Below are 115,244 nucleotides of genomic sequence, written 5' to 3'. Positions count from 1 at the left end.
TGTAAAAGTTTAATGACTAGTCCTGTCCCCCCCCCGCCCCCCCTTTATTTTTGGTTAATTTTTTGTAGCTCACATTAAACTGGATTCAGAATAATGCATTGCTGCATGTTTCTGTTTTAATTGTAAAGTAAACAATTTTTCATTAGTCACAGTTGGTGTGCTAGCTTTTTATAAAAGCACATCTGTATAATAAAGTGTCATTGTCTTTACCTGTAGATTCCGTTCTGTAATGATAAATGCTATGATTGTAAATTTTACTAATACCGGTTTCATAAATTTTCATTTAGAGCAGGTTGTTAGTTACACTGTCTTACACAGTATCTGCATCAATATTTTACACGCATATCAACAAATAAGATTTGTCTGAACATTTTCCATACGCACTTTCGAAGTTATTAGGTTTTCTGCATGCATCTAGACCATCATCCACACACCAGCAAGAGGCAATGTCAAACCCACACGGGGGTGAGCGCAAATGGCACCCACCCAAGACGCAAGTGCAACCTAGCAAATAGCCTCACAAATAATAAACATTAACAAATAGGCGATTACCTGCAGTGCTAAGCAACACTGTTAGAGTTTAAGCAATAAGGTGGTTTTTAGCTAGTCCAGGCGAGATAACGAAGTTCACCTTATCCAAACTAAACGCACACTCCAGCTAATAACCCTCGCTCACGGTCTGTAATCGGCCAGCTGAGAAGGGGGAACAAACCTACTGACAAAACTACCGAATTAGCGTTGAAATGTACCCTGAATACATTTAAGTATTAAAAATACGAGAATGGAAAACGGCAACGGTTCAACCGGCTTCAACGCTTGCTTTTATCTACGGCTCAAGAAAAGGGTGGCTGAAGTTTTGCAGTGAAATGTCTAACCATATGGTCGGGGGTTTCATACTAGCAGACAAGGATGAGGGCTTTTATATTTAGGATTGACCTGTTTGAATTGTAGCCAGTCGGCGAGAGTACAGGTAATACCCGAACGCTATCTTATAAATCTGTTAAATTTTCACACATCAACTCGATTTTGTGTCTTATTGAGGCTTATCTCATATTTCAATATGCAGTTCTTTAAAATGTATATTAATGTAGTCATATATCCCCGATATAGACGAAGTGAGGATCCCACCTTTAAAATATTGGTTACAAGTGGAAATGTGTATTCAGACCACGTTTAATCAGTGAGGTAGCTTGCTTACTACCGGTATTTTCAATTGTATAACAAATTGTTCGTGACTAAGCTATAAAATATAAACTCTATATATTAAGTTAAATATATAAATTCTATATATACTAAATAATAAAGTATGTATACATGCATACACACATCTGAAACTTAATGTTCAGTAACGAAACGTTACTGAACGGTCTGTGACGTCACTGAAGGAATTTATTTCAGTCCGATTGTTTTAAATTGAACCATGGCCTTGTGACGCCTGAAGTGATGTTGGAAGTGCCTCTATAAGAGCCGTTAACCCGGACCGTGGTTCAGTCATATGGTCAAGACTTGCGACTATAGAGAACTACGAGCGAGAGAGGTTACACAGCTAATTCAGAGTAATTCAGCATTCAGCAACCATGGGCCAGAATGGGGTTGACCCTGAGGTCACCCTAAAACTGGCCCGAGGAAAAGAAGCCAAGGGTGATAAGAAAAACAAAAAGAAAGGTAGGAGATTCTTCTCATGGTTCAGCTGCCTGAAGGGCAACAAAGCGGAGCCATGCGATGAGACTCGCAATGATATTCAGGCATCAAAAGGTAAGAACTACACACTTGCTCAACAGGGAGCAACAACATTCCTCTAAAATTTCTTATTAGACCACAGCATCTTCTTGTAGGTCAACTCACAATTGTGAGCAGGTTAAAAGGTAAAATCCCCGATGTAGATTTGCTATTCCCAGCAAGCCGCAACCTATGATGGCTGTTTTAAATGACGTTCATGCCCGCCACTAACTAGCTTCTAACTAACTTGCAGGTTTGATTATGTTATGTCAAATGTGTTTTTTTTTCCGCTACTTAGCCTCTTAGCTCTCTAACAAAGACAGATTTACTACCATATTACTAGGATACTAACTAAGACGCTAATATCGCGTAAATGTAGTTTAGATTATTCATGTAACTTGGCTTCATTTTGTACTTCGTAAATGTAAGTAACTCTGGAGTTTTGTACGGTGAATTTTATTTTTGTGGCGATACTTAGATGTGTAATTGAGTATGTTATATACTGAACTGCATGCGGTAAAAGTACCCTACCTAAAACTGATACCATGCACTAACCCTGCAGTTGACAGCTGGTTAAAGGTAAGGCATTTGTTTTTATTAGGCTTGAGATTAATTTACAGTCACATTTAGTCATGCAACAGGCTCTTATCCAGAGCGATTTACAAAGTAAAAAGTTTTCTCATATGTGTGTAAAGATTAAATGACATAAACATCTATGACATTGAAGTTCCATCAAAGACATTTCCATGACATCCATAATCCTATCATAGCCCCTAGTCATAAAGTTTCCGTTAGATTGATTGCATTTAATTTCAATGTAGATGCTGCTCCAAAGTCCTCCATTGGTGCTGGGGGCACTGACCGAAAGAAGCCACTGGATATGTCTGGAAAGGGAACTGAGAAACCTGTTCCTACCAAGGATGCATCCACCCAGATGCCTGACCCCATCCTTCTGGTGGGTATTTCTGATTAGAATTGGTTGTGTCAAGGTCTTCATTTAGTGGCCATATGTGTTTTCAATATTACCATACTCATCAAATGCCTTAACTGATTGATTTATTCCATATAATCTCATGTATTACCATTTACTTTCATGAGCGAATATGAATATGGTCTCACTCGCCATGAAATCCATTCCTTGAAATGGAGAATTAAAGAGGATTCTGTATTTCTGTTTGAATCATTCTTTCTCTTTATTCTTCTGTATCTCAACACTTTGTTACTACAGATCGGCAGCCTGCAGAGGGAGATTGCTGCCCAGGTTAAGAAGAGGGACAAACTGCAGGAAGAGGTGCAGAGGATGAAGACAGAGACCGATTCCCTGCAAATGGAGAACCAGGTGAGCTGAAATCACAGGTTGGCTCCATCAAGTCTCATGGAGCAAAGTATGAAGCCTGCTTCTGAAGAACGCAAAGCGAATAGTCTGATAAGATGTTAATCTTGCTTGTCCTCTGCAGATTCTCAACTCACAAAAGCAGAGGATGGAGATGGACCATCGGGAGGCGATGGCCGATATCATGGAGCAGCACTCCAAAGAGCTGACACAGGTGGGTATCAGGGCACATTGGGGTAGACACACAGGGCATGTACAGGCATGGCAAGAACGCAGCCATGCTATGGCACTGACATTAGTGGACCCTTTTGTTGTTTCAGCTTCAAACACGCCCACTAACACAGAATATTTAAAAGTAACTTTATTGCCTGCAAAAGGCTTTGGAACAAGAACAGCTTTTGACTTGAAAAAGGTGAAAGTATCGACAAATGCAATGTGGCCCGACCTTCTTCCAATTTTATCCTCCTTCTCTCCCTGCTGTGTCCTCTCTACACCAGAGTAAAGACACGTCCCGGCATCTGGAGTGCGAGTTGGAGAAGATGAGGAGGCTTTTTGAGGACCTTGACAAAGAAATGTGCAACGTTCGCACTCGGTATGAGGTGGCTCTCACAGAAGAGAGGAGCACCGGAATACATCTGAAGGAAGAGATTGATACTTTGAGGAAAGAGGTACACAGTTGACCTGTACGTGACTGAGCACCACATCATTTGCTCAGAAGGGTTGTCTGGGGTTTTCTGAGCTACTGATGGATAAAGAAAATGACATGTAGATACGGGTTGGTAGCACTTGGACATCCACTGGGCTGCACATGTGCTAACAGCTAATCACATCATTACTTGTAATAGAGGGCCAAAATGCAGGAGGAGGTGCAGAGGATGAAGACAGAGAGAGCTTCCCTGCAAATGGAGAACCAGGTGAGCTGAAATCACAGGTTGGCTCCATCAAGTGTCATGGAGCAAAGTATGAAGCCTGCTTCTGAAGAACGCAAAGCGAATGGTCTGATAAGCTGTTAATCTTGCTTGTCCTCTGCAGATTCTCAACTCACAAAAGCAGAGGATGGAAATGGACCATCGGGAGGCGATGGCCGATATCATGGAGCAGCACTCCAAAGAGCTGACACAGGTGGGTATCAGGGCGCATTGGGGTAGACACACAAGGCAGGTACAGGCATGGCAAGAAGGCAGCCATGCTATGGCACTGACTAAAAATAAGTAGACCCATTTGTTTCAGCTTCAAACACGCCCACTAACACAGAATATTTAAAAGTAACTTTATTGCCTGCAAAAGGCTTTGGAACAAGAACAGCTTTTGACTTGAAAAAGGTGAAAGTATTGACAAATGCAATGTGGCCCGACCTTCTTCCAATTTTATCCTCCTTCTCTCCCTGCTGTGTCCTCTCTACACCAGAGTAAAGACACGTCCCGGCATCTGGAGTGCGAGTTGGAGAAGATGAGGAGGCTTTTTGAGGACCTTGACAAAGAAATGTGCAACGTTCGCACTCAGTATGAGGTGGCTCTCATAGAAGACAGGAGCACCGGATTACAGCTGAAAGAAGAAATGGACGTTTTGAGGAGAGAGGTAAACAGCTTACCTGTACGTGACTGAGCACCACGGCATTTGCTCAGAAGGGTTGTCTGGGGTTTTCTGAGCTACTGATGGATAAAGAAGATAACATGTGGATACGTGTTGGTAGCATTTACGATGGATATCCACTGGGCTACAACCGTGCCAGCAGCTAATCACATCATTACTTGTAAAATAGCATAAGAACAATCAATGCTCATGTTTAAACTGTCCTCTCTGACTACCGCTACTTTGCATTTTAGCTCCTTTCCTTTGTAGGGAGGTCGAGGAAATCAAGAAGCTGGTGCTGTTTTTCTGTTTGAATCATTCATCTCTTTTCATCTGAAAATCTTGTTACTGTAGGTGAGCCGCCAGCAAAAGGCTAATGAGGCCCACGAGAAGGAAGCGCAGAGACTGCAGGAGGAGCTGCAGAAACAGCGCAATGCTATTGATTGCCTGGAGAAGGAGAAGCTCGGTCTGGCACAGATGATCGAGGAAAGGGACCAGACCATTGAGGAGAAGGTGTGTCGGTACTAGACATACTGGGATACAGTGCTTCCTCTATAGATTGAAACCCTGCATGGTAGATTCCTGAATGATCACTGAACGCCTCAAACGCATAACCTCGTATGCTAATATAATGACTTTATGATCAGTGTAGCCTCAAAGACTATGTAATGAAGATATGCGTATCTTACCTTGACGGTAAAACTCCCACTGGGAAGTCAGCCCTTTGATATGTTGTATTTGCATTGCCCTTGGCTCATGCATAATTCAGTTTGGTCAGTTTTACTCATATTGCCATTTCCATTTTCCCTGTCTCTTTACCATCTTCCAACCTAGCAAAAACTCTTGGATGAAATGAATCAGAAGTACGTGAAGTGCGATGAAATATTCATCGACATGGTGGAGGAACTGATTCAAGAGAATGAGTCTCTGCGAACAGAGTGCCAGGTGAGCTGAAATGACATGTTGGCTCTAATGCGCCTTATGTAAGAGACTGCTTTTTCACTGGTGCTGGAGTACCACAAACAATGTGAGTCATCTCTTGCTGTCTGAGTAATCTCGCCGTTGCCTTTCCTGTGCAGGTTATTAAAACCGAGAAAGAGAGGCAGGAGATAGAGCATTGCGAATCGATGGCGAACCTGCTGGAGAAGCACTCCAAGGAGATGCAGGATTTAGGTATACGCTCGAGTAAATTTACTATCACTAGTAAAGATATTCAAAACATAACTGTGACTGAACTTCATTGGATGAACAGTGGCAGCATGGAGTTCTCTAATATCCTTCTCGCCCTCCTCCTTCCCACAGCCGATTCCAACAAACATGGCAAGGTGGCACTGAAGCCTGAAGTTTGCCAGGAGAGGGACCACCTGTTGGAGGAATTGAAGCATGAGTGTGACCAGCAGCTAAAACTTGCAGGGGAGATTAAGGTGCAGGCAGGTGAACAGCTCGCCCAGCACTGTGAGCTGCGGGAGATCCTCGCTGTGCGGACACAGGTGGGCATTGGGGTGCAGGGCGGTGGACCCACAGAGCAGACATGGGCAGGCCAGGAAGTGGGAGCGTTATAGGGCGACCACCTTCTCATGCTGATTACAAATGATTTTCTCTTCATCAGAAGAATAAAATGTTTCATAGTATTTTTTTAAAGTATTTTGCAATCCCACATACTATGGTTTCCTTCAAAGGAAGAATCAAAGTTGACTATAGTAGATCATTTTTTCATTACTCCATTTTATGCTGGCACCTTGTCCCCACAGATCAGCAGCCTGGAGAAGGAGGTTGCTGCCCAGGACGAGGACAAGAAGAATCTGCCGATCCGAGAGGCTGCTGTCAGGTCCCAGGAGAAGGTCACCCTGGAGCTGCAGGACAAGGCCATGGAGAACGAGGTGCGTCTGTGCCGGACACAGTGGGAAGCGGTGCTTCCTCCATAGATACAGAAGAGGACACTGCATGATGAACTGCTCAGTTTTTTACCCATTTAACTGAGTAAATCAACACACATCAGTAAAGTGCTACAAAAAAGATTCATCCAAACTAAATTTTTACAAGAAATTTAGATTGACACATGGGATTGTCAGACGGAACTTGCAGATTGGGGGGGACTCGCTTTTTATCAGGACACTGTAATATAGCTTCAGCATGCTTTTGACAGACGCACATATGATTGTAGATGTATCTTGAAGCAGTTGTTATGGTTTTTGAAAGTATGAGTGGTCTTACATCAAGAGGGTGTAAGCCACAATATGCCTGTACTCCGGTAGCTTTACGGCCAGATTCATTGTGTTTTCAAGCAGTAGGAAATCTGCAACGTCAGTGTTCTTGTTCAACGCAGGGCCAGGATGCTCCAGACAATAATAGGACCGGGCTTGCCTCAGGGCAGCTTACAGAGCCAAGCATCATAGACAGAGAAGTCTATGAGGAGCAGCTGAAGGCTCTCCTGGAGTCCAGCGTCGTCCAAATGCGCCTTCAGGGGATTGAGCAGCTGGTCGCTGATTCAAAGCAGAGACCAGACATGGTCCTGGCCTGCAAATTCCAGGTGAGTGAGCTCAGTAGAACAGTTTAACGGCGAGAATTTTGTACTCAGTGATCAGCGGTGTATGGCTCTGACACGGCAGGCATGACTAATCTTTAACCAGGAACCTTATGCGTTCAAAACTGAATTGATGGTAATGGTCGAATGAAGCTGATCCTAAGACTTGCTTGATATTAAAAAGGGTTTGAGTAAATAGATACAGTTAAACCTAGCCATTTGTGTTGGTGTCAGAGGTCGAACTCTTCTCATTGTATTCCCTCGTTGGCAAGGTTTTCGATGCCTTGGCTGACAGACTTGTTGAGCGCAACAGCAAGGTCAATCTGGCCACGCTGGAGGCCATCCAGAAGATGACTCCCCTCCTGAAGCATGGCACGGGAGAGGTGATAAATGTCCTGCTCTGCAGCATCCTGGACAACCACCTCAACACGAAGAACAAGACCGTCTACAGTGCAGCTGTCAGCACGGTCAACTCCTTCATCCACAACATAGGTGAAGTTTACCGCTTTCCCAAAGTTTGATCAGGTGTCCGTTGGAGCCCTGGGGAGCCTTCCAAAACTGTGCTGATGGCGGTCTTGTGACGTGAACCGTTTGTTTTTTCTGCTTTTGCAGACAACGGCTTGCTTTTGGATGTCCTTTGCAACAGGGCCCAACACCTGGCTGGACGGGCCAAGGCAGTCATCATTGAGAAGCTGGCAGGTACGCCCTTCACAGCTCATACGCATGCAAACGCGCACTTTTTTTGTCCTATGTTATGTGAAATGTATTTTGAGTTATACATTTGACTGAAAGCTGGTCCTGTGTCTGGTCTGTCATTTAAGCAACGGTTGAGGAGCTGTACCCCAGGATGCCCCAGATAGTCGAGAGGAAAATCCTGCCTCTCTTGTGGCTTCTTCTGAACTCCACCTGCCATAAGAAGGCCACTGAGAGTCTGTTGCGGGCGCTGCACACCCACATGGGATCCAGGCTCAGGGACTTCGCCGCTTCTCAGTCCAGCCGCATTAATAAGAGGCTGAATATGATGCTGAGGGTCTTGGCATACCATTAATAAAAGGTAGAAAGATTCAAAGTGGTACATCTAATTCTTTGGAACCTCAGTTATTCAGTGGATATGACTGTCCGTACGATCAATGCGTGAAGGTTGCATTCATGCTTATAGCAGTACCAAAATTAAATTCAATGATTTTTTTTTTGTTTTAAACAAAGTTTAAAGTGTTGGTACTATGCTGAGTGGATTTCTACCCCCTTCATCTCTCAAAGAACAGGAGCTTTCCCTTATAGAATGGTGCAATATCCCACTAGGAACAGTTAAACACAGCATTCCAAAAAGGAGTGAATATTTTCTGAAGGAAAGGGGTGCCCCAACTCGTTATTAGTTCATCAATATTGTCTGATGTTATTTTGTCACTCCCCTGTATTTTGTATAAGAGATAGTCATGATGCTGCTACCTCATGCTAACTTTGGAAAACAACCATCAAAGACCTTGGTGTCACTATTGATCCTGAGCTCTGCTTTGAAACACATAAAAAACACTTCCAGGACTGCTTTCTTTCATTTGAGGAATATAGCCAAAATCAGGAAAATTCTGTCAGTACACGACACTGAAAAGTTAATCCACGTTTTTGTTACTGCCAGATTGGATTATTGCAATGGCCTCTTGTCAGGATGTGCAAATGCCTTCCTAAAGCCCCTTCAGTTGGTTAAAAATGCAGCTGCTCGTATTTTAACTAGAAAAAAAAACATTTTGAGCACATTACCCCAGTACTAGCCTCTCTCCATTGGCTACCTATCAAATAGGGCATTGATTTCAAAATATTTCTCCCTACATTTAAAGCTCTAAATGGGCTTGCCCCTCCTTATCTCAAGGACCTTCTTCACCCATATTTTCCACAACGAACTCTACGTTCCCAAAGTGTAGGACTTGTCATTGCTCCTCCCGTGCCTGTATGTTTTTCATTCCTGCCACTCTTTAACATCCACTAATCACTGTTTTTGTTTTGTTTCCTGTCCCTGCTCCAGGCTCAGCTGTAGCTCAAGCACCACATCCCGACTTCCAGCTCAGCTACCTCACTGTGTGCCAAGAACCGGACATTCCAGGATTACATTTTATTAATATTCTATACAATTGTCTTATGTACATTACACAACTTCAGTATTTTCTGTAGTGGCATCTGCCTAGTGCCGGCCAGAAGCAGATGGGCTCCCCCTCTGAGCCGGGTTCTGCTCAAGGTTTCTTCCTGTTAGGGAGTTTTTCCTTGCCACTGTTGCCTTAGGCTTGCTCTCAGGGGGTCTCAGGCCTCATAACAATGTAAAGCTGACAAATTGTGCTGTAAAAAGCGCTATACAAATAAATAAAATTGAATTGAAATGGAACACATGAGTTTATCAGAACAAGGTTTGCAAGGCTTACAATTTGGTAGGTGAAGTTGTTGATTAATTTGAACATAATGTTGTGTCTGAATTTTTTATGAAGTAGGAATTGCTAAAATTTCAAAATAAAGACAAAAATGTACTGCACTTACATGGCATTAGAAACAAATTAGTTCGAAACAATTCTACTGTATGCCAAATGAATAATTGTAAATGTAAATTAAGTCATTCTCAGATGGAACACAAAACATCTTGGGAACTACTAGGACCAGGGTTGCCCATTTTCACTAGGCATTCAAATATTGACAAGAGTAGACTATAAAAATAATTAAATCGTTTTTTACAGGATTAATCTGTTTGGATCGGCAGTGGAAAGGTGAATATTAAACACACATCTTGGAATCCAGTCACAGTTAATGATCTGATGGAATTAAAAGGTCACTTTCTTGCATGGTTGAATGACTTTAAATTTGAAATTTCATCTAATGTTAAAAGCAGGATTATGTAATACTAATACAAAATTTATATGTCTGCAAAATGAGACCAGATGACATCTAGCAGCTTGCTTATTGTCACATCTAAATTCACTCTGAGACCAGCAGCATTGTACTTGATGCCAGATGTGGTATAAGTCCCCTTGGAGAGGACAAGATGCCTTTTGTTTAATATTTTAATTTTAAGGCTGTCCAGCATTCCGTAAATAGTGTTCCGTAAAAAGTTGTAGCATGAAGAATCCTCCAGGAATCAGGATTGCTAGAGGTAAATCACACTTTTTATCTGAAATTCTAACATTTTTTCCTTTCAGCACAAAGCTCTTCTAAATTTGAATGCTATAATATGGTCATTATATTGTTGGCATGTAATGTTTATACTTGAATACCTTAAAAAAAAACATTTAATGTGCTGAGCCGTGATCAGCTTGGTCAAAATCTTTAGTCACATTTGTGTTCTCACCTGATTTCCTTTGCCCATGTGCTCTCTATAGGTATTTATGTCTTTCTTTTCCATAAATGCTCTGTGTCAGTTAATTTTTCTCATTATCCTGCTTAGTGAATCAAAAGGCACATTAATGCAAGGTGTTGCTGTCTGTAGAAAACTGAGTTCAGGCAATTATCTTACAGTGCCTCATTTTTGTTTGTATAATGATATCACATTTAGTTAGCGCATTATCCACAAGAAGACTTCAAAACAATAAGACATGGAGTACTGTTTCTGTCCACCAGATGGTGACATTTGTGTTAAATTACGTTGCCAAACGCTTCATGATAACTAAATAGGAAAAATGTGTTCATATGAAAGATGATATATAGAATGAAAAGTTAAGGTCTGGAGAAAATAGACTGCAGAAGAGCCTCATTTTCCCCAGTGAGGAAACCCATAAAGATGGACTTTTGGACTGATCACCAGTCTATACAGTATGTCTCAAATATATACAGCTTGCTGGAACAGGTGAGTGGAACAGGAGTCCCTCTGGGGGGGAGGTAGAGAATGAGGAAGGAAAGGGGTAGGGAGGGGATGTTGGATCAAAGTGGGAGGAACTAAAGGGGTATTAGATTGGGGGGGTATGGGGAATACAGGAGGAGGGGTTTAGGGTTCTGTGGCCTCCCTATAAAAAATTTAAACTGGATTATATATATATAATATTATTTCTTTCTGTAAAATTCATCTGTATCTGTCCTCTTTCTCTGTCGCTCTCTTTCCCTACCCTCCCGCACCACAGTTTTTAGTCTGAAAATCCATCCATCATAGTTAAACCTACAATCTGAAAAGCCAATAGAAAATGTGTCTATTACAAGCACTATCTAAACAGGAATCAAACCCATGTGTAACACCAGCATTAACTCTGTGAGCCACACCACAGCTCTGACACCAAGTGCTCATCCATCCTAGTTAAGGCTGCAATCTGATAGGCCAATTGCAAAAGATCCATCTGACAAACCAATGAGCTCACACTGGCAAGGCAAGGATCAAACCCACAAACTACCGAGTGGTAACGCCACTTAGCCACAGAGGCTGTGGCTCCAGTTATTCATATATCATACTTAAACCTACAATCTGAAAAGCGAAGAAAAAAAGGATTTACTTACAATGGGTTTACTAGGACTGAAAATACATGTTTAGAACTGTAGTCTAAAAAGCCTTCAAAAGTGAAAGAGAAGCCAGCAAGGGATAGATGGTGAACTCATCTTTGTTGATTTATTTAATGATATTTGTAGCATCAAGAAAATGAGGAAATACAATATTGTAAACTTGTAGAGAAATATGAATTAGATGGTGCTTACAACTGGAAGACCTATGGATGGAAGGTCACACACACACATAGAGAGAGAGAGAGAGAGAGAGAGAAATAGACACATACATGCAAACACATTCATTTCCAAGAATCTGCGATTGTACCACCCCCATCCTCCTCCATGCTGTCAAATGCTGCCTTCACTCAGGGTTTAGTTCACTTCTGAAGTAACACAGGGCTTGTGTGAACCTCCAGCTCATGCTAGAGCAGTGCTGTAATCACTGGTGATTAGTACTGAGTGCAGCAGGTTGAGGAACACAAAGCAGGACTCATTAAGTACGCCTGGTAAAGCGCCGCTTTGGTCTTAAATCTTTAGTCACATTAAAGTCTGGTGATTTTTTTTTTATTGCACAATTGAAATTACAGGTCGAGTGAGGTCATCGGAAGTGCAGTGTGCATTCTTCTGGGCATTTATATGGAGAAAAACATTTCAGCTGCTTGTGGTAATATCGCAACAACAGCTGGGTTAAGACCTCAAAGGTCAAAGCGAAAGGCATAAAAAGTCAACATAAGACTACTGGCCACGGTAATATTGAATGAAATAGTATTGAATAATATACAACCATTTAAATGATTTTCTGATAATCAGCACATGTCCAAAATGACTGCCTCTGTGGTCTTTTTTTTACCTTTATTAAATCGAATCTCCTGTCTTAATTTCATCTTTCAAATACAAAAACTTGCAGATGTTAAAAGACACCTCGGGCAAGGATATTTGAAAATAATGTCGAGAGTGGGCTTTCAGTTTGTTCTCTGTTGACCTAAATCACCTGTTTCTGGAAACCTATGCTCACCTTGATAATCAGAAGAGATGGAGCACTGCTTTCTGGGCTTTGCATGAGGAACAGATATCCTGTTATCCTAGTTATTAAAAACCAGTGAAGAACTTTTCAGTAGAAATGCCCTCTATGTTGCAGGTAAGGAACAAAAAATAGATTTTATACTTATCATGAAATGTGGCTTTAAAGAAACACAGGCCCACTCTTACATTAACAGAAGATGCTACCAGGTGACTCCAGGGTGATGGTGGTATCAGGCCGATGTCTCATGACATCATGTCTGTAAGTCGCTGCAAGCATTGTAATGGCAGAGCTGTTTACATTGCGTCATTGTTATTTAGCAGGTGCTCTTATCCAGAGCAACTACAGCTGGATAGTCACTGAGGCAATTGTGGGTTAAGTACCTTGCCCAAGAAGCAGTGAACAAAAGCAGTGTGCCAGCAGTGAATCAAACCAGCAACCTTGGTTCTTACTCTATGCTACACTGCTGCCCATTGTTTAGGAAGAGTGACTTTAAGTGCAATACCAGCTCCTTGTGATGTCATGGGGCTGTGCTTTTAGGTGCGTGCTTAGGAATCACAGCAGCTTTAGTGTGTGATGGTTTTAAACACGGGCATGATTCCATAGTTCCCGAAGGGTCCCACATACCTATAGCAGACCAGCTGACAGTTTACCTGCAAGCCTCTCTGACTGGCTCTGTCTGGTTGGCCAGTGTCAAGACCCAACTAATTGAGAGAGACAAATGTGCTCTCTCACTCTAAGGTCTCACAAGGACAGGAATGTAAGAGCAGCAGGTCACATTTACACCGAGGCTGAGCACCTGGATCTAAATGTCCTTTTGATCTCCCTCTCTTTATGAATTGCCTAATTCTGCAAACGGCAGTGATGTCACACACCATTAAATCCACTGCCGTTCCAGTGCACATTTAATGTTTCGCATTCCATTGTTTTCACCCTCGGGTCATGTGGAACCTGAAGGGTTGAAGCTAAGCGTTTTGATGTAAGTGAACATCAAAGCCAGGATTATATATTTTTCTTGGGTAAAGAAATGTCACACATCAGTCATTTGTCACATAAAAATTTTCTCTGGCTCGTAATGTAGAATGGATTTACATGTTACATCAGCAGTGGCCAGTGGAGTGGTTCCCTTTGTACGTTGCAGCTTTGATTTTGGATGAGGCGTGGCATTGTGCCTGGAGTACAGATGATCCATTAGGAAGCGATTCTGATGCTGAACTGCAGCTTTGCTTTTTTCCCCATTCGTTCAGCATGGCGACAGGAGAATGCCACAGAGTAAGGGTGTTGTATAGCAGAGATAGGGGTACAAAACCACGCAGGCTGCCACTGTCTGAATCTTCCCCCAGGGGTGCATGGTGCCCTCTGCACCACTTCCAGATTCCCACCCGCCTCACAGAGACACTAAATTAAATCATTTTCTCCTTCGCTTCACAAGCAGTGCAAACGCTAGAGGCAAGAGGCAAGCTGCAGCATGAGCTGGCAGAAAGACAAAGATCCCCAATGAGCCAGTGCCAGCAGACTGGAGACACAGCCCCACTCTCTCTCTGTCATGTAGGATCCTGACCCCACCTGATGTAGCATGGACACAGTAGAGGCTGGTTCACCAGCTCAACACCCATCACATTACAGTTACAATACAGTTGCCAGGTGGGCACTCTTATCTAGAGTGACTTACACAGCTTACAATTTTAACATGTTGTCGAATGGATATTTACTGAGGCAATTCTGATCACATACCTTGCCCAAAGGCACAACAGTAGCGACACTCTGGGGAACTGATCCAGCAACCTCTGGACTGCAAGCCCTGTGTGTTTCGACCACACCATACTGAGGCAACAGCAATATGGGTGTGCAGACAGCATCAATCTAGGAGATGAATTTACAAATGTGGCTGCATCAGCGACAGCCTTAAGTCTGTGAGGGAGCCACAGTAAAGGGGAGGTGCAAGTCTGGGGGCTGGGGGTGGAGATGCTCTCTAAAGCTCTAAAAGCTGGAAGATCCAAGGTCAGAGCTTTTCCTGTCTTTATGTTGTGTGCTATTTGTATGCTCTATATCTCATGAAACCATAGCAACAATATTCACAGGAGCTCCACATACACTTTAGTTTTTGCCCACAATGTTTGTCTGGGGGGGAATTCTGCCAAACAGATTGAAAATAGATAGGTTGTTCCTAACCAAAAGAACTGTTAAGTTTCAGGTAAAAAAAAAAATCCCACACTTTAGTCCAGAGCAGTGGTGTGCCATTTCAGCTGCCTGAATGACTCTGAGATACTTTGCTTTGTACTGGGCATTGTTGGTGTAGCTACTCAGAAAATCTGCATTCCTATGTGAAAACAAAGGTGGATTGGAGCCTGGTACTGGTACAATGATCCCACTCAACCTTGTGAGAACTCTGCACAGTATTTATTTTCAGTGGCTGTTCCAAGAGTTTTTTTTTTTCTTGTCAGCAGGACTTGTAAAACCTGATGCAGAAAGCTGAAATTGGTGAAAATTCTGGCATACTAAATATTGACTGGCAGCTTGTATGTCAATATCGTTTGTCCGTGAACACCTGATACCGGAGTACATTATGCAATCTGTGGTGTTCCTCTATTGTAGACTTTCCACATGCACTTACCAAATTACTACAAGCATCACAGCAAACGTTTGCCATCTATTCAAAAAGCTGAACTGGGGCTACACCATAATGTGTGCTTTAATCAAGAGGGCTTTGTGTGCTGACTCAACCAAGAAGTGGACAGATGGTGACTCTGAGCCGGACGTGGCAGTTCACCTAAATGGTGTCTAAATGGTGTTCTCTACTCTTTGAATGCCTCCAGAGGGTGACACACTTGAAGTCAAACTGGTGAGTGTTGACCTGCAGTCAGGGTTATTAACAACACCAGGGGCTGCAGCTTTCTCCTTATTACATTATGTTTCATTACATGCATTTAACATATGCTCTTTTCCAGAGTGACTTCCATCGCAATAGAACATAGAACAGTATTAGGAAGCAGGACAGGTGCATTGTGATGTCATGGGACAGGAATCCCTATTGTTTGGATTTGCAGTGGACTGCTACAGTGGTTCCTTGACCCATGATGGTGTTTTGGGGATCAGCGCCGTTGAGATCGTCGCAGATAACAGATTACCTAAATGTGTTTTTTTTTTTTTTCTGGAGGGCTCAGTGTGTAACCTGCGAACCATGGTGTCTACCACTTGAGACTTGCCAAGAGGTCACTAAGCAGACGAAGGTTCACATAGTGTCTAGGATGACAGAAATGAGTATCATTTTTCAAAGCTTCACAAGCTGGAAAAATGGGCTGCAGCACAAACACTATGCTATATTTTAGAGACTGAGAATCAGCACACAAGGCAGGCAGCATTAAGGAGTGTCTAGGACACTTGTCTATGGACTTGAAGGTTGTTGGGTTTAATCCAAGTAGAAACTCAGCTGTACTACATCTGAATTACCCTTACATAAATCTAGCTGTATGAATGGTTGTTTTCACATAATATGAAAGATTTAAAATGCTGAGCATCATAATTCAGGCTGGCTAGTGGTTCATAACAACACAGCACATAGCAGTGAGGCTGGATTTTCCCACATCCATTTGAAAGAATGTTAAGGCCAAAACATTAGGCCTTGAGAACAGGGAGGTGTATACAACACTTGTTACAGTGCCTTTGAGATGAACAGCCACAGCATGGTCAGCATGTGTAGTGTGGGAAGGTATAAGAGTTTGAATAAGACCACTGTTGGTTCCCCTAGTTCCCTTAGGTACTTCATGTTTGTTGGAGTGCCATGCAAATGGTGAGGGTCCCCACTGTGATCTCACAGCGGACCTGCCTTTGTTGGACATGGTAACATTGCTGTCCTACAGAAGAGAGGCCTGACAGTGATCCAAAGGTTAGGGGATCTGAGGTAATGGGCCTTTTGAGGGAGGGTGGATCGTGATGGAACAGCTCAAACCTTAAAGAGTTTCGGTTGAAAGGTCATTACGGCCATCTTTTTTTGCTCCCATTCTCCCTTTCTTCCTGCTTTTCTTTTTATCCTTCTGTTTTCCTCTCTCGTCCCTGTATCATTTCCCCTCTGTGGATGCTGAACAGGAACACAGCTGTTGGAGTGCACATCTGGAACGCGCTGGAGAGCCCTGCTTCAGGGGCTCCGGAGGGGTGTGCTGGAGAGCCCCTCTCTGAAAGGTGCAGGCATAGTTCTCTGCTCCCCCAGTGGCGGTGGGAATCCTGCCCTAGGGAAGGGCCACATGTGTGTATAACACATCATGTAGGACTAAAGCAGAGCCTATCAGATGATACCTATAGCCCTGGTACTAGATGTTCGTTATCCAGTTGATATCGAAATGCCAGGTCAGATAGCTTAAGGATAAGTTGCATTTTGTTGAATGTCACATAAGCAAAGCTAGTGAGCATTTTTCAGAGCAAAGCATTAAACATTTTAGAAAAGGTTTGTTGTATTTTCTGCCAGCTAAAGCACAAACAGCTTTGTCATCAGACCAAACAGAGCTGAGTAACAAACTATCTTTCACACTATGGCCACAGGGTGGCAGTAAGTAGGTGTACATTTCAAAGGTCAATGTCTACACATTGCATGTTTCATCAACCTCTCAATGTATTATTCATTCATTTGAAATGTATATTTTGACCTTTAGACTGTAAGGACATTAATGCCTACTAGGCAGGGCTAGATCTTTCACAATTAATCTCATATTCCTCTGTACATGTTTCTAGGCAACTTAGATGATGTACAGGCTGGTGATAAATGCCTTCACTGACTTGTTTTCAGAATAACAGTGCACAGCTGAAACACTAAACCAAATCAAAGGGGATCTATTTGGCTTTGAATAACCGTAATTAATCTTGTGTATCTCTGATTATTTTCAACAAACTACCCTATAAAAAGATCATTAGCCTCTGCCAGGAAAGGATACACTCAGTGCTTTGTCTCACTGCCCCACTAAGAAAACAACTCTGAATAAATGACATACGGTTTCCTGCGTCTCTATGGGATAAAACCCTGTTCTGCTCCTTTGACCATGTGCTTCCACAGATCTCTGGCAGATTAGCTATGAGAACAGCGGGGAAACTGTCCACACTGAGGATGGTTTTAGTCCCTGCCTACAGAATTCGGAGAGCGAGTGTGAAAAGACAGAGGAGGGACAGAGGACGTGTGGAGTCTCGCTGAGACCCTGGCTCTCAGAGCTGTTTTATTGTGAGCGTGGTTTTGCACGGGGTTTTTATCCTCAGAAATGTTGTGTTTGGAATGCTCAAAGAAGGCGCTGAAAAACGCCCTCACTGAAGAGAGATTCAGTTTCCAGCATAATCACACTTTAGAGAACATTCCCTTCTCAAAGCCCAGGGATCCTTTATATGTCCAAGGGAATGAGTAGTCTTAATTAATACATGTGTTACACAGTGTTAGAAATCTATTCTTTACTGGGCAGCAGTCTGGCACAGTAATGGAGAAACTGGGCTTGTTACCAGGGGACTGCTGGTTCAAATCCAAAGAGGCACTGCTGCCCAACTGTTTGCTTCAGTAAGTATATAGCTACATAAATACACCTTCATATGCTGTATTGCAAGCATATTAATACTATCAATTTTTTATTTTTATTTCTTTGAGAAGGTTTGAAAGAGTCTACATGATCGATCGAGTAAATAATATACCAATAGCATTGCTTTCATATCTTTTCCATTCATGTTTATACTGCTTCATCCACCTAAAGCGGTCTGTTCGCTATTCTGCTTTCCAAAACCTCCTTTGGGTTTCAATGCCGTTTTTCAGAGGCTTGCTAACTTAAAAGAACTTCCTTTTTAAACTCAGTTTTTGTCCTCCAAGACTGAAGCTTTCACTGTCATTTTCCCCTCTCTGCTCCCTCTACCAACTAAAGAAAATATGCAATGAACTGAAACAAAAGCAAATGTTTTGATGTTCTAGACTGGTCAAGGGATGCATTTTTCGGACATAAACAAAGTTTTGGGATGGAATGCTGCATTTAAAAACAACATCAAATCATAAAGATCCCAACAGACAACATGGTTTACTTTCACAAAGCACATTGCACGCTTTGGACATTATAGTTAGAATTCTGTTTTCAGTTCTGGCTAAATATAGAAGCCTTAGAAAAAGTACAGAGAAGGGCAACAAGACTGGCCAGAGTTCTTAAACTTGGTCCAAGGCCTTATGAGAAGAAACCTGCAACATGTAGCTTCTTTAACCCCATTAAAAAGAGGTTCGGGGGAGATTCGATCTCAGTAGTGAAAACCTTCAAAGTAGTTAATCAGGTGGAGAATCAAAGTTATTTCAAGCTAAGTTCCATCACACAGAGCCAGAGTGGGCAGATGGAAATTGGTTAAAAAGTGAAAGATGCACTGACAGTAGAAAGAATTTCTTGACAGAGTGTTCTTAATGCAGGGAGTAGCTTGCCAGGATTAGTAGCTGAGTCAGAGGCCCTTGGATCCTTCAAGACCAAACTTGACATAGTGATATTTCTACTATAGACACACAGTACTGTACTGTTTTCTGAATCTAGTTTTTATTGTTTTAATGGCTGTTTGAGTTGGTTATTTTTATTTGATGCATTTATTGCTTTTGCTGTTTTTAATATTGTAATGCATAAGGAGCACCATTGAAGAACACTTCACAGTATATCATTGTTACAGACATAGGCACAGTGATGGGACAAGAATATGGAAATTGCCCGTTCTCATCAGAATGTGTGTTCTGTCTTTGCGTGCAAGAGGTCTTGGGTCTGAGGGCCTTGCATGTGCGTCTTTGTGAAAACTTCAGATGTTCAGTGATGGAAAGGCTGCCTGGTGCTGTGTGAAATTCTGGAGTGCCTGGCCTGGGAATTGATCTGCTGAATGCTGTCTGGCTCCCATTGGAATCATGTCTCTGTAAGTGGAGAAGTGGAGCTCATTCCCAGCATGCTATTCACTGTATCCTCTGTTGGGAAGCTAGGAGAGGGGAGGCGCTTGTCTTGCACTTGAAAACAAGCCGAATTCCAACAAATGGACCTTGTTTCCCTCTGATGCTCATCTTATTTTGAATAGATTATTTCCTGCTGAAACTGGTCACTGTTCTGTTTTCACAGTAACTGTTGTCAATTTCAAAACGTGCTGAGTGAAGACTATTTGAATTAAGTATCTTTTGAAAGCCAAGACCTAGAATGTTAAAGCAAACATTGCTTTACAAACTGTTGTCTTTCAGTGTGTTAAATGTAGAAGAGTATTTTGCTGTGCACTCTGGTTTTAGCTGACAGCTTTTTCACTGATCTTATTCAAATGCAGTGAGTTGTCACAATAGAGGTCTTTCACTTCACACAAAAACTGCCTTTTTGTCTCTGGACAAGTAGGTGGCCATAGAGTCTTATGATTTCACCCTATAAAGCATAAACTTCATTTGTTTAGGTAATGATATACTGACTCAAGTTGGTGAACTCACTGTAAACTCACTAAGTAACCTCATTCTAATTTCAGTTCTGAGATTCACAGTAAGAGTAATTGACAACTCCCTTAAAAAGATCAATTCATCCAATCTGAAACTGCACCCAGCTCTGCTTAAAAACCATTCATCCCCATTTTAAACATTGCATGTAAATTTGTTTGAGTCTGTCCCGTACGTTCTGAGAATTCCATTTGCTCATCTCGGGCTAAGTAGCTGAATGCGTTGTAGGATGCATTGTAGTGGTACAGCTTGCCGCTGCTTAGGTTTGCAAACATGAGCACATGAGCATGTGTATGCATTGGCGACTACGCTGGTGACACACCACAGTTTGCGCGGCAGGCCAGACGGGTCCCTGAGCTGGCACCCCGTGTCCTCCTCTTATCACATGACAAGCTTCGGGTCAGCCCTCAAATCAAAGAAAGATGGGGCCCGGCAGCCGGCTCGCAGATGGCTGTCCCCATCGCAGGGCAGGTAATGTGAAACGGACCCCGCTGTCTGAGAGCTCTCTCTCTCCACTTTCAAGACCAATAAAACATCAAATACTCTGGGCTACAGTAACGGAGTCTGGTCCTCGCAGTGAAACATGTGCTATTATTAACAGGCTGGGGGGTTTGGGGGCTGGGGATGATGCCATTCTGCCAAATACTGAGAGTAAATGAATGGGTGGTATTAGATTTCAGCCCCGGCTAGGCTGTCCAGGGTCTCCACAATGAAAATCGCCGTCAGTGATTATGTACACAGCATGACAGAAAGCTATCCCTCTCTTTGGCACTCCCGCTGTTACCGTACAGCACTAGCAGGAGGAATATTGGACATGTCAGATGTTTCTAGATCCCTCTAGATTGACTGTATATGAAAAGCCCAGCTGTAGTGATCGGTCAGGTTTTGGCACATTCCCTGATACTTTCATAGTGCTGCAAGGCACCAGCTATTGACCTTTAACCTCTTAATCATTTGGAATACTTTGTGCGATGTAACTCCAGACAATCTCTAAGAGCTTTAAGCCCTTTGAGATCCTCATGTTAAGTTTGTTGTTACTGATTTGTGTGTGCCAGTAAATCCCGGTGAGAGCTTTGCTGCTCCATTGCCACCTTTGAGTGGACGTTTATGTATTAAAAGTATAGATGAATGACAAACATTGAGACACTTACCTGTGTAGGTTTTTTTAGGAAGAGCTGTTTTTCTCTCTGTTGTAAAAATTGGTATAGGACGTGAAGGAACAACTAGCCGCTCTAAGTTTCTTAATATTTTCATTTCATACTGCAATTATTATCTTGAGGGAATCCATTTAGTCAGAACATTTTAGTTAACATAATATGTTAGCACAAGGCTCACTTCAGTTCATAATCACAGTACAACGAACTGCTTTAACTCTTGTAGAGACATAAGACAATGCATCAAAATGAAGAGAAAAATCACATTGTCTCAGGACAAATGTTAGAACTTGCACATTTGTACAGAATTTGTGCAATGCCTATACATCATTTTCCACATAATGTTCCGCTTTTGATGGATTTCAGCATTTTGGAATGGCCTCAAATAATTCTATTACTTTCACAACTTGATGTGATTTTGTGCAATATTTTAAAGACTGATACGGTATGTTTTTGTTTATTTTAAAATCTCCCTTTGGACCCATGCGCATATCTGAGACATATCTGTGAAATAAATGTACTTCTGTCGCCCCCCCTCTGACATGCTATAAGGGGTTGTGTCTGGATTTAAGGTCACGGTGGCAGACCGGTTCAGCGTGGGATGACAGGCCCGTACTTCTGCTCCGGCCGGACTGACGGTGGGAGGGGGGGGGCTGTGGTGGGTGCGAGCATGCATGCGTGCCCGTTTGAATCGCCGGGTGAATGCCAGGAGAAAGGGCAGCGGCGTGCCGCTGCGTAGGACACAGACAGGGCAGGGACAAAGAGCTGAGTCAACTGAACACAAGCCTGGCCCGGGGGTAGAGCGGCTCCATCCGTGCCAGCGCCTCCCACTGGACATACCGACGTTATCTGAGCGGCGTCTCAGCTTTCTGAAGGAGCCCACTGTAGGCCGTCGGCAGGCAGAGAGCTTAGCCGCACAGCACTGCAGTCTCTTCCCCTCCCGACCCTCCCCGATGGCTTGGATGACAATGTACATTTTTATTCCTCATAAACCTACAGTGGTTGTAGTTTAGGAGCACTTTCAAACAAGACCGCAAACTGACTGACTGTGGAGTAGGGTGAATGGCTGTAATGCCACACTCAGCAATTTGCTTCAATATGTTGAATATATTCAATATGTTCAATATGCTGATAGTCTAGTTTAGTAGGCACAGTATTCTTATGGGTTGGTCCACGTATGACACTTTTGGACAAACTGGCCACCTATGTCCTAGCCTGTACTAGAGTTAAGGCTGGGCAAGTTTTCTGCAGAATTCATTTCATTGGTAATACTCTGATGACATGCTCACACAACTTAATTTTTATACATTGCCATCAGCCACACTTTCAATTCAGATATCTGTAACCTCTCAGCTTAGTATTTATTGCTTGAGGCAAATGTGTGTTGTTATTCAGTTATATTGGCAAGTTATATAAGTAATGATTATAATTGACCAAAACCTTGCACCACGTACAGTATGCTACACAATTTATACACACATCTGAGGTAGGCGTTTTTATATAGACCATGGCTGTGTATATCCTGTGCATAAATCCCTTGTTGGATAGGAAATTTGGCATAATTAGAATATGACACAATTAGAGGGGATCTGTTTAGATTGCACAGGCTCTGTGCAATCTAAGAGACTTTTCCTCCACAGCTGCGCTGATCTCTGGGAAAGCGATGGCGATTCAAAGGGCACAGAGCACAATGACCCGGTTGTGTTCTATGCCCCCCAAGCACCTGCAGCGGTTTCACAAAATCCTCACTGCTTAAGGACACATCGAGGTTTACGATTCAGCTTAGAGATCAATGTCATAGCACCCATATTTCATAATTGCTTCCCAAAACACTACATCTAATCGTCATTTCTAAAGTAATTATGAAACGTTTTATGTATTGTAGCAGGCTGTCAGATAAACACTTAAATCATATGGTATGTGCAGAGGTAAATCTCCATACCACAGTCATTAACAATCCATAAGTAACCGCCTATCTAAAGGAATAAACAATTAGGTATACATTCACATAAATGTGCAGTGCATTTTTAAGTAGAGTCGGCTATAATCTGATTTGATTATCTTGTCAAAACTTTTGTTTTAAAGGCACTTACGTAACGACCAGTTACTGTCTATTGGATCTCGCCAGCATGTTGCCTCCAGCAAAAGTTAATCTCGACAGCGCCACTATGCTCTGTGCAAACTGAACAGGACTGGCTATCTACTTTTTTGGCAAGACGAGGCTCGACGCGCAAGCAGTGGTAGTAAGCCAGGAGCTTGGTTATCTTTGCTGTGCACTTTGCAGTCACACGACACCGTCTTTGGGCGACGATTTTTGAAGAGCTAACCGCTGTCGGAATGCATCATTTTGGCCGATGAAGAAGGAGAGACTACGCAAAGCCCGTACAACTGTTTTATTTTCGAAACTTTTCTTTTACGCATCGTTCGAAATCAGCACAGACACTTTTCCAACTTTTTCACAGAGTCAACAGTCCGGGAAATTTTGTAAACTAACGGCACCCGGAGTAGGTTTCCAGAAAGAAGTGGACAGTGTGTGGTGGAAAGGATAATTATGTAGTTCGGGAACGAAACGTGGTTTAGGAGATGGACGGTAACAACACGGACAGCAAGTCGGCTGAGGACAGCAGCCACTCCAGTGCGGGCGGTGAACAAAATAATGACAATCCGGCAGGTGGTCTCGATGAAGTGCAGATGTACCTTACCTGCCTTCCAGAACGGTACATGAGAGCCAAGTTCACTTTGTCGGCGTATATCCTTTGCTGGACGGTTCTTAAGTTATGCCAGGTAAGAGATACAGTACACAATATCCAATTAAATCAGAACTTTGCGCATAATTATGTGTATGCACACACAATTTGATGTCATACATGGTTGTTTTTAGTAGTCAAGTGAAATTTTCCTTTATATGTATTCCTGTATAACGCATTTAGTTGCATTTAGGCGTGCGAGCTACATGCTGACTTAGCTATAGCTACATGTTCCCCTTTTCTGTGTGAAGTTGTGGAATAATTGGACTATTCGCTTTATCAGAGAAGACTAGGAACAGTAGGATTTATTTGCTTTTCACTGGCTAGGAACTCATGTGGATGTTAAGTTTTTTTGATTGGCCATCAACACGTTAACACAGGAGTGAATGTCATTATTCGAATCGATTGATTACACGCACTCAATGGGAACAATCAGCTATAAGGTTTTCAGGCGTTTTATCTGGTGCAGTGTACAAGAGGTTACTGAGTGCGCCGAATTCCAAATCAGCAGTTGAACTCTGGTCTTTGAGAAGGGCTTTCTAGTAAGAGTGTTAAATCTCTCTTCACATAGCTTAGCAATATCATGCCCATGTAGCTAGCCATCGTTCTCGTTCTGAAGTGCTGTGTTCACACGCACACAAAAAGTTGCTATGGAAACACGCTTCGGTTTATTTTGCTGGGCCCGTGCTTTTTAAGTTATTTTTGCAAAGGGGCCAAGGACAAATGCATGCACGCATCGGTCTCTGCACACCTCTTAACTGAATACGCGTGACTGCACATAGTATGTCAATCATGGAGATAAAACACCGAACTGTCTGGTCAATGGTTTCAGCACGTGAAAAATATGATGATGAACTCAGTCTAGTTGTGTGTCTTTGTTCATGGCCACCAGCTCTGCTTCAGATCCCATAAGAGTAGTGTGCATATTCTGTGGTTAATAAACCGACCTGTATTACCACATGCATGGCGTCTCAAAGAGGCCATGCAAGTTTAGAACTGAAGAAAATGGTCCAGCAGTTGTTTTGAATCAGATGAATGAACGTTAAACAAGTTGAGGGTGGGTGCACTGCGCTATGCTGTATCTGTTTATATATTGCGAGTTTGGCGATGATGTCAAATACATTAAAATAAATCTAAAACCTCTGGTATGTGGAGAGGTACTCAGCACTCTTATTTGTTTTGAGATTTGAAAATAACGAGCAAAGCTAGCATGAAACATACTGAACCAGAGTCAGTTTTAATTTACTCTCGTGTGAATTTATAAGGGGCTCAAACACATGTAGCGACTTTGTGGCAAGTCCTCAAGTCAGTTTAAATCTGCGAGAAGCCCCGGTACTTAATGAGAGCCATCTGGTCAATAGCCCCACAAGTGACCCTTTCATTTATGTATTTATTTGGCTATTCACATTGTCACAGTTATTACAGTGGAAGGTTTACCTGTCAGTGAAGTTTAGACTCATACACACAGTTGAGTGTGTACGTGTATGTGGGAAAGAACACATATTAGTGCTGTGTGTCATCCCACTGTATCTCTGTGGCTGTGTTATAGACAGGGCATTTGGGCTTCATAGTGTATACAGTAGACAGATGACAGTAGACTGTAGACAGATGCTGTATCAGTCATTTCAAACCATATTCCTTTGGGATACGCTAATGTTTTGCATTTGCCCAGAGGAGGTCTGAAATATTCATCAGTCTTGGGATTACAGTTGCCCCCACACCTCTTTCTCCACCCTCACCTACCTGCACTCCAAACCCCAAGCATACACATTGGCAGAGCTTTTGAAGTCAGGTAATATTTATTTATTTATTTTTTTTTAGATTCTCCTTACTGGTTTTCCCATATTTTTCGGTTAATGTAAGTGAGGTAAAAACGCTGCCTGGGTTGTTTCATCTCCTCTGGGAGATCCCATTTCCATTCCACTGTTTGCTCTGGGGATGCTGTGACACTTTTTGACACACACTGTGAAGTGGTGTGCGGTACAGTCTGGAACGCCTGCTCAGCCCTGAGTTCAACGTGACATTTATAGACAAGATGTCTGCCGTAATGGCCTCTGGGCTGCAAGAGACAAATGCAGAAAAAGCATAGCCCACGGACACAAACATCAACAAGATGTGGCCGCGGGTCATCCTAAATTAGACAGCACATGCAAGGACTCAGCACTCTTAGTAATAACCTTTCAAATTACCACACTACAGTTGGTCAGAGTGATAAAGATCTATATGAGATGCCAGAAGAAAATACATTGAAATTTCAAACAACTGTTATAATTAAGCCATGTGCAAGCCGAATTGAAGTTGTCTCTGACATCGTCTGACCTCATTACCCTCTGCTCACCATCCAGCAGGCTGTGCGTGTGACATAATCTGGTGCACTCACTAAGGTTTTGCAGTCAGGTAGGCATGTTAGTGCAAATTCAGTGTCATTCATCATGCTTGACAAAAGATCATCAGAAGATCAGATGTGTGGTGTGTCTGTTGTGCATTTCACATGTCTGTGGCTCCCTTCTGGCTTCTTTCAAGATGTCCATGGCTTCTGCGAATATATGCCCCCAGAACTATGTGAGAGGGGAGAGCAAGTGTGGCATCGTGCTACGATGTACTGTATGTCTTTCATCCCAAATTTTGCTGCTTTGATTCCTAGGTTCTTACAAATCACAAAGTAGAATTATAAGGGGTTACAACAGTCAGCAGTTGTGTTGAGATTAGGGATATTTACTCGTAAGACGTCTTTCTGTAAAAGGGAAGAAACATAAACAAGTACATGTAAACTGAATACGTGGACGCAATGAACTGCAATAAATCCGCATTCCTCTTAGACAGCATTCCTGACAGGGCTGTAGTTAAAGGTTTGTTCTACAGAACTGCGTTTGGTTGGGAAGGGGGGTCCAGGTGGTTATAGAACGCATCCATGGTTATGAGGGATTGGGTTTTATGCAGGAGACACTCTGGCGTTGCTTCTGGGGTTAAACAGCCCTGAGGGTCCCTCCACCCTGTCTGCCTGCCCGCGCTGACCCCTCCCCCTGACACATTGTCTCACCTCAGACAACCAGCTGGTAGGGGTCACAGGTCACATGTGTCACAGCCCCACCAAAAGTCTACAGCATTCATTGGGTTTGCCTCTGAGAAACCTGCAGCCCCATGCAAGTTAATTGCTCTGGGAGGAAGAGCAGGGAAAGAAGCACGTAGATCAAACACACGCGCGCCTTTTACGAGCCGGAGAAAATTGCCATTATATGTGAAACTCATTTTGTTGTTTTGCATGTGACCTTCAAAGCCAAATGAGTTTTCAGCCATCTGCAAAATGGGAGTGGAAGGTCTTTGTGAAGCTTTCAACTTCTTTTATGTTCAGCTTGTTTCACTGTAAGACAGTTCATCCAGGTGAAAAGCAGTTGTATAATCAATCTTCCAGATCATTCCAGATCTATATATAGGATCAGAAGTGGTTGTTAGTGTAATATTAGGCATTACTGAATTACAGTGTAATATTAGAGTAGTGTAATTATCTAATGCCCCAGCTGCACCTGGATTGGTATCAGCTAATTTCTGCATTTCCTTTCTCACAGAACTACCACTACCATTTACTTCTCTCAAAACTTGGCATGACTGTCATTAAGATAATTTGAAGAGAGCAAAAGAACACAAGATGTATGGAATGGAATGGAAACTCAGGTAAAACACTCCTGGCAGTGGCTTTGAGCCCTTTTCTGATTGCTGTTTTCTTTTCTTTCTGATTTCACAGAGACTGAGATGCTCCCCTGTTGTGCAACAGGTAGGCAAACCCTTTCTCCTCGGAAGAGTCACCTCCTATGATTGCGGTTACGCTGGTGTTTGCCCATTGCAGATCGCACAAGTTTCATTTAATGAACAATGTATTGTGTTCCATACTGTTTTCCGGACAGTGTATTTCAAGGTTTTTTGTCCTCAAAAGTCAAATCCTTTTGTTTCAAGGAGTGGGCTTGCAATTGCTCTCAAAATGCACCAGTTTATAAATGTGTGGCGTTCAAGGTCGTAAGAGAAATAATGCCTCATTTCATCACCTACCAATCAACTGTATACTCTTTCTTTGGCTTTTTTTGGAAAGGCAGTCACATTAAATCATTTTTAAAGTAATTATCTGAAACTGTCCCCTCAAGGTAAGGCAGTCTATGGAACTGCAGGGGCTGAGGAATACTCCTTCATATGCCTGTAACTAGAGCTGTAGTTTTCATAAAAGGCCAACTTCAGACTGTAAAAAGAGATAGCCTCACTTGTCACTTTTCCAAATCTTTCAAATTATTTTCTTTCCCCCATTTAAGACTGTTGAGGTTCACAGCTCCCCTGCTTTTCATTTATCCTTATTTTACCTTCTGTTTTATGTCAGTTTGAAACTGTCAGTCGACCTTGGAGACTAGATCATTATTTTACCTAGCTTCAATGTGCCAGTTAGTTTATGCAGTGACAGTCAGTAAATGCATAAAAATCACAGTGCTTTTTTTTCATTGGACAGACTGAGGTGTGTAACTGTTGTGGCCTTGTGACAGGCAGGGCTCTGTGCAGATTACCCATCTGTGACAGATCTCTGATAGCCCTGACGAATTGGATGGCTGCAGGTTCAAGCCTGTTACTTACCTCCCCATTCATCAAGCCAAGACTGCCAAAAAGGTGTGCTGTGCTGTGCTGTGCTCATAGAGCTGTTAACCAGCCTTCCCCATAACATTTACACAATTACAGGGGTCCATCTGTGAGATCTGCGTGATTGTGTTCTCTGTGTGATAACAACTCGCTTAACTTTGTTCTCTGGTGTTGTGCCAGACACTGTGTTCCAGATGCCGTGTAGTTTCTTGCTGAATTGCCCAGTAAATGAAACTGACAGACAGGATTCAGCTGAGTTAGGGTATGGAGGTTAGATGGGACCAGATGGATTTGATTGTTCCAGGGAAAGTTATTGCAGAGTGCGGTGACCATGAGGGCCTACAGAGTTGTGCTCCACCATACATCTACTTACAGGTCTCTTGATTTTAAGGTTTTTGCATGGGAATTCCCATTATGTGTTGTTCAGGATGTTGACTGAGAATCACCCTTAGGCAAAGCTGTTCAGGATGAGCTATGCATTTTTTAAGCAAGGCGCAAAGGGATTGCACCAGAAAATCTAATTGAGCATAATGGGAAATATAGATTTTGGAAATGCTTTTACATTGCAGTGTCAGCGTCCTTACTAGAAGAGAACTGTTTTATTACAGTTGACCTAGTTCTATGTCTGACACCATTTTATTCTTGACAAAAGTAACCTATTCCCTGGGGTGCTGCACAGAATATTGGGTAAATTTTTGATACCTGTGAAATCATGCAGTGCCCCTCCCAGTTCAATTCAGAGTATTGGGTTCACCTCATGTTACAGCCTGCCCATTGCTGTTTGCACATTTTAACACATTTGAGGAACTATGATTAAACTGAAGCACTAATGAGATTTTATCTCTTTGCATCTCTGTATGTGTGTTTGCTGAATGGTATGAACCGGTCAGTGTCTCCTGGTTCTTATTTTTGCCTGTGAATCATGGCAGTGAGTCAGTTTCTGGTATAGAGGCTGTGAAATATAGCCAGAGACCCATCTTGTTCATTTTCCTTGTGATTCTGTTTTTCAGTTACATTCCTCTTCAGTTCCATGGATAGGATGTGCCATTAATACAGATTTTGGCTGTTATGAATGTTTTTCTAATTTTTTTTTCCATTATGGAATGGAGGTAGACCTGGGAAAAGTGCTTGCTTGCATTTGTGTGTATATGTATATACTGTATGTGTGCTGCGTGTGTGTGCCCTTGTGTGTATGCATTCTGATTCTGGGGCTGGCAGCTACGGGCACCGAATGTTCTCTGTAGGGGCATGTGATTGAGGCTTTTGGAGGCTGGGCAACGTGCAGCTGGCGCACGCTGGGTTCTGGAAGGTATCACGGTGGGCACAGGCTCTGGCGGAGGTGAGGCACTGTTCTGGCAGGCCAAAGCTCGCTTTCCCTCGAGCATCTGACAGTACAGGGAGGTACTATCTGTTTGATTTGCGGGACTGGCAGTGCCAATTCCAGAAATGTGCAATTTGAGCTTTGTTTTGTTTTGCTGGGGAATTGGACTTGCACAGAGAGAACTGATGTGGACGTTAGTTGAGGTGGACATGACTGGTAAATGATAGAGTTGAAAGGGGTTGAGAAGAAGAAGCTGAGCTCTGCCCTGGCCCATCCCTGCCCCTGTGGCCATGAGGGGGATTTTTGGCCTATTTTAGTTCTTTGTTTTCACAGCTTTGCCACTTTGCAAAAGTATTCACCAGGTTTTTTTAACATTAAGTTTTTTTTTGCTTTCAAGCACTGTTGTGTCAACTAACAGTGAGTGCCAAAGTTACCAAAGCCCCAGCTTTATCCACCTGTCAGAGTGTTAGAAAAAAGGCAACACTGAACACTCTGCTGTCTCCTGCTGTATAGCAACCTGTTAAGAAATGGAGGTGCCATACTGGCTTTGCGCACATGATTAAAATACCAAGCGCCCTCTGATAAGTCACATGATCTCAAGAAGTGCTGCTCAGTTAACGTGTTTATACTGTTATCACAATTATGTAATATGCGGAATTGTTAACCGTATAGCTCCCTGATTCGGTGCTACAGAAAGGGTTTATATTACTGGATTGATCTAATGTGAAGGGTTCAAACCCAGTCTGAAGGCTGAAGTTCGCCTCTCTTGTTTCATAACTTGAAGCATAATTGGTGAAGTCGTTTGAATTGGCTGCCTAAGCTCTTAAAATCCCTGCCCTGTTTTCTTTGTTTCTGAGGGCTCTTTCTGCAGAATGAGGGAGGTGAAATCTGCTCCAGTCTCCCTGACCCTGCGCTGAACTTGAAAGCCCAGCTCCGTCCTCAGATCTGTCATTGGCAAACGTGTGGTTTTTCGGGAGATAGAGATTCCCGGCCAAAATAAACCTCAAGACTGGGCAAATCTCTAAAAAGGTTTCTGGGTAAACAATATATACCCAGTGTAATTTATACTGCCTTGATCCTTGTGACAGTTGGTGGAGCGCATGGGTTAAATTGTGTGGTACTTGCTCAGAATGCCTAGAAACCACATGGCAGCAGAAATGAGAAAAGTCCGAAAGCATCAACGGCCGTGTCTTCATCTCCAATATTGTGTGTGACTTGTTGCCTGGCTGTGGTCAATATCATGGTTCTGTTTTTTTTTTCTTTATTCTTTATTTTTTTTTGGCGAGTGGGACCAAATGCTGACATAAATATTGCGCCAAGGCATTACAATGGCAACTGTTTCAGTGAGAGTAAGTTAAACACAGGCACACACTGACTATTGTTACTCGACATGCTATTAAATCCACCGTCGCCTTGTGACTGGCAAATTTCCTGACGTTAAACTTTCCCGAGTTCTAGACCCCATTCTGATTGTAAATATAAGTCACATGTCTGTGCTTGAACAGCGGCCATTCATGAGACTGCCTTCATTGTTTAAGTGTTTGTCTCAAGATTTGTTGGATGAAATCGGCAGGAGCAAGCCAACGGAGAATAACTTGTCCAAGTGCTTTCCTTTCTATGCCGTAGAATAGGCACTGTTCACATTTGCTAACTTAGCAACCCAGCACTGCAAGCTTTTGACAGGGAAATCTATTTTGCTTCCAGGTTTAAGGCCTCTCTTAGTTTGCCTCTGAGATGCCTTGCCCAGACATTGAGGCAGTGCCAACCTAATTCAGCTGTTTTTCTACTCAGAAGATGTCAGAGTTAAATGTGTTGGTATACGAGGTTCGACCAGCGTGCACAAGACGACCGTATCCATCTATTTGCACTTCATTTTGTTCCTCCACAAGGGAGTAACTAATAAATCAAGCGTTTGTTTGATGGAAATGCTTTTTTCCTTCTTTCACTCTAAATTAGTTAAACATTTGAATGTTCTGGATGAACGTGCCATTTTTCTTGGCAAAATCTATGAAAATGTATCTTCAGCACTCCCATACAAATATTATGATAGCAGATATTCCATGTGTTTCTTCGCAGAAAGCCTTCATGTTTTTTTTTTTTCTTTATTTCTTTTTTGCTGTAGTATTCTCAATGGCTTGTGTTAACCTCAGCTCACGCATTGACCGAAGTGGTGAGCCTGACGTGAACCTTTCTGATGGTGCAGTCGGCAGGGCACAGACACCACCCAGGGGCTGCACAAGCACTCAGTTGCCCGCTCGTTCACATGAACTCTGCGGCTCAGAGTTAATATCTGGACAGCCCTACTCTCCGCTTATCTGTTTTTTTTTTTTTTTTTAAATTCTCTGGAGACAGACCGCCTCTCCGCTCCCACAGCAGTGTGCTCGGATCTGTTTGTGTCAGTTTGGGAAGCGCTGGACCGGGCTGTGTGGATTTAGGAGGTCCAGCATGTGGCAGTGGAGTAGCGTCGCGTGATTAAGAGGCTGTCACGGCCTGGCCATGTCGCAGGTGAGTGAGGACGGGAAGAGAATGCAGAGGTCAGCACGGTGGCTGTTTTGTCTCGGGAAACATCCTGGGAAGCATGCATCCCTTTCGGACTGTAGACAGGCAGGCAGATGTAATAGCTCGCTGGTTACAATAGATCTCTGCTGTGAAGTCTGTGCAATGCTGGGAATGTTGTGTTGCTTACAGCACAGTGCTGCGTCGCTGACAGTCACATTTTCAAAGGCAGGGCACTGAGATGCAGGTTCACACGTGAAGGAAGCTCTGTGCCAAGAAGTGACAGCTTTCTTTGGACATCTTTTATTGGTTAAACCTGTTGCTGTACTTTTTCTTTTGTTTCCCTCACATGATTTGGACATATACTATGGCCTGTGTATGTAGTTAAATAAAATGGACACAAACACAGATTTTCAAGGCTGTGTAAAGGTATCTGTGCTTGCCGCAAATCTCTAATCAGGACCAGCAGGTATGTTCAGGGAGCACTCTGTGTGCTCAGATCAATAAATCAGAGTCCAGAGGGAGAACACACATTCCTGCTATAGAAACAGGAGTAGGGTATGCTGATATTGTCCAAGATTTAGAACATTATTGATACCGGGATTATATGTAGTGATACATTGCGACTTCTGGCATGGGTAGATGGAGCAGAGGTTATGTGATCGCCTCTGTGTGTGTGTGTGTGTGTGTGTGTATATGTATTTGTGTGTGTATGTGTGTGTGTGTGTGTGCGTGTGTGTGTATGTGTATGTGTGTGTGTGTGTGTGTGTGTTTGAGATTGAAATGTCTAGTGGTATATCATAAGCCCTCTGATCTTTGTCTAGAAAGACTGAATGTAGCCAGTAATGTCAGGACAGACCACATGTTTTCACTCAATAGTGTGTGATCTAAGGACTAATAAAGTTGCCCTGATGATTGACCAACAGAGATTTCACCTTTTTCTGATGTGCTGTGGGAACTGGCCAGTGTTGTTAACAGTGTTAACTCTTAAAAGGGTTGCCCCTCCCCTACACACTCTAAGAACAAAGACTAAATTGTTAGGGAAACACCAACGTTCATGAATGAGAAAATGTAATCTTCCCGTCTAAAACTGATCTACCTTACCGCATCGCACTCCCTGTCACACGGAGTGGGGCCATGTAAGGGTGAACAATGAAATAACTAGCATTAGTGCCCATCACAGGGCCAAGCATAACATCACCCCTCTGTGGTCCTCAGAGGAAATCACGGGTCTTACTGAAGCCTTCATGGGGGAGGCCAGGAGTGGGCAAACATACATCCATCTAAGTCTAAGGAGAATCACCATGAAAGGGTGCGTGGCGTGCTTTGGAGTTCTTATGTAAGAGAAAGACTAGACAGTACATTTAAAGCATGCGCACCCTTGGTGGTCTGACGGGTCCCCATGTGTGAGACTGTGTAAGTACCTGCGACATTCTTTACCATGCTGAACTGTGACCTGGTTTAGGGTTAGATGGGGGTTAAGGGTCAGTTGAGTGACATAGTCAAAATGCCTGCATAAGTGTGTTCAAACATTGGTTAACCTTTTGCCATAAAAAAGGTAAGATAGAGGCATGCATAAGAACTGTTTGGAATGTTGTGCGAAGGAAAAGATTGCCTCTTGACTTGCCACTGAAGAAGAGGTTTGGTCTGAGACAAAAGCCTGACAAGCTGTCTGATACCTTCTGCATATTGGGGTTGGAGCTGAGGCAAGGTGTGACCTCACAGCCATGTCACCAGGCACCTCGGGGTAGCCGTACTGTACATTTGGAATCAGGTTCATTCACATGAACAGCAAAAAGGAGCGAGAGGGAGAGAGAGAGGAGACAATGCTGGCTGCAGGCCTACACATTCCCTCACACACACAGGCCACTTTTCCTGGCTTTCAGGGGTGTAAAGGTAGCTAAACTGTGTTGGAAAAATTTTGGCCTGGCTGGGTTCTGCAGAAACATTATACAGCTGCGCTAATCAGTAGCAGTGCAGCTGTTTCAATGCACACCCTCCCCCCTTTAAAAATAGTCAAATAAGTGGATAACGGGAGGGGCGGGGTTCAAAATAACAAACAAGGAGTGCCGTTAGGACAGCGTTCCAGCGGCTCCCATTGGCCGGGAGTGTGGCAGCGTGGCTCTGGCCGTTTCCAGCGAACTCCGGAGCGCTTCCTCTGTCTGCTTCCTGTTGCATGAATTTCCATACCGAACCCTTTTAGCCTGAGCCAGTTCTCCGGGTCCAATTAAAAGTGCCCGCAGGGATGAGAGAGGTCGGGGTAGGCTCTGACCGCACTGCCCTGGAAGGGCCGCGGTTCGCTGTGCTTTTCCCCGCGGACGCATCGTCCAATTTCTTTCCCTTTGTTGTCATTTCGTGTCCCTGCTATTTAAAGTTTGGACTGTTTTCATGCTGTGGATGTAAATGACACACTGGCATCGTGATTCAGTGTGTATTTTCTTCCGTTTGTTGCCAGCACTCGCTCTTTCAGTCTCTTTTTCTCTTCCTTGTAATGTGTCCCTCTGTTAGCACTCTCTCTCTCTCTCTCTCTCTCTCTCTCTCTCTCTCTCTGTCTAAATGTTTAACATATGTTTTTTAACCTCACAGTCCCCAGTCCATGAAAACTTGAAAACTTTCGCTGCCCACGGACAGAAATGTACTTTTGGAATATGGTACGTCTAAATCTTTTGTCCAGGGTTAATGAATAGATTTGTAGTTGAAAACCACTGTCTAGTTGGTGGCATTAGTACAGTTTTGATCATACATCGCATAATTTTCATGACTCTAATCTCTTCAGACATCAGCCATTTCTAATTTAGATCACTTGAATCATTGCTAGCTAGACAGCTAAGCTAGATCAATACTTATTTATTAGGACACCGACTGTGTGGCTATCAAGCTATCGGCGAGCTTATGGGAAAGCAAAAATAGGAACACACTACGGTAACTGAGAGTGCTATCATTGTGCCTAGCAGAGCATGTCCCTCAGTAACTCAACAAGTAAGCAGTGGTCATTATGACTAGCTTGCTTGCTAGCAAGAAAATATATCAATATCAAAGACAGGGAGCAGCATCTATTGCTACTACTAGCTATAACTAACATCTCAACATATTGTGCCCTCTGGTGAGTTAAAACAGCTCATTAAAAAGTGTCTTTATGGGCACTTTTACTCAGGCATATGAGAACCTTTAACCTTCATTCATGGCCCCACTGAGCTCTGAAAAAGACAGTGATGGGCCATTTGCCCAAACCTTGTGAGTTCCGGTTCCAATAGTTAGAGAAGGGGCTCTTGTTAATTTTTATATGGGTTTTTCCAGCTACTGCCACCTATAGCTCAACTCTGACATTGCATTTGGTCAACGTTACTACTATTTCATATAACAGACTCCATATTAGTGAAATACTCAATTATTATTATTATACTCAGTTATTGTTATTGAATATTAGCAAAGCTCAATTGATATTTAAATACAGGAGTGACAGAGACTGGATGCTTCTGTGCCGTCCCATGGGACACCCGTTCCTGACCCCTGCTGCAGAGGGTGTTGCCAGCTGGATGAATTCTTTTTTTAGAATTACATTTTGAGCAGGAAACGCTGACCGCAGCTCCTGAGCTCCGTTAGATCCGTAAAACAGACGCAAACAAGCTTCCAGGATTTAATGTCTCTTTACAGGCCAAAACACACAGCCTTGAATTTATGAATTTACGATTGACTGCCCCCATTCCTTCCGCTATTGTGATGCATTCGGCCTGAAATGGCCATAAGAACCCAAACTAGGAGAATGTGTGGTACCTCGGCTGAGACCAGGGTTGCCCAGGGACTTATGTTTAATATGTATGAAATGGTGTAAGGAAGAAAATGAGAGGCTATGAGAACATTACTTTCTTTCAGAGTGGTTGCAGTTATTTCCCTGTCTCTCTGATGCTAGTTTTCTTTCGTAGCTTCTGTTTCACTGTCTCTCTAACACTCTCTCATTGTCTCTCTCACTCTGTCTCGATGTGTTGTTGTCCCACTAGATGCCTCTCTGCATCTTCGACATTTTCACCCAGCTTCTTGCTCTCTCTGTTTCTCTTAATCTTAATGTCCCTCTAAATATCTCCTACTTTCAAGCACACAGTGATCCCTGCTCTGTCATAGCTCAGCTGCTAATGAGTGGCCTTTGATTCCACAAGCCCTGTTTGCCAAACCCAGCTGGACCAAACCATGCCTTCCCTTTGTATGAAAAGAGCACGCTGTTGCGTTCTTACCCAGAGTTCCACAGTGTGACAACTGGCCACTTGCAGACCTGTTTCCAAAATTTGGGATTATGCGCCTGTCTGTCTCATCAGGGTGTCCTCACGCAATCATATACATGTACAATCATATCCCTGTGGGATAGGAACTTGTCTGAACAGGATTCCTGTGCATTACCTGAATGCTGCCCCTGCTCGGTAGTATGATTTACGAGGCGTCGAAGTCTGCTTGTTGCATTAGTCTCTGAGCGCAGGTGTTGCGGAGTGCATTAGTGAACGCTTCAAACATGTTCTATCTGCACTACATGAAATGTGTCAAAGCGAGGCACCGCTGAGGGAACCAGAGCAAGTAAAGCCTGCAGTGTGTTAAAAGGGCTACGGATGTCACACTTAGATGAAGTCCAGTGGTTCTCAAGTGTTATTTGAAGCTGTTTTATCTTTCGCCTCTTCTAACAGCCTGTGTTATTTGACTTGAGCTGGAGCCTTCTGCTGGAACGTGCAGGGCTCTGACTGCCAGCAGGCTGGAGGAATCGGTGGGGAGGATGCAAGCCAGTCAGGGATGGCTAAGGTGAACATGGTGTCTCCAGCCTCCCCGAATACTCCCAGCTCCTCCGTCCCTTACCTCCTGTCTTCCATTTGGGCTTCCTCCAGGGTGCATCTCAGGAAGGAAGGAAAAAGGTAGAATCTGAAAGAAAATAACAGCCTTTCCCCTGATGTTCCAGAGGCCCGGTGGCCAAGCCAAAGGGTGAGCAAGCCAAAGAAAATTCTTCTGGAAAGTGCTCCTTACTATAGCATGATGAGGGAAAGGCAAGGAAACCGAGTGATGCCGGTAATGACTGACTGGTCTTTTCTTTTCTGGTCCTGTGGCCTCTGAGCCTGGTTATTACATTTCTGTGGTGTCTCAGAGAATGGCCTGAGAGAAATGTTTTTGTGTGAGCACTATATCACCCACCTGATTGCTTGGATGTGTGTGATTCTCTGAACCACATTAATGGCCTGTCATTGGACTATGTGCATGTCAGTGTGTGGGAGGATATTTGGTGGGTGTGTGTGTTTGTGTATGTGGGTGTGTAGGTGTTTGTCTGGTATGTGTGTGTTTGTATGTACGTGTGTGTGTGTGTGTGTGTGCACGCACGCGTGTGAGCGTGAGTGTGTGTACATACTTTAGGTAAACATTCTGTTCTTTCTCTCAATGGTTCACTGTGCTCACAAAGACACACAAAAATCTCTTTCAGAGAAGCAGACCTTCATAAAACACTGTGTGGTTTTGTATTGCATGGAAACACATTGCATTTTGTTTTGCACTGAGCTGTGTGCCAGTGTTTCCTGATGCCACCATTCAGGGCACATTAGAGAATGGGGAGATATTGATGTTGATGAGTAACGTAGCTTGGTTCCTATGACTAAAACATTACAATGTAAAGAATGGCCTGTCTTAGCTCATCCAACCCCCAGAGTAACGCTAACGTCGGAGGACAATATAACTATAACGAAAAACAAGCAAGCTTTGTAATGCACTTGGATGTAACCTGTTGCCTGATTTATGGACATTGTAGATTGAACAAAGTGATTCCATTAAACCAACATCAAAGCCACATCTACGTTGGTAAAAGGGTCTAGAGTTCAATATAACTTCCATCAGGTTTGCATAAAGACTAGATCAAATTCAGTGCCAGGGACAGCTGGATACTATGTATTTCAATCAGTTTAGAGAACCAAAGAGGAACATTAAGCTGTGCGCAGAGCCTCAGTGCTCTGGCTCTGATGGTTTACAAGCACCAGCCTTGGACAGGGCTCAAGACCTCATTTGTTATGTAAATGTGGGAGCGATTCCTTAATTATTCCCCGTTTGATGGTGTTACTGTGGAGACGCGAGGTGCTCTGATCTTTCAGGGTCCCCGACAAAGATTTCTCACACTCGCCAAAACCGCTGTGCCGGCTCCTCTTTCTCCCCAGATCTACCAGAGACCTGATCCCCTATTGATGTGGGGGTGCCCACCATTCGCTCTCCACAGGTATGTGTCACATGGGTCTGCCTTCGCCCAGGGTTCCTTCTGGAGGCCTACTGTTTATTGAGATCAGGTTAAAAGAGAAAGGAGCAATGCCATGTGTATTACCCTCTAAGCCGCGAGTTCTCACCTGGTTCGAGTTTTTTCAGCGTCTGCTTTGGAAAATATCGGTGCAGCTGCTCATGTTTACAAGGCTTGTCTCTTGCAACTGTACTGTGTTTCGCGTTTTACTGGAACATTGGAGAGAATAACAACCAGTAAATCGATGGGCTTTGATTGCAACGTGGAAGGTAGCTGTCACTATCTGTGGAAGTAGTTTGCATTGATGAGTTACGCCTAATGGCTTGTAAAAATCATTAAGGGGGCGTTAGGTCAGGAATGTTTCCACGTTTCGAATCTTTGCGGTTCAGTTTACTGCTGTAATGTAAATACAGTGCAGTGTGACAGTGTCAACACTGTCCCCAGTGTTACTCTGTACAGTGTTTGCTTTGTGTGTGCTGAGACGGGAGTGTGTATAGTTTAAACATGTGACGTATGTGATGTGTGGCCCTGTTATGGTCTCTGTATATGTGACGTACATAATGCGTGGTGTTCACTCGGCTGATGTGTTACTTCGCTTAAAAAGGAAGACACATTGTTTGTGTGTGCTCCCTGCTCATGTTTTTCTTTGACGCCCTCCAGGCTTCTGCGGTGGCATTTCATTGTTGCTCGTGACGTACGGCTGGTCCTTTGCTCTGCTGCGCCGTCAACGTTGTTGCAAAATGCGCTGCAGAGCTGCACGATGTTTTGCACTGACGTGCCAACAGTGGAAGTCCTGTTGCTTGTCCAAACAGCTGTGAATCATGTTGTGACCACGTGAAAGCTTTCGAGGTTGTGGGCCTCCGTCGGTGCGTGCAGCGGGGACGGAGCGGGTTGGAGGGTAAGGGAGGAGTGTTTCTGATGAACGAGATGAGAGCCCTCTGCTCTGAGAGGCAGACCTGCACCGCACCCCCTCTGGACCACGCGCTCTCCTCAAGATGGAGCCGCTGGAGGAGAGAACAATCTGCGGCATTGTTGGGAGGCACAGCTCGATTCCCGGCTTTTCTCACGCCCCTCCAGCTTAGGCTGGGTCCCGTTCTCACGAAAGAGCAGCCCCGCGCCAAGAGGTCCGCTCCGCCGGGCCCGGCGTTCCATGGGCTGGACCCCCCCCTTAATGATACTGTTGCTCTTTAAAATAATGCATTCCACCCTTGAGAGAATGCAGGGACAGTTGAGAATATGTGTGGTTTTCGTCCAAAGAGGAATAATGTGAAAAAATTGAAAAACATTGACAGAAGTCAAGCGTACCACGTAATGAGTGGTGAGTTTTTCTCACGTGGATTAACTGGACACGCATTGTTCTGCAGAGGATGAGGTTACTGTCTCCTGTAGTGGAGAAAGAATCAGGAAACCCCCATGCCCCACTTATAGTAATTGGTGGTAATAGTTTCGCTCTGTAGCCAAGGTGTTCAGGGCATGAAAGAGAGCTGATTATTGCGTGCTCCAGCAGTGAACATCTTTTCAACAGAGGCCCCCGCGCTGAGGTAGTGACGTCGATACATGAGTCAGTCAGGACTTTACTTGTGATCCACACTGATAGCTTTCATAACACGTGACACCACCTTTTCCGTGCAGTCTTTGTCCATTTATTGGCTATCGTGCAATTCAACTATTGCTAAGAAGTTCACTATTCACTGCAGCTTCCAAAAAATTGAATATGATGCAATGTCATCATTTTCACCTCTCTTTCTCCTGCTAAAGGAAGGCAGTAGGCATAGTTTATTGTCCAAACCATATATTATCCCCAAATATGTGGTCTTGTCGCACTGTAGTGCAAAATCACTATCCAGAACTTTCTCTGCCATGGTCCCCCAATGGAGGAATGAACTTCCACACTTCATCTGTTCTGCTGAGTCCCTCTCTATCTTCAAGAAACATCTGAAGACACAGCTCTTCCGCTCTTACCTGAGCACCTGAAACACAACCCCCTAAAGGAACTCCTCATGTCTCAAAACTGTTTCCTACTAAACTATAAAAAAAAGTAACCTAATGGTTTAACGCACTCGTTATCGCTACGAGCTAGCTTGTACCTTGTCTGCCCAACCATTGAAACTTGGTCATGCAGCGCTTCTAATATTATTGACTCCTTATGGTTTTTTGCTTGTTTTGTACTCTACCTCACTTGTAGGTTGCTTTGGATAAAAGCATCTGCCAAATGAGTAAATATAAAAATGTAAATGTAAATAATAATATATATTTCTATGGGAATATGATGTGGGTTAGACCACTCCCAATGGTAAGTTTTGTCTCACTCAAGACAAGTAGCAGCCTTTTCCGTAAAAAAGTAAAGACCACAGGCTACAGAGAGGCATTTGCTCATGCAGACCACGGTGACCCTGCTTTCCAGTAAAACCACAGTGAAGCTTTGCAGTGCTGTTTTACTAGCCAGAATGATGCATGCCAGTTGAAACGTAACATTCCCACAATGCTGGTGTAACATTGCAGACATATCTTCATGCCTCTACAAGGTCATTGCAGGGTGGAGAGAGTGTTACCCAACAGCTGGGACAGTATCAGAGAAAGCCTGGTCATGTGGCAGGGAGTGGGGGGACAGGGAGTGGATTCGGGATGTAATAGTTTGGCTCTAGCTCCTCATTAGGGCTGTCTGCGCTGATAAGACAAGGGTACCCTGGAGTGAGGAGACAGACAGAGATGGATGTGCAGTTTGTTTTTAATTACTGCACCAGTGAGGAAAAAACGCTGAGGATTGTGACACGCTGTGCTTCCCCTCGCACCCTTGGTTTCTCTCCCCCGCCCCTGTTCAGAAATTCGGGGGCATGGACAGCCGTTGAACTCGTCCGAAACATTTTTCCTCTGTGCGCCATTGCCAGGGGTCGATGGTCGAGTCAAACAGACCCGGCGCTGGAGCCTTTCAAAGCTGCGTGTGAGGGATGAGGATGGGGCTGAGGTTGTCATAGCCTTCCGTGTCTCGGCCTAATGGCAGGTCAGCGTCTGCAGTCATGTCTCGGCTAGCCTGGCCTGTTTCATGTTCGCAGCCGAGCTTTCCCCCCGCGGGGCTCCCCCCTGCCCTGTACGCCCTGAGTCTGCTGAAGGCAGCATCTGAGCAGGTCCCGCGGTTCTCCCCACAGAGTCACTTATCATCCCTGCTTTCAAAAGGCGGGGATTATGCTACCTTCCTGTCGCTAATCCTGAACGGCTTCAGATATGACTCCAGACTCTCTGTGATGGCTTAACTGTGGATTGTCATAGAGAAAGGGAGAGGAGTGTCTGTGGTTCTTTGCCGCTGAACGAAGGGATTACTGTGTGTAAACTTGAAGAACGGTACATATGACGGTTTAACTCTGCAAAGACATGAAGAGAGGGGAATTTCTATGTTTACTCTACGTTTTATTTCTGTGTTGACTCTAAGAGGAGCATCTAAGATGTTTAAGCTCTAAGAGCAGTTGTTATGTTTTTGAACTGAGATGAACTGTCTCTCATACATGTTGCAACTTTCAGAGCAGCTTGTGTGGTGGTCTAACTCTGTGTACCTAAGGTGTTTAAACAGAGAGGAGAGTCAAAAGTGTTTAAACTCTGAGAGGATAATCAAAGCTTTGACAGGAATGTCTGTTTTTTGAACTTTTGCAACGTTGGTGAGCCCCCCCCCCCCCCCCCCCTTATGATATCACATCCAAATTCTTAATATTGTCAGTTGTGACAATATTCTCATATATTGCCATTTTCGCCATTTGTCAGCCTTCTCTTGATTGAAGTTTATTTTCATAAGTGTATCCACACTGTTTCTTTCTCAGTGTTTGCTTTGGACAGCCAGTGACATAATTACATTACATTACACTACATTATTGTAATTTAGCAGACACTCTCATCCAGAGCGATTTACATACAGTAGGTTACAATTTTATCCATTTATGCAGCTGGATATTTACTGAGGTAATTGTGGGTTAAGTACTTTGGCCAAGGGTTACAACAGCAGCGCCTCAGGGGGGAATCAAACTAGCAGCCTTTTGATTATGAGCCCTGCTCCTTACCACTACACCACACTGATATCCCATCTACATGACATTTCTGTCCTTTGTCTCCCTAACAGCTGTCCGATCTCACAGTGATAGTGGTCGTTTCATGGCACCTGTCATCAGCAATATGGCCATAATGCCAAAGCACATGATGACTGTGTGCTAGGGGAAGCTTGGTAGCGGCAGTGGAGGGCGAGAGCATTCCATGGTAACCACGACCTACCTGAGGGAGAGGGGAGTTTTTTGACTGAACACCGTGTCCCACCCCCAGACCCAAAGCGCACTCGCAACAGGAGCTGTCACGGGGCCACATGAGAGGAAAATCTTGACTGCACTTAAGACCAATTATACGCCAGAAGAAAAGGCCACGGCCGACCCTCATGAGGGGCTTGGTTTGGTGCCAGGCGGCACTGACAAGCGGCGAATCACCGCTGTGTTCAGATAATAACCCGGGGTCATTATTGTCTCCCTGGGAAAAGGGAGAGAAAAGGAGAGGAAAGGAAATGCAGGGACTGGACCCACATTGTGAGAAAGCTGAATTGTCTGTTGTTCCCGGCGGTGGGAGGGGGTGGGGAGGTTGGATGGGGGGGGGGTTCTTATTTTTTTGTGAAACTCCGTGAATGAAACCAAAGAGCTGCATTCAAAGAACACAGGGCACACAATGCGCTCTCCCTAGGGCCGAAAATAAATAACACTGTGTGTGTGTGGGTGTGTGTGTGTGTGTGTGTGTGTGTGTGTGTAGGAGGGAGGAGGTATTAAAGAGCTCTCCTCCAGAATGAGATGGCTCTGGGGTCTTTTTGTGAAGATGAAACATATTTCACATTAAACTAAAACAAGCAAGAGTGTTTCGATGTGCGATACTCGCTCTGTCCGACAGTCTCTTTCACTGTTGTATTCCGCCGAAGCTTTTCAGACTGTCCTCCATCTGGGTCATGTGTGTGCTCTTGGCTGCAACACGGTGCTTGTTGGCACGGCAGTCACCCACACTCACACATTAATGCTGTGATTATGGGACCTTTGGGAACGTGCTCCTTCGGCCCGTGCATAAATAAGCTTTCCTCGTCCTGATTGGGCATGTTACCGGCCTTCTCTTCCTCTTTCCCACAAGGATCAACCCCCTCCCAAAACCGCAAAAGCGACTCAAAATCAGCTTCTCCTGGCATGGAGTGCACCAGCCTTTTGTCTGAGAGGACCTCGCACAAACCTGTTTATCTTGTGCTTTGGGAACAGACACAATAAAACGCCAATTGTTTGCAGGTCCTTTCACTCAAACAAACAGAATCCGCACCTCTCCCTGAAATAACGTCACACTTCCACCCCTTATAATGGTTGGGGTGTATGTTTGAAATACAACACAAAGGTGAATTTTTATCTGATGGAGTTTCAATCTGTACATATACAGCATCAGTGCAAAGAACATTATGTTATTGTTATTGTATGTGCATTTTAGGAAATTCATTTGACCTACGCAAGAGAAGGCTCATGTTGTAGGTTTTCTCACGTCTCTGTGTAGCACAATGGCCTCAGTTCTCTGGGATGTAAAAACTCGTTTCCATATTCATGGCTTCCGCCTCCTCTCTCTGTCATGAATAAATAATTACACCCATTGACATGGCACCAGCATAATGTGGGACGGATTGTGTCACAGAAGTGCAGTGGTAGAGAGGACTGTAGACCACACAGCACTTCGGATTTCACCGTCCAGTTGAAGGTGAAGATAGATCAAAAACATTAAACTAAATCAAAGCTAAATCGCATTAAACATGTTGTGATCTTGTGTTGTTTTTTCGAGATTATGGCAGTACTTCTGTTCTGCATTAATGCATTCACAGCAGTAATGTGGCAGTAGGCATCTCCTCAGGAGAGGGTACACAGGTGGAAACCCTGCAGACCTGTGGCAGCAGGGCAGGTAGCTCAGCATGTGACTTCATCTGATGCCCCCTGCACATACAGTACAAGCAGCAGCTGAATTAGAAACAATGATATCCAAGAAATGGGGGTGTCAAACTCCATCTCTTCCTACCACCTAGTATGTCTGCAGGAGTTGCATGTCTGATTGTGCATTTGTGGTTGTTGAGATGTTCAAGGATCAGGACTCTGTATTTTAGCAAGAGGTGCAGCCAGGCTCGGCACCAGGAGAAAATACAGAGGGGTGCAATTACAATCCACACGGGGGCACAAAAAGTCATATCTTAAAAAGAACGTAATAAATGCTATGTAGACATTGGAGACAGCTGGGGGTGCACTGGGGTCTGTCTGGGGGTGCAATGCACCCCTAACCGCCCCATAGTGCCGGGCCTGGGTGCAGCCCTCTAAAACCAGCCAGACTGTGTGGAATGTCCTTGAGAGCACGTTCATGTGCTCCGCGCGCTCTCGTCCAATCACGGGCCATGACACCTGCGCTGCTGAAAGATGTTCAACTGCATTCGCTGCGGTTTACGGTGTTTTCCACTAAGGGAAGTCGGAGGTATCCCTGTCGTATTCACGTGAAGAGTTAACCTTGGTTCTGGTGAAAGCCTCAGTGTGTTTTCTTTCCTCTTTTGCTGATTGCGCGATATACTGTTACATACAGACACAGCCACTATCTGTGATCTTACACATGACTTGTGCTGTGACATTGGCGTCTAAGGTTGCCACCAGGTTACAGCAGTGTTGTGAGAAAAAGTTGGTGTGTGTTAGTAAAGTGTGTTAGTGTCTAGCAGAGTACAATGGGAGAAGGAGAGATGGCAGTAAACATTCCTTTTCCTCATTGGATTGGGTAGCTGGATGCCTGGTATGAATGTGGCATCACGCAGCTTGTTTCCATTTCGCATTCAGCGACAGATCGATGGCTCTAGTGGACATGGGTCATTCTGAAAAAAAAGGTGTCGGGTTTCCATTATATCCTTTTGGGTACAGTTAGCTTTGGAAAAAGCTCCCTGCCCATATGGTCACGATCACGGTGACCGCCTCTTTGCCCCATGCAGTGATGTGTCCCAGTGGCTTGTCATGTTTAAGGCTTACTCTGATGCTCTCTCGGTTTGCGGTACCAGGTGCCATTTTTGTTAGTGCTAGCACTACTTACATGCCATCGTGCCCAGCAGCTTCCTTTTTTGTCATAGGATAAGGCATCATAAACAGGCCCTCTTTCTCCAAGCGTAGTGTAACCATGCCCTGGCCGCATTGGGTACTGGGTAGCCAACTCTCCAGCTTTCAGCTAAAACTCACTTGCAGCTGGTTGCAAGCCGAAATGGTCACATTTAAGTGCACCTGGACACAGATGAACGGGAAGAAGCCTGTTCTGTTATGTCCAGTCTGAATCTCTGCCTCTTGCGGCGTGTGCCTGGACATTGAACTTAAGCACAAAGGAATTTTTAGGATCTCCAGAATCTCCTCTATTCTAAATAGGCAGGGAGATAAGAGAACCCCATGCCCCAATCTTGATATCACCCATGCAGAAATATAATCTTGAGTCATCACAGCCCAGACTCAAAGCTTTGATCTCAGCTGTGTCTGATCCATGTTTTGAATAATATTTTTTTTTTTCTCTCAGCTCACTTTGTAAATTAGTCACAGTGAATCAAAATAGCACCAACAATAAAAGATTATCAGCTGCGGGAGAACAGAAGGGGCTTGTGGGAAACTCAAGTGGAGCGCAGCCCATTGAGTGTGCAGGGCTGGCTGGCAGCGCTGAGTGACAGTGGCCATGTAGGTGACCAGACTGACAAGTACGCCACTGAGTGTCTGTCCTCCCAATTAGCGTGGACTGGGCAGCGGCTACCAGAGCCTCTTGGAACCGTTTAGTTTCCACATCATTCCTGAAGCGTCAGTGTATTTCTTTACAAAGGGCCGATTGAAAAACGGCAACAGTTTGAAAAGGCACAGTTTAATCTGTAATGCCTGTGAATATCTGCTCTTTTTGTTTTCTTTTGGTTTGTTTTTTTTTTTTTGTTTTTTCCTGCTGGGAAATCGAGCGGCTGACTCATAAAGTGCTTACGGGAAAATATGTGACATATTTCTAGCTGCTGCTTGGGATGATTCAGAACATTACACAATAAGCAGAAAAAAAATACTTTTATTAGAACCACATGAATAGCCGAGCTCAAAGTGTCTGGAAAAGAGCTGTGGGGTGGAACGTCCCCTCACACCCCAAATAGGGTAGAATTCTCAGAGCCATTCAAGTTCCAGTTGATGTGCTGCCACATTCACACACCAGGGGGCGATATGAAACAGCAATATCAGCAATTCAAGTGAACAACAGAAAAATGAGTCGCAATGAAAATGACACAGCAGTGTGAATGTGATATGTGCGTTTGTGTTTTTATATTTGCTCATTTTATATTTTCTCAGATAACATTCGTGAAAAGAAAAAAAACAAGAGTCGGGCTGGCAATACCAGAATCATCTCTACTGATCTAAGCTTCTTCTACTACCGATACACATGAGAGCAATTTACTGATGCTTAATGTCAGTTTTTTAAATGTCTTATTTTTAATTGGCCTGAAGTTTACTTTGTGCTCATTCTCTGTATTCATTGAACAGCCCTGCACCCCTAAAGCTTCTGAGCTTTCTTAGCTGCCTGCTGGTCCTGTAATAGCCGCGTGGCTGTTTTTTGTTTTTTCAATGATATGTTTATAGTACCTTTATTTGGACTACGCCTGGAATTCTTCACCACTATCCAGTTTTGCCAGTACATCCAGGTGTCTTTCAACTGACATGTCGTAATGCTTTAAATAAAACGTTGTGTAGAACTCAGTAATCGTTTTCTGTTTCGGTGGTGGTCTGCGGAAGCAGTGTTCGTGTATTCAGTGAATTTTGGCATCGTTGGGACAGAGGAATGCTTGCTCTTGGAGAGTAACGTAAGTGTACCTCTTTGGAGAGAAAAAAAAAACAAATGTCTGGGTTATCAACAGTAATAATGTATGCGATAGTACAAATTTAAGTCATGTCAGGAGCTTGGGTCAAGCTTAATTGTGAGGGAAATAAAGCAGGTTCCGAATGTTAACCGGTTTGTGAATGATGTTGGTGTTCTTTCCTCACTTTGTGTTCTGATTAATTGAAACGCCCTGTCTTTTCTCTCTGTGATTTTAAACATGACCTCATCCAAACCCTCCCCCTTCCCTCCTCTGCTGTCTCCTCGTGCTTCACTCCTTAAAACAGGAATCTTTAGCATATTATGTCACTGAAGGGGAGAGCTGGGAAGAGATGAATGCTTTGTGGAGCTGGGTCAGTGGTTCTGTGGGTCTGGACCAAGCTGTCTGCGCTGTGCCGTGCAGATAAGCCCTCATTGTTATGCAACTCCTTAGCATAATCTGCTAGCATGGCTCTCCCCCTCTCTCTCTCTCCCCCTCTCTCTCTCTCCCTCTCTCTCCCTCTCTCTCTCTCTCTCTCTCTCTCTCTCTCTCTCTCAACCTCTCTCTCTCTCTCCCTCTACCTCGTGCACCCTCTCCAGCAGTAAGACTGTCCAGAATAGCAACAAGTGCTGTCAGCATGCGTGAGCTAACAGAGTGGAGGCAGAGCTGGGCCTGGGAGTAGACAAGGAGAGGGGTCTCTCTCCGTACCACTCTCAAAATGCTGAGTGTGATGTACTTCCTCCGTACCCTCTTCACGGTAAGGGCTCTCAGCTTTCTTCTAGAGTTTCAGAAAGGACGGATTGCTTTCTCTCTCCCTCCTCGACCTGGTTTTTATCAAACTTTTTCCACAGCTAATCCCCAAAAGATTGCGGGAGCCACTGCCAGAATTTATCAAGTAATTATTCTGGGGCATCCTTTCAGAAGTGCAGGAAATTCTGTTGTATGATCTGTTGTATCTACAGTACATCTGAATGTTTTGTGAGCCTTGAGCTATTTTGGCTATTTTTGTGTCTCATGAGACTTGGAAACTCTGTGTACTCCGTTGGATATGGTCAAAGGTTTACCGTTCTCCTGCAGTGGAATTGAATTTGTGGTGTGGTTTAATACTTTACTGTTTTGTGGTTTGTGGTTGTATTCTAGAATTCTGCTTTATCGCCATGTGCTGTAGAGTATTAGGTGTCAACTGATGGCACCTGATGTACAGCTTGTAACCAGTGTTTGCCTCTTAAAAGTGCAAAGTCTAACTCGTTCCTCTGGAGTTGTTTTATATACATGCCTGCGATTAATCAGTAACACTGACAAAATGGCTTAAAAAATTTTCCCGCTCATACGATCTCAGTGGTTTTTAGCTGATGCTGGGCTTGTTTCAGATGGGGGCCAGTGTGGGTGTTGAAGACCATGGGACTCTACTCCTTTTTAGAGTAACATTGGCAAGGCCTAAAGAGTTGCCATGGTGTCCAAGGGCCTGCATAAAACCCTTTGAGTGGTTAAATGGGGAGCGGTTTTGGACAAACACGAAGTGGGCATGGAGGAATTTTTAAGTAGATGGACAAGAGTAGTCTTTGGACTGCTGTGATTAAGTCTAAAATTAAGCATGGCAAGCAGGAGATGAGAACTACAGGTGAAGCAGAAATGACATCTTTCGCTGAGAATGCCCAGGAAGTCAGGTTTCTCTAGGTTGTGATTAGAGCACCTGTTCTGCTAAGTACTGTACAAAACTGAGGAGAAGCATTTGATGAGCAGTGAGGACTCATTTTCTATTTGTGATCACATGATATTGACAATTACTGTCAGTATTTGACTGGTGAAAGTGTGTACGGAGAGCTACGCTCACACATCGGCCCCAATGCACCTATAGCCATGGTGATGGGCGGGCGTGATTCGGGGGAATTTTGGCCCTGTCAGCAGACAGGAAGTTGGGGGGTAACACAGCCGATTTGGGTTTTGTCCCGGCGGGACGAGGCGTACACCCTGTAAGTACACCCTGTAAGAAAACACACTTGAACTCCCGCACAGGGTTCAGGAGGCGCACGCCATACCCTCGCAGACTTGTGTAATGTCTGTCGAGGGATTGTTTAATTCTTGCGATTAACAGAACTGTTGGAAACAAACACAGATATACCGTATCCAGGGAAGTAACTGAGAATCCCACCCATGCTGAGCACATGTAAATTTTTTGTGATTGTACAGATTCTCTAGCAGAAATCACAGACACATAGACACATACAGTCCATTTTGTGTCCATTTTTTTTTTCCTGCATAAGTTCTTGTCCATTTCGTGAAATGCCCCAAGACTGCATGAGGCATATACCCCCTATATCCTGGTGAGCTGTCTTATTTATAATTGATCTGAAGTTTCCTTTGTGTTTATTATCTGTTGTCATTGAATATCTCTGTACACCTATAGCTGCTGATTTTCTTTAGCTGCCTGTAGTCCATGTTGGGTGGGTGTGAGAGTGGTGAGGCTGAAGGAACCTATAGGGTCTGTCCTCTAGGGTCTGACAGTGCCACTCTCTGGCCTGGCATGTGAATAGGCAGCTGGCGCTCCACCCTTATTGTGGGGGTTTAAACCCTCCTCATCCCCGCTGAGAAGTGGATCATCTCTGGGAATATGGCAACCCCTCCCCGGTGACAGAGACTGTATCAGCTGGCCCGTAGGCAGCGGTCAACTTGACCAGCCTCATTGTGAAGGAGTCACATGCCATCAGAGAGCAGGCTGGCAATGGAGGGGAAGCACTTGTAAGGCAGGTGGTGATCAGCGTAGAGAAGGGAGTAGGAGGGGGAGTGTGGTGGCATCTGGGTGGCATCTGAGAAGCAGTGTGGTGTAGTGCTAGTGAGAAGGGCTTGTAACCAGAAGGTTGCTGGATCATTTCCCCAGTGCGGCACAGCTGTTGTACCCTAGGCCAAGGTACTTAACCCACAGTTTCTGTAGTAAATATCCAGCTGTATGAATGGACATAACTAACCTGTGTAAGTCACTCTGGACAAGAGCGTCTGCTAAAATGACAATAATGTAACGTAATGTAATTCATGTCTGGTGGAGAGGCTATAAACAAGAGCTGAGAATCTCTTAAGGACTCGTGATTTGTGCATGCTGCAACCTGGGAAGTTTTGGATGGGCTAACTGCTTCTCAGGGCCTCAGTGTTTGGGGAAGTGTGGAATTTGAGCCAGCTCAGTTCCTCCAGTCCGTTGGAGTTCCATCTGGTTTTTCACATTCCCAGAGAAAGCACAGAGGACGTATCATCATTCTCGTTGTCTTGTGATGACATTTTCTGCTAAAAAAGAAGCTTTTGCTCCTGTAATCACACCCATGTTACAAATGTAGACAATGACTCAGCTTTGCCATTCACCCTGAAAGTTGCTTAGAAACACACTGCAGATAGTCATTTAACTTAATGGGAACTGTTGCTGGTGTTTTTAAAAACCTCTCACTATCTGTTGCTTCTGACGCAGAGATGGGGCAGAGATGTTTACTGTATCGTAGTGTAAGCACAGGTCATTGAGGTGACACTTCGGCCTCCAGGGTTGTTGCTGAAGGAGGAATTTGAGCAGTCCTCCTATCCCAGACACTGCATGGAACAAGCGCTGAATCAGCTGACCCTGGCACCAGTGCAGTGCCTGTCATCAGGAATCCTCCAGGACACCGTTTACGCTGTTTACAGCCAGGACCTGGGAGCCATCCCCATTCACCATTTCCCTGCCTTCATCCTGGACTCAGCCTTTAATATTCACCATCCCCCTGCCTTCATCCTGGCTTGAGCCATTGTCTGGAAGCAGGCCACTTGTGTTGATCCAACCCCCATCACCTCCAGCCAAGTCCCATGCTACGTGTAGGACACATGGGGTTTTTACTCTGTACCGTGAAAATCAACAACATACTAGTAATGTAATGACATACACAAAGGAACACACACCTGAATGCACGCTCAAACAAACCTGCAGACTCAGACACTCAGTCGTCCACGTAAGTATACTTGGGAGAGGAAGGCTTCCGTCATACCTAAGTATGTCAGAGTAGATGAGCTGGAAAAGTTTGCAAGCTGTTTCAAGCACGTCAGCGCCTTTGTAATTTCACACGGTGTGCTGGGGAGAAATGGGGTGAGTGTATGACATCCAGCTCATGGAATGCAGGCACTTCCGTCAGGTTTCGTAGGCTATTGAACAGGTGGGTCATGTGACACAGGCCCTGAGGGAATCTCAGGAACCAGAAGGAAAGCAGCAATGCGTTAATCATGTACTCCTTAGCAAAAAAAGACGAGTAAATTGGCGGCAGTGTAGCATAGTGGTTAAGGAGCAGGACTCGTAACCGAAAGGTTGCTGGTTCGATCCCCGCTGGGACTCTGCTGCTGTACCCTTGGGCAAGGTACTTAACCCACAATTGCCTCAGTAAATATCCAGCTGTATAAATGGATAACATTGTAAAGAACTGTAACCTATGTAAGTCGCTTTGGATAAAAGCGTCTGCTGAATGAATAAATGTAAATTAGGCAGAACATTGGCTGCCAACCAGTTTTGTGGTTTGTCTATGCGTGTGTATGTGACTGTTTATATCTGAGTGTGTTAGTGAAGAATTGTTGGTATGGAATTTCTTTTAAACTCTAAGACATGGAACATACACCTGCCTGCCCTGGACATACATACGAATAATATGATTGCATACTTGTGGAACAGTTGGCATTGCAGTCTGAAATCCATGATAGCAAGGTGCCATTTGGTCACCAGATTCAAGATTGGTTTTAAAATAATATGTGAATATGTGGCTGGGATGTCTGGGATGTCTGAGTCTGATGATGTCACTTGCCACTGACCCAGGTTGACTGTGGCTGCAGAGCCTGCTGGGATACTGAAGTAGGGGAGTTTGAGGCTGAGGCAGTGCTGGTAGGGTTTTCGGACCTGTGTGCCTCTGAACTGACCCAGACGCAATTCTCTTGGGAGACGCTCTCCTGGGAGACCCATAGCTTCAGAGATTTAGGATTTTGTTCATTTTGGAACTTGTGCATTTGCCTGGCCCCTCGTTCTCCCCAGTAATAACTCACAGTTTTTAGGAGCCTCTATCTTGTTATTTGTGCGTTTACAGGCCTCTGGATGCTCTTAATGTGGACTTTTATTGTGTGTTTGAGATGAGAGAAATGTTCAGTCGTGTCCAGAATATACAAACACAATTTTTTAAATGTGGTTTTAGCCTTACGCTCCAGACAGGGGCTGTGGCTGATGGCTGTGTTGCAGATGTAGTTGTCTCTCATGGTGGTGACACTCATTGTCAGGCTGAAATGTCCCTAAGCAAAAATGGAAGCCTGATGATCTCAAAACAACACCAAAAAATATAAACTTTATGGCCAGCCATTATGGCACATGCTGTCAACAATAAGAGTTAAGGTGTCAGTGTTACTAGTGACAGTGAAGTTGTCAGAAATAATGAGAGTGAAGGTGTCAGTGTTAATAATGAGAGTGAAGCTGCCTGTTGTCAGTGGGAGTGAAGGAGGTGTCAGTGTTAATTATAAGGCTGAAAGTCTGTGTGCATGAAAAGGGTGAGGGTGTCAGTGTTACTGATGAGAGTGAAATCATCATATTAATGATGTGACTCAAGCTCTCAGTTGATAAAGAGAGCGAAGGGGTTCAGTAAGTGTTTCTGATGAAAGTGAAGGTCTCTGGATCAGTGTGTAGCTCTACTCGTTAGCAACAGGAGTGATTTGTTATGGGACGATAAATCCCTTGGGGGCAGATTTTTGTTTCTGGTGAATGTTCTTGCCATGGTGTGATTGTGACACTTGTTGTGGTGGTTAAGGTTAATGTGAGAGACACGTGGAAACGTCATTTTGGATCAATGTATGCATGACGAAATGTGAAGTGTATTCTCTCTTAGTGTCACAGGCGTTGTGGGTAAGCGCTAGCTCACAAAGACGTAATGCTTAGATTAAATTATGGCGTATAGCTGTTTGGGGGATAACCCACTCTGGCACCAGGTGGTGTTGGGATTACTGGTCAGGTTTGGGATTTTAGTGTGCTGTCAGAGGCGTTTAGCAGCTTGATTAATGTGGTCCTGAGAAGAGAGGGTCGTCTGGCAGGCGACACTCCCCCTGCTGGCTGCTCTTCGCACTCTTGCTCAACACAAAGAATTCTTCTACACTGGATTCTGGTTAACTAAGGCTTTTTTTAATCAGAATTTCCCTCCTTAAATGGGAATTAAACTACATGACACAGAAAATACGCAATGTATGATCCAAAGCACATGGCCACCCCTGGTGGACTTTTTTAGGAGCATTCTCAGACAAAACAACAACAGTGACGGCACTCTCAGTCACAGGCAAGCCTCAGGCCTTTTATCTCCTACAATCCCTCCTGATCCCGTGCTACCAAAGGTCAAGCATCCAACCCCAGTTTGCTCTCTGCAAGAAACCACAAGTAAACAAGCACCACAGCGCTGCAGATAATGGCTTCAGGGTTTATCCGCATTACAGTATACAAGAGAGCTTTTGCCAGTGATGTGGAGCATTGATTACAGCTAGCAAAAAATGCTCTGGTGGAGAATACGGTGCCTCCAGGCATGACTAACAGAATAAATTGTTGTGGCGAATAGAGAATATTTGGGTGTCTGTTATGGCCTGTTTTATGTTTATAAGTTTCTCCACTTTGGTGATGTGTACCAGCAGGTAAACGAAATACCAGTTTCTGGTTCAGGAAAAAGCTTTTCATGTCTGACTGATTTAAAGCCGATTAAACAGGAGAGGTCTGGGTTGGACAGTTTGTTGTTTGGGTAAGGCGGTGGGTGCAAGTGTGGAAATGGGTAAGTCCTGCGTGTGATAGACGTTTCAGGGGGGAACACAATGAAGCAGGCATAGCAGCGGTGTAATGAGCACTGAGGGAAACTCTCCACTGCTTCCTCTTTTCCCAGATAAGACAGAATTTGTGTGGCTGCAGCTTCAGAATCAGAGTGAGGCTCGTGATCCCTCGCGTTCCGGAATGTTGTCGCCTGCGTTTCGACATCCCAGCCAGTTTCTGGGAGTGTTCTGGTTGCGTCCACGTGCGTGCGTTCGCAAGCAGACAGACAAGTTAGCGAGTTAGTAACGCATAAATGGCTTGAATATTTTGGGACTGTGGGTGCGTGTGTGTGTGTGTGTGTGTGTGTGCATAGTGTGCAGCAGACATATTTATCCAGAGCGACTTACATAGGGCATGGTTTTATCCAGTTTTATACAGCTGGACATTTACTGAGTATTTACAGTAGCACCCCAGCAGTGAATCAAACCAGCAACCTTTCTGCTACTAGCCTTGCCCCTCACCGCTACTCCACACTGCTGCCCTATGTACTGTACACTTGCCTCCAATGTAAACTGGGATTTAGTTTGTACAGTTTCCATGTTTTAGATCTGCTTTGAAAAAGATGCTTGTGTCCTGCTAGAAGGCGCTAGGAAGGGGGGGGCAGTCCCACACAGCGGGACGCTCCCACACTCAGATTCACCTCAGAGCTACGCGGGGACACACCACCCGAGCCTCATCCTCTCCGCAGGGGGGCCTGTTGCGTAACCTTCTCAGCAGCTTCTGTTCCGGGAGGCGGTGCGTGTCGGGCAGATGACACGCCGGGGGTCAGCCATCAGGGTGGGGACGGGTGCACGGGGTCCCCAGGGTTTTGGATGTCACTATTGCATGACCTCTGTTGTGTGCTAGTTCCGGGCCCCGATTGATCACAGAGACACAGGAAACCTGAGCCTTGGGAGTCTGCATCTGTAGTATGCACAGTGGGAAAAGATCCATTCTGTGTCTAATCTCGCTGTGTGTGGACAGTAAGCGCTATGTGGTAGGGAAGGGTATAGTGGTCATTTTGTGCTTTATTCAGTCACATATCTGTGTGTGGAAATGTGCCACAGTCACACTGCAGGTGCAGATCCACTGCATCATTCCGTGGGCTCTGGGGTATTGTAGGCCCGGTATCAGAGGCCAGGTGATGGTGTATTTCACATTGTTGATCTATGTCAGCCCTCTCCATGTCATGAGAATTAAATGCATGCAAATATATACAAGGGAGTGTCAGTACTGAAAGACTCATCCGTCCTCATATAGATCCTCTTCCTCGGTGACTGACAGCAGTAGGTGCTTGAGCACCTATCACAGAGACCCTCTGGGAACAGTCCTCGTACAAGGAATGGTGTTGACAGAGTCATGATTTAGTATTATTACAATAGGAATTACTATATTAAAGCAGCCAAAATGTATTATGAATTCAAGTTAATATTTAAATATCTAAATATCTTCATAAAGACATTTATTTCTTGATGATTTATATTCTGTATATTCTTGTATTACATTTCCTATATGTATATCAGTGGTCTGTCTGAGATGTCATTAAAAAATTGCTTGCCTTGTGCCTCTCAATTTGTGCACAGAAAGACAGCAATCAATAAAACCGGTTCATGACGAGCCTTTCGCTGACCATGGTAGTAAATTGTAGTATTCTCAACCGAGACATAAATTTGCTAGTTAGGTTGGTATTAAAGGACAGATAACATATCAAGCAGGGGGGATCTTGCCTCTGTAATTATGTTTATTGATAGCACCAGGGAGTAAAATGAATCCGGTCTGGAAACGTCTGGCTGGCTGCCCGGCCCGGAGAATAAAGGCCCGTCTTTATCTCTGACCCGCTTTGTTTTCGTTGGAATCTCTGGGCAGGATAACAGATGAACTTATCTCAATGGAATGGTAAATGTTGACCTTTTCAGTGAGTCCGCCGGGCATCGCACCGGGCTGTTTGTGTCGACACCCTCGGCCTCACCACCCCCCCGTCCCCCACCCCCCAGCACCCATCCTGCCCGTCCTCCCGCCAGGCTTCCCGCCAGGCCCTCGGAGGCTCGGCCGTTAAGGATGGTTCCGCACTGCTCCACTCTGGTCTGTGTCCGCCGCCCCGGTTACGAGAGCCGTGCACAAAGGCTGGCGTTGTAGGCCCGGCAGCGGCCCCGGTCTGTGTGGGAGGGAGGCTGATTCCGCTGGCATTTAGTGGCATTTTCTCTGTGGTTCACCCGTCGTCACCCCTCGGCCCACGCCAGCAGGCCACGAGGAGGGTCTTGGCAGCCGAAGGATGTGCGCTCCAAAGCGAGAGTGGAGCAAGCAGGCTTCACACAAAGGCCAGTGTGGATGTGCAGCACATTCCCAGGCTTCACTGGTTACATACCCTAGCTACATATTTATTTAAAGCGTATGTGGATGGACTGGGAGGGGAATCACATTATATGTGCCCCCTCCCTCTGTGCCACCCCTTTGCCTTGCCACTCCCCTTGAAAATTACGCATATGGTCTGTCCATACAGTGTTACAGAAGTCTCAAGCATTACTTATCACTCAAGTTTAAAAAAGAAAGGCGCAGCACACCAGTATGAACAGCATGCTGAGAGAGGGGTAATCCCCTTAATCCGAGTGCCCTGGATACACTTTTTTACCTTTGTCAGAGGAAAGATAAATGCACTGAGAGAGGGAGAGAGAGAGGGAAGGAGAGAAAAAGAAAGGGGGAGAGAAGTGTTAGGGAGATGTCACTCTGCTGTCACTGGGTCATTACTCTACCGTGCTCCACTGGATGTGATCACATGGTCGTTCGAGTGTAATCCCCCCTGTGTGGACATGTAGATCCGGCTAATTCCTGCTACTGGGGAGGGTAGTTAAAGGGAAAGTCTGTGGATGGTCTTAAGCGGACTTGCTCCTCTCCAGCTGGCCAACTGTAAACACTTCTCCAAGTGCTGGCTCTCTGTGCTGTGCTGAATATCAGAGTATCTGATAAAGAGAAGCAGGCACAATTAGAAACAACCTGAGGTTTTGTTGAACCGCAAAACCTGAGGTTTTACAGAATAGTAACCTATGTAAGTCGCTCTGCGTAAGAGTGTCTGCTGAATGCCAATAATGTAATATATCAAATGTAATGTAGCTGCCACATCGGTTTTTTTACTTGTTATATCAATGGGATAAAGTAGTGGTGATTTAACATAGAGTCCTATCCAGTGCAGTGTACAGATTAAATATACAAACAAACAAATCAGCTTCTGCTCGAAACGTGCAGCTGGCCTCCGGCAGAGGATAGGCTGATCAGACGTCATAATATGTTGCCTGACATGATCTGGTCCTGATAACCGAGAATAATCTGAATAATCCCATCAAGACCAATTAACCCAGATGCTTATCTCAAAATGCGTGTTTTCTGTCAATGAAGAGCCGGTTTTCGATAGCCTGTTAAAATGCAGTAACAAGCTTATTCATGCAGAATAAGAGCATGGTGTTAAAGCCCTGTGCCAAAACAAAGGCACGACACATCAGACGTGAACACGCTATGGCTACAAGACATTATGTGATTGAGCTCATCACTGAACCATCCAATGCAGAGGCGGCTGTAATGAGAGGCTGCCCCGGCGAGGGGCACACCCATCGGAGAGCTCCTTAAGAATGAAATATTCATGCTCTGAAGACATGTTTTAATCATGGTTTAATTATACTGCTAAAAGACAAAGAAAACAGAGCTTTATGATCTCATTAGCTCTTTATGTTCCAAGTGGGGTCTCTTCTGGCCTGGAGGGGAATATAAGCATTGATTAGGACTGACTGCGGCCTTGTTAGTTATGGGTATAGGGAGTCGGGCGTCGGGCAGGCAGTGTTTTGTACATATGTGATGATTCTGTAGTAATGGCCTAACTGGCTTTTTGCATAAAGGGGCCAAGGCAATTTGTGCAGGTCCAGTCTGAAGGTCTGGAAGGCCTGTGTTTACATCTGTTGCGTCAATGAGTACAAAGGAGATTAGCTCCTTATCCTCCCATCCATCCATGAATATTGCAGTGCAGATATCCAGTAAAGAGGAGACCTGAGAAGAGGGAAGCTCTTACGAATGAGAGCCGCTGCCTTGGCAGGGGTATTAATGTCATCATGTGCTGTACAGGATCCAAATGGTGCAGGCTTGTTGTGTGTAGTCTGAATCCATCATGGGTATTGATTGAAATCTGGACCTACTGTGCACAACAGTGACAGAGGGTATTCTTACTAGTGCCTTGCTTTCTAAAATGTCTTATATGTCCACCATCAAAGTAATGCTCCATCCAACCTACTTATACTGACACCCCCCCACCCCCTCAACCAGTGAGACTGTCTAAAATATGCTTCTATCCTGGGAGCAATATTCCTGTATAGCGGTCTACAGTATGGGGAGTCCCTGGGCTCCCCCCAGCCCCCACCCCCATACAGAGCAGAGATCGAGTTACCCCCTCGAGTCGCCTGCGGGGGTTGAGGGGAGGCGGGGCTGAGGGTGACCTCAGGGCGTGACAGTGGGCGAGTGAGACTCAGAGCATCCTGACTGACTCCTAAAGCACACATGTACCCAAGGACTCCATCTCCATCGCAAGCACAGGTGAGAAACGGTCACCCCCCCCACAGCACCTGGTCCTGGTTGTCTGCTCGTTTTTGCATACGGAGCCGGGAGCTGATGGATGGGAGTGTTTTGTATCTCTCTTAATAATTTATTATTGGCCAGCTGTCACCCCTAGTCCTCATCGGTTGCTCTCTCTGAACGTCCTGAATGTGATTTGCTGATTTGTGATTTCATTCTGCAGTTTCTCTGTGGCTCAGTTTTCTCAGTTTCAAGGCTATATATCTGCCTTATATATATTCGTTTCTCTGGTCAAGTCAGTACAGAGTGTAGATCTGTTGAGATTAGTCCTGTTTAATTAACTGTTTGATGTGTAAAATTATCTGTAAAGTCTGATTGGATACATGACAGAGTAAAGTTATGTTTGTTCTGAAGTAAGTGCCTCTTACTTCATGGGAACTAAACAGCCGGGGGAGAGTAGCGGGCTGAGAGCTGGAGGCCTCCTCAAATGACAGAGGGCGCTTGTTACTCAAGACCCTGTTATCTTGTTAGTTATGTTACATGTTATTTTGTTCTCCACATGGCTGTATTTCTTTACATTGTGAAATTTTGTCTACTTCCCCCCGTGTCTGTATTCCTTTCTCGTCTTGCCATTTTGGCTCTGGACTCCGCATAGCTGTGTTCTTTTCCCATCTGCCATTTTGGCTCTGCTCTCAGCATGGCTATTTCTCTCTTCCCCTGCCATGCTAAAACCTGTGATAGCGGTTGGTGTCAGTGAAACAAGGATAGCTTAGCATAGCCCGTTTGGAAAGATCTCTCAGCTTCAGTCAGAACATCACAGTCTCCCTGCTTTTTTCCCATTGGACTGGACGCACAGCAGCCCACACCTGGGTCAATAACCCGCCGCTGCGGAGCCAGCACCTGGGAAATGTACGTGAGCATATGTGAACATTTAGTGTCAGCTTATACTTTATGATGGGGTGGATGCAGCAATTGTAACACACTGATCCTGTGAGGTGTTGGAAACCCGACGCAGCGAGCGCGCCTCCCTCCTGCGGGGAGTCTGGACGGCAGTCCTCGTCTGAGCGCGCCTGCACGCCGCTGCGTCAGGCGGAACACGGTGGAGCAGCCCGTTAGGGCCGTCTCAGGCTTCTGAATGAGAGTCACCCACAGGCATTCTCTCTCCGCGCGCGCTGGGAGCCCGTAGGTGGAGTCTGTAACGGCCAAGTGACTGGAAATGATTGCAAAGTGAACTGGAGTCACAAGCGTTGCGCGCCTGGTAGGAGGTGGATGGAGAGAGGAGAGTGAAGAGAGGCTGGTTACTATGCAGCAATGCTGACCTACTGGTGCAGGTACAGTGTGTGTGTGTGTGTGTGTGTGTATGTGTGTTTTGTGTGTGTTTGTGTGCTTGTGCCTCTGTCTTTGTATCTGAGGATATGGAGACTAAGGAGAGAATTGTTACCTAGCTGTGGTTCAGGTTTCCAGGTGCAGGTGGTTGCCTATGTATGTATGTGTGTTACCGCAGTATAATGTATAACCCATATCTTTTGCTTATCGACTGTGACTGCATCTTCATGACATGTGGGAATATAATTAATAGCTGTTGAGAACTTGCCAGTGTTATTACAGAACCTCTTGTGCATGTGCAGTAAATGTTCCCCGTGAGTTTCATGGTACAGTTTGTGTCTCAGAGCAGTTTGTATCACATTTGCACCTGTTTGAAACCCCTCCCCCTCTTTCTTAGGCAGGTCATAGCTTGGGTATGAGGCTGTTCTCACTCGGGTGACAGTAGATCCTGTAAGAGATGTCACCCAACTCTAATGCCACCTCTATAGCCTGGCCCCAGTCCTCCTGCACCACAGGTGGGCACTAAAGATGAAATCCGTAGCTACAAATACAGAAGAATACCTGCAACACTCACCTCTGTGCTTCACCAGGCTTTGCTTATAAACATGTGTGTACACTCCCACACTCTATAAATAATAGTCAATAGACAATCTACCCTTAACATGAGTGCAAACTGATAAGCGTTGATAAGAAACGAGAGACTTGCGAGAGAATAACTGTGTGCTGTGTCATTCTGAAACGTGGTTTCAGAGAAAACCTCTCTCTCCCTCTCTAGAAAAACACATTAAAATAGAACATAACTCTGTGGTATGCTTAAATCCCATCGGAGACGAGGTAGGCGTGGGCAAGCAGGAGCGTGCTGAGATCGTATGCACTGTACCGAATCTGTTTCCATGCAAAGCCCGGACGTCCCTGGAACGCACGTCTGGGAGCTAGAATCCCGTGAACCGGCCTGGGCTTCCTGTTTCACCCCTCTGGCAGAGCACACCTCTCTCCGAGCGTTACAGGAATAAAACAGCTCTGTTAGTGCAGAGCTGATAAGATCAGCAAATCATCTGGATTTAAATGCTGACGATCGAGGTGTTTTGACAAGGGGTGGGGGGGGGGGTCTGAAAATTTGATTACAGAGAGTGTGCGCAGAATGATTCCCATGGAATCTCAAGACATTGTGTGTGGTGTTCCATTAAAAATATATGCAGCTGTTAATTCCACCTGTATGTAGTCTGCGTGGTTGTGAAAGGCTGATGGGTTATTGTGTCTAGGTGCAAATCGCTGGAGCAAATCTCTGCCCCAAAAGCAACAAGTAGAGGCAAATAGTGCCAACCATTTCATGTAAATCGGTAAAAAATAGTGTAGGAGAACATGAGAGCAGCGCTTTGTGCTTTGTTTGGACTCATGCCTGCAAGGTGAAGCAGGCACATCTATTTTTACTCCAGCGAAGGAGCATTCCCTGTGTCTGTAAGAACGTGAAAAATCCACAGAAATGCTGTTTAACAGGACTCCAGTGTTTAATGTCCACACAGCCGCCGAGACTCCTCTCTGTCGAGCCGGATAAGTACGGGTCTGAGAGAGAGGCGGGGAACGAAAGAACAGTGTTCAGAGCGTCGATGAATTTCTCACCTTAACGCTGCAGGCCATGACAGTGTTCATTCATGTCAAATGTTTACAGTGTGATAAGTACAGTATCAATAGTGTTTCTGTGTTTTGGTGTCATCAATGTATAGTACTGTATGTATAGTACTGTATAATACAGCTTTTTACTATACTGACCATGCACATATACAGTATATACAGTATATATGCAGTATATACATATATATATATATATATATATATATATATATATATATATATATATGTATATGTATGTACAGTCTCAATGAGAGAGCGAGGGAGAGAGAGAGAGAGAGAGAGAGAGAGAGCGTGACAAGCTCAGCTTCGGCACCTGTCTCGTGACTGTCACAGCGGCTTTGAGCCAGTGCCAGGGTGGCTGTTTCAGGCTGAAGCTTGTGCCTTCTCTTATCATTTCCTCTTGCTGGACTCCAAAGACAGGACCTGGCCCGACACATGTCCAGCACAATGTCAGTGGCAATGTCAAGTCCAATTTCTTCATGTTTGTCTTTGTTTGTTTGTGCTTTGCTCCGTGGTCCCTGGTTTCACCCTAGCAGATGTGTGGCATTACGCTGGCTATTTTCCTAGTGAGGTGATTTACACAGTCTGTAACCCTTTTGTGGAGCACAACGGAAATTTCCACAGGGGCATTTTAGGTAGAGTTCCCTGCTAGAGGGTAAACAGCAGTGTTTCATTCAGCTTTCTAACCCACAAACACCAGCTCCATAGTCTCACAGCATAACCCCACCGCTCTACACCGCCACCCTGTGAGATTCACTTACACTCACCTGTCTGTTCAAGCACAGCGTTTCTAAGGCAACAGCTGAGTGTTTGTGCCTGTGAGTGTGGTAATGTACGCGCAGAGCAAAGCGCCGAAACAGACAGCAGGCCCCCGTTTCTCACCACAGATTCTATCGCTCGCCCCCTTCAGCACCGCGGGAGGTGCCGAGTCGCGCTCGTCCAAAACCAGCTGGAGCGGGACGGGGAGATCAGGTCTCATAGCTCTCCCCGTATTTAGACCTAAACTGCACCTGGCTTTGTTTTGCCGCACCTACACGCTGCTGTAGGCTGGACTGCGGTGCAATTCAAAAGGAAAAGTAGGTTTAGTTTTTTATGGATCTTTGCCGCCAAGCATTATCATGTTTGTCTCCTGTCTCCCGAGTCTCACAGCCTTGGAGGTTTCCAGTTACCTCCTGTTGTATCATGTGCACGTTGCCCTGCCTGCAGAAGTCAGGTATCCGCTTCGACTGCATAAAAGATTTAGGTCAGACGCTTGAGCTGTTGGGAGACTTCTAACCTGACTTCTAACTTGAGTTGAGCCTTCTAACCTGCAGTACTACAAACCAGCTCCTGCTCTGAAGTCCTTATGTCCATACTGACCACGTCACCACCAGTGAGTTGAACTTTCTTTGCATCACTCAGAGGCAGTTTTTACTCTTCCAGTGTGGAAAAGCATCTAGAGTCTTGCTTATGTGGTGTGATTCAAGGTCCATGTACAGTTGTTCTTTTACAGCGAGGCTAATTTATCAGGCACTGACCAGGTTTGTGTCCATTGATTTTACTGGCGTATACAGTGTCAGTTTCACCCTGTCAGTTTTCATTACTGGTTGTTCCACATGGCCAGAAAAGCCGCTCTCCTGGTTTCCTGTTGACGGCGCAGCAATAGGGGTGAGAGAGTTGACCTCTTGGTGTCGGTGAGTTCTCAGATCATGTGACCAGGACCTGGCTCAGGCTGTGTGTCATGCAGAGGTCTTCAGAGCTATATCTGTCACATCATAGATCCCATTATGTGTCAGCATGGCTTCGTAGAAATAAGGATCCATCTGAATCAGACAGCATTTTACTTTAGACATGACATTTACCGAGACATTCACAAGCAGCTACTGTTTGAATTAAGTCTTATTTTGACATTTTTATAAATCTTATTTTGACATTTTTACTTAGTTTGTTGTGTGCAAGCCCGTGCCAGCAGTGTAGCGTAGTGGTAAGGTACAGAGCTTGTAACTGAAATATTGCCGGTTTGATTCCCCACTGGGGCACTGCTGCTGTGCCCTTGGGCAGGGTACTGAACCCAGAATTGCCTCAGTAAATATCCAGCTGTATGAATGGATAACATGTATGAATGGTAACATATGTAAATTGTTCTGTGTAAGAGCATCTGCTAAATGGCAGTAATGTAATGTTTAATCAGTATTTTCATTTGGAAATTTAAAATTAAGCTTGAATCTCTTTATACAGAACATGTAATAAAGGAAATGAACTTGAGATACAGAAAAATACAAACTTTATGAAGTTCCCACAATTCCCACAATTTACCCCGTCAGTTTTGAGCTTTACCTGTGGATGTGTAAAGCTGGTTGTGTCACATGACATCTGTGGTGGTGGTGGTGAAACATCTACTGAGGTGAGATGTATGGACGGCAGTGTAGCGTAGTAGTTAAGGAGCAGGACTTGTAACCAAAAGGTTGCCGGTTCAATCCCCGCTGGGACGCTGCTGTACCCTTGGGCAAGGTACTTAACCCACAGTTGCCTCACTAAATATCCAGCTGTATAAATGGATAACATTGTAAAACGACTGTAACCTATGTAAGTCGCTTTGGATAAAAGCGTCTGCCAAATGAATAAATGTAAATGTGAGAGCTTGCATCCTCGGTTTGGAGAAATGGGTAAGCAGTCGCAAACCAAGCATGTGCAGCGGGAAGCGTGTGTTTTATGGCTGTCTGATTTCATCAGGTGTTCTATCTTTTGTCTTTCTTCGTGGCACGGAGGCGAGGCTTTAAGCACTTAAACCATTTAAGGAACTCGGATCTAATTAATCCCGAGAAATAAGGCCAGCCAGTTTCTGAATGGGCCGGCAGCCAACGGGGGCAGGATTTTTTTGGAGGTGCCCACCTGTCCGATCTAGTCAGGGCACACTGTTGTTCACCACTCCTGTGGACCTCATTGATCTGAAGTCCTTCATTCAGTCAAGTGAAATATGAATGTGAGTCATCCATATGTATGTGCGTGGGTCATCCACTCTAGCATCCTCACTAAACTCAAGGAGGAGAACTTCCTGCCACAAACACAAACACATCATCAAGGTGGGCCGGGGTGTACTGTAGTGGTTGCAGTTCTTGGCTTGCAGTCAGCAGATTGTGGCTTTGATTCTAGGTGGGTCACTGCCAGTGTACCCTTAAGTAAGGCACTTCACCCTCATTGCTCCAAGTAATATTCAGCTCTTTATAGGATATTAAGTTAAAAAATTAAGCTTTGCAATATGCCCTCAATAACAGTGGTGAGTAATAATTCTAATTAGGGTTTAGTGCCCTGAGGTGGCTCTCAGTCTTGGCTTTTGGGCCCATCTCTTGGCCTCTCCTTCATATTCTGTTACAGCCACATGCATATTCCCTCATAACAGATGTAGACACACCAAGTAATCCTCTTGCTGTTGCTGTGTCACCGCAGCAACCTGCCCTGTAATGAGAAAACGAAATAACAGACCTTGGTGTCCTTTTATTTATGCTGTACCTGTAAATGAGTTATCACGGGGAGCAAGGGAGGTCACCTTCGTCGGCTCGGTCGCGATTCCGAAAGTACAGAGTCAGCCTGCATGAGAGACGGGGCCGTTTGCTGTGGGGTGCCTCCCACCCACCGTCAGCTTCTGGCTGGAACAGCAGTGGAACATCAGGCCCCTGGCAGCCTCTCTCTTCCCCTGGAGAGCCTTGTTTATCACACTGTTCCTGCATGCAGCCTCTGGCGCACTGCCCTCTATTATTAAAGTCATTATTCCTCTAAAGAAAAATCCCACCGTTCCCCTCTTTCGGTTTCTGATTGTACGATAATTGACCCGCTGCAGGAAATGCCACCATATCTGTACTTTTCCACCTCACTGTTATCGAGTTCCTGTGCTGGCCCGGCTCTATATATAAAGTGGGGCTTCGCGGTGCCTCCTGTAGTTGATGTGAAGCACTGCAGAGCCTCGTTGGGTCTGGATTAGAAGGGGGAAGGTGCCTGGCGCTGCCTGTGAGCTGCCAGGGCAAGGGCTTCCAGAGACAAGGAGAAGTTGGATGCATACACGAGCTTACTCTGTGGATTTTGCGAGCGAGGTGTCACCCAGGCGCGTTGCTGCAGGTAGCAGGGCCCCAATGGGTGGGGCGTCCCTGTAATTCAACACTCCCCCGCCACTGGGAAGGGGGCCTGTTTGGGAGGATGGGCAGTGGAAGATAAAAGAGGACAAAAGAGGAAGAGCGAGGGAGAAAGAGAGGCGGAAGAAGTGAGAAGAGCTGGGAGATGTAGCCGTGTGATGTTTCTGTGTGAGGGGACATGGGAGCTGTGCTCAGCTGGGTGCTCGTGCGCGCCTGTGCTTTGGTTTGGGATGCAGGTGCGCTCACGGGGCTCTGGAGTGTAAGTGTCACCTGGGGGACATCGGGGGTGGGGGCTCTGTTTGATACACTTCGTATAGCTTGACCTTGTCCGACATGTCTGTACACACTGGTGCGTGGATAGTTATGCTATAACTTACGGCAAATCAGTTACATGCTTTGTTTGTTTTTAGAATATGTAGATGGAGATACGAGATTGATTTTGGAACATTTCCTGGGGTGATGTTTTTGATTTAGTCTGGTTCCTACGGAACAAAGAAATATCACTTCAATAACTATTTCAACAGTATTCCTTATGAAAGTTATTCTTGAACATTTTACAAGAACTCGTAAGATAATTATATAAAAAAAAGTACAATGTGTGTATTTGTGTGCGCATGAGTGTGTGAGAAAGACGGAATGAGCAAGGGAAAGAGAAACAGAAGATGATGAAGATAATAGATCAGAGGTTAACCATGACTGTAAGCATATGCGGTTTGAACAGTGTTGCAATTGTTAGATACATCAGAGCATAATGTAGCCCTCTGTGGCAGATCTATTCCAGGTACCAGGGAAATGGGGCAATTATCATACCACTGCTGTTCACACATAGAAATGTATTTTTATGAATGAATTACAGTCTGAATTACTTCCAGGGCTGTCCTAATGTTTTTTTTTTCTGTGTGAGGTAATGTGTTGTCAGAGGATCCTTTAAAATCAAATGCTGTTTTTGGTGTTGTATCTCACTCTGTTTTTCTCTTATGCTTCTGCATAGGTCCAGGACGCCCTCGAGGACTCTGTGAATGACACCGATCGTTTAGAGGACGGAGACGTGGGCCTGGACCCTCCGGAATGGGGCAAGCGGACGCAGGACACCAGGGACGAGTACTTCGACTCCGCCCCGTGGCGCGGTGAGACCTTCTCGGACCTCTGCGCCGACGGCGACGACCACTTCCCCACACTCCTGGGAGCCGAGGACCCGTACCTGGGATGGCGACTGGACAACAGCTTCCACCGGGTGGAGTGTAGGTCGCGGCCCAGGGAGAGGCGACCGCCCAGTAGAGGCAGCACAGAGACAGAGGACGCAAAGACTCCCGGCGGATGCGGTCTAGAGGCACATGAACAGCACAGCACAGACCCTCGCAGTGCAACTACACAGGCCACAGAGCGTCACAGCGGGCACAACATAGAATCACTCAAAAGGCACGACACAGAGGCACACAGCACAGCGGCATACAGCGAAAAAAACACAGAGAAGGACAGCGGAGAGACACACAGCACAGAAACACACAGTGTGCACGACGCAGGTACAGAAAGAGTGACAAATAGTATCGAGACACACAACACAGAAGACAGGAGAAACCATATAGAAACACGCAGGAGGGATAGCACAGAGACACAGAGAACCGCAGAACACAGTGAAAACAGCACAGAAGCACCCAGGAGGGACTGCACAGAGGCACACAGCACAGAGGCACCCAGTGAACACTACACGGAGACTCTCAACGGCCACACAGAGCCCCGGGAGCATACGTGTCCTGCCAGTCTTCAGTTGCAGACAGCACGTGAGGACATATGTTCTGGCTGTGCGACGGAACAGACTGAACTTTCGGGGCCAGATAAGGCCGTAAACAGGATCGGCCTTAAAGCGTCGTCAGAGGAGGCTGGACTTCCTCTCCTAACTGCTGCTGTTGCTGACCCCGTGAGAGAGGAAGCCCAGTTTGAGTGCGCCGGGGTGACCCGACGGGGCTTTGAGTCTGAGGACGCAGCAGAAGTCTGCCAGCTTATCTCGGATGTCCTGGGGTCGCTGGACGAGAGCACAGAGGAGCCGAGCGAGACTGCATCTGGGGAGAGCCCGCGCGATGTGGGGGAGGGGGGTGCTCCAGTGAGCCAGCCGTGCTCTAAACCGTGCAGAAAGGTCAGCGCCGACGGGCAGCCGGAGGAGCGCCCTCTCTCCCCCCGCAGGGACGGTGAGGTCGTTAGCTCCGTCTGGTCTGGTCCCGCGGCTTCCTCGGAGCTGACGTCAGAGACCTCATTAGGAGAGCGGAGAGAAGTCTCTGTGCAAGCCACACCAGAGTGTCCTGGGAAGCACGGCCTTGTTTCTGTTCGCCTCACACACCGCACAGAACACGCCTGCAGCCCCTCAGAACCACACATAGACGCATCAGAGGTTTCCCACTTAGCCAATGAGGGCGAGCCCAGCAGCATCCTCACAGACTTTTCCTCCGAGCTCCGGTGTGACCCGCACACGAACTGTGAGCTAACTGTGCTGAGTCACTCAGACCTGACGCCAGAAACAGGGGAGGGGTCCGCCGTCACCCCGGCAGAACCCGAACATGTGAATGAATTCAGTGGCCTCAAAGATGCCGACTGTTCTTTCCCTGGGGACGTTATAAGCAGCAGTGCCTCAGATCTGGATGATATCCCAGTGCGGAGAATAGAGATCACGTTAGGTACCCACTCCAGTTTGTGCAAGCAGGTCCAGTCTGGTCTGGACCAGCTAGAGCCGAACAGCGTGTCCAATCAGCACTGTTACACCTCATCCGAACAGCACTCTGACTCAAACAACAACACCAAGGCTGCTTTTGAGCCACACTCCAGTGGTCCTCTCAACCACACGGTTCCTCCACAGGGACCGCTGCTCACGGTCGCAGAGCGGTCAGGGGATTGCTTCTCAGATGAGGTGGACAGTCACTCTGGGGACTGTGACAAAGCCGAAGTCGCAGCTCTGAGCCCCGGCCCCAGAGCGCTTCAGGAGATCATAGACGGGGATGCCGGGTCTTCTGCCGAAACTGTGGTGGTAGAGGAAACTCCCAGGGCTCTCGACCCCATCTCTGAGCTGGCCTGCAGTGACTTTGACGTCATCTACTGTGAGCTTGACCCATCTGAAGTGGAGGAGTTGGAGAGGCTACACCAGCAAGGGGTTCTGACAGACAGGGAAGCTGCAGCCAGTGAAGACCCTCTCACATACAGTGCCATCCCCCCCCAGCAAACAGATGCTCAGTGTGGAGACTGTGTGGAGGATAACAGCATTGACAGGGTCGGGGGGATCCTAGGCTCCCAGCTGAACCAGCAGGACAGTGACCCAGAGAGCTCTGGAGACCAAAGACTTGAATCTTTAGCCTGTTACCTGGAGACCAGGGGTATACTTTTGCACACAGTGGAAACGGAGGAAGAGGGGCAAGCCTCTGCTTTAGCGAGGGAGTCTATAAGTAGTGAAAGCCCCAGCTCTTCAGAGTTTAGAGACTGCATTGTAGCTGAAGAGCACGCTGAATCAATTCACCCTAGTCCACAGTCACAACAGGAAACTGCAGCTGTAGTGAAACAGCCATACCAAGACGTTCATTTGAATTTGCCCTCAGGTAACAGTCTTGAGCCCATTTTAGAGTCAGATCGCCCTCAAGATAACTGCTTTGCTGCGGAGGATGACATCAGTGAAGAGGAGGGGAGGAAAGTGACAGCCAGCACTGGATGCGAAACTAAGGACAGAGCCACTAGTGGTATTTCCTCAGACAGATCGACAGACCTCCACCATCCAGAGAGTATTTGCGTAGAGTCATCCAGCGCAGACTCTGAAAAGCAGCTGGGTGCCAGTGGTCCTGATCATGATGAAAGGAAGGCCATGACCCCTCTGCCCAACGGGGATATAACCAATGAGAGACACCGCAGCCCCACTGTAGTCTCACAGGACCTGGACACCATCAGCACCAACAGCGAGGAGACGGACGATAACCCCGCCTCTTTCCCGGGCAGCAACACAAGCCTCCACAAAGTCGTGAAGAGCAAGCCGGCGAAGGGCAAGTTCTCTGTCTTCTCCAAGATGCCCTCGTTCAGGAAGGGCAAGGGTGGGGCCAAGGGTAAGAAGGACTCCCAGGACGGGGGCGCTGAGCGGGGAGAGGACGTCAGGGAGGGCACGCTGGTGTACAAAGTGCACTCCCCCTTCTACAGGTCGCACCTGTCCCACGGCGCGGCGCAACCGAGAGAGCCGGACCGGCAGGGCGAGAACTCGGATGACGACGTCTTCGACAAGGACGACGTCCTCAACCAGACGGTGCAGAGGGCCTTCGGGGGTGGCAGGTGCGAGGAGGAGTACGGCTTCTGCCCCTCCACACCCCGCACCCGGCACGTCCGGCAGCTATCCCAACAGGGCGGTCGCGACGGGGACGGCGGCAGCAGCCCCGAAACGCCTCAGTCCACGCCCCCGCCGCCGCACGAGGGCCCGGGCTACAAGCGGAGCAAGAGCAGTGACAGCCTGAGTCTGCGGCTGAGGTTCGCCCAGGCCCACAAGTCCCTGTCCAGCTTCTTCGAGTCCAAAGCTGCGGACAGGGAGCATGAGGAGGAGGAGGGGCAGCCCAGGGCAGAGGGTGAGAAGAGGGCCAAACACGCCCGGAGGAAGCTGATGCGGGCCAAGGAGGCGGAGGCGCTGAAGCGGGCCCTCTCAGCGTCGGACGCGGAGAACTCTAAGCCGGCCCGCTGGAGCCACGGTGACCACGCCCCCCGCTCTACGTGGGATGGGCCCAGCCCCCAGGGCTCACCCACCAGCCTGCGGGCGGCGTGCCACACCGACCCCCTGAGCAAGAAGGGCGTCTCTGTGCAGGACGGGACGGGGGAGTCTTCTCAGGAGAGCCGGTCCGAGGGGAGGAGGAGGCGGGGCCTGCCCAACGGGCTGCCCCTCAGCTGCCCGTCGCCCGACTCCAGCCCACCCTCCTCGGATGACTCGGAGGTCACCCCCCTGGATGATTCCACCCCCCTCTCCCCTGCGGCGGCCCAGGCGGGCCATCTTACACCCAGCGGGGCACGCCCTGTGAGCTCCTTCGAGGGAGCAGACATCCCCATCAGACCCATGAGCCCGAAACCCCAGAGTCCCCGGCCTGGGGGGCAGCGCAGAAGTTTCCGTTACCCCTCCTCCCGGGCCAGCGCCATGTCCCTCGTCCTGCTGGGGCAGGGGGTCAGTGTGGAGGGGCTCTCGGACCCCCCTGAGAAGCCAAAAACACTGAAGCCTAGGGTGGCCCCGCTCCTCTCCTCAAACCTCCCGGACACGGACTACCAGCGTGAAGACAGCGGGGTGGGCAGCCAGTCCCAGATCAGCCTGGTCACCTCCATGTCCGTCAATGAGCTTGAGGTAAGATGGGCCACACATAGCTGGAGCTCCGTCTGTGGAACTGTGGAAAATTCATTCATGTGTTTGTTTTCGGTGATATTTATTTTAGTTTTCTATTTAGCAGAAATGCATTTAATTAAGGAAAAGGACAAAATAGAACGCAGAGTGCAAAAAGCATGGTGCAGAATATGAAATGTAAAACTGTACTGTCTTACACAGTTATGCAATTTACTATTTGCTGCTAATGAAAATAAAATGTATGACTTGGATAGGTCATCAGAATGAGTCCAACTCTAAGGTGTAAATTACTCTCACAAAGTATAGGGTATGATAAAGTATATGTATGAAATAATACAGTTGTCTGAAATTTCTCATATTTTAAGTGTTTCTTCCATGGTGTCCCTCAAAAACTGCCTTGCGTGTTTAATTTGGATGAAAACACCTTATTAAGCCCTTATTAGGCTAAACTCTCCCCCGCAGAGCTGAGCCGTGTGTTTATTCCTGCTTTTCTCTTCGGTTCCTCCTCGGTCCGGTGCGGTGGAGTATAAATAGCTGGATCTAGCTCTTAATCCCTCTCTCCCTGCAGTGTTGGTCCTCCGGTCAGGCCAGAATGCGTGCCTATTCAGGGCCTTGGCAGCCCACTCATAGCAAAAAAAAAAAACTCTTTCTATCTTCCCTTTCATCTCCGCTGCGAAAGAGGGACTGGAAGGAATGAGAAGGCAGAGTCAGCTCTTTACCGCTGCCTGCCTCCACATTTCTAATCTATGATTTAACAATCCCCTGCCGGATTGACCGTCTGTCCTGCCTGCCTTAAAGAAGCCCAGGAAACTGTGTGTCAGCAGCGCCTCCTAGTGGTTCTTTCATGCAACAAACAAGGGAACTGGGGGGATGAAACTAGCCATTTTATTTTTTTACATGCAGGCAATGTGTGAAATACCACATCGCTGCATAATACCTGATACATTCATATTTGTGAAAGAATACAGAATATGTTTTTATGTTTTTAATATATGTTGTATGTTTTAATATATGTATATATATATATATATATATATATATATATATGTAGCCTTTCTTTCTATCATACTTTAATTTGTGTTTTAATGTTTTAATATTTTTTACACTACAGTTTTCATTTACAGTGTTTAAGGTGATTATGACCAAGCAGCAACATTTCAGATCAAATTTCAGCTCATTTTTAACACGCAATGTGTGTGTGCTGGAAGCTGACGCAGGACTGTAGCACAGCGGTGATCCAGTCTCTGGAGAGGGCGGAGAGGATGAGGAGAGCGCGCTCCGAGCTGGGCGGCTTCGCCACGCTCCAGCGGCAGACGCCGGAGGCCGGGCTGGGCGCCGTGGGGGCGTGGCGAGGGGCGGGGCGGCGGCGCTGCTGCTCGGACGACCTGTGGATCGAGGAGGAGAAGAACCGCAAGAGGAAGCTGGCGAGGGCTGTGCGGGCCAGCCTGAGCAGGCTGAGCGGCCAGCCGCCGGAAGAGCTGGAGAAAGTAAGGCCGCGCGTACCCGCGTGTGACGGCGGACATGCTCGCCTAGACCGCCTCCTCTTCCTCCTGCTCCTCTTCGTCTGTCTCTCGGCTAACTCCTCCGGGCCTTCCTCCTCTCACCTCCTATTCCTGCCTCTCACCTCTACACTGAATCTGCTCCTGGGCCGCTTCTGTTTGCTGCTCTCACACCTTCGGAGCCCCTCTGTCTCACCTGAACTCTTCTCACGGGAGGAAGCCCTGCATGCTCTCACTATTCTGCTCTGTCTGCTGACGCTGAGATGACGTGTTGCTCAGGGACTGACCTTTTTAAAGCTCACAGGATGGAGATTTTAAGCACGGCCAAATACTGGCTGTTGTTATTGAGTGATGCATTTCATTAAAAAAAAAATGCATCGGGTCTGCCAGCTCTCTTACATTAACTGCGGCACTGGCACTCAGAGACACCAGTGAGAATGTGGTGTCAATTCCCCGCTGAGGCACTGCTGTTGTTCCCTTGGGCAAGGTACTTAACTCAGAATTGCCTCAGTTAATATCCAGCTGTATAAATGGGTAACATGTAAAAAACTGTAACCTATGTATGTCTCTCTGGATAATAGTGTCTGCTAAATGCCTGAGGGCTGGCATTCCTGATACATGACAGGGGAAAATCCACCAGAGAAAAGGATGTTAAGTGAGGGCTGGGCCCGGTGAGATCCACAGCCTTTATTTTTCCTCCTCCTCACAGGCACGCACCCGGCTGTCCCTCACCTCCGTGGAGGCCTTCCCTGCCCTGACTCTGCCTCTCAAGGCCCACTGCTTCTCCCTCAGCACCCCCATCGGCCTGGACTGCCTGGGCTGGAGACGCCGCTTGTCTTTTCCCTGTGAGTACCGCTGGGTCCTCCTTGGGTACCACCGAGTCCCACCACTTAGTTGTTAACACTGCAGGCTGTGCTTGTCCTGGTTGGCGTCTTATGAGCATGATCTCACACAAGTTGGCTTTTACAAGATGTGTGTAAATGGGAAGAATAAATGGTGTGTCTAAGTTGTGCATTTATCCTGGTTTTTATGGCACTTTGTGTTGAAATATTAATTTACAAGGCCGCTGCAGTCTTTAAAACCTACTTCAGTGACACCTGAAAGATGTGACACCTGCAACATATGTGTGTTTTTCTTGTTTGAGTTTGCGTTCTGCAACTAAACTAGTAGTGGAGTTTGTATTATGGACATGCTGAATGGGTGTATATTCATTGGCAAATCTTGGAACGGATGTTGTGATACTCCTCTGTTTCCAGTAGGGGGTGCTAGTTGTGTGCTTTAAGCTTTGATTCAGACAAGCAGAGCAGCTGATTGACAGCTCCAAGGTGCAGAGCCAGCATCATCGAGAGTTCTTATCTCCTGGCCTAGAAGCAGCTCAGGAAGGGGAAGTGATATCCTTGGTCCTATGCCTAGTCAGGAGCCTACAGATCTGAGTACACCGCATTTGTACGTTTGGCTGTACTCAGCCAAATGTGGAACATTTTTAGCCCTCTCTTCCGAGCGCTCCAGGATTGTTTGATACACAGTAACATGTGGTTATTCTGTTCTGTGAGACCTCATGCTGCCTCTGTTTGTCTCGAGAAGAATGAAAGGTGCTGGCCTCTGTGGTCATCAGAGACGCATTAGACCGTGATCAAGGTCCTAAAGAGTCTCATTTCGTCTAAGCACAGCGAGTGTTAGGCTCCAGGGAGCAGGCAAGGCCCGGAGGCCATCTTTGTCCTCCAGAGGCATTGAGTAGGGGCTGATGGCAGGCCCCTGTCTCTGAGGTACTGTAATACAATCCAGCTACTTGTGTCTGGCCTCAGCAGGGACCCACCAACTGTCTGTCTGGACCCCACTGCTGCAGTCTGCTGACCCGTGTTACCACATGCTCACTCACCCATACTATACACACGGACACACATAAGTACACACACGTAAATACACACCCACACACACTCACTTACACACACTACACACACACACACTTCTGTGAACACGGCACACAGAGGCATACACAGACTACACAATGCATGATCCCTAAGTGGGGTCAGTGGTCTTGCACCAGATGTTGCCACTGTAATTAGATTCATTTTAGGTAATTGAATACTGGGAGCTGAATCAAAAGACAAGTGGAATGGGAACCCCTCTGGCTGGTTTCCTGTGAGCTGTTTGGTTTTTGTTGCTTAGAGAGCTGAGTTATTTCCCTGTTTGCTTCATTTGTTCTGTATTCGCTATGTTAAGTCTATCACGTGAGCGCTGTCTTAGGCTGTGGTGATGAGCTATGCAACACCAGTTAATGTGTGCGTTTGATTGCTGAAGAGAATCATAAAAGAAGTCTCTGTTTTGTTTTTGTGTGTGGAGTCTTCACTCAGGTGTCGTTTGGCTAAGGAATCAAAACAAACCATAGCTCTACAGTCGTCTCTGTCTGACCTTATGAAATGTAACCAAGGTCTCGGACGTGTGATTTTGTGGCATATTTTAATTCAGCAACCAAACACAAAGATGTTTCTTCTGTACCTGCATACTTTATGTACTTATTGGCACAGAATCATCATTCAGAATGATTTCCAGCAATGCACCTGTATGAGTATGGAAATGTCAAGTCTGATGTAAATCAATGGTGTTTCTGAATGCAGTAGCCATTTAGTGGAGCAATTCTGTAGTGTACAGCAATGAGGATTGAATTGGTGTATCATTGTAGATTAAAAATATAGAAGTTAAAAAGTCAAGTAAATTCAAAAGACTGATAGGCTAACATAGCTATTCGTTGTATTAGGGTGAACATGGGAATTTTGTTTTTCTCTGTATATAATGTACCCATCTGATTTTGTCTTGCATCCATGGGTATTCTTCCATGTTGTTTTATACATCGTGTTCATGCCGTGGTGACTTCGTTGGAGAGAATAAACCGTGCTGCTCTGGGACCTGGACAAGTGATTATCACTCATAGTCAAAGATGTTTCTTGCATGTTTCAGAGAAATATAAGGAGAGACCTTTGTGGACACAGATGTAGATTATGCAAGTCTGAGAGTGTTATTACAGTATAATTCTTGTGATGGTTTCATGTTGGTTTTGGCAGCGTGCTGCTTGTCCCCCTGTGTATGTGTGTGTGGAACAGTGCATTAAACAGGGCTGCTTGCCACTGCAAGAATCTCAGGAATGTTCTCTTATGTTCCCCGGTTCCTTTCTGCTTTCCCATGTTCTCTTGTTGTTGATTTCTTCCGTTGTAAAAGGGGAATTGCAGCTACGGAAATACGCCTTTTAAAGTCTACATTTTTATTCAAGGTTTACTCATGCTTCAGATAATCTTCTTATGGTTTATAATAGCTGTGTTCAATATGTGTTAATGTGCTGCTTTCAAAAACAGCTATTGCCAGCCATGTCAGTATGTATGCTGAAGGTCATTTTGACCTGAGATTTTAAAGGGCTAGTAAATTGCCAGTTGCCATACAAATGCAAACACAGGCTGAAAATGCAGTACTTTTGTGGTCTTCCTGCATGGTGTACCCGGTTATATACACCGGCTTTTATCAGTACCGTGAAGTAGCACTTACTGATGGGAGGAGTTTACAGCGGGGCGGCCTGACATGCATCTGACTGAACTGCTGTAATTCTTGGAACTAAATCCTGCTCTGGTTCAGCATTACAGTGAAGTGTCCCAGGGCTGTCTATGGCTGGCACTGAGCGTGGGTGTGAATGACATGTAAGCAGCTTCTCAACTCATCAGCTGTCAGGAGGAGGAAGCCATATCTCACCATTTCCTCCGTGACAGGTTAAAAACCAATATGATTTTTTCCCCCCACAACTGAATTAATTCAGCTGCTCTCAAGATCCCCCTGTTTCATGAGAAAGCTTTGCAGAAGGGAAGGAGAGGGGAGAACGTGGTGAGTTGGGGGAGGGGGGGTGGCTGAGGGGGATAGGGAAAGGGGACTGTTTTCAGTCCCAGGGTGATCGAGCAGCTCAATGGGAATAGGGTAGCTGCGGCTTTAACGTGGTCCACAAGGCAGCCCTTGAGTCCCCCCTCAGAGGACCCCCAGTGATGTCAGTCTGTGGCTGTGTTTATGTGTATGTCTGTGTGAGAGTGAGAGAGAGGGAGAGAGAGGGGGGGGGGGCAGAGTGACAGAGTGGAGAGAGAGAGAGAGAGGTATAGAGAGAGGTAAAGACAGAGCGGGAGGGAGAGAGAGAGAGAGAGGGAGGTAGAGAGAGAAGCCGCTTGCTGCAGCCAGTGACAGGAGCGAAGGGCTGAGTAAAGTGCGCAGCGGCCGAGGAGCAGACAGTTGTGCCCGGCGCGAGGACAGCACTCTGTGAGAGCAGCCGGGTCGGGCATCGCGTCAGGTTAGCCTCCGTGCCCAGGGCCACATGCGGACGCAGCAGAGCGCCGAGGCGGCCGTCCCGCTGCCCGGGGGCAGCTGCAGCTGCAGCAGCAGCGGGAGCTCAGGGCTCTCCCCCGGCTCCGATTCGGACAGCAGCCCCGGCGTGGGGCTGGGAGGCGGCGGCGGGGTCGGGGGCAGTGTGCGGGGGGTCCTGTCCCATTACTGGAGCCTGGAGAGCCTGCACTCCACCACCGGTAAGAGCGCCCCCCCCTGGGGAGAGGGGAGACGTTGTTGGGGCTTTTTGGGATGGTTGTGCGTCTGTCGGGGCGTCTGTGTGTCTGTCGGGGGTGGGGGGGTGTACCTCTCTCGGACTGCTTCATTTTGAAAGGATGCTTGTTTAGTCGATCGTGACTGATCGCTTGTTTGTTTGAATTTTCCAGCCGTGGCAGCTTGTCCGTCTGCTCTCTGAGATTCAGTTAATTACGGTGCCCGTGTCCATAGTGATGGATTTAGTGAGACCACTGTTGTCGTGGAAAGTGTAAACACTGCTGTTGGATGGGACGCAGTTCTCTCTACACAGGAGCACTAATGGAGCAGTTTTTCCTTAATTTAGACAGTGGAAAGCAGCAGCTCTCAGGGGCAGAGTCATGCCACTGTTTATTAGGGGAGAGCTGGTTCCTGGGTGTCTGATCAGGAGATTGTATTGGTCAGTACTGTACTCCATTTAAAAAGACAGACAGCCTTCAGTGTTTCGGTTCCTGTTGTTGCGTTCTCCTCTGGAGGCACTTTGCAACTGTTTTATTAGGTTGTAAATAACTGCACTGAGGTGTGAAGGTTTGAAACAAATGTGTATAAAATGTGTCCTGACCAGTTGCTTGTTTACAGCTCTGTATGCAGCAAATGTGAGACTTGACTTCTTGACTTTGCAGTGATGTTTTGGGATATCAGTATCTGTGTGTGTGTGTGTTTGTGTGTGTGCGTGTGTGTGTGTGTGTTTGTGTGTGTGTGTGTGTGTGAGTGTTCATGTGTGAGTGTGTTTGTGTGTGTGTGTGTGTGTGTGTGTGTGTTTGTGTGTGTGTGTGTGTGTGTGTGTGTGAGTGTTCGTGTGTGTGTGTGTGTTTGTGTGTGTGTGTGTGTGAGTGTTCATGTGTGAGTGTTTGCGTGTGTGTGTGTCTGTCTCACATTGTCAGTCATTTTCCAGAGGGGAGACAGACATCTAAAGTCTTTTTTAATGAGATGAGGGAAATGAAAAATCCGTCCATCAGCTGGAGGCTAACATGAAAGCCTCGAAGGCGGTTTAGAGGAAGTAGATAATTACCAAACAAACAAAGAAAGACGACAGTGGTTCCGGATGGTTCTCTGCCATCCCTCAGCTCTCTGAAGGGACGTCATGCGGCGGCATTGCAGAGAGAGACGGGGGCTCGCTTCAGGGATTTCACTCAATACCGCCACTTTGTCACCACGTTCAGAAAACTGACATACTGTGTGGGGGAAAAAAGCACGAACAGCAATCAGAGAGAAGGACAGTGCTGGATTCCCAAGCAGATACTGTGAGTTATACGCAGTGGCGTCCCTGGAGAAGACCGGAGTTTTGAGAGTGGAAGGGATGCACGGTCTGTCTTGGATGCTCCTCACGGAAGCCTGTTGAAACCCGAGACTGGGGAACCGTTTAATTGCCATTGAGAATATGTAGCAGCGTGCTGCACAGCCTCATCCGAGCTAATGGGAGGGGGGGCAGGGGGGGGGTGAGGAGGGGAAGCAAGAACATCCCGTTGGAAACGCGCGGATGGTGCTTCACGCTCGCATGATGGGTAGCGGCATATCTGAGCTGAGGAAAATCATACCCCCCTGTACTCTGGAAGCTCTGTGAGTCAGAGCCGTGCTTTAGAGGATTTTTTCACGCGCCGTGAGGCTTAAGGTTTTTACCGCGCTGTCAGTGCGCCTCCTCGCCCGTCATCGCCACCTTCACAGATGAGCTCGGCAACGTGTTTATGGAAGATATGCTTCCGGTAATGGAATTTCATCACCTAATTGATCTCTCTATTTGGCAGCTGACCCTAAGAAGCGGGCTCAGATCAAGGGTCATGGACTTCTCCAGGAAGTGATTAGGGCAGGATAGTCATCAGTTTCGTTTAGGAAATGAGGGGACAGCGCACTGGTCATGTTAGCTTTGGCGGGGCAGAGGACAGTAATCCGATTTCTGCTTTTTTTTTTTTTTGGTCTGGAGTCCACTCCATTTGGGGTTGGCATGGTGACAGGGAGCCTAGAGTCCTGCCGAAGACACTGAACCCCCTGTGACAGTAGGTGTCAGGATACGCCGTCCTGTCTGTGGTGAGTTGTGATGTCATCACTCCAGTTTCTCATATCTCTTTGAGACTGGACGGTATTCATTTTTCCCAAGCTCCAAACTGTGGCACCCTCACACAGAGTTGTGGTGCTGGCTACACATCATTGGCGCAGCTTTGTCACACAGCAGTTGTGCTGTTTTCGTCACCTTCCAGGCCGACATTCGCTGAGTGCGGTTTAAAATCCATTCCAGAGGAAAAACAAAGCAGTGAGTCTCCACCCCCTTCTTGTCTGCCTGCAGTGGAAGTTGGAAAAGGTGAGGCAAGGCCAGTCGGTTAAGCTCCAGTGACCTCTCTCAAACCTCCCTCCTGTCAGCTCGACTGATGAGAGAAGCAAAACAAAGGACAAACGCGCAGACATAAATAGGTCGTGTTTATGAAACCAAATGGCCCTGAGCACGCTTGTCAGTCTGAGACAGACTGAGCCTACGCCGGGGGACAGAGGTCTGCCTCATCTGTGCGCTGACCCAGCGCTGTCACTCACTTGGGCGGCTAAACGACCGGCGCGGTCGAAGCGATCGATGCTCACGGTTGATCAAAGCTTCGATCAGGATTTTCGCAGGCGCCGTCGCCCTCATCCGTCTCGAGGGACTTCTTGAGGCTGCTGCAGGTTACGATAGATCCACCTAAACTAGAACACTTCCTGGCGCGGTATAATACGATATGGATTTCACAGTAACCATAGGAGGTCAATACATATCCTGTAAATCGGCTGGCGAGTCACATCTTTCCTGCTTAGGCCTTTGGGGTTGTTTGGTCTCTGAGTTTGGCACATTATTGCCAGAGCAAACGGGAAAGGCAGAATGAAGCAAACCAAGCAAAGCATTCTCATGCAATTTTTTTTGCGTGGGCTGTGAAGGTCTTTAGCTGCCTTCATTAAGCAGCTGCCTGGGTGTTGCTGCGGAGTGGTTTTTGTCTTAACTTCAGTGCATCATAGCAAAAGCCTGAACTAAACGGCACGACTCCTGTATTGTTGATGACAGTACGGAAGAGGAGCGGACGACGCTCCGTGCACGTGAAGGCCCTGCTGTGGAGCTCTGCTGGAATCGGTACCTATCGCTCATCCCTACAATGAGACAAAATGACAGCCAACAGCCATGTAACTGGGATGGGCTTGGCACACGTTGGGAGCAATTAACCAGCTAATGCATCTGTTAGAGCCCTGAATCATTTGAGGCAGGGGAGGTCATGCCATGGCAGCATTGGATATGCCATAAAATTGATCGTTGTGCTGCACTCTATTTTTGTAAGAACTATAAATTATTTTATATAAACATGGAGTAGAACAAGCACAGCAGAATTGCCGACAATGGCTTGGTGTTACTGTAGACAGCAATATGTGGGTCTGTTTTTGTGTATATTCCTAAGTCAGTTAAATTATAAATCCATGAAAGTTGATTACATGAATGAAACCTCTTTTATCCAAAGTGTTCACTCACTGAGGTTTCTTCTGTGATAAATTTCACCAAATCTGGCTCTATCTACTCTGACTTAAAAGCATGTAATTTCTGTATCCTGATTAAAGTAAAGATCAATATCAGCAAATCATGAAAAGTCTTAATTTCAATGCATTGCTATCTAATTCCCAGTTTTTGAAACAAAGGCTCAAGAAACTTTGGTTCTTGGTTATTAGTTTTCCAGCTTCCATGTGATAATTAGCACATTATGGCACAAGTTAAAATGGAAGACCTTTTGGTATGCTGCCGAGGGTCAAAGTGGTTTTGGAGCTGGTCTTGTAAAGAGAAGGTTATGGGTGTACAGGGGCTACAGCTTATGCTTCTTCAAAGGACTTAACCTGAATGAACATCTATCTGAATCAATTGAAAAAGTGAAAGGATAATTTGAGAGACAATTTGATGCCTAATTTTTTAATTAAATAAAAATAAGAGAAAAAGGAAGCTGTGTGGATTTGCTGTGTGTTTTTTATGAAAATCCAAAGGTGGATCATTTTTCAGTTCATGTAGATCTCATACCAGGAAAGTCCACACCAGGAAATAAATGCAAGCAAAACAAAAGCATCCTCTTTAGTACTTCATAAACTCAACAAGCTTGAAGAACAAATGAGATGATATGTTTTACAAGAGGTTATCTCACATTGGATGAGTTTAACAGTGATCATGGCAGTAATTATTTTTAACATTGAAAGAAATCCTTTTCAGGCATCTTCAAGTCAAGTCGAATAATAAGGGGGTATGCTATTTAAAGGCGACATGGTATTAATGATGTGTAATTTTCTCCTTTGTTGGCAACACCCCTGGTATGAATTAAACTAAAATTATTTTCTTTTGTTTTCTTGGAGAAGTGCACCATCTCACCCACCCCCACCCCCGAGAGCTGCTGGGATTCTTTCTCCATAAATAGACATCCCGAAAAGCGCTCCTGTAATCCCTCCCCAGCGTACGGCATGAGGAATGTTTCCTGAGGCCGATAGTATCTGACGAGACACCCCCCACCTTGCCCCCCCCCTTTAGAGAGCACTATGGTGTTTGATAGGTGTTGACTTCAAAGCCGCTGATCAGAGGCCTGACAGAGTCACAGCGGTAGAGTGAGACCTTCATCACAGCTTCTGTTCTCACATGTTCATCAGGCCAGGTTGTGGATTGGGGGGGGGGGGGGGGGGTTGGGGCTTTCAAACATGAAATGAAGGATCTTACTCATTTCTCCTGCTCCTCTCAGCCTCCCTGAGTCTCTGGGGCGTGCTGTTTGAGCTCCGCGTACATGCTGACTCTGACTTGTTTAAACCCCCGCAGGTGTGCAGGCGCTGCAGCTGACCCTGCACCTCTGCGTTAGTCTTAAAGCTCTGTGCAGAACGAGGGAAAGGTGTGCAAAGTCCAGCTGTGCTGCTGTATTCTCTCTCTCTCTCCCTCTCTCAGGCCCTCGCTCTCTCAGTCCCTCGGGGGCGATCAGAGAGCGCTCCGCCTGGTCACTGATGGCCTCTAATGTGGATGACTCAGCCTCAGCACTTTGGCTTGTTTGTTTTTAATTTCACCGTTTTTTTTTTCCATCTCCTCTGAGTTTTTTCACTCTCCTCCAGGTGTGTCTCAGCATTTCCCATGATTCCTGTGGGAACACGCACCACAGCAGCCAAAGTTTTCTCCATGGAAACACGGGTTCTCTTTGTCTCCATGCACACATAAACAAATTTAAATATCAAGCTTCGTGATTATATTTCATGTTTTGTAAGTGGAATGCGGGAAAATCTTCTTGTCTGTTTGAATTCCAGCAGTCTTCCCAAATGGTTACAATTATTTTTCTTTGAGCAGACATGTCAAAAGCCCTCCAAACTGAATTGTAAGAATGTGTGGGATGCTTGATAAGGCTATGGTCATGTTTTTCTTCATAACACTGCGCTCTATGACCTTACAAACTGCGGAGATAGAACTGAACAGATAAAGAAAGCCACAGTAGTAGGAGTAAGTGTATGTTTGTGTGTGTGTATATGTCTATGTGTGTGTGTGTATGTGTCTATATTTCTATATGAGTGTGTGTGTGTGTGTGTGCGTGTGTGTGTTCGTGTCTTTGTGTGTGTGTGTGAAACGAAGGTCTGCTGGATTATCAGCACAGAGGAGGCTGATAACACTAGGCTGTGAACTTGACATTTGGAATCTGGTCTTTCTCAGGCAGCGGAGAAGGAGGGGTGTGTCTGGGCCGAGAGAGGGAGAGAAAAGCAGAGAGAGATGAAAGCACGGCACTCATCAGATTGGTCTGCAAACGAAATGCCACAGGAGCACGGCCTTCCCGTTCATCTCCTCCCCCGTGAATGGCAGCTCCACGGGCATCGGCTTTATCAGCGATGCTAATAAGACAGCGGCATCTGCCTTTTAGGTCCTCATACCACTCTGCAGATTGGTATCGGTGTGGCCGATGATGCCTGCCCCATTCATTTTCCCATGAAGGCGCGGGCGCTGAGACGTACAGCATGCTGGAATGGAAAGGGAAAATGAAAGACGGCTGCCTCGTCACTCCTTCGCAGGGAAGAGGGGCTCTGAGGATGTTTGTGTGCCACTGCATGGCTTGGGGACCTCTCTGTCGCTCTCCGCTGATAAACAGGAACAGGCAGAGCACTGAGCCTGAGGAGGAGAGGGAAGGAGGGAGGGAGGTTATTGTTGTTTATTACTGAAATGAGAGATTGTCTGGGATTAGTGTAAATTACCAGCCGTGGTTATAATTGGTATTGTTGTGTTTGTATTGACGTCAGTGTGTTTGTTATCTGCATGCTTTTGCAGAACAGATGTGTGTTTCATGAGGTAATAAAGTGAACTGAATCAAATTCAGAAAGAAAAACAGGGAAACTGAAGGAAGATTGATGAGTAAAGGGGGAGGAACTCTGCTTTTCTCACTTCTCTGTCACCCTTTTGTTTCTTTTTGAGCACAATGAAGGGGACAGTGTTAAACCGGCGGGAGACACATTGGTACTGTGGATGGTCCTCCTCTCACTGTTGTCCCTCAGTCAAACCCTTGTGCCCCCCCCCCCCCCCCCGGTCTCCGGACTGATTCATTGAGAATTAGGGGAGAAAACAGCGGAGATGTGCTGGTTTTCCGGAACATTCTTTAAAGTCCCTCCTTAAGTGTTTCTCCCATTGCCATTCCCATGTGCACCAGAGGCGGTCTGAAGTTGTTAGAGTAGCAGCGGGGTGCAAGGCGACAGCAAATTAGCCTTCAGTCACAGCAGTGCAGTCATGTGTCTCCTCCAGTGACGGGGCCTTGAAGACAGGTTTCGAAGAGCGCACCACTTTGTACTGTGTTGGGAATGTGGAGAAATGGGACAACTGATGCCAGTGTCTCCTCCACGCTGTCAAACCAGGACATGCATGGGTGCAGAGTCCTGTGCTACTCTCACCAGCACAGTAGCTAGCACTTTTCTCAGTGCGTTCTCCGACAAAGTACCCGTAATCCCTAGAAACGATGGCACAAGGAATGAGAGGATACGTCTGGGTCTTGTCGTGGGAATCTGTCACCCATGTGCCATGAGTGCTTGCAGATAGAGCGCCCTCTGCTGGGGTTAAGAGTGGGGCAGAAAGCATATCGGAGCATAGTGGTAAGGAGCAGGGCTTGTAACTCAGTAAGTATCCAGCTGAATAAATGGGTAACATGTTAAAAAAAACGTAACCTGTGTAAGTCATTCTGGATAGAAGTGTCTGCTAAATGCCAGTAATGTAATGTAAATGAAACCTACTGCGTCAGAGCAAGAGAACAGCTGTGCAGAAGGTACCCATCACTCTGGCACGGCCTGACTCTTCTACAAACAGAGCACGCTGTTGTGCTGACTTATTGCGCAGCGTACTTGACCTCAAATTCCAAAGCTGTTGACTCCCTGCGCTCTGGAGAATTGATTGCATGGCCTTTCGTACAACGCTAACTCCACGTGCCCGTTTTCTTCAGCACTGTCACATCGGCTAAAAGAGTGAATATGGGACCCTTGGAGAAGATGCAGCTGGATTTGCCCCCCCCACCCCTCCTCCCCATGGACCCAACTTGACTCCTGTAGGAGATGGAGGGGGGGTCAAAGGGGGTGGGAGAACAGCATGTTCTGCTCTAATTATAAACCAAAATGTTCCACTGATCGGATGTGGAAATATTCCCCCACAACTGAGCAGCGAAAACCCAAGCCTTGCTTCTGGGAGCCTGTCAGTGGTCAGTGGTTGGGGAGGAGGGGTGGAAGGGTGGGAGGTGCGAGACCTGGAGATCGTCACTTGTCTTGGGACTTATCTGTTTTCATCCTGTTGAAAGGTGGGGGGGCGCACAGATTATCCCACACTCCCACACTCCAAAAATGGGCGGTGCTTCCACAGACACTGGCAGGGACATGAATTAAGCACGGTTTTGTTTTGTTTTGAGGGTCCATAGATCACACTGTCACTGTTGTTGTTGTCGTCTCGACTGCGTTCACATCTTTTTGTTCTGGTTCTCCAGGCTCGGCGCGCCTTTAATGAACTCACAGGCGAAAAATAGCGTAACAGCGTGTCGACCATAGATCTCATTAATGAGGCAACTCCCACCTTGTCACTATTAATCGGAAGTGTCTGTGCCATTGCTGTGCCACTGGGATGGGCGGCACCCTGGCTGGCGGCGCCAGGGCGAGGGAGGGCACGGCGCGGCTCAGGCTATAGCAGTGGGCGCAGTGGGACAGGGGGCACCCAGAGGCATGCCAGGCACCGCTGTGGGTTTGTCACTGTCAGCATACAGCTCCGAAACACTGAGCACAGGAGCAGGTAGGGGCTGGTGGGAGCAGAGGAGAAAGTAGCCACGGAGAGGGTGGGGCAAGGAAGATTTAAGGGTTCGGTGGGCAGAGGCAGAGGAAGGGGTGAACGTAGAGGAGGTGCCAGGAAAACGAAAGCCAGCAAAGGGAAAAAAAAAACTACAAATGACGTCAGTGAAGAAATAACCTTTTGAAATGATAACATGTTTCATAATGCGAAACAGATGCAGGGCTTTATCAGAAGAGCTCCTATGCTGGGGGAGACCTTGTATGGGCATTAACTGTCAAACAAGTTTGCGGTCGGGGGATCTTGAAGCTAAGCATCACCCGTGGAAACCCACTTGAATCAACACAGGGTGCATTGTGGGATATGTGGCCTCCTGGGGAGACAGTGAGAGAGAGAGACAGAGGGAGAAAGGGCACACAAGGCCCAGACTCTCTGATGAGGTGATACTGTAGCCCACACAGCAGCACAGCAGCAGAGGACAAAGAACTGCAGGACTATGGTTGCAGTGTTTCTGTATTGAATGAATACTCTGGGCTACCTCGTACATGCTAGACTGTATTTTTAAAATACAGGACCACCTGGGAGAGCATCCTCCTGGTGAAGGGGCTGTATCCGCTCTGCTTTGTGTCAGCATTCCTCTGACTCTTTTTGCACTTGCGCTGTCCTATTTTAGTCCACCATTTTCCACAAGGATGGGAAGCATTCAGAGATTATCTTTTTTCCCCTCTATATGAATATGACCTTCATTGCTGCAGGCCAATCTGCTGTGCATTATGGTACATTGGTCAGGCTTCCACAACATAAAGGTCACATTCAGACCTGCGGCTATAGCAACAACGAAAAAAACACCGTACACATTGCAACTTATAAAGAAGAAGAATAGGAAATTATGAAATGGTATTTATGAAAACAAATCATTCTGATGTTTTGAAGCAGGACTGGTTCACAGAGGCTAACTTTTGAGTTCTGCCAGCACAGAGCTGTGGAGAAGCTCATTTAAGCTGTTGCAGTGTTAGCGCACTCCTGCCATACCCATTTGGTGTAATTACAGATGTCTTTTCTGAGTTCTCAGCCACACAATGGCAACACGATGCCCGTTAGGAGGTGGAGCAGAGTGTTTGCCAGTCATATTGGCTACTTGTTCTCCACTTACACCTTGCTCACTCTAAGGACCTACTGCAATAGAGTGCTGATGACCTCATCACAAGGGCCTTTCACACTGAAAAACAATCCACACTGATCCAGTTGGCATCCCAGATACAGCTTTTTATGTACCTAACATCACATTAGCTGGACCTGTGGTGTTGCTGTATCAATATTGATAGGTAGCTGAAGGCAAAAAAAGGACAGAGGCCCTTGAGCACAGCCTTGGAATTAGTTTCTAATAGATATTTATGCAGTCCTTGCCAGAGTGTGAAAGAGTTTATACACAGTAATGGAGTGGCCCTGAGCCGTTGCTGTTTAATAGATGCTTCTACTGCAGTGGGTGGCTAGGTGGCTCCCCAGAACTAACAGGATGCGCTTCTCCCAGAGAAATAACCAATCATCCCATCTATCTTGTCTAAATCAATGACCTTGGGGGGAATGCAGTGGTCTATCGGCAATGCTATTCTTCCTTTGATTATAAAGTCCTACTGTAAGGCAGGCATAATTAAATCAGAATGATGCAGGGGGTTCTGCTCCTGTTCACAGCAGAGTTATGGAGCTCTTTGTGTATTGAGTATTGAGAAAGAGAGAAGGAGGCAGGTTCTCTCTGTCTCTCTGTCTCTCTGTCTCTCTCTCTCTCTCTTTTCCTGGCCTCTCGCCCTCACCTCATGCTGACGCCTGACTGGCTCCCCACCGGGGAATGGCTCCATGGCGATGGCTGTCACGTTTCGCTCCTGAGCGGCGTGCCACCAGCAGCACGACATGTCCTCCGCCCCCGTGCCCCCCGCCCCTCCCCTGCCATGTGGCTAATTATAAACGGGAGCTTAACAGGCTGAATAATGCGGCTCGTTAGTGAACCGGTTCTGACCTCTCCCTGAGTGCGGGGCCACTCTGCCCAGAAACCCACAGCTCCAGAGGCGACTCCACTCTTCTGTGGTGACAGCGTTCCCTCTCATAATTAAATCAAAGGCGGGGCTACGTTCAAGGTCATATTTTAAAAGCTTGGTGTTTGATGGAGAGACTGCTGGTTTTCTCTGGTGTGTGTGGCTGAATTCTGTTGAGTGCCCAGATCAGATTCAAATTAAGAGCTTCGGTCCAATGAATTGTTGGAGTGGAACCATAAATGAAAAAAAACCTCTCTCTCTGATTCGGTCCTGTGTGTTTATTTTTACAAAGTCTTATATGTGGGCAACACATCTACATCCAAAAACCCATCTGTTATTATTTTTTATTCGGCATTAGCATATTTAATGTGAAGTGAACCATGCTTTCCAGCAGATTTGAATAATTATTGGATCCCCCTTTCTTATTTATGGGTATGTGCTCAGTATCTGGGACATATCTACAAATGTGTTTTTACAGACTCCAAGTCCCCAACTCATCGTCCATTAGGGAGAGGCTGTCAGTTTCTTCATTGCTTTTTTGGTTGTGGGAGTTTGATGTGTGTGTTGTTTCAGTTCTCCCCATCTCTGCTGGATTTGGGCAGGCCTAGCGCTGGTTTTTGCTCTTGTTTTAAGGAACGATGGGGGTGGGGGTGTTGAGGTGCGCTTGTTTGGAAGTGAGGGACATTTCCTTGTTTGCCTGTCTGGGCTCATCATGACTCTCCTGTGACCGCAGGAGCCAAACGCTCCCGTCACACCTCACAGGGAGGGTGGAGGCGCACACACTTTCCCTCCTCTCGTCGTTTGTTTCCCAAACAGAGGGTATGAAATATCACCACGCAGCCTCTGCGCCTCGTCTCCAGCCCGGGGGATCCAGAGCCCCGCGGGGGATTTCTGCTGTGTGGGCACTGGCGTTGTCAGGTACGTTTTGGGAGAAACGTGTGAGAAACAGCTAGGATGCTACGCCGCACACTCACAGAGTGCTTTAACAAAAGCCTGGCGGAACGCAGGCCCGCGTGTTTGCCTTTCTCTGCCGCTCAGGAGGCTCCCCGAGCTCCGTCTGTTAATTAAAACAATTAATAAGTCCGCAGTCAGCGAGGGCCTGACGTTTCGGAGCTACACCTGCCTGCTGAGTGGGCCCGCCGCTCTCTGGGAAATCACGATTTGAGGAGCACATAAAGCTCCCCTAGCTCAATTTTGTAATATTCTGCAATAATCCACCCCACCACCCCCGTTCATCTTGATATAGTGTCGGCCGTGTTTGCTTAGAGCACCATTTGTTCGATGTCTGCTCTGAATTTAAATAAGACACGTAGAAAGGCTTTCAGAATGCACCATATGTTTACATGAGTCATAGAAGTTCAGCTGGGATTCATATTCGAGCACGTTCCTGGAAAGTTATTCTTCACATGTAAATATATTTCAAACTTGCTTATAAATGCAACTGACTTTTCCGTTATTGCACAGTAAGAATTGTAGAATTTGTCAAGGACTGGAAGTGTTACATGTAACATATTTATACTACATAATAAAAACTATTTTAGAACATGCAGTAATACCAGGGGCGTATTTTGGATGATTTGAGAAAGAGAGTGAGTACACTGTACTGTGTCCTGGTCAACTCCAGTAGAGTATTGATCTGTATTGATCCCCTGTGCAGCTCATGAATATTATAAGACCGTGCTGTATGACAATAACGCTTCTCTCATCTGACTAAACGGCAGATTAATGGGGCTCTCAGTTGCTGTGCTGCACCCAGGACTTACTGCATACATAAAGCACAAAGCGTACATCTGAGATCAGGGACACGGTGCCTGCAGTATCTGCCGTGGCATGTGGCTTTGGAATATGTATTCTGACCCCGTATTCCTTTAGGCCCGAAAACAGCCGCGTGATGTGTGCTCTATGGAGCTGTGTGTCGTCACTGGCTACCCCATGCCCCCCCGTGGTTACGATGTTTACTTCCTGCTCCAGTAGGGTGTGTTGATCTGTAACGCATCCAAAATCATTCCAAGGGGCTTTGGCAGTCTGGTTACAGCACCATGTCTGTGGTTCCCCCTTTGACATGGTGGTGGACAGTGGTTTTATGGATTATTATGTATGATTTATTTATTACTCTGAAAACAGCTCTGCGGGGGGGAGAAGGGGAAGAGTGGCCACATCTTCCATGTAATTGTTTTAGAAAATGGAAAAGCAGAATAGCAGAGATCGCAGTAAACTGAACTAAATCCGGGCTGATTACAGCTGTACAGTCCCAGCTCTCGGCTGCAGTGCATGGATAGTTTTCCACTTGAAGAAGTGAGACGCGTTCCATCATTATTTCATCCTCTGTTCCGATCCGGAGCACAACTAGGTCAATTGACTCGCGGGGGCGCCGAATCCCGTCGCAGGCACCGAGGGGGCGGATGCCGAGGATATGCCCCAGACACGGGCGCAACCGTTCCAGCCAAATTCAATTAAAGTCCCCCTTTTGTGCCCAGCTGCTGTGGCTGTCAGCCCGGGTGACACCTCGATGGTCCCCGTTTGCGGGGGGGGGGGGGGGGGTTGGGTGTCAGAGGGGACTGCTGGTGACAGCTGTGTCACTGTGGAAGATGGAGCTGCTCCGCGCCTGTGCAGGCCTCCGGATGCGGCTACGGTGGCGTCTCCGACAGCGACGTCTGACCTCGCTGCCACTGAGACGGTCCAGGGCGGAGACGCCCCGCCTTTAAGGAATGAAGGGAGGCTGGCTTTGAAGGCCTTGCCAGTCTGCTTAGTCTCTGTTGGGCTGTGGTGCTGGGTTTGTTTTGCTGCCTTGTGCTGGGAACATAAGTCAAAGAGACATAACAAATAGGCTGTCTGCCATTCAGAATCGCAAGGGTACATTGGTGTGTGTATGTGTGTGTGTGTGTGTGTGTGTGTGTGTGACAAAAATACATATAGTAGATTTTGAAACATAGTTGACTCCACTGCATTGTCTGCTTGTTCAGCATCCACTTCAGATCTGCAGAAAACTATGTTCTCACCAGAGACAGGGAGAATTAAAGTGTGCACCTCCAGAGCGCCATAGCCACGGAGGTTTGGGCCCCTTGCAGTATTACATTTACATTAGAGTATTGCAGCAGTGTGGAAATCCAAAGGTTGCTGGGTCAATTCCCCACTGGGGCTTTGCTGCTACACCCTTGAGCAAGGTACTTAACTCACAGTTGCCTCAGTAAATATCCCTCTGTATAAATGGATCAAATTGTAACCTATATAAGTAGATGATAATGTAATGTAACATTATGTTATTGTGTAATAACGTGTGTTATCATGTTAATAACATGTATGTTATTACATTTGTGATTGTTTATTTAGCCGGCACTGTATTCTAGGGCAGGCTGTTTAACTTATCCATTTGTATTGATATGCGCTGAAGCAGTTCCAGATTAAACACTAAGCTCATCTTGCATATTCAGCTCAGCGATTTGTGCAATGTCAACAGCTTCAGTCCCGACAGTACTCACCCTCACAAGCTATTGGAAGGAGGAGAGAGATTGCATTCGAAAACAAATCCACTTTAGGCAGTGTTGTGGCATCATGGTCGAGCAAGGAACCTAAACCCGAACTGCTTCAGTAAATATCATGGCGTATAAGTTGCCCTGGAAAAGTAAGTAAATATGATGCTAAAGATAATGGCTGTGGCCCTGTGGCGGTGTCCCGAATGGGCCCCAGCGTGGTGCCAGTGCAGACTGTTCTAGAAGTGACAGATGAGGGTCAGTGCGGTGGCACGCTCTGTCACCTCTCCCGAAAAAAAAAAAACGCGTCTGACGCGCCGAGACACGCTGCCCGACTCGATCCTGTCACGTCCCGCAGCACTGACAGGGGGGCAACGGCGAACGCTACATGACGTCATGAAATACCCTTCCCTGTGCTGCCATATCCATGCTGTGTTTGGGGAAAATTTGGCCAGAAGTGGGACAAAACGATCCGGCAGGCCCTGCTTGACATGAGCGCGTTTCTGAGAACTGGACGATTTTGAGTCCTGTCCTTTTTTGATTTCAGCTCAGATCAGGAAGAGCAGCGTGGTATATCTGTCAAGCTGTCAACTGACAGCAGTGCTTCATGGGAGTGAAGTCAAATAGCTACAGTGATTCTGTGGGAGTCCTAGCGGCAGGAAAATCCTTCAATCACGCAGACATGTCGACGTCTCGTCTCTTGAGCTCGGCCAGCACACTGAGACAGTTTTTTTAAATGGTTAAACTGTTTTAAACATCAGCTTTGAAATGTGTCATGCCATGAAGTGATTGAACTAACACACTCATGCAAAGGCAAACAGTATTATTGCAGCACGTGTTTCTGATGAATATGTGTTTATATTTCGTTTGCTGAGCAGATGCTCTTATCCACAGTGACTGACACTGTTATGCACGTATCATGTTACATGTATCATCCATTTATATGATATGGAAGATGGCAGGATACAGAGTATGGAATCTTTCGGCCGGATATTTTCCGAGGGTAATTGGGTTAGGTATCTTGCTCAGGGGTTCAGCAGCGCTGCCCAACAGGGGAATTGACCTGTTAATCATTGCGCTATGAGCCCTGCCCCTTACCACTACACTATGCTCAAAACTACAGTACTGTGTATATATATAAGTTGATAATATAGGCTGTACTTGGTAGTTGTGTTAGCGTGCTGTATCGTACGCCTCAGGTGCAGAGAACGCTGGGGAAAAAAGGCCTGAAAGACCTGACACAAGAGCGTGAGAGTGAAAAAAGGGAGTGAAGGAGAGACAGATAGAGGGAGGGGGGAGAGATGGAGAGAGAGAAGGAGGAGGCTGTAGGCACGTATTAGCAGGCCTGGGAGAAGGCCTCTTCTGCTCTGTTACTCCCCGGGATAATTCCCAGCATGCTGCGGCGGAGAGGAAGAATGAGTGTTAGTTTGGCTCTGCCTGGAGGGAGAGCAGGCAGAGCAGAGTTTCAGCCCATCGCTCTCACTGTCCATCATGGGGGGTTTGGCCCCCTCCCCCCCCTTATATGACTCAAAAAAGGGAGAGTGACCGCACTCCTGAGCCGTCTCTCTCCATTAACTTTGTGTGGCTGTGATAATAACACTCTGTATAATTTGGGATTTATAATGGTGCACTGGGTGATCCTTGCCTCATTATTTAGACACTGGCTGTCATTTCAAACATAGCATGGAACTTAGCTCATTTTAATGGCCTAAGAGGGATGTAGGGATCAGGCCATGTGTTTTGTAGTCTGGTGTGTCATGTGGGTGAAGACAGGAATCTTTTCACGCTCACTCTCCCACCATCCAGCTAAAGCATTCTCTTAAGCGGCCTGTTTTTTTGAAAACAGACAGCCCTGAAAGCTCTCAAGGTTAATTGTACACACAGATAACCTCCTCTGAAGACGTGTGCTGCTCTTTCTCCACTTTTCCTGGCTTACACTCCGAAAGCCCCACAAACATTTCTGAGCTTCGGGGAGGGATGTCTTTGATATGGTTTGATATAGTTTGATATGTGTCCTACTGCCCCGCAGGGGGGCTTTATGCATCGGATGCTTGGAAGGTCCTGGGTTAGGAACCGAGGGCAAATGGGCCAGCGCAGAGTCCGTCCGCCCTGCTCACTCATGACCCAGCAGACACGTGCTGCACCACTCAGCCACCCCCCCGACAGCTAATGAAATTGCGTTCGCTGCGCTTGGTTCCATCTTCATAGTGCCAGCGGGTAGGAAGAGATATAAACAATCAATCTCTCAACTCTTAATAACTACTAACCTACATAGAGGAGCTCGGGAAGATTGCTGCCCATAGCACCTTCAACACCCCCCCCCCCCCCCCCCAACACCCCCCACCCCACCCCATCCCATCCATCCATGCACCAACCCATGTGACTTATTTATGGAGCGAGTGTCTCACAGAGTGAATGAACTGTATCACCTGATATAAGAATAGATTTTCACCTGTGGTTGCTTAGTGCGTTCGGCGTCAGATTTGATCAGAAGCTGCTGGAAGGATCATGTGATCTTTTTTTCTGCCTTTACCTCAAAGGAATAATAACTGCAGTGCGTCACCAAAACAGCAAAAGGGATTGTCAGGTAGCAGAGCAAAGACTACAGACTCAGAGCCGGCCATGCCAGGGCGTGGCAGTGGAATCAGGGACAGATTCTCTAAACGTTATTGAGCCTTCAGTCTGGGGATGCGTGGTCATCAGTGAGTCTGAAGGGATTGTGTTTCGTCCCGATTTGTCCTGCAAACCTAATGCCACTAAAAGTAAATCCGCTTATAACAGGATGTGTTTGGGCTAGAAAATCAAGAGTTGTGGTCTGACTCAGTACGGCCTGGGGGTACGAACAAACTCTCCTTTGTAGTGATTTAAACAGTTGTGGACACAGCTTATTGTTGGTTATTGTCAGCATCTTTGTTTTCCTGATGGCTCCCACGTGCAAACATTAAACAACACCGATATGTCTCGCCCATCCATTATGAATGAGGTAGGATGGTCTACGACCGTTGAAAGCTAGACAATCTCGCCCCGCCATTTTACCCCCCTGCAGTAAATAAGGAGCACTCGATACCTGGAGAGGTGCCATCCGGCTCTGCACAGACCACTGCACAGTGCTGCACATTGCACCAGCATTGGTCACAGAGACAGCCAATCACCGTGCGGAGACCGGTGTCAGGGCCGTGGTGAAGTGAACGGCGCACACGCTCTGCTCCTCAGACGGTATCAATCCCAGCCCACTTCCCGTCTCAATACCGGGGGTGAGACGTAGACGCACCCTCACGGCAGGAAAACAATTTCTTTTTTTTTTTGTAACTTTCATCGGTGAAGGACCTGTCATTTCATTCAGTTTTTTTTTTTAGCAAAACACCCATTGCAATGGAGTTGTCACAGACTGCTGTGCGGAGCAGGGCGGAGATAAGCGGTTATGATGCGATGGCAGGTATTTGCGAAGGTGGAAAAAATGGTTTGCAGTAGAGAACAGACATTAGATAAAACACAGGGTGAGACAGTGACAGAATGAGAAGGTGATATAAAAATAACCGTTGTGAAACGATGTGTAATGAAATAATGATGGAAGACCTGCATTGCAATTCTGTAGATGCCAATCTGTAAGAAATAACTGAATAAAACTGAAGGGAGAATACAAGCGACAGACTGATTGAGTCACACTGGTTGGAAAGTATGAAAAGAAGGAAAATTAAACAGCCAAATAACAAAATGTAATTCTGCTGTTGAATGAAGATAAAATGAGAACAATTTAAACTCAATTTAAACTTAATTTCCAGTTCAAAAATGCAATTACAAAATGACATCGAATTGAAGAATTTAGATTAGAGCCAGTTAATAAGTCTAGTTAGACCTAAATTGGGTTGGTACAGTATGGTAAAGGCTAAGTATAGGTTAGATTATCCCAGTGAATCTTGTGTGTGGTACACAATGCAGGTCAACAGTAATGACCCCTTGGCAGAAATGTTGAAAAATGTAACCAAAAACGTTTTAAAAATTCCTCACTGCTGCAGGTAATATGTATAAATTTAATAGTCAAATGATTTATAGAATCAATTTTCCTACATCGCTGGAGGGTGTGTGCTTGTGCTGTGTTCTCTCGTTATGCAGAGTTCTCTGTCTCCACAGCAATTTGTCACCGGGGTAACCCAGCTGCTGCAACAGATGCTTGCTTGTAGCACGGTAGTGATTAGACACGACATGGAGACTATTTTTAGCAGAGGTATGCAGGTATGCATTCAAGACAGCCAGCGAGTCCATAAGTATTAGCTCTTGTCACTGAGGGGGCAATGAGATGTGTGTGTGCGTGCGCATGTATATGTGTGTGTGTGTGTTTGTTTCTGCATGTGTGTTTGTGTGAGTGTGTCAGGGGAGCAATGGAGTTCTCTGTCACATGCAGACCCTATGTCTCTGCCCACACGTTCACACCTAGCCAAAACTCGCTGTTTGCGCTACAGCGAACTGCTAGAACACCACCTATGTCATGTTTTCACACTGCTTTGCCGCTGAGCCAGGAGAAAAGTCATAGGAGAGTGCTGGCGTCATGCTTTCACACTGCCTTGACACCCTGAAATAAAGACGTGTGACAGCATAGACCTCCAGCTTTCTCACCCTCAGGTCTTAGCGGAAATAGAGTGATGTCATAGAGTCATCGCTCATGAAAAGGCAGAACTACAGTGTCCGCTGTGCTACAGTATGGGATCCAGCCCTTAATGGTGTTGACCAGGAGGTCTGCTTCTCATTAGGATGACAGTGTCAGGCTGTGTGTGTGTGTGTGTGTGTGTGTGTGCTGGGGACTGGGAAAGAATGCAGCAGCCAGAGCTTGTAAGTGTGGCCCTTGTTGCAAAAACACAATGACAAATATCGTATTTCATTAATCATTGCATCAGTTACCTCCTTCTGCGAATGGAAGGAAAGCGTGGAGAAGAGAACACATGGAATGAAACATTTTTCCCAGAGTGAGAAGATGGCGTACATTTAACACAGCATCATGAGCTGTCACATCTGTTTCTCAACCTGTCTTTCAAACCACAGTGTCCTTTTGCTTCTTACTGTACATATTGATTGGGAATTCCCCATCAGCTTTTGCACATCAAAAGTAAGAGCTCTGAAAAAAAGCAAGGAGACACATCACCATGATTCACCTCAGAATTTGCTAAATAAGCAGGGAATGACGTTAGCCTTCTACAGAGTGTCCTGGAGATTTACAAAATAAAAAGGGTATACAGGATACTGAATATAAGGATAAATTGACAATTTCCATATTCATATCTTCAAAGGTATTGCTGATTTGACTGATCACAGTGACAGTTGCATGTTTTATTCTAGTTGCATGAAAAAAATTGTGATAGTTCACCCTAATGTATATTATTTTAATGTGTAAAAAAAAGACAAAACCTTAAAGGACGAATGCTTTTAGGTTTTTGATATCAGTTGGAGCTCCACCTAGGTGAGACCTTCTGTCATTTCAAATTTTTAAAGAGAATTCTGTGTTGAAACACTGTAGCTCTGACATTCACACATTCTGGCTCTTGTGGGCTCAGGTTGAGCTTCCCAGAATGCCATAGGCTTCTATTGCTCCTGTCAGGTCGTTCTCTCAGGTCTTTCTGTATTTTGATCCTAATTGAGGACATTGTCGTAAAGTGTAGGTCAGCTGTGTGTGCACCTGCAGGATGCAGAGAGAGACTCTCACCCATCAGGGCTGAACAACCCAAATGGCAGTGGCAGTTAAATTTAAAAAAAAAAAAGAAAAATGATTTTCCATCACAGCCAGATTTCTGCTCCACCCTTCTTACTCTTGTTCTTTCAGAAAGGTGGAGCGGTTTGAAAGCCGCAGCAGTCGGTGGTGGTGCCAGAAACTGTGACTTCTTGTTCTGCTGGTTGGAGGGTGATTTTGAGGGTCTGAATGTGTTTCCTCCTTCCCCTCAGCGGTGGTGATTCCTGACGGGGCGCCGGACAAGATTGGCCTGGGCGATGATTTGGGCAGTGAGGAGGACCTGTACGAGGAGTTCCGCAGCTCCGGCCATCGGTTTGGACACCCCGGAGGAGGAGGGGAGCAGCTGGCTATTAACGAGGTATGCTGCAAGGCTCCATCTGTCTGTCTCTCTCTTCCTCTCTTTCGGTATCTCTTTGTGAGGATTTTTGAGGATGCCAAGTGTTGTCGAAAGAGGGACAATTTGTGAATGTTCATCTGAGAATGCGTGTCTGCCTTTGATGAACACAGAAGTGGGGCTAGAAGACAAACAGCTCAAACTACCTTGATTTGAAAATACCGGTACACACTGCTCTTCTGTGTGGGTGAATGAGCTGAGTCAAATCTCCCAAGGCATTCTGGGAATAGTGTTTCTGCTCCTTTGAGATATTTTAGCAATGCTGGGCTGTGATTGGGCTGTTTGCAGAGCTGCCCCCTCCCCTGATGTTCCACAGAATTACATTTGTGGTGGATTATGGAAGCCACCTGGTGGGGAAACAATTATGAAACCCTTGAAAACAATTTAAAATCTGTGTTGTGGACAAGAAGAGGAAAAAAATCCGGTTTGGCTCTCAAAAGCAAAAGGAGTTTCATCTATTGCCTGCCTTATTAGCATAGATTCCATCCCTCTGACTTCAGGCTGAGCAGAAGGGCTGTGGGCTCAAGGAAATGAAATATTTAAATGCGCAGTCCAGGAACAATATGCTCTGTGTCGAGGGAACGATACCACAGCACTGCTGTTGCTGTCAGTGGTGCAGGTCCGAGTGTCCGTAATCTTGCACAGAGTGAATGCAGTATCACTGTGGCTGGAAATCAGAAATCAGACAAAGCGAATGCGAGTTGTGTATCCTCTCTGATTTGGCTGAAGAGTCAGCATGAAGCTACTCAATCCCTATTAAAATTCCCCGCTGATATGTCACGGAAGTATGTGCGCGCGCGTGCGTGTGTGTGTGTGTGTGCTTGTGTGCACAGGGCCGGAGTGTAATGGCAGGTCACAAAAGGAAGTCAGGGGGCTCCGCTAATCCAATTAGGCCAGCCGCGAAACAGATTTCTGGAGAGGAGAGGGCGACGTGTGCGGCTACCGTGCATCTCTGCACCTCCGACGGCTGCACAGGGCATGCGAGGCAGACGCGCTTTTGTTTCCCATTAATTATCATCTCAACAAGAACTGCCAGAGGCGTGCAAAGTGGGAGGGATGGAGGGGGTGGGGCTGGAAGTCAGATGACACAGCTAATAAACAAGCAGCGCCCTGACAGACAGGAGCTTTTAAGATCTATTATACCGCATCCTCCCGCTGCCTCCTCCCCCCTGCGCTCCCTCGGGTTGCTAAGGCCTGCCTCAACCGCTCTGGTATCCAGGATACGGCGCAGAACACAGCCGTCCGATTGGTTGCTAACGGTTTAAAAAAAAGAAAAAAAAACACGGAGAAAGCAATTCTGGGAGTTAGATAAATGGCTGTGCCAGCGCAGCTTCAAGCAGACCCTTCCACCATTTTTTTTCTCTCTTTAGCATTCTCTTAAAGGGAGCAGAGAGAGATAAAGGCTGCTGTCAGATCCAGCGGAATTAGCGCAACCTTAAGCGTGTGCCTCGTCGCCGAGCAGCGGTGAAGGAGACGGTGGGAAGAGAGGGGGCAGGGAGAATGAGAAGCAGAAGGGAGCGCTAATTAAAGAGGGGGGGAAATGCAGATTCCGGCGCACTCTGACTCCTGACGGCGCCGAGGGAAAGAGGAGACAGAGGGGCGACCGTGACAGAGAAAGAGGGAGCAGGGGGACAGAGAGGGAGACGAAGAGACAGAGAGAGCGCTGAAGTGGAAAAAAGAGAGAGAGAGAGAGTGAAAGAGCAAGAGACGGGAGAAGTTAGCGTACGGAGGCGGCGGCGGTGGCGGCTGTGGCAGGGAGCTGGGGACGGCGTGGGCGGCCCTCGGGCCAGTAGCATGGCTCGCAGCGCCCAGAAAGCTCGGCAGAGGCTGGGCCTCCTGAACACCCTCCTGCGGTGCAACCTCCACCCCGAGACGCAGAAGGTGGTGGTGTTTGCCATCATGATGCTGCTGATCATCATCAACGTGGTGCTGATGTTCCTGCTGGCCTTCCAGTAGAGAGCGTGGCGTGAAGCGGAGCGCGTGGCGTGAAGCGGAGCGCGTGGCGTGAAGCGGAGCGCGTAGGGGAGCGTGCGGAGGAGCACGTAGCGGAGCCACCGGGAGAGGGGAGACGGGCTTTTCGTCTGTGTGGATGGGCGTCCGGGATGAGGGAACGGGAGCGCAGGTAACGGAGGCAGTGGGGAGCAACTACGCGGGGAAAACCTGCTGTGTAGCCTAGCAGGAGGGAGGAGGGGCGGTCAGCATATTTACTGATGATTCACTATGTTCTGATAGCTGTGCTGGTGTGCAGGCACACTGTGTCTCTCCAGCCACGAGTGTTTGTGGGTTTAAGCCTCAATTTGGTTTCTGTTTAATGACCGTTAACGGTATATACATGTAGCTATTTAGGTGGGAATGTTTGTGCCTGGGAGTGTGTGTATGTGTGCATATGGTTATGTGTATCTGTATGTGTATGTGTGTGTACTTGTGATGGGGTGAACGTTTGTTTGTGTGTGTGTGTGGGGGGTGTGTGTATGTTCTTGTGATGGGTTATACATTTGTGTGTGTGTGTTCGTGCAGTTCATGTTCTGGAATGACCTGTTCCCTACGTATCACAGATGGAGGTATTAGAAAGAAAACAGGTAATGTTAAAGATAGAGAAGTAGAGAAAAGCACAGACATTTGGCAGGTCCTCGCCTGTGAGCACACACAGACCGGCAGCAGGAATGTCTCCGTGTCGTACAGTCACATGCCTGTCTGCAGCGTTTCTGCCTTTCTGATGCATGTGTGTGCGAGACGCGTGAGTAATGTCCCCTGGCTCTCGGCTGGGCAGGCCAGGGTCCGGCTGCAGCGGCTGTGTAGAAGCGTGCAGAGATGATGAGGGGATCAGGTGTGCCCTGGGTCAGCTGCATCCGCCACGTCACCTGGAGACGTGACGCCCCTGAAGGGCCAGTCTGTGTGAGCTCACACTGGCCTGGGGGCTGGGGGGCTTTCAGCACAGGCTGTAACTGCTGCCCACTGAATGCTGGGGCTGCCATACCCTGCTCACACACGCACACACACACACACACACACACACACATACACACATACACACACACAGACACTTGGATTCATCTGCAGACCAGAGTATTGTCTCCGTGTAAGTGTCTGTGTCTGGAACCGAAATTCACATGGAGACAAAGGCGAAGAGATGACCTCAGATGTGGAATCTGAAATAGCTCTAGCTGTCGGGATAATCCTGTGCCATTTTGTCTTTAAGGGTTCTGCACTCGTCGTTTTGTTAACTGTGGTTTGTTGGGAGTGCAGAGTGGATGCACTTTTGTGTTTACTCTGGTTACATAACAGCACAGACCCTGGAGCTGGAGGCGGAGGAGAGCGAGCTTCTGTGGGTGTGTCGCCTAGCAACAGGTTATAGTGGCTGTTCCTATGGTGACGGAGCGAGGGGAGAGGGATGTGGGTCGCAGGGGCCTCCAAAAAATAAATGCAGTGACCCTCCTCCTATCCCACAACTCCTTGCAGAATAAAATGCTTGAGTGGGAAAGGGCTGGCTGACAGTCAGGTTGTTGTGGTGGTAGGGTTTGGGGGAGGGATATCTGTGTAGGTGGAGTTGAGGCCTTGGCTCTGCAGTGTAGAGATGGTGTTGTGGAGCTATTTAGAGCCAGACAGGATGAAGTGCAATTACTTCTCCTCCCAATCCGGTCGCCCCATAGATCTCTGTCACCACCAGCTCTTTAATTATGCAGGTCAATTCACAAGGCACTAACGAAGCAATTAAAACATCTGACCCAAGGCCCGGTGGTGCAGCACAGAAATGGATTTGGAGTTTGTGTGTCATACCTCACCTTATTAATTAAGATGTATTAGGATGATTGCTGTGCGTTATTAATTAATGCAATTTCCAGGATTTTCTCACCTAGGTACTCTGTTTTATGTCAATAGCCGGTCCTGATTCAGACCCTAAAGCGCAGAACTTGGTATACACTGTGATTTACTGGTTTGGTAGGAAGGTGCCCGTTAGATGACAACTGTCACACACTCCAAGTTCATAGAAATGTCTAGAAATGCATGTTGACTCAGAAGCAAATTCAGACAAAAAACAAACAGAACTAACAAAAAGTCAAAATATATCATATCTTTCTAATTATGGCCAGACAAGCATGCATCCTTGTGTCCTATGTGTGGTATTTGAAACAATATAAAATTTTGTTTTAGCAAGTTTTTGTTTTGAATGAACTGAACGAAATGAAATGAATGAATGAAAAGGGCATTTCTCTTATGATCATTTTCCCGAGATCATTTTAGGTTGTTGACCCTCCATTCTGAGTGAAGATTACTGGTCTGCTCTGACCTTTGACCCCTGCTCTGCAGTGACCATTGACATCCAAGTGACCTTTGCATTCACTTCATGTCCCCCACAGCTGATCAGCGATGGCAGCGTGGTCTACGCCGAGGCCCTGTGGGACCATGTCACCATGGACGACCAGGAGCTGGGCTTCAAAGCCGGTGATGTCATCGAAGTAGTTGATGCTACCAATAAGGAGTGGTGGTGGGGTCGGATCCTTGACAGCGAGGGCTGGTTTCCAGCCAGCTTTGTTCGGGTAAGTGCACCGCCACTGTCACCAGAGCCCAGTGTTTTCCTGAAACTCAGTCCCAAAACTCAAATTCACATCTCAGTTCAAGCTGTGAGCTCTCACATTTTACACATATCCAGACTCAGTGCTCAAATCTGCCATGTAAAACTGTAACCTATGTAAGTCACTCTGGGTAAGAATGTCGGCTAAATGACGACAATGTAATGTAATGTAAATGGTAAACGTAAGTGGTTGAGCAGTTAAGTGACAGCCTGGCTGAGGTGAGAGAGAGAGACGGTGCATCTAAAGGTGCCTCTCCTCCCTGCTCCGCCGCAGTTACGCGTGAACCAGGATGAGCCCATGGAGGAGTACGTAGCCAAGCTGGAGGACTCTCGTGAGGAGGACAGCGCCACCATGGGGCGGCTGCTGGGGCCAGGCCTGCCCTGCAAGGAGCAGATGAGGGCCAATGTCATCAACGAGATCATGAGCACAGAGAGGGACTACATCAAGCACCTGAAGGACATCTGCGAGGTGAGACGCCCGAACTGTGATTATCCGCCTGCAAATTCATGATCCCTGGCCCAAATGGATTGGTTTCTCTCATCAGACAATAGCTGCTTAATTCAACTAATTAAACTGCCCAGTGCTGGCCAGAAACAAATGGCTTTTCCCCTTTGAGCTGGGTTCTGCTCAAGGTTTATTTCTTTTAGCTAATTTAGTTTGTCCTTGATACTGTTGCCGTAGGCTTGCTCTTGGGGGTAAAACTGCTTTGTGACAAATTCCCTTTATAAAAAGTGCTATACAGATAAAATTTAATTGCAGTGAATTTCACCTTGGGACAGATGCAGCTATTGTAATACAGCCAGTACAACATTTTGATACTCAGGCACAGATATTCCTCACAGGTATTTACAATGCATAGAGGGCAACCTCTCTCACTGATGCCAACATGCACACAATTAAATTACCCTCAATTCCACTGCACTACCTCTGCATGCAGCTGTGTTTCACCAGCTGTCTCTCCGCAACCCACAGGGCTACATAAAGCAGTGCCGGAAGAGGACGGACATGTTCAACGAGGAGCAGCTCCGCACCATCTTCGGCAACATTGACGAGATCTACAGGTTCCAGAAGAAATTCCTCAAGGGCCTGGAGAAGAGGTTCAACAAGGAGCAGCCCCACCTGAGTGAAATCGGCTCCTGCTTCCTAGAGCATGTAAGTACTGGGGCAAACCTGCCCCGGCTCTCAGACCAGTCATTCACTGTTATTCCACTAGGTGGGTCTCAGAAGAAACCAACTTATCCTGATGAAGCTACATAAGGCATGCTCGTACTCTTGGCTCATGAAATCAGATGCACATTACCATACAATGTTCAGTGAAGGAGTGGATAACTTCTATGACATCATAATTCCAAGCTTCCTCCACTCCATGGACCTTATCTGTCATTCTCCTTCCCTTCTCCCAGCAAATGGATTTCCAGATCTACTCGGAATACTGCAACAACCACCCCAACGCCTGCCTCCAGCTCTCCAAGCTCATGAAGGTCAACAAGTATGTGTTCTTCTTCGAGGCGTGCCGCCTGCTCCAGAAGATGATCGACATCTCGCTGGACGGCTTCCTGCTCACCCCTGTGCAGAAGATCTGCAAGTACCCCCTGCAGCTGGCCGAGCTGCTCAAGTACACCAACCCCCAGCACAGGTAAGCTGCTCATACACTAGCATGCACTCACTCGAGCCCACCCATGCATGCACATGTGTACACAGAGCTTCAATGCTTTTTGTACACCAGCATGGACTCATGTAAAATACCACATCATATCACTGTTATGTGAAAATGGACATGTAGCTCCTCTCACTTTATTATAAACCACTATGAGATCCCCCTCAAATGTTATGTTGTTTCCTCTATAATGTAACACATCCACATATTTTATGTACTTTTTTAATGAGGAACCACAAGGACAGTCAGAAGGTCTAACCTGAATGTGTGGTGTTTGATACGCAGGGATTATAAGGACGTGGAAGCTGCCTTAAATGCCATGAAGAACGTTGCCAGGCTGATCAACGAGAGGAAGCGCCGTCTGGAGAACATTGACAAGATCGCCCAGTGGCAGAGCTCCATAGAGGACTGGGAGGTATGGAAACAGGGCCTGTTTGAGACGCGTGATTATGCTACCAAAGGTCATTTCACCAGCATGTGTGTGCGCACGGTGCCTGAATCCACTTTACGAGTGTGTTTGTGTGTGTGTGTGTGTGTGCGCCTCCCTCAGGGTGAAGATATCCTCAGCCGGAGCTCGGACCTGATCTTCTCGGGGGAGATGACGAAGATCTCCCAGCCCCATGCCAAGAGCCAGCAGCGCATGTTCTTCCTCTTCGACCACCAGATGGTCTACTGCAAGAAGGTGAGGGGGGGGGTCAGCAGCCATAAACGAGGCATCACTTCTGTCTGGGTCACCTCTGCTGTGTCTCTCAGTGAGCGTGGTCAGGGAGAGGCAGTGGGGTGGCAGGATAGCATAGTGGTAAGGAGCAGGACTCGTAACCGAAAGGTTGCTGGTTGTTGCTGCTGCTGTTGTACGCTTAGGCAAGGTGCTTATCCCAGAATTGCCTCAGTAAATATCCAGCTGTATAAATGGAAAACATGTAAAAAAATTGTCGCTCTGGATAAGAGCGTCAGCTTAATGCCAATAATGTCATGTAATGTAAAGGGAGTGACTTCTGGTCCACACCAGTGTAGGATTGTCTGAGCATTTGGACGAGAGGCAGCCGGTCACGTATTTATTGCGTGCAGGGCATTGTTTCCTGTTAGGTAGCATCTGTGTATCCATTCAAGTGACATGTGACTTTGCTCTGTGCCCCCCCCCCCCCCCCCCCCCCCAGGACCTGCTGCGTCGCGACATACTCTACTACAAGGGCCGGATGGACATGGACCACATGGAAGTGGTGGACGTGGAGGACGGCAAGGACAAAGACCTGAACGTGAGCGTGAAGAACGCGCTCAAGCTGCGGTCGCCGGGCGGCGAGGAGGTCCACCTGCTGTGCGCCAAGAAGCCTGAGCAGAAGCAGCGCTGGCTGCGCGCCTTCGGCGACGAGCGGGGGCAGGTGCAGCACGACCGCGAGACAGGTGAGGCCGCCCTCCCGCCACGGACGCGCCACACACACACACACACAGCGGACAGGCAGAAGAGGCCGCGCAGACATCAGACAGACACCAGACGGGCTCTTTCCCCACTTGGCGTGCATAATTCAAAACCTTGCCAGTACGCTTCCATTCACAAATCCAGACTGTGCAGCTACGCACTCTCTCTCTACACCTCTTCTCAAATGACTTCATTCTCACCTCCCTGCCCTTATGCTCCGAGGCCTGACTATAATTCAAGTCATTATGCCTCTACCAAGATGGACATTTCGAAAAAATGAGTGTTGTCTGGAGAGAGACAGCATGCTTAACATTTTTAAATCGTGCATGATAACATGCAGATGGGAGATACAACTTCTCAAGTCCTTGTATGTATATTCAGCTGTTATTAACCCGATACTTTCAAATCAAATGCGTAACTTAAAAAACATCTCTCATCCAACAGGATTCTGACCCCGTAAGTGTTAATAGTCTACATAAATTCACATTTTTGGCAAAGCAAATTGACTGATAGGCTGATCTTTGAACTGAGTGGGTGAGGACACCCACAAATCCACAAATCCATTCCATGTTTAAAATTACAGACAATTACATGGTCAGAGTTTGATTTTTGATGAATGTTGTTTTGTTGAAATTCATGGGGGTGTGCTTTGTGGCCATCTGGGCTGGGTACTGCTGTCCTGTCATCAGTCACATTGTGTGGGGCTGTGCTGTGGTCTCTGGAACACATCCCCTGCATGTCCTATGCTATTTGGTTGTCATCTAAGAAACAATACCACTCACATCCACTCACAAAATATGCTTAGTGTGCACAGTTTTCTGATGTTCCCAAAAGATTATACAGTACTCACTATAATGGACCATAACAATCCCATTTTATTGAACTAAGTTATAAATGGCTGTGGCATTTAGGACCTACCAGTTATCTATATGTACAGCAAGAGGAATCAGTGTGCTGTAGTTCGATTGCTGATGTTGGTGTGACACTAGTATTTAGGTATTTAACCTGAATTGCCATGGTAGATCCAGCATAAATAATAATATGTAACCTACAACCTTTGATAAGAGCATCTGCTGGTAAAATAAATGTTGCATGTCTGGCACCATCACAACCTGTCGAGTATTAAAGTATCATAAGGCACAGCTTGGCTAGATGGTGGGAATTAGCAGTGTTAATGCGTTTTGTACTCTGGGCTTGCCAGGTTTCGCCATCACAGATGTCCAGAAGAAGCAGGCCATGCTGAACGCTTGCAAAAGCCACCCAGCAGGGAAGCCTAAAGGTACCTCTGTGTCCTGGGGGGCAGTGGGGGGCAGGGGTGACATTAGGATGGAGACATGGTGGGAAAATTTCATTCCCTCTGGGATGTTGTATTGTTATGTTCACAGTCACTGGTCTGGGAGCACTGTTGCTCATTCAACTTGAAGGGATACACTTATGTTCTGTTGTGCTTGAAATCACTCTGGAAAAGAGCATCTGCTAAATGAATGTAATGAATGTAATGTAATGTTCTGTCATGAGTAGACGTGCGCAAGGCAACTTTGTGCCATCTTGCATTCAGCCCATTTTTTGACCCTCCCTTTCCCTCGCCCCTACCATCCTGTTCTACACCCCTGTGTCCACTCATCTACATATGAGTATCCCCACTCCCCCTCTGAACTGGGGTCAGTGTGTGCGCATGCATCCCTGTGCAATACACTTAAGTAATGCTCAGCTAGACTGATCTCAGTACTCACTGGCGTCCCTCTCTCTCCCCCCGCCCCCCCCCCAGCTGTGACCAGGCCCTACTATGACTTCCTGTTGCGACAGAAGCACCCCTCGCTCCCCAGCACCCTGCCCCAGCAGCAGGTCTTCATGCTGGCCGAGCCCAAGCGCAAAACCTCCAACTTCTGGCACAACATCGGGAGGCTGACGCCCTTCAAGAAGTGAGGAAGGGAGAGAAGGGAGCAGTGTTCGTGCCTGAACTTACCTTTGCATTCATTTCCATTTTTTTTCCTTATCCTTATTGTTATTGGTATAAGAATTACTACAATGATGATGATTTTTTTGTTTTTGTTTTTTTTTTTCCTCTGAGAAAGCACTTTATAGGTTGGTTACAATCAGACTTGGAGATTGGCTCCCGGACTCTGTTTATATTTTGGGAGGATGTTATCTGCTTCTCTTTAGCACTAGGACTACAGTACGTCTGCTACTTCAGTTAGAGCTGCACCTATTAGCACTAATATTACTACAGCTCCAAGTGGTCACCTGACACTTCTGCAGCTTTTCTTTCTTTGAAAGACTTAAACTGAAGGAAGGATTTTTTTTCTCAGTGTTTCCTTTTTCCAGCAAATGCCAACCGTTCACAGTGCCAGATCATTTAGCTTTTTGTATTTTCTTATTTCATGTGGACTGTGTTAGCATTCAAGATGAAAAAAGGGTTCCGCTCAATGCAGATTTCCATATTTATGGGACATTTTACTGGATGCGAGCATTTCAAGTCAGTTTATTCTCAAGGGATTTGGGGCAACTGGTTCTGACATTTGTCACTGTATGCAAATGTCTAAAGGAAGGTATGGATCCCAAAGATTTTGTCCAGCACAGTATATGTGAAGTTCAATGGTAAACACTGCATACCCGAGCCCCACATCTAACGTGGTTCCCGGTCATTTGAAATAGCTTTTTATTGTGTTTCTGTAGCCTTACCCACAAATCCTGTTATGTGTTCACAGTTAACTTCTTTTTCTGAAGTGCCATTCAGCACATCATAAGGAAATGTATTTGGGATTTGCACGGATTGCTTTGAAACAAGGTGTTAACATTGTTGTTTTTCTTTTTTTATCTGAATAAAACCTCCTCAATCACACACGCTCAGCCAGATGATCAAAGCTTTAGGACGTAGGCTACGTTTCCCAGTGCATCAAGCAAGCAATTGAAAATGTGTCTTTAATTGAGAGACTCTTCGGACAGCAAGATGTTTTTTTTGCATTAGTCAGCATCCTTTTGACATTTGAATAATTTATATGCTTATTCTCATACATATACATATAGATGAGCCTAAAGCCATGTCAGACATATCAGGACCCCCTAAAACAGGGATAGATCATTCCAGAAGGACTCAAACCAGCACCCAGTTGGGCTTTACTTAAAGATGGTACTTGATTTTGGAGCTGGTCAAATCTGTCTTGTGGAGTTGGCAGGTAACCAAATATTTAATACAGTAAAAGAAGGATGGCAAATCATTTATATTTTTAAAGGAAAGAAAACAATATTGGGATATTATTTCAAAACACTTTAAAAAAGATAAATATTGCTTCAGTGCAAAATTTCAATAGAAAATGTGCCTATACTGTAATAAAGATGTAATCTAATTTTTATTTTGAAATACAAAATACCATGTGTGTATTAACAAAAAAAAAAGCAACCAGATGGATTCATCCATGAACAATGCACAGATCACCTTTTTAGGTTCTCCCAGAGACTGGTCTCAGGTCAGTCTCAGAATCATGAGAGAGCTCCTCTTTTCCCATGGAATATTCATTAAATGCCTCAGTGGGACGTTGGTTATTATGACTGAAATGTTGCTTCAGAAGAGCCTGAAAGGAAATATTCATTCACTTATTTTAAGAGGACAGGGTTAACACTTGCCTACCACAGTGTACTGCTCTGCTGTGTATTTAGAGGGAGAATTATATATTTCAATTTGTTTTATGAATGGTGTCAACAGAAGAATAGAGCTTTGAACTGTTTTACATGGAGAGGGTTGAGAGCATCATCACCACAGATGAATTACAGCCCGCTCCCTTACGTCATTTCAATTCAAGTGATAGCTGAATGTTTATGCTCTGCTCTTAATGGTGTAAAGCATTGAATGGCGCGCAAGGAAACATCATTGTCAATAGGTCATTAGGGTTAAAGCTGCCATCAAGAGTGGTCCACGAGAGGAGCATGAATGAATGAATGAATGAAATTTATGAATGAAAGCAGCCGTTGGCCTTCATCAGGATTTCCACCATCCCAAGCACATCATTGAATTTGAGTTATTACACTGCTCTGCGTAATTCATTTTCTCTGAAAGGTAAAATGAACACCCCGCCCTGCGTGCATCAATATGATGAGATAAAATGTAGACGCTTTACAACTGGAGAAATAACATGCACTCGAGCACCAGAGGCCTGCTTTTGATACTCTTCCTGTTTTCAGCTGTGTCATCTGAGAAGAGTAAAAAGAAGAATTTTATGTGCGTCAGCACTGCAGGCAGCCCGGCATTAAATCAAAAATGAAAACGAAACAGCCCCCCCCCCCCCCCCCGTTAATGTGCGAATCGCACTGATGGCTGGCTGTCTCCAGGAATCAGTGGAGCCGTCTGGCAGCCGTGCGCCAGGGGAGCAGTGGGCAGACAGAGATGGAGGGGGTGGGGGGGGCGTGGTCGATGCCCAGGAAGGGGGTGGGTTGTTGTGTCTGCCCGCAACAGCTCAGACTGACCCACGGAAGGAGAGGTACACATCGTTTGCTGATGAGTCACGACAACTGAGCCGGTGTCACGTTTCAGGGCCCGGGGGACGACTTCGCGTAAATGCATGATGCATTCAGTGTCAGTCTAATAGATGTCACCACAGACAGGTGTGTCGGGTCTTTACCGGTGCCTGCCAAGCCCAGCTTTGAATGGCTGCGTTCAACAGGACAGGAAAAGGAGAGCATTCAGACAAGCCTCCCTTAATGCTCGGTGTCAGAGGCAGACAGCTACTCGTAATAATGCATTAAATAGGCAAATGCACAGTATGGTTTTCATCTATGAAAAGCATTCTATATCTAAATTGGTGGATTTGCCTGTACCTCAAGTGTTCAAAGGATAGGTTCCTGTGTTTCCACTTTTCAGCCATGTGCTCCATTTCAGAAACACTCATTCCACCCTGTCCCCAGGTGAAAAATCATCTCATTTTTGCATTGCAAGGTGAATGTGATTTTTTCCCCTCTTAGTTTTTTTGTATTTAAATTGTAAAATAGAGATTAAAAATAGAAAAGAAGTTATACTGTGTGCAAAGCTGAACTCTGCATCCAGTGTTCTACATGCAGTGAACAGAACAGTGAGACCCTCTGCCTTTCTGCTCTGGCCTGTCTTCTTCATCTGTAGATGGAAAGCTACCATTTCTTTTGAAGCGCCTCTGCTGAATTTGACCACAGCCTGCGACGACCTTGTTTTTTTTTTTTTTTAAACAAATGTGTGTTTTTCAGACATTACCCAAAATATAATTTCTGCCAATAATTGAACTGCATGTGAAATGCCTCAATATGTCTCAAGCTATATGGATATTTGTATGAAATGTACAATTTGGCTGCTGGTTCCTTGAACAAAAAAAAAAAAAACACAATTCAGTACTACAGCAAATGTTACAGCGCCGGTTGATTTGTGATAAACTGCATTGGTTATACTTTAAGGCTACCGCTGTTCAGCTACAGCCCTCTCTACCTTCCTTAGGAATACATTCTATTTAAAACAGAGTAACAAAGTCATGCATGATTCAAAGGCTGAGTACATACGTTTAACTGTAATATGATACTGTACTACGTCTTGTTTAAGAAAGTGCAGTGGCTCATGCGGTTGAATTACAGTGGTAATTATTACAGAACGAGTAATTGTTCTAGAACTGATAACACTGCAACTGCTTAAAGGTGGTCAAGTTAATCCAACAAAAACGTGTTTTGACAAGAAAGATAAAGTAATGTCTTTTATTTTCTTTTCTTTTTGATGGACAAACATGACAGGAAATGTTTCTCTGAAGGTGATGGGGAAAGTTCTGTCTGATTACCGGTGAATATTTAAAATGTTGCAGTCAAGAAAATGCAGTGGTTCTGAATATATTATTTAAGGTCTCTGAAAAGCAAAGCACTGGATATGGGAGAATGCCAGTAATTGTGCTTGCTGCAGTGTTTTCTATCTTGGTGTGAGCTAGGCACTCGTGAAATGTTAATATACTTTGTTTAAAATACAAAAAAAGAGTGTTTGTACATTATCTTTGTATGTGTATGGTTGTTTACATATGCACTCAGATCAGGAGAAAATAAAACCATTCAACGTGTCTTTCACTGGCTGAGCTCCTTTTTGAAGTTGCAACTAAGATGTCGGCTGTAATGGACCAATTAAGGCCATGCCACTTTCAGACCTTCGCTGATATTCAGAACAACTGGCTCCCTCTGCTGGAGAAATATAGAACATCATGTACACAACATGCATACTATTCAACAATTGGGAGCTTCTGATGTGCTGCTGAACCTCTGGGGTGATGTGCTGTGTACTATTTCTATGATTTGCAAAGACAAAGCAAAAAAGTCACTATTTGTCCAATATGTGCTTTAAATGTACTGCAAACTATGAGACTACCACTGCACAAGGACATTAAATGTTGACATAATTCAGCTTTCTTTACACTGGAAATGAAAACATTACATGACATTATTTAGCACATGCTCTTACCCACAGCAACTTACATCATAATAGTTACAATATTATCCATTTACACAGCTGGACATTTACTGAGGCAAACTGGGGGTTAAGTACTTTGCCCAAGGGTACAACATCAGCACCCCAGTGGGGAACTGAACCAGCAACCGTTTGGTCACAAGTCCTGCTCCTTAACCACTAAGCTACACTGCCAGCCCCATCTATTGGTGATAATTATACTGTGTGGGGAAATGGTTTACTTTAAGACCTGAAGACAGCACTTCATACACAGCTTCAATCCCTCACTGCAAAACACCAGACTCCATGATACAACAGGCTAAACATCTAAACAAACAGATAAAATTGCAGTAAAAAACATCCTTGGTCCATTAGGGACAAGTATTTTTGTTACTGTCACAAATGATAAAAGAAGTTTCCATATATACTAATCACTGCCTATGTCTTAACAAATAGAGTGAGGGTTCTTCAAGAGCCTTGCTTCCACTGGGGATTTCAGACTGCACTGTTATTTCAGGAAAACAAAGTGTGTTGGATTACTCCAGGATCAGCTGACAATGCCTACTTTCACCATGACTCGTTTCACAACAGGCTAGCAACATCTACTGAAACGTCTCTCAATCGGTAACAGATTGTTCTTCCCTCATACATTTTGTTCCCTTTTGCAGCGGTGAGCCTCTCTCCATTTGTTCTCCAGGAGAGACCTGTCCATGGAGATGGCAAGCAAGCCTGGACTTCCCACAGAAAACTCAGGTTAAGGAAACATACTCTCACCACTGAAAATCTATCCATGCATGGGCCTCTCCCTACAGAACCATGCCATTACGATATAAGGCAATCATAAAATGTGGAATCGATCATGTAGATTGTGTATATCCGACACATTACTAATAAGTGCTGCACCCAGCATGTTCATCTAGTACAAGTGTTCCCTTGAAACAGGAACCTTTCACATTCAATTTAAAAGCGAATAAATATTCGTGACAGGAAAAATAAAAACAAATCACATATGTGTTTTGTATATCAACTTTATTTAAAATGCTTGAAATACACCTCCGCAAACATAAAAAAAATGCACACACACACGGACGCACGCGCACACACACACACACACACACACTTCCTTTGACCAACATTGTAGACTTGAGACATTTAGCCACCTAGTGGATACCAGCACAATGACTTGGACTCTGCAGTAAGGCTTGCCACGGTTCATGCGTTTCCCTGGCAGGCAGGCTGGGGAGCTCCCCGCAACAGGCAACAAACCCCGGGGTCACCAGACAGCCAGCTCACCCATGACTGAGGTAACAGGCCACGACCAACATCATATCACGTTTCCTACAACACGTCGCTATACGCAGGCCACGGAACAGTGTGAAACACAACACGGACACCTGTCCTTCATCAGTTAGTAGTACAAAACCATTACAACTCTGTATTGCTGAGCCTTATACAGCAGACAAAAAGGTGAACAGAAACATTTCATTCGGACAATTTTGTTTTGGACAGTAAATTTCACAAGCCCAAAAATGGCAGCGTAGTGCTTTTGGTCACTTGGCCACTGTGTCTTCAGATGGAAGGCGACGACACAGGGAACCCAACCTCACATTGCACCAAGCAGAACGAATCATCGGACAGACAAGCACCATGGCCCCGTTTAAGGATTTAAGGACTCTTTAAATCAAAATGAAACCAAATGAACCACAAACAGAGGTGTAATGAAACCCCTTCCCTGCCACCTTATTCTCCACCCTACTCCCTGAACCCAAGCACGTTCATGCTTCTCTCAGTATATCACGGCTCCATCACTGCAGAATCTTTTTGCTTAAGAAAGAAAGGAAGAAAGGGAAAAAAAAACATCTTGGGGATTGTCTGCTTGTGGATCAAAATCCGAAATTCATCATTCAAACTATCCCTTTTATCCAAAACTGACATTTTTTTGTTTTTACTCTTCTGTCAGAATAATGCCTCTAAAACTTTAATATCATGGGTTTATGAAAAAGACTTACACGAAGGTCTCGCATGAAGACAGCCAGATCTGCTACCTACTAATGCAGTTTCTCTTCCAGAGCTTTCTCTCCATCCCTGCCATCAGACTGAAATTAAAAACAGCAAAAAGCTAACAGGACTGAGTCAGGCTTCTTGAACCTCTCAACGGGAGGCAATACCCATGTGCTGAAAACTCAACAGTCCCCTCCGTCTTGGGGTTCACAAAGCTTCACTGTCTCCTCATTATAACACAGTCTCATTAAGCTCAACAGAGGGACAAATCCAACCACCGAGCAGCAGTGTCCCGCTGTCAGTGTCATGAGAGAAGCAAACAAGCAATTTTTAAGACCAAAATCTGACAGGAAATAGCATTTGTTTGGAGGAGCTATACCCTGTAGGAGCCATTAGGAATGTTCTTTTTTTAAATAATCTGCTTTTAAAAAACTGGCTTTAAAATGAACTGTCTGGCTATGACATACTCTCTGTATATGGAGGCCAACACTGGCAAAATACAAGGGTCCACAGTATTACCCAGGTGTTTTTACAAATGTAAGGGACTTTTTCAGTAAATGTTGCTAATCTGACTATATGGTAGTTATGAATGAAGAAGAGTTCTGAAATGTCTCGAATCAGTACGGATGGGCTCTACTGGAACAGAATTTACATTTTCATCATTGCTTAGAGCTTTAAATATCAAATGTAGTGGTTTATATTCATTCAGAGCTTTGAATAAATCTATTGTGCACCAATCTTGGATTCTTGCAAGGTGCCATTTTATAGCGTGTATTTTAGAAATGGGTGAACACTGGTTTACCTGCTGACTCCTGCTAATTTTAGCATTGTCATATCTGAAAAGATGGACCTTGAATAAAGATACCCGTTAGTCTTCTCTAACAAGTATAATTGAAACAGTATGAAATGATTGCAGTTGAATAAAACTAAAACTATGGACTAAACTCACAATTGTATATTTTATTTTTTTGGTCTCTGTTGAAAACACAATACAAAAAACAGTAACATTATTTTTTAACAGCTTCAACATCTGAGGTGACTTGCATGACAACACAAAGAGTAAGTGAGAGCCGACATAGTCCGCTGTGGTGCAACTTGGAGGCAGTCTGCTATGATCCAGTAGAAAAACTGAACAAGCTTCAACTCTCTGAAGAGTTTTAGTGTGTTACTCTTTAACTATTCGCCAGTAGAATTCTTCTAAAAACAGTAAATTTATTCAAATTCCACTAAAATTCCAATAAACTAAGAGGTTGGAGTTTTTTTTTAATGTCTCAGGTTAAAGCTGATTCTTAGTGCTTTTAATTTGTTTTTTTTGTCTAAATTTTTATAATTCAGACGTATGAGAAACTACAATACAAAGCCAACATAAAGAAAATACACATTTCTGCAGGATGTCTCAGCTCTGTTCCAAGGCTTGTTTTTTGTCCGTCTCTTTCCATAAATACAAGGACACGCACATTCTCTCTCATGAACACACACACACACACACACACACACACACACACACACACACAAATACTACCTTCACTCCCTAGGACAACTGTGTGAATGGAATATGGCGAGACAGACAGGCATAACCCAGTACAGGAGGCTAAGGCTTCATGAACATCTTAATGGGTGGAGCTCCCATGTGCTGTCAATCACTCTGAATCAACCAATTAATTTTTCCCTCCTCTGCAAAACAGATTGGTTCATATGAGTGTCAACACATAACGGCTCCACCTGTTTTAGGGTTCATGACATCTCAACCTCCTATCACTATGACCCAAAGTAGAGGCACCAGCTCACCTCAAAAAACTCCCCACCCCCAAATACACGCAATGGTAGATATAAGCTGATGCAGCATCACCCAGTGAAATAAAACCATTCTGGCAACATCAAACAAAAACAAACAACAAAAATCTTAACTGTAGCATTTGTTCAAAGTATACTGCCCTATGTTCTGTACTGTAAACTTAA

The 115,244-nt window shown here is 46.0% G+C and overlaps 1 protein-coding gene across 8 annotated transcripts; it reads left to right on the top strand.

The window, feature by feature from the left end:
* The first annotated feature begins 23,965 nt into the window (after positions 1–23,965).
* On the top strand, positions 23,966–107,690 carry LOC118769473 (rho guanine nucleotide exchange factor 4-like). Of its 8 annotated transcripts, XM_036516630.1 has the most exons (15): positions 23,966–23,991; positions 27,697–27,726; positions 66,898–71,244; positions 72,450–72,728; positions 73,450–73,585; positions 97,019–97,164; positions 101,559–101,738; positions 102,048–102,242; positions 102,747–102,926; positions 103,178–103,410; positions 103,717–103,846; positions 103,982–104,113; positions 104,589–104,832; positions 106,050–106,127; positions 106,617–107,690. In XM_036516630.1, exons 3-15 carry the CDS (start codon positions 69,745–69,747, stop codon positions 106,772–106,774), a joined length of 3,591 nt encoding a protein of 1,196 aa, XP_036372523.1. In that variant the 5' UTR covers positions 23,966–23,991; positions 27,697–27,726; positions 66,898–69,744; the 3' UTR covers positions 106,775–107,690. The 8 variants fall into 8 exon arrangements, with proteins under 8 accessions (XP_036372523.1, XP_036372500.1, XP_036372507.1 ...); XM_036516607.1 differs by lacking the exons at positions 23,966–23,991; positions 27,697–27,726 and adding an exon at positions 32,307–32,394; XM_036516614.1 differs by lacking the exons at positions 23,966–23,991; positions 27,697–27,726 and adding an exon at positions 47,430–47,498.
* Positions 107,691–115,244: the final 7,554 nt, after the last annotated feature.

Source organism: Megalops cyprinoides, chromosome 2 (assembly GCF_013368585.1).
Source record: "Megalops cyprinoides isolate fMegCyp1 chromosome 2, fMegCyp1.pri, whole genome shotgun sequence".
In the NCBI taxonomy this organism is placed as follows: domain Eukaryota; kingdom Metazoa; phylum Chordata; class Actinopteri; order Elopiformes; family Megalopidae; genus Megalops; species Megalops cyprinoides.
Note: the sequence above shows the minus strand (reverse complement) of the source record. Positions and strands in the feature narration are given on the sequence as shown.

Bases quoted from the DNA above. Each gene is read 5' to 3' on its own strand.
- LOC118769473 (XM_036516588.1), top strand. From the start codon at position 66,085: ATGGGAGCTGTGCTCAGCTGGGTGCTCGTGCGCGCCTGTGCTTTGGTT. The intron at 66,166-66,897 runs GTAAGTGTCACC...GCTTCTGCATAG, and splicing joins CGCTCACGGGGCTCTGGAGT to GTCCAGGACGCCCTCGAGGA. The intron at 103,411-103,716 runs GTAAGCTGCTCA...TTTGATACGCAG, and splicing joins TACACCAACCCCCAGCACAG to GGATTATAAGGACGTGGAAG.